General features: G+C 38.4%; 1 protein-coding gene across 1 annotated transcript; it reads right to left on the bottom strand.

Moving 5' to 3' along the window:
* Positions 1–52,191: 52,191 nt before the first annotated feature.
* On the bottom strand, positions 52,192–139,826 carry EPB41L5 (erythrocyte membrane protein band 4.1 like 5). The gene is given in 19 exon segments (XM_043998003.1): positions 52,192–52,998; positions 56,682–56,797; positions 57,327–57,369; positions 64,447–64,474; positions 65,158–65,264; positions 67,042–67,145; positions 67,147–67,198; positions 72,826–72,842; positions 73,370–73,439; positions 75,750–75,838; positions 76,834–76,921; positions 77,036–77,156; positions 80,815–80,867; positions 81,173–81,217; positions 86,225–86,303; positions 87,453–87,495; positions 100,833–100,937; positions 134,048–134,235; positions 139,622–139,826. Coding segments are annotated over 18 exon segments (1,521 nt in total). The 5' UTR covers positions 134,228–134,235; positions 139,622–139,826; the 3' UTR covers positions 52,192–52,817.
* Between the last annotated feature and the right edge of the window lie 4,353 nt (positions 139,827–144,179).

Below are 144,179 nucleotides of genomic sequence, written 5' to 3'. Positions count from 1 at the left end.
GTTTCCAGCTCAGCTAATTCAAAGAGCTGGACTCGTTTTTATTAACTCACCACCTGGGGTCTGTAGTTTCAATAGGAAACAGCTGTGTGGCCTCTCAGCAGTCTGCTCCCAGAAGCTCACTGACAAGAAAAAAAAAAAACCTCCCCTCAGCGAGCATTCCCTTTTCTACTTTTATTCTCCCTCCCCCAAAAGCTGGATGTCAGAGAGTGGTTCCCCTGCTGACATCAGCAACATAGTCACTCAGGGCAGGCCAGGTGTGGCTTATATCCAATCATCCCTAGGCTGTTTCCCAAACAGTACTAGATCATTCAGGTGGGACCCCTGGGCATCTGCCAAATTCCATTATTTTATCACATTCCCCTCTTTGTTTCTCTGAGGAACACAGAGTGTTTCCTTGATGAAACACCCCGTATCTCCTAATTCTTGAAAAGAACTTTTTTTTTTTTTGGCTGGGGCTGGCACTTGTATGAAAAGGTGTAAGCCCTCTCTGTTATTTTATTTTCACATTTCACTGTTATTCTATTTCCAAATCAAGATAATTAGCTAGTGTTCTGCAAGGACACCCTCTACAATGAGGACCAGCAAACTGTTTAGTCCCAAGCATTCCCAACAGAGTCATACAATGCCCATGGATCTGACTGAAAGGCAAGAGACAAATGGAGCCATTCATTGTATTGAGAACTGGAAAGAACCTTAACAGGTACCTAGCTCAACATTCATTTTACATTATAAGAAAACAGACTGACAGGTTAGGTCACTTTCTCAAAGTTATATGGAGAATAAATAACCAAATTACTTCAGATTCAAGCTCAAGTTTTTCTGATTCCAAAGAGAGTGACTTGAATCAAAATTTTAAAAAAACCAAGATGTGTGTAGTTGGCAGTAGTGGAGACAATATTATCTTAGCTGCTACACAGCAAATCAAGTCAATAAACACTTATGAAATATCGTAGTTGTGATATAATGGAAAGAATATTGGATTTGGAGTCAGAAGGCCAGTTTGAATCCTAGCTCTGCCACTTAACTGGTTTGGTAAGCTTAGTTTCCATATCTATAAAATGGAGAGGAAACAGATTACAAGATTATGAGAATCAAATAATAACGTAGGTCCATGTGCTTTGTAAATTTTAATGCACTATATAAATGTCAGTAATTATGATGTGCAAGGAGGGGATTGCCAAGTTGAATAAGACCAGGTTCAGTGAGGAACAACAAACACCACAGATTGCCTAGTACCAGTCTCAATTCTTGGAGGAATGGTAGATTCAGCTTTTGACCAATAAGCAATCTCCTACCCAAAACTGGAGGTGACTTTGAAGGAGTTTTCTTTTTTTTTTTGTCGGGGCAATGAAGGTTAAGTGACTTGCCCAGGATCACACAGCTAGTAAGCGTCAAGTGTCTGAGGCCAGATTTGAACTCAGGTCCTCCTGAATCTAAGACCAGTGTTTTATCCACTTTACCACCTAGCTGCCCCTTGGAGGTGACTTTGGAACAGAAAGGTTACTAGCCTCTAGTAGGCAAAGTGGTCAGGCCTGGATATGCAAAGGACAAATTTTTTTTAAGAACAACAAAAATAATTACGTTAGAATACAAAATATAACTAAACCATCATTTCAGATTATATCAAGAGAATGTGGACCTTCCAACCAGTCACCTTGGGAAGTCACCTAACCACTCCCTTGGCCTGAAAAGATTCTTAAACATCTCTTTGGAAATGGCCCTCGGAGCCTGCTGTATATTCTTTGGAATATCCTCAGTGGTGGCAAACTTTAAAAAAAATCGAAGCTCACGTAATTAAAAGTGAAATCTGCCGAATGTGGTAGGTGACCATGCTGAGGAAAGCACTTCGGAGTTAAACTTGGTGTGATTTAATTTTTTATAGCTACAAGAGGGCAGTTGGGTGGTACTGTGACCTGAATTTGTAAGATCAAATTTGACCTCACTTACTAGATGTGTGACCCTGGGCAAGTCACTTAACCCTAACTGCCTTAAACATCCATGGCCATCTCCAGCTGTCCTGATATCTATCTTGCCACTGGACCCAGATGACTCTGGAGAAGAGAGTGATCCAATTCACTGCAAATCATGACCTCACCTTCTGGACAAACAATAATAACTACCAAAACATGGCCACGTGGACTAAGAGAAAGAGCACAGGGGATCAGAACAGGAAAGGAAAAAAGCAGCTACAATCCTGATGGGAGGTCAAAATTGAATGTCAAAAGAGAAAATGATCTGAAATGAACATGGGTCTAAAAAGGGGTTTTTGTTTGTTTGTTTTTTTAAAGAAAACTTTAAAACATTTCTGTATCTCTGTTCCTTTGAAACCATTTTCTTGAGAATTGGGTCAGTAAAACACTCCCTGGCATAAAGTTACAACCAAGAGTCTTGGGAGTGTGTATTTTTGCTCTGATGAGATAGTATCGGGTCCACTGTTTAAAGGTGAATGAACCTGGGGATCATTTATTCTGATGGCCCAATTTAGTTATGTCTCTCCTTACAGTAGGGACTGCCACACCCTACAGGGGACTGCTGCCCCAAAACGGATTGATTCCTGTTCATTTCTTGGCATGCCCTGACATTGCTAAGTCATCGCAGTACAATGGCTCCCCCTTGTGGTTGCAATGTGGTTTATCTCATCCCTGTGTAGATTCCATGAAAAAAATGAGTAAGTCGATTGCTATGTCCTTGAAGTTTACAAAGGTGAAGTCATCTTATTCAGGTGTAGCAGGTAAGGTGTTTCTGGTTCTGATCCTGAGGCGCTCCCCAACACGGCCACTTCATAGGGATAGGACATCTTACCAGAGATCAGGAGAGGCCCCTTCACTAAATAGCATCATAGATTTAGATCTGGGACTTCAGAGTCATCTAGCCCGCTCCCACAGAAGCAGAACTGAAGCCCAGAGGGTTTAAATATCTTGGGAAGGGTCATGAAGGTAATGAGTCATGGAGTCAAGAAATGATCCCAGGTCCTCTGTTTCCAAAGCCAGGTTTTCCACTACACCCAGCAGCGCCTTGCAATGCCTTTTCTCCTCTACACTGCAGCTCCAGATGGTTAAATTCAGAGAACCACAGAATTATAGGGTCATCTGGTCTAATCCCCTCACTTTAGATACTGAAGATTACTGAAACCCAGGGCAAGGAAGCAATTTCTCAAATGTCACAGAGTTGGAGCAAAGTAGCAGGAGAACCCAGACATCCCTATCTTCGACAGACTTTTTGACATCGGGTGGCCTCCTTCGCTCTTCCTGTTATAAATCCCTTTTTTCCTGTATCCAAAAGGCTTTGTGGTTTGTTTGTTTGTTTTTATCTCAGGATATAGTTTTGACTTCTCAGGATCAGATGACATTCTTCCCTAACACACTGGGGTGGCCTTCGCTTCAACAGAGCTGAACCCTGCATTGGAACAGGGTGGGTGGCCCATTGCACTCCTTAACAGGGATATGTAGAAAGAGGAAAGGAGGGAGAAGGGCTGAAATTCAAGGATGACAGACCTAGGTTAGGATTCAGACCTGAGAGAATAAGGAAAATGAGAGGATGCCAAGAGTATGTCCAACCTCCACACAAAACCATCTAGCTTTTGAGAATTCAATTTCCTCACTTTGCTGATTAAAAAAAAAAAAAGTGAGGTTAGATGACTTTTTCAAGGTTACACAGCTAGATATAATGAATTGGTATCAAATGTTGACTATGATTTTGCCTGAGACAAGTATCAGTTTTGAAAGAAAGGGGGCACGAAACTGAGAATTTTAATTAGGCATTCCCACGAAACAACTTTCACTTAAAGGATGAATTCAGACAGGGTTGGAAAGGGGTAGAATGAAGCAAAACAGCCTTCCACAGAACTAGGGTTGGACCTTTCTGACTGACAAGGCCACTGAATTGTAATGCAAAGGTTTCCAGCCCCAGGATTGATTTCCCCAATTTCTCTTGGTGCCAAACTTGGAGATTCTTTTTAAAGAAAGAGAACTTTCCCCCAGGTATCCATATCATAATCATTGCTCTCTAATACGACGATTAAGATCCCAGGTTTCCCCCTTCTTTTTCTCTTCACCCCCTTCCCTTCCAAAGGATAACTGCTTAGTCCAGTGCTTAGAATTCAGTATTGGGCAGGGTGCAAAACAGAACAAGAGATTCCTATGTTGTGGGCTGGACTTCCTATTTGTTTTCTTTAGGAACTCCACCCATTAAAAAAGTATGCCCCAGTAGACTCAACAGCAGGCCTATTATAGCTTTTCCAGATCACTTCAAGACTTACTGAGATATTTCTAACTACTTTCTAAAAGAAGGGATATTAACCCTTTCCCTCCTCCAGGTCTCTGTGAAACAACTCATTGCCTCTCAGACTCCTTAGGAAGCAGGAGTGAAATCAAGTGAACACAGCAGTGAGATGCTTAGGTGAGATTGTGAAGGATATCCAGGAAGTGGGAGCCACTTGTTTGTTGCTCCTAAAATGGCATTGGGATGGGTCACATCAGCCCATGGGGAGTAGCATTTTTTTCCTCTGGGATACAATGGATAAGGCATGAGGTTTAATTTATGAAAACACCCGTGGCTTCCACGAAACACTATAGACCTCATAAAAAAACCTGGTAAAAATTTTTTTTTTCTCTTTCTGTTCACCCTTATCTTGTCTTATCCGAAATGACGATCCATCCTGAAATAGATTGAGAATGGATTTAGAAGAAGTTTCATTTAATCAGTCAGCACATGTTAGAAAATTCTAGTGTAAACATTTCATAAAAGATTTATTGGAGTGCAGTCACAAATTATAGTTCTTGTTCCAGTGTACAAATACGCCTCAGTGTCTCTAATACAGGTCAAGGAGAAATTCTAATTGCGATAATACAAAGTGAAGGGTGCACTTGAGATTTAAAAAACAATAAATTATACTTTAAGAGCTACTACCAAGCTTTACACATATAAAAAGTAAACAAAATAATAAGTTCTGATGACAGTCTAAAATGTCAAGCTAAAGTAAAAAGGACAGGGAGTCAGTCCATTTTGGAAAACCCAGCTACAACAAAGTCATTCTGATGAGAGGAAAATGACGAGCAACACGGACGAGGGACTTGTAAACGAGGTTGTTTTTTCTTGAGGCTTGCACTACTGGGGATGGTGGGGGATGAAATCAGCTCTGCTATATCTCTATGGAGAATTCAGAGTTCTGCCACTCACAAAAAGCTTCTCAGCAGGTAACCTGTCAGGCTTTTGTAGGGAAGGGAGAGTCAGGGTTTCTGAACACAATCATACAAGAACCAGTGTTTCAAATGCCAAAAGGACAGGGAGAAGAGGAAGGTTGCTTTAATAAATGTGTATCCTTCCACCTGCTGGTATCTGGATTCCCAGCATCTCCAAAGACCATGGGGAGGACAGGGGCAATTAGACCATAGGAAGTCAAAGAATTTTAAAGATTGACGGGACCTTGAATATCATTACTAAATCTTACTCCTTTATTTTACAGACAAGAAAACTGAGGCCCAATGAGGTGAAGTGTATTAATTGCTTAAGGTCACCCAGCTAGTTGGTGGCAGAATTCTGACCCTAATTTGAGTCTCTTGATATATTGTTTAGTATTCTTTTGCATTATATTACACTAACAACTCCTTCAAGAATGGCTCCCCATTCCTTCCTAAAGAGACATGGTATCTGTAATAATTTTGTTTCTTTCTCCTGCTTATACACATGAGATTTCTGTATCTATTAAAGTGAGAGCCAATTAAGTGCTCCCTCACAACAAGATCTTGGGGGTGACAAGAAGATAGGGTTAGAGGCCCATAGCCAGAACTGAGAAATACATAGGATGAGAGCTCTGAATGCGAGGAGCACTTTTAGCTTTTTGCTACTTGGTTACTCACACAATAATTATGTCATACAAAAGGAACAGGAATTAGTGTACTGGTAGAGATGCTAAACCAAAAGGAGAGTATTTATAGAAAACAGTCCCTTAAAAAAAAAGTAGTCCCTCACAAACAACTAAAATTTCAGAAAAGGACCTAATGGAATTTAAAGCAGGTTCAAAAAGCAATGTATGAATCCCTCTAACCAACTGTGTTCCCAGTAAGATGGCATTGTAAAAAACATTGTGCCCTCCTTTGTTTTTCTTTTTTTCCATCTTTTTTTTTTTTTTTTTTTTTTTTGCGGGGCAATGGGGGTTAAGTGATTTGTCCAGGGTCACACAGCTAGTTAAGTGTCAAGTGTCGGAGGCCGGATTTGAACTCAGGTCCTCCTGAATCCAGGGTCTATGCTTTATCCACTGTGCCACCTAGCTGCCCTTTTTCCAATCTTAATAGTATTTTTTTCCAGTTACATGTAAAGACACTTTTCGACATTTGTTTTTGTAAGATATTGAGTTCTCCTTTGTTTTTGAAGGTTAAACTAAATACCCACAAGGCATGTGTTTTGAGTTGCCTTTAGTTGGAGAGCACAGCACACATAACAGAAACCTGCAAATCTCACTTTAAAGCATTAATTTCAACCTGCTCCCCTTACAGCAGCTGTTAAATAGAACGAGAGTGGAGACACCAACTTAGTGGAATAAGCAAGGGTCCACTGTAAAGTGTGGTATACTAGGTACTCTACATATACAAACTACAAAAGAATCAACAAGGGAGATACAATAGAAACCAAGCACACTGGTCATCCATACAGGATAATCAGGCCCCTGAATAAAAGCCTCTGACTAAATCATTAGAGACCCTCTGAACAAATGGAGAAAATGAACAAGCCATTTGAGACCATCATAAAGCAGCCACAGAGGCCTAACAACAGTGATGGAAAATTCCCAACTATCTCAAGAGTTGGAGTTTTCTCTGTGCCAATAGCAGGGCAGCTGGAAAATTCTTAACTTGACAATAATTTTATTCTTAGAAGGTAGACAGGAATTAGATCTAATTCTTACCAACAAGGAGAAAATGATCACTGAATTAGAAATGAAAAGAATCTTGGGAGGAAGTGACCTATTTATCTTACAGCTCATGATCGAGAGAAAACTTGACATAGTCTGATACACACTTGAGAGCGGGACTTAACCTTTTTGGGGTAAAGGACCCCTCTGGCAGTCTGGTCAAACCTATGGATCCTTTCTTAAATGCATCATTGCCACAGTGCAAGGAAGGTCGTAGTCCCACTATATTGTGTCAGACCATAAATGGAGGATTGTGTTAAGTTCCAGGTGAAATGTTTTAGGACTTGCAAGAGTGACAAAGTAAAGCTGATCCAGGATACTAGAATAGGTGAGAGGGCAGGAGGCTATGGTATATAGGGATCAATCGAAGAAACTATGGATGGTCACCCTGGAGTACAAAAAATTTAGAGGAGTTAAGTAGATACTGTTGTTCAGTTGTGACTAACTCTTCCTGACCCCACTGGGGATTTTAGTGGCAGAAATACTGGAGTGGTTTGCCATTTCTTCTCCAGCTCATTTTACAGATGAGGAAACTGAGGCAAACAGCCTTAAGTGACTTGCCCAGGGCCACACAGCTAGTAAGCCTCTGGGGCCATATTTGAACTCAGGTCTTCCTGACTCCAGGCTTGGAGCTCTATCCATTGTGCCATCTAGCTGCTACCATCAAGAAGATAAAGGGCTTTCAAATGGAAAAATAGAGAGAGTATTAGTTCCAGATAGGGAGATTTTAGTCCCATGAAAGGGGAAAAAACAACCCAAACCACTTAGAGCTATGCAAAATAGAATGGGTTTCCTTGGGAGAGAGTTGAATTCCTCTTATTGGAGGTCTTCAAGCAGAAGCTACATGACCACTTGTTGAAACTATTTTAGAAGATTCCTATTCAATCATGTGCTGGAGTAGATGGCTTGGATAGCATCTGGATTTGGAGTGAGGGGACCTAAGTTTAAATATGCCGGTCATGTTATTTATTCCCTGTGTGACCTTGGGCAAGTCACTTAGCCTCTGAAAGCAATAGTTTTCTCATCTGTAAAATGAGGGAATTAGACTATCCAGCCTCTGAGATCCCTTCTAACTCAGATTCTGTGACATGCTGGGCATTCTTTTGGAAGTGATTTTTTTCAGGAACAATCTGAAATAATAAACTGGGGGAGAGAAGTAGATTTCTTCAAATTATACAGGCTATTCCACATTTTAGATTCTTGTACATGAGTCAAGACGAAGAGGGTTTTATTATCTTTGCACCTAAGGGGTTAACAAGCAAAAAAGCAAAATCCAGATCTGCCAGTTGTAATCAGCGTGCCTGCCATTTTTGCTGACCTCAGCCTGTTATCTCTGCTGTAAATCACGTCCAAGTGGCCTTCCAATTCAAGAATGTGAACAGCTTTCTAAGCTAGGATGATCAAACACTGATTGCCCTGACTCTTCTCTTCCTCTGAATAGGAAAACGTGTTCTCATCACTCCTGATTCAAATTCATTAAAAGTTTCATCAATCCCTCTTTCTAGAGATCTTAAATAGTTGTTTGGGAACCTCATCTTACTACAGAAACCATAATGAATTATTTTAGACAGATACTCGGATGAGATGATAAGATTTTTAGGGGGTAAATTTAGTAGCCTGATCAGAAATTAAGTTATTTGTTTAAAAATGTTACTAGCTTTTCTTCACTTGCAAATACTCGCCTCTCACACCTTTTACCTCATGCCATTTTTCCCCTATAATCTTAAATTCTAGATAAACCCTTCTAGATAGAACCTTCAAAGTTACACAATAATAGTCCTTCCTTCCTTCCTTCCTGTCAACCTACAATACACAGTTCCCCATTTATTTTCATTCCCAGTCTCTTCCATCAACATAGGCCTTCAACTGCTGAAATCATAGGGTTAGAGGCTAACAGGAGTAATAATGTCAGAAGTTCTGGTAGTAGTAGCAGTTGAAATCTAACTTCTCACCAATAATTCCCATAAATATTAAGTACCTACTATATGGAAGACCATCATAAATTCATCTAACATGTCTAAAAATTCCTAGGGGATGCTAATCTCTATATTTAAGTACTGTGCAATGAGATGCAAAATCTTTAAAAAAAAAAAACCAAACCTATCTTCAAATCTCTTGATACTTTGGAATTCAAATGAATCTGCCTTGACTGGGTAAGAATATGGGAAAATGAAAATACAAGGTTTAGACGATTTCCGCCAGCTATCCTGCTCCTGTGTCTTAATGCATCCTATATAATAAGCTATTTCAGTAAGATCAGTATATGGGTTGGGTTATATTACTTGCTATATGACCTAAAGCAAGTTATGTCAGCTCTCTGGCTTTAGTTTCATAATCTGTAACCTGTAAGGATTGAATAAGATGAACACCAAGGTCCCTTACAGTCAAAATGTTCTATGATTCTATGGATGGAAAATGTAGACTGTTTAACACATCTCAGTAACTTTAAAAGCTCTGTGGTCCATACCCAAATTGCTGTTCCAGTGCCTCCAGAATTGATCACAAATGCCACAGAGAATGTGTGTGTTTTGACCAATTCAATATGCCCCAGGCTAAATCCCAGATTCCAGGGTGTGGCACCTACTTTCTGGAAACCCTCTAAATACACTTGATGACTGTCAAATTTATCCTTAAACCAAGGTGGTTCCTCTAGCAAAGCCACTTACAACACTTAAGTCACTTCCGAAACAGCTGCTAAGAAATGGTCAATAGGATGTGCCAGATTTCCTCTAAACAAAGGCAATACTTCCTGCAGTTCAACACTGGAGTCCTGACTTATTCTGCCAGATGCTACTGTTTGTTTGCTATGCACACATTGGTGGTAGAAGAGGGCACTTTAAACCAAAGCATTAAATGTTCTTTTGACACTGAATAGTACAAACCAAGGCTAGCCCAAAAGATAAATATCCCTGTGCAGAATACTTTAGCTTAGCAGCTAAAAAAGAAAATCCTACAGTTATAGATTCAAACACCAACAATAATTTTTTTTTTAGTGAGGCAATTGGGGTTAAGTGACTTGCCCAGGGTCACACAGCTAGTAAGTGTTAAGTGTCTGAGGCCGGATTTGAACTCAGGTACTCCTGACTCCAGGGCTGGTGCTCTATCCACTGTGCCACCTAGCTGCCCCAACACCAACAATAATTACAAAATTCAAGGGGCTGGCAACCATTTCACTAAGGTTGTTTTCAAGTTCTTTCACACTCCTTTCTTCCCACCTGAGACTGCTCTGGAAAGGCCTCAGAGGGCTTTTATTTTCAAGTGAATGAGCCTTGCTGGCTCTTAGGAAGCCTCTACTTGATGCAGTTAGGTATGCTGAGCTGCTAGCTGATTTAGGACTTGGGTTCTTGGCTCATAACTGCCTAAAGTAGGTTTCTTTCCTTCGTTAGACTGCTCTATAGAGACAATTGAAAGTGTCAGGGAATCTTAGAAAAACACAACACTTCTCACTGAAATGTCAACTCATTCCTAGACTGGCTGTTCTTCCTGGATAGGGCTTAGAATATGGCAGGTGCTCACACAACAATTCAGGTAATCATCAATATTCAACTATTAACAAAAGAAAAGCCTCTAATCCAAAGTAGGCCTCAAATTTCCAGTTCACAACCCACACCCTGGTATTCTTCTCAAAGTGGACAAACTCTGATTTTATTCAGCTTCTTCTAAAATAGACCGAGGCCCCAAAAGGAGCATAGATGGATTTGGGACAGAATCATCCTCTCCGAGAGGCAGCCATGCTTCTCCTTATTTCCCTGAGAATGAGACAGCAAGAGCTCACCATCAGATCCCCAAAAGCAGCAATTATGGGTAAAATAAATCAGTAAATTAATTTGGTCGCTATTCCAGTTCTAGGGCCTGTCATGGTATCTTTAGGGTAGAATCTGTGACCTTCTTTTGAAATTCTGCCCCACATCTGGATACTGTCACTGTGACAGACACCAATAACAGCAACAAGATTAGTGATTGACTCTCCAAACTACACCAAAAAAGATGAAACAATTCACTGTACAAGCCTCAAACTGAATGAAGTAGGATAGGTGACCTGATCAAAGGGGTGAGTGGGTTATATTGGAGTGGGGCAAAATACTTTCATAACCTGAAAGTATTTCCACGTCCCTTCCCTATTATCCAAACTGCTTGTGAGATGAATATGCTCCCATAAAACAATATTCACAGGTACAAGAAATGTCTGTACCAGCTCTCCTGACAAACACTAACCTACTCCTCAGAAAACAACAACTGATGCCAAGCAAAGTGCAGACATTGCTTATTGTCCTTTATGTTAAAATGTGTGCAGTTCTGGTGAGGAAAGAGGGCTAACTGTTCTACAGGTATTTGCAAGTCTGCTATACTCCCCTAAACACAAACTAGGACATGGGATCAGGCAACCTGGTAGGAAAATAAGACAGTGAGGTGATTTTGTTAGCTTTCTAGTTTTCTTTAGAACCTTCCAAGTTACATAATAGGTGTCCTTCAGTCCAGTCTACCTACAATATACAGTCCCCATTGATGCCCCCAAGTTCCTGACCCAGTTACCCTAACTTTTCCAGGTATTTCACAGAAAGCATCAATAGCTCTGAAGAACATAAAGATTAGAAAGGATGCTTATAGTGAAAAAAAAGAAAGGAGAAAGCAGTAAAAGACTCAGGTTTGCACAATATCAAAGCTCAGCTTAGCTGTGAAGTCATTACTTGTCACAACCACCAGATGGCACAAGAATCCTCATCCATTTATATCTATCTCTATAGACAGATACATATTTTTTCCCTCCAGCCAGAAGGACTGCAATTCCATATTTGGGGGTCCCATCAGGAATATTTCCCCATGAAAAGTCCTGGAAGTCACAAAGAAAAAGAACAAAAGCTCCTGTGTGGGTGGACATATCTGCCATGGCCTTGTCAGCAGAGAAGTGACAACAACTCTTTTGCTTTCCTGCGGATAGGCTAAGTCGGAAGGGAGTTTTTTGACTCCTTGGTGACCCATGAAGGAAAGCTCGGCTCCCTGGGTCCCCCAGAAGGCTGTATAGAACATTTTGCAGCCAAGGTGTAGTTCTGGGACGGGCTTCTGGGCAGGCCAAGCATTCCAGTTACAGGAGAGCTGGTGAGCACAGGCTCACAGCTCCGTGGTGAGCAAACACTTGCGCTGCTTCCTCAAGGCTTCTTCAGCCAGGCCCGGGACAGAGCTGAAAAGAGAAGACAGAGCTGTGAGGATGCGACACAGAAAGCTTGGTGGAGAAGTGGTGATTAGCTCTTCTTTAATGACGGACACTATGGCAGTGCCTTGTGTATTGGTCCTAAGCATGTGTGTATGTGTTGGTGGTAATGTTTTCAGCATTAAGTACATTTTCCAGATAAAGCATTTCAACCAAATTCTGAAGAAAATGTTTTCTTGAATATATTATACAAATCCCTGCTTCCTTAACACTAAATATCATTTAAACTTCTCACAATGACTTAAGGTCACCAGTGCAAACATGTTATTGTACAGAATCCAATGACTTCCCCAGGGTGACTGAGATGGAATCCAAGATGTTCTTATATTTTTAAAGTGCATTTCTAAGTCTACATCCCTGATTCCTGCTTTTAGTAGCATGCCTGTCCTCACTGCTTTCTTGCTGCTGGGCCTGGAAATCAGAAAACTGAGCTAGTTAGGTATTTATATAAAGATTAAAGGATTAAAAAAGCCTTCCGGGGCCTCTTTAATAGCTGATGACTACAGTCTCTTACAGCTGCTCGGAAGGCATTTTTTGGATAACTTCTAGATCCCCAGCCATGTTCTGGATTACTAAGGGTGATAGGCTACACTATGTGACTATTTGCTTGATTTCCCAGCCAAGGTCTCAGTTCACTGCTGTTATTTCCTTTCACAGTTCTTCCAAGAACTTCATCTAGAAGAGATGGAGAGATTTCACTCTAGGTGCCCCCCCCCTTTTTGGGGGGCAATGAGGGTTAAGTGACTTGCCCAGGGTCACACAGCTAGTGTCAAGTGTCTGGGGTCATATTTGAACTCGGGCCCTCCTGAATCCAGGGCCAGTGCTTTATCCATTGCCCTACCTAGCTTCCCCCTCTATGCGCCCCCTTGCACAATGCCTCTGACACTCAATGGAGTCTTTCAGCAGAATTTTCCAAAGGTGCATATGTACAAACTATTTAGGAAAGGCCAGTGTTCACTTGTGCCTTAGACAGACTGTGAAGGCTGTTAACAAAAATAAAATTCAAGTGTTATTGGTTTCTCTCAATATTGTAATTTCTTAAGTTTTTTTTTCTCTGAGAGAAAGAACTAAGTGCCTTCTTGTACTGACCCAAACTCTCCATACCAGAAGCATACATGGGAAAGTAGGCACACAAAATCATCCATTCCAGATCTGTCAAAACAGCACTAGTTAGGGGAGCTAGGTGGCACAGTGGATAAAGCACCAGCCTGGAGTCAGGAGGACCTGAGTTCAAATCTAGCCTCAGATACTTGACACTTACTAGCTGTGTGATCCTGAGCAAGTCACTTAACCCCAAATGCCTCACCAAAAAATAAAAAATATAGGGGGCGGCTAGGTGGCACAGTGGATAAAGCACCAGCCCTGGTTTCAGGAGTACCTGAGTTCAAATCCAGCCTCAGACACTTGACACTTACTAGCTGTGTGACCCTGGGCAAGTCACTTAACCCCCAAAAATAAAAAAATAAAAATAAAAATATAAAATATCATAAAATAAAAAAATAGCATTGGTCAAAGCCCCAGCAAAGGGTAAAGAACAATGGCCTAAAATACAGAAAGCTAGGGTAAATAGCTTCACAGAGCATCAAGAGCCAGCACTCAGCAACATCGGCCTTAGTCTTCATCTTGGGGCTGGCTCTCTTTACTCAACCGTAACAGTCTTTCTTTCATATTTATGCCCATATGCACTAAATACCCTTCACACACACCCCAGACCACCAACCCAATGACTGGGGCCAACCATTTCCCTCCCTCCTACCCCACTCCCCTCAAGGACAAACTTCCCCTCCCATACACCAACCTGCCAATGGGCAGCAGGAAGATAGACCAGCAATGCCTGCTGCCATTGAGGGGAGCCACAGACTTAGCCCTTCCTCTTGCTCCACTGCCCAATTCCAAGTAGGCATACTATATTCACTATCAGCTGAATCCTTAGATTTCCCACCTCTGCTGGAGATAACTCAGAGCCTCATTCCGTTATAACCCCAGAGTCTAACATTCTCTTGGTAGGGAACCATCTACCCTGCTATTATTCCCTAAATCTTCTGGACCTTGTCATTTGCTCTGCTACTTTCCTGGTCTAAGTACTACCTGGCCTTTCTATTCATCATGAACTGAACATAATCACGAACTCTTATTTACATGTTGTCTCCTCCAATTAGAATGAGTCCTTAAGAGCAAGGAATGTTTGTTTTCTTAAATGTATCCTCAGGACTTAGCATAGTGCTTGGCATACAGTAAGTGCTTTATTAATGCTTTTCTATTCTATTGCAGCGTTTCAATAGCTGTACATGAAAACTTGCTAATGTTTCCAAATCAAGTCACCAAAAATCAAGCTTAAGATTTCTTCATAAAGTCATAAAAACCTGTATACTTAACACCTGACATAGAGAGAAATAAGCAGCTAAAGACTAAATGGAGGGGCAGCTAGGTGGCACAGTGGATAAAGCACCAGCTCTGGATTCAGGAGGACCCGAGTTCAAATCCAGCCTCAGACACTTGACACTTACTAGCTGTGTGACCCCAGGTAAGTAACTTAACCCTCATTGCCCCGTTAAAAAAAAAAATGGACAATCATATCCAGTTGTATTCTATTGTACTCCATCCCATTTTGAACAATAATCTATGAAGAGCAATAGGAAAAGATCTCACGTGGTCACAGCATCAACCAGGAAGGGCCCTGGCTGGGAGATCACGGAGAGCACCTCTGGGTCACCACATTCCTCTTTCCTTTCCAGAGCCACTTCATTCCCTGAGATTCCATTGGAAAGGGTCCTGGTCTGCTATAGGAAGACACAACAAACCAAAAAATTGGCATCAAAATGACCACGGCCAACAAGTACTACCCTACATGGTTATCAATCACAGACAAAGTTATTCTTGAGGAAAGAGTGGAAGGGGATATTAACAAGGTGAAAACGTGAAAGATACTGAGAATAATTTTGGCTACAGGGCAAGGACCCTTAAAGGATGATGCTTATCCATCTTGAATTTTGCATTCTAATCTGCCACCTCAGAGGTTTTTGTGGATTCTTCCCAGCACCTCTGAGTAGTTAAAGCACACAGAAATGTTAAAAAAAGAATAATAATAACCCAGGTCACCTAAGTCATTATGAAGTTTTGATCACAATGCTTAAAATTTTTTAGGTAATCCTGCAAGCTTAACTAGCACCCATATCACAAATATTAACAACTCACTGGCACAATCCACCGAGGTGCAACTGAGGAAAAGGAAGACACCTAAAAGAATAGAAAGAAAACATTTTTTACTAAGGCACTGAAATCTTTCTCTGGTATTAAATGAATTATAGAATAGGAAAAAAAATCCTTAAAGCTAATAATCAAGTTTTTAAAGAAATGTTCCAAGGAGAGAATGAAATCCAAGATTCCCTCCTATGACAAATACACACTGCATGAGACTGCTAGAACTGGAGCAGTTCCTCATCAGTGAAAAGTAGCATAGGCTTTCTGCTAACCTAAGGAGACTATAATCTATTAACCAGGAAGTTTTTCCTGGTATACAGAACAAGATTTTCTTTTCTATAATTTTAGCCTGTTGTAACTAAATATAATCTCCTTGGTAGAAGCCAGAACAAGGATTTGTGACAAACACATAAACAGAACAAGGGCAATATGGATAGTTTTCTAATTATCCATCACCACTAAAGAAAACAACGATAAAGATCCTAAATACAGTTTATTCCAGTTTCAAACAAACCTTTCTATGTTTGAATTGGGGTATACCATTTCTCCTTAATGCCCTTTCAATATAGTCCTAGAACGGATGTCCATTTTTTGTCATCTGGCACCTCTCTTTTGGCCTGGCATTGGAAAACATTTGAGCTGTTCTTGCTTCCGTTCTCTAAGTCAAGACACATTTTATTTATAGAGATTCCACTATTCCCCACAGAGACCATTCATTCTAGTCAAACAATTCTACTCACCACTAGCAAGGAGGTTTCTCTTTCCATACCTTTGAAAATCTTGCCATTTTCCTCCTTAAAGTTCCTCCCTCCTTCTAGAAATCTGACTCTTTCTTCAAGACCTAGCTCAAATCCTACTTTCTCCATGAAGCTTCTGATCATCTGACCTAGTGGCTTTCCTCCCTCTGAATTCATTTGTTCTGCATTTACTGAATTCTTCTTATGATACTGGGGAGGACATGAAGTATAAATGTCATATTATAAAATATAGACCCTGCTGTCTTTTAGGAGCTTACAACCTAATGGGTAGAAAAGGTGAGCATATGAAATATAATAAAAAAGACAGTAAATGATAACAACATGATATGTGTGGTTTAAATAACATACTAGATGAGCTCAAAAAAGAAGAGAAATAACATCTGGTTCAATCACTGCAGACTGACAGAAGAACTTTTCTTTCTATTTCAGTGGTGAAGATGATATGATGTATTTCCTTTATGAAGTAGCCATTTGCAAGCAGGTATTCCAGATAGTCTTTATAGTCATGGTGAGGTGTCGCACTGAGCCTCATCGTCTAATTTACCTTTTTTTTTTTCCAGTAAGGCAATTGGGGTTAAGTGACTTGGCCAGGGTCACACAGCTAGTGTTAAGTGTCTGAGGCCGGATTTGAATTCAGGTACTCCTGACTCCAGGGCCGGTGCTTTATCCACTGCGCCACCTAGCTGCCCCCTAATTTACTTTTTTAATCATAAGACTTCTCAAATTGGGGAGTGGGCAGAGAAGGTGATCTAGGAAATAAGTACTGAATTGAAAAGAGGACAATAGTTTTTATTTACTTTCACCATTAGAGGTCTGTATTTGTGTAAGGGATAACTTGTAGTGACCAAACCTATGGGTCAATTCTTGCTCCTCATCCTTGACCTCTCTGCTGCATTTGACACTGCTAACCACTTTTGTTTGAACTTTTTCTCTTGGATTCTATGTTTATTTTCCTGATTCTCCTCCTATCATCTTTTTTTTTTTTTTGGTCCCCCCAAATAAATATATTTTTCCCACAGAGCATTGTTTTCAGTCTTCTTTTCTCTTGATATTCATGGGCATCCATTTCCATAACTTCAATTCTTACTTTAATACAGTTGGTTCCCAAATCTTCATCTCCAGCCTTGATCTTGCTTTTAATTCCAGACTGGATTTTCATCAGCCTGTTAGATAGCTCCAACTGATATCCAGCTGTCATTACACATTCAACATTATCTAAAACCTCATCTTCCTTTGAAAAACCTGATCCTACTACTTATTTCCTTATTTATATTAACAGTATAATCTTCCCTGCCACTCAGTTTCAGAATATATGACAACATCCTTAACTACAAACTCTTCTTTATCCAAATAACCTATTCTAATTTTGTACAGCTCAAATTATAAAGATGTTTTCCTTTACACAAACCTCATTGATCTCTTACTCCTCTCTTTTAGGAATAAACAGAACAAATCTAATCCTGTGTCACATACAAGTCCTTTGAATAACTGAGGACTACTCTCATGCCCCACACTTCCCCACCAAGTCTTTTCTTGGCCACACGCACATACTTAGTTTCTCCAACTGATCCTTACATTGCATCATCTTAAGGTCCCTCAGCCCTACCCTGGACAACGTCCTTTCTAAAATGAGGCTCTCTTCTTTATTATCACAGTCACCGTTGTGAATGAGGTTCCCTTCAGCTCTCACCTGGGCTATTGCAATAGACTTCCAATAGGTCACCCTGACTCTAGTCTTTCTACTACTCCACTCTAACCCACATGCTGCTGCCAGATTAAATAATGCTCAGCTCTCATCATGTCATCTCCACATGTACATAAAGACCATATGTGGCTCCCCACTGTCTACTGAATAAAATCTGAATTCCTTAGCCCAGCTTTCAAGATCCTCCATATTCTGGACCCAACCTCTCTGTATGCATTTATTTTTCTATTCTTCCCTTCATTCTATGTTCCAGCCAGAATGAATTACTAGAAGCATCTTTCAACCACCCCATCAGTTCCCATCATTCCTTGCAACTGAAATGCCCCTGATTTCCCAAGACTGCTTTTTTTTTTTCCAATTAAAAATGTGTTTCTCAATTATCAAGAATTTTTTTTTTCTCTCTCTCTCTCCCATTTCCCCCACATCCCACTGGGAGGAAAATTCTTACAACAAAAACGTATAGTCAAGCAAAACAAGCCCTCATATTGGCCAAGTTAAAAAACATTTCTCATTCTGAATACTTGTTGTTGTTCAGTTTTTTAGTCATGTCTGACTCTTTATGACCCCATTTGGGGTTTTCTTGGACTCAAGATACTGGATTGGTTTGTCACGTCCTTCTCCAGATCATTTTACAGATGAGAAAACTGAGGCACACAAGGTTCAGTGACTTGCTCAGCATCCTTGTCTGAGACCAGACTTGAACTCACAAAGATGAATCTTCCTGACTTCAGGCCCAGCACTCTATCTACTGTAACACCTGGCTACCCAATACTTAAGTAATATTAATCTGAATATTTCCAGGAGGAAGGCAGCATTAATCATGGGCCTCTGGAACACCACATTGATCAGAGTTCTTAAAGTCTTTAAAAACTGTTCATTTATGCGATGTTGCTAAAGTATAAGTTTGTCTCCTGGTTTGGCGCTCCCCAGCACTATTTGTTCAGTTCTTTCTAATCCATGAAGCTTTCTATTCCTAATTCCCCCAGCCAGATGGACTCTCTCTCCTCTGAACTCCCACTGAATGGTGGCACTTGGACATTTGTTTTATTAGGGCTGTTTTACAACCATAGCTCCTCCTGCTGGACCACAAGCTCCATTAGGACAAGAATCACACCTTATGCTTTTGAGTAGCCAGTAAAGTGTCCTACAAATAGTAGGTAATCAATAAATATGTACTGCATTGGCCCGACATTTTGTCTTACCGGTACTGGATCTGTGCTGATCCACATCTACCACATTGGAAATGAAAATGTTATATACAAACTGACTTTTAAATTCTGCATCAAGTGGCATCAGTCTTTTGCTCCACATCAGATCCCACATCACCCCTTTAGGAAAATGAGATCGTTACTAGTATCTTATGAGACGACTTAAGACTTCATAATAAGAATTTTCCAGTTGACCTCAAATTGATATTGAGGGGGAAATTTCCTAAGAAATTGGCCTGTCCAAAAGTGGAACGGGCTGCCACAGAAGGTAGTGGGTACCCTTTCTCTGATGGGCTTCAAGAAGAGGCATTTCACTTTGCTAGGGCTGTCACAGAATTCCTGTTCAGGCATAAGTTGACATAACTTTCTAACTCTGTGATTTGGCTTGGCCTAATGGCCATGTAAACATCTCAGAGGCAACTTTACTTTGGCCTGTCAACATGAGGTCTGTTTTTCATATCATTTACTGTTGATGATAAAAAGAGCTTACATTTATATAATCTTTTATCTCATGACTACCCTGTGAGATAGTAGAAAGTCCTATATTACAGGTAAGGAAACTGAGTTTCTGAGAGGTTAAATGACTTGTTCACAGTCAACTGCCTAGTAAATGGCAACTGAACTTGAACCTAGGTATAGCACTCTTTCCACTCTTTTGAGTCAGTAAAACTCATTACACTCTCCAACTCATCATAAGTATTATTATGAAGTGTTTTATATGCCTTATTCTATATTCTCTATAGCACTCTTACAGAGATCCTTGGACCCAATAGTAGGAACTAAAAAAAAAATTTGATTGATTAGCACATTTGAATAGATTTTCTCCCCCTGGGAAAGAGCTAACAAGAGTAAAGCTAGCATTTTTCACTAAAGAGACCCCCTCTCCCTTTTGTACAATTATTATGAACCATAGTTACCGGAGGCACAGCAGCTAAATCAATCAAATTCTCTGTTAAGGATGACAGCAGGGCATCCAACTCATCAGTGGCACTCTATGGAAGACAAAATAATTATTACAAACAAATTTATTTCCTAATTTCCCCCTCAGATTATTATTCTTACACAGGCTGGTATGGGGTAATCCTATTAAGGAAATATGAATATTCTTAAATTATGCCAGGGTGCTTTTGTTATACTTGGGGAGTAGGGGAACTTAGAAAAGATGATATAAAACTTTTATTAATTTCTCAAACCAACTCTTTTTTTTTTCATCCACTGTGAAAGATCTTATTTTTAGTAATAAACATTTTTATTTATAGTTTTGAGTTCCAATTTTTATCCCTCCTTCCCCTCATCCCTCCCTGATATGGTAAGCAATCAGATATGGGTTATACATGTATGATTATACAAAACATTACCATATTAGTTATTTTGGTGGGGTGTGTGTGTGTGTGTGTGTGTGTGTGTGTGTGTGTGTGTGGCAATTGGGGTTAAGTGACTTGCCGAGGGTCACACAGCTAGTAAGTGTCAAGGGACTGAGGCCAGATCTGAACCCAGGTCCTCCTGAATCCAGGACCGGTGCTCTATCCACTGTGCCACCTAGCTGCCCCCATATTAGTTATTTTGTACAAGAAAACTTGAATAAAAGAAAAAATGAAAGTGAAAAATAGGATGCTTCAGTCTGCATTTCATCAATATCAGTTCTTTCTTTGGAGGTGATTAATATGTTTCATCAGTGGTCTTTATTGCTAGAATAGTTAAGTCATTCACAGTTCTTCATTGAACAATATTGCTGTCTCTGCGCACAACGTTCTCTTGGTTCTGTAAGTCTTTCCAGGCCTTTCTGAAATCATCCTGCTTGTCATTTCTTATAGTACAATAATATTCCATCACCATCATATACCACAGCTTGTTTAGCCATTCCCCAGTTCATGGACATTCCTTTGATTTCCAATTCTTAGTCGCCACAAAAAAAGCTGCTACAACTATTTTTGTACAAATAGGTTTTTTTCTCTTTTGGGGAATATCTTTGGGATATAAACCTAGCAGTGGTATTGCTGGATCAAAGGGTATGCACAGTTCTATAGCTTTTAGGCATAGTTCCAAATTGCTCTCCAGAATGGCTGGATCTTTTCACAACTCCACCAACTGGGATTAGCATCCCAGTTTTCCCACATCCCCTCCAACATCCAATATTTTCCTTTTTTGTTATATTTGCCACTCTGATAGGTGTGAGGTAATACCTCAGAGTTGTTTTAATTTGCATTTCTCTGATCAATAGTGATCCAGAGCATTTTCATATGATTATAGATAGCTTTGATTTCTTTATCTGAAAATTCCTTGTTTATATCCTTTGACCATTTATCAATTGTATTTTTAAAAATTTGACTCAGTTCTCTATGTAATTGAGAAATGAGGACTTTATCAGAGATATTTGCTTCAAAAATTATTTGTTTTCTGCTTCCCTTGTAATCTTGATTACATTAGTTTTGTTTGTGTAAGAACTTTATAATTTTATATAATCACAATGATCTATTTTACATTTTGCTTCACTCTCTATATCTTCTTTGGTCCTAAATTCTTCCTCTGCCCATAAATCTGACAGATAAACAATTACACGCTCTCTTAATTTGCTTATGGAATCATCCTTTATGTGTAAATCATGTACCCATTTTGACTCTATTTTAGTATACAGTGTGAGATATTGGTCTATACCTAGTTTCTGCCATACTGTTTTCCAATTTTCCCAGAAATTTTTGTCAAATACTGAGTTTTTGTTCCCAAAGCTTGAATGTTTGGGTTTATCATATACTAGATTACTAAAGTAATTTACTATAGTGTAATTTTTATCTAATCCATTCCACTGATCCACCTCTCTATTTCTTAGCCAGTACCAGATTGCTTTGATAATTGCTGCTTTATAATACAGTCAAACCAACCCTTGTGACTTGGAATATTATGCTTGGTGTTTTACCCCTTGGAAACCAGGGCATAGGAATCAGGATGGGAGGCAGTGGGTCAGAAAAGATTCCTAAAAGCTACTGAATCAAAACCACACTGTGAACTCTACTGTCCAAAACTACTGGTACGAAACTGTCCTGGTTGTAAAACCATACTAGCTGTTTATTCCATACAACTTCATGATCCCTCTTTCTTTATTTACCCACAGAGGAGATAACACTATACTGGGAACGATAGAATTAAGATTCTGATCAAGAAAAGACACAAAATTCCAAATCTACAGATAAAAGAACCAAAACTTATGAAAAGTCTTTAAAATTTTCCAACTTCTCTATTCCAGCAAGCCTTGGGTACAGTTTACTGATTTCTTTCACTCTTCCTTTTGTTTTACTTCTCAACTAACAAAAAAAAAGAAATATTCTCATAAAAGGCTATGTTCACTGAGCTTTTCTATGTTAGCTGAATTTTTGCATATAGACCCAGAGACCAACAAACTATCAACTATCAACCAGACTTAAAATTAAAGCATTGATTATATAATAATTTGGGTAATTTAGAGTCCATTCCTATTTCTAATTTTATGTAATTTTGGGAGGAATGTTGTAGAAGACACAAAGGAAAATGTTAGAAATTGGAATGTGTTAAGTTACATATAGAACACAGCACTGACATCTGGGCTCTTAGTTCTGTACTAATTGAATAGACAGGTTGTGTATTATTATTCTATGAAGATAAAGGCAGGAAAAGGGGCGAAGGATACTCAGAATCATAAATTTTAGATACTACATATGATATTAACTGTCAGTATTCTACTGTACTTGTGGAGGTGAGGAGGGAGTGCATTTCATTTTGGGAGACAAAGTTTTGGGACTTTAAACCAGTAAAGTATTTTGTAATTATTAATTGTCACAGTCATGGGCAGAGCTCCTACTCCCTCCAGATAGATAATATGTATGATGCCCAAAGTCACAGACCAAGTTCAGTTAAGTACTTTCTTTATCATCTCGACCAAACAGGAAAGCTCCAACTACTTTTTATTTACTTCATTAATAACTCTGTCCCTCCAATCCATCTTTCATACTATTATTGAATAACTTGCTTGTGTTCTTATGCTTACACCTAATCTTGGCACTATTCAGAAATCTTCAGTGGTTCCAAATTTCCTACAGAGTTCAAACTCCCCTTTCTGGCACTATTTCCTCCCTTGAGGCCCCCTCTCCCTAGACCCCAGCAACCTGATGCCACACTACCTTTATAGCCCAACTTCCCACATTTCCCAGATTTTCAAAGTCCCTTTTAGCTCTAAATCTATGATTCTATAATCCTCTCCAAGTAGAGAGATATGCAAAGCAAGGGCAATATCAATAGAGAATATAAACTCCTTTATAAAATGTATAAAGGAGAATGAAGCTCTTTCAGAGCAAAGACTACTGTTTTTGCATCTCTAGTGCTGGCACATTCAAGGCATTTCAATGCTTATTGAACTAGAATTCAATGAATGAATAAATGAATGTTTTATGATTACAAGCAATACTGGTTCATGAAACAGCAAGAAGCAATGGGGGAAAAAGTTTACACAAAGTTTGACAAGAAATCAAGTTAAGTCAGATGATTCCGGGAGCATTTAAGAATGAAACAAGAAGGACAACAAAAAGATAATATATAAAAGCTCTGTCTCTCTACCAAGATCTTTTCTCCATCAGTGAAAGCGGAAGCATCACTTTTCAACTTATAAATCAGCACTGTCCCCAGTGTGCTACATAAATAAACAGAAAGAGCAGTAAAATAAACAAAGTCCACAAGACCAGCTGGGCCAGACAAACCACAGCTGTCTATATGTACTAAAGGCCCCTTCTCAGGGTCTTGAAGTCAAACCTTGTTTAACTTTGATTAGCATGTTACAAAGCAGATGTGAAACATACCGCACTGTATGGTCTCTGTGATTCCTTCCAACCCTGTAGGTCTTAGATTCTGACATCTGACTCTATAAAACCTTGAAGAAAATAATTTGCATACATATTCCTTAAGGATTCTTTAGAAGAAGCATGAAAAAGAAACAGGTAGGGTTGGATAAATGATATTCTACAGTAGACATTTTTATAGTCACACAATTGGCTAAGAGGGGCAGAGAATACAAGATCCCACTAAGTTATTATTTATTGTTTGTTTAAAAAAAAAGTATTTGATTCAGGGGAAGAATGCCACATTAAAACATCTCTTTTCCAGCAAAGTGTGTGAATCATATGTTAAAATCACACCAGATTCCTCTAAACTTTGATGACCCTCTAATTATTAATATTGTAAGGGCCAAATTTAGTATGGGAAGAGTTAATTAGGTGGCTCAGCTTAATATTGGGTAAGAAAAGAAACAGCCTCTTTCAAAAAGAAAACAGGTTTTTTAATGGGAACAAGTTTAAAACAATATCCGAAACACACAAGTGAGATTAATAGAACTAGAAACAATGTATAAATCTCTGGGGTAAAAAGGCCCCAGGCCCCCAAACCTGCCTCCAGCCCAGCCAGCTCCAAAGAGAGAGAGCTTTGCCTCAAAAACAAAACAAACTCACCACACCCACAATCTATAGCTCTAAGGAGAATCAGCTGTGCAGTCTCTCCTGTTTTTTTCGAGGGTCAAACGCCAGCAGCTCCTCTAAATGTCTCTGCCTTCCTTCCGTTTTCCTCAGAACCCTCTCTAACTGCCTTTATTCCTTTTCTCACTCCCCCTAACCGAATCTCAACTGTCTCTAACTGACTTTTCCACAGGAAGGAGAGGGGCAGTTCCTAGCCATGCTGAGTCTCCAATTGGCTCAGCATGCCCACATGGGCTGTCCCCATTATAATCTAGCCAGACCCACGAAGGCATGGGAAAGCTATTAGAGGAAGGCAAAGTTACTTAGTTTCTATAAATGTTCCCTGTGGTCAGAGTTCCTCTTGTTTGTTCAATTATCTCTCAAAGTACACACCCATCCTCTCTTAGGTTTTTAAGCTTATTTTTTTTCAGTCTGACCATAATGAAGCAAAGATAGGGTTATGAAAACCCCAAACCACAATTAATTCCTTACAATATGAAGTAAAACACAAAAACAGGGAAAACTGCCATGAAGGACATCCAACACAGAATTCAAATGGAAAAGGGACTTCTTATAAATGATGAGTCCCACTAATATTCTTATTTGTGGATATGTTGATTGCACCAAGACCTAAACACTGAGAAACATCCTAAGTGAGATCAATAATTGCTTTTAAAAGTTTTCCCTATGTACATCGGGGAAAAAAAAAGCAAAAGGTCAGCAAACTAGGGCCTGAGGGCCAAATCTGGCCCTCTGGGCCTGTTTGTTTGTTTAACATTATTCTAAAAAACATTTTTAGCCCAAGCTATGCAAAAATAGGCATAAGGCCGTTCTGGAACCTCAGGCCACAGCTTGCTGAACCCTGATATAGCCTATAGCTCTGGGAGAGTGGTACATGTATCTTTGACAGATGCTGAATACTGACAATGAATCGGGACCAGAACTGAATAGGAGAGAGTATGTTAGAGTGTATTTGGGAAATGACACAGTGCTTTTTGATGAGCACAAGCTTCTTCCTGAAACAAAAAACCTGAACTTTTCAACACTAATATTCATTCAGTGATGTTGTATGACCAAAACACAAAATGCCAAAATGTGAAGAATTAAAATTATGGGTTATTCAGAAGTATGGTAAGCACGAACAAGTTGCTGCACGTTACCAAAAATAATTTCACGCAAGAAACGGCTTTAAAGATATCATGAATGATGCACTATCAGAAAAGGAACCAGTACTGTTATTGAGCAAGAGTGAGAAATGACCAATGGGTCAGATTGCTCAGGTGCTGCAGTCACACCCATGTAACATCAGAAGGCTCAGAAGATAACTTGTACATTGGGCAGAAGGCAGTGGAGCACTTGAGGGAGCCCACTGACAAGAAGAACACAGAATAAGAAGGCACGAATGTGATGGAATCTGTATCATTCGAGTAAGTACCCACATCAAAGATCCATCCAATTATTGAAGCATAATTAGATATCTCATTTCTCTACTAGACTATGATCTCCAAGAAGGAAAGGAATCATGCTTTTTATGTAAACTTTTTAAATCTCCCAGCATTTGATTACAAAGCAGCACACAGTGATTCAAAGAAATGATTTCTGCTGCTAGAGTCTGAAATTATGAAGTCAAGTCAACAAGCATTTATTAAGTACAGCAGACATGACAAGCACTGTACGAAGTACTGGGGATACAAAGAAAGGCAAGAAATATTCCTTGCTCTCAAGGAGCTCACACATCAAATGACATCAAAATCCTAGCTATCATTTGGGAATAATTCCTTTGGGACCTCCATTATTCATTCAATTAACAAGTATTTATTGAGTATTATTACATATTTTAATAAAAGAAGATATGAGTTCAAATAGGATATCCAGCAACCAAAACCTCAAAGAGGAAAACTGAAGAAACTGTTATGAGAGAAGGACGCTGGGGAATCTGCAAATAAGATGCTGTCTGGAAAGGCCATGAGTGGTTATACAGATGCTAAGTATTCTGACCCAAGGTAAATGAAGATTTAATAAAAATCTTCAAAATTTCTTCTTAGTGATTCAATTCTATATCCCAGGCTTTGGAGACCTGAGAAGATAAGAGTCAGTTTGGCTTAGAGCAGGGGTTCTTTACCTTTTTCACATTATGGATCTTTACATATAATTGGGAAAAAAGTACTGTTTTTAAAAAAAGAAAAAAAAAATGGATACATCCTTGAGTCTAAGAATATTCTCTTACCTTTAAAACAGAATTCTCTTCCACAGCATTTGGATGTGTGAGAATCATTGCATTTTCTGGGCTGAGAACTTTGTTATCTTCTTTTAATACATTGCTGAGGAAGAAAAAGGGAAATGTCTTTACTGTGCCACAAAGTTCCCATGAAGTCAAGAGCAGTGTCTCAAAGTACTAGATGCAGGAAATACAACAGAAGTCTATGGTGCAGTAGAAGGGTGATTAAATAACTGCAAACTGTTTGTACAAAAGGTAACCCTTTCCCCACTGTTACTGCAACTGGGAGTGCCTGCTGGGTCCTGATCCAGTTAGCTGTGCTCTAGGGAAGCATGCAGCAGCTACCAACTCTATGAAGATTAGTTCTAGGGTAATCTTAAAGCAATGAATAGTACTAATGAAAGGTCATCAGGATTATCAATGACTAAAATAGGGTTCCTTGCTGACAATTATAGCCCTACCCTGACAGCTAAATTCTACTAGGTACTGGAAACCTAAACTGACAGTCACTCCTGAATTATGATAAACATGTACCTTGAACCATCCATATCTCAACACCCTATCAGGCTCCATATTTGATTTTATTTACAATCTTGAAAGCTACTTTACTGAGCTTACTCTGGCTTTGCTTTTAATTCCCATGTAATGAAACTACTGATTTCCTTAGAGTCCTATAGAAGATTTGAGGGGTTTTGGTGATTTTTCTTTTTTCTTTTCTTTTTTCTTTTTTTTTTTTAGTGAGGCAATCGGGGTTAAGTGACTTGCCCAGGGTCACACAGCCAGCAAGTGTTAAGTGTCTGAGGCCGGATCCGAACTCAGGTACTCCCGACTCCAGGGCCGGCGCTCCATCCACTGCACCACCCAGCTGCCCCAGTTTTGGTGATTTTTCAAAAGGAAACCTAGGAAAGGCTAAACCAGTTGTTAGTATATGATTATAATGGAATACTACTATACTGTAAGAACTGATGACCAGGATAATTTCAGAAAAACCTGGGAGGACATGACTGATACAAAAGTGAAGTGCAGCAGCACCTAGAAGACATTGTACACAGTAACAGCAACACTATGTGATGATCAATTGTGATAGACTTAGCTATTCTCAGTAATACAATGATCTAACACAATCTCAAGTGCTCATGAATGAAAAATGTTATCTGCTTCAGAGAAAGAACTGATAGTAGAGTCTGAATGCTGGACCAAAGCATACTGTTTTTTTCCCTCCCTCCCTTCCTTCCCTTCCATAAAATGACTAATATGGTAATACATTTTACATGTTTGCACATGTATAATTCATAGCACATTGTTTACAACCTCAGGGAAGGGCCAGGGGAAGGAGAGAGAATTTAGAACTCAAAATGAAAAAAAAAGTTTTAAATTGCTTTTACATGAAATTGGGGAAAAAATAAAATATTGTTAATAAAAAGAAGAAAAAAAGAAAGCTAGGGTGGAGTGGGACTAATGATCCTACTACTCAGGTGAAAATATGTACATTCATAGACAAGTTCAAACTCTGCCCAATAAAAATAAATTATGCCCTCTGGGAAACAAGCCGGATGAATAATTTAGAAATAAGGGCAAACCCCAAACAAAGACCAGCATCAAAATCAAAGAAAAAGAAGAACTGTGTACCATTAGAGAGGAATGACTGTCTTCCCAGTTCTATTACCAACACATACTTTTTTGTGGCCCCTTCACCATATATCATCTTTATTGTCACCATTAGCTTCCTGGGTAGAGAGCTACTGTTCTTATGGAAGGACTAAAAGCTCACAGCTCTTAAGAGTATTCACATTCCTACATATTTGCAGGTTTTAGGAATGTAAATATTTGAACTCTTCCCTACTCAGTTTCTTACTGAAGGGGTCAAGAAGGCCAGCACCGTGGGTAACCAGTTTTGTCTATCTAGAGAGCCAAGAAACCCTTCCTTTTGGCTCCCTGGAATTTAACGTGAAGTATTTTAATGCTCTAAAATCAAGAGTACTGGCATCTCAATGAGGTTGTGACCAATCTATGATAACACACCAGTATGGCAAATGGTGTTGAAGTATTGCCCTAAAACTCTCTTAAGAATGCTATAAACTACTGCAGTTCAAAAGCTTGATACAACAGCGTTTTAGGTGCATGTTGCTGCATGTCTAAGCAAGAGGAGGTTCTGTTACCACAGTGATGAGCACTCCCTCAGGGACAGGGCTGGGTCAATACCTGAAAACATTTTCTTGAACATTGGAGTTTTTAAGACTCAATGCATCATCTTCTTTTGTGACCTAAAAAAAAAAAAAAGAAATCACAAGAATCTTGGTTGAGGGAGTTTTCCTTAGACCAGTAAGCAAGACAGTATTTTTTCTTGGCTGCTATTTTTTAAAAAGGTAATTATTTCCTAAGTAATTTAATATCAAACAATATCATGTGCAAATGAAGCAACAATGTTGCAGAAAAAATTTGCTAGTATGTAAATATATCATTTTCTAAATCTTTGCTCTAAGGAAAAAAAACACACTAGGAAAGAGAGAAAAGTGAAAAAAGAGAAAGAAGAATATGACCAGTTGAACCATTAGCTATGTGGTTAGAGTGAACTAGGCGAAGTTTAGATAATACAGAAAGAAAATTCAGTACCCTATGTGATCCAGTCTTTCTCTTTCAAACTGTTTATGCTGTTAAGCAACATCACTACAATTTTTATGTGAAGGGGTTATAGTAGATATATTTTCTTTTTTTGCTATATGATCATCTTTTTTTTTTAAATCATAAAAGTCTTTTATTATTTTCTAGTTACAAGTAGAGATAGTTTCCAACATTTGTTTTTAGAAGATTTCTAGTTTCAAATTTTTCTCCCTCCCTCTCTTTTATGTTGTCTTTAGGGAGAATGGTGAAGTTTTGTACTGTCTTCTTTTTCTAGTCAGAGGATGGGTTTACTGCGGGAGATGAAATTTAAATATGGGGAAAAGGAACACTTTGACAGGAAAGGGGAGATCTCAAGGCCATGACATGGGAAAAAAACAAAAAACAAAAAACTCCAGTAGACCTGTGATATCAATGAGCTGGGAATTCCTTCCAAGTTTACAGATCATGACCATCCATGTCTGCAACCCATGAAAAAAAGATAATGCCATTGGGATAGGAGTAAGGAATGGAACAGCATTTGGTAGAGTAGCACAGAAAAAATGACAATCTAAGATGAATTTTGACGAGTTATTTGTCTTATCCATAACAAAATCAAATCACAGTGCAAAAGCCTCCCACACGCCAAAGCGAAATAAGGGAAGATTCCTTCTTACCTTATGAACTGCTTCCACTTGAGCCTTGAGGATGTTGCTCTTGATGTCTGGAGGAATCCTTAAAGAAGATAATCCAGGACTCTCAATGACATTATTAAGACATTTCTCTGTCAACTTCACAACTTCTTCCTAGAAATTAAGAACATAATGTTAGTATCCCTGACAAAGAATACCTCATTCTAGACAACATGAAATTTAGATTTATGAAAGCTCAGGTATGGAAGACTGATAACCAGGCACATTAAATGATTATGCCTTTTTTCCTGGTATACATGACTCTCAGGAGTTCCAAATTATTAATTATACAAAGAATGTCCTGGAGACAATCATATGATTTTTGCCTTCAAATAGACTGACTAAATCACCCAAAAGAGGTGGTTTTTTTCCCCTAATGCAGTCATGGATTCAACAGGATAAGAAGACTAAAAGAATGGATGTTTGTTAACCATAGAAAATGAGTTTGGACAAAGCACCATTAGATTCCAGAAGCTCTACTGAGGAGAGCAGAAGGAGCTTGTATTGAGTCATCATCTATTGTCTTGGTTCTCTATAATATATCAATGATTTTAACTTTGATCTATAGAAGAATTTTAGAATGGTTGGTGTAAGTCTACACATAAGAGAAAATGATCACTAGGAGCTTAAGAATATAACATGGAGGGGCAGCTAGGTGGCGCAGTGGATAGAGCACCGACCCTGGAGTCAGGAGTACCTGAGTTCAAATCCGGCCTCAGACACTTAACACTTAACACTTACTAGCTGTGTGACCCTAGGCAAGTCACTTAACCCCAATTGCCTCACTAAAAAAAAAAAAGAATATAACATGGTAGACCAAACTCATGTCCTTTTTGGCCAGGGTTACTAGACCAGTATATACCAAAAAAATACTGTTACAGTTTACCAAGATTTTTAGTATAGCACAGGATTAAGTGTAGACATGTTGGAGAGATGTGAGCTAGGGAAAAGTTCAGTTAGGTATATTCAGAAGCTGGACCAAGTCATATTGCAGGTGTTAACACTTGCCATCACTCATTAGGACTAAATTCTCAAGAAAAGCATTATGGTAGCGGATTTTCTTCTAGGTACAATATCTAACCCAACCCCTATGATATGATAAGCAAGAGGGACACAAATAGAAAAAGATAGTCCTTGTTCTGAAGGAGGCTACACTTTAATCAGAGAATGCAATACAAATAGGAGAGTCCAGCATGAGGGTAGACGGCAAGAACTAACGACTCTAAGGATAAAGCTACAAGATCAAGCACAGGACCTAGGAATTTGTGCCACACAGAAGCACCCCACTTTCCCTGGGAAGAGGGGGAGTAGGCCCAAGGGTCAGAGTGGAGAGATGCTTGTTTCCCACAGGCAGAAGAGAGGATGAGTCGGTATATGGCCAAGAGGGTAAGAAAGAAAGGGAGGGATGGGGGGGCCAGTGGCAGGAAGGTTTGGACTAGGTTCTGGTGAAGAGAGATGGGGAAATTGGGTCCTGATGGATGTCAGTTCCACTTTTTCTTAGTGTTACTAGATAGCTCTTCTCTCATCCTTCAAAAATAGTCTGTCATTTCACCCCTTCTTTTACACGGTGAAAGAAATATGAAGCAACTCTCCAAGAGTTGTTTTGACATAAATTTCCCAGCTGAGGAAAAGTATAAAGCATTACAGTAGAGAGAGTAAAGTCCCAAGAAGTTGCAGAACACACACAAGCACACAAAAGTAAAGCTTGAGTACCTGTTTGTTCACGTTAATGTTGATATTGGGTTTAGGAGATGACGAAGAACAGTTCTCAATCTCAAGTAGTTTGAGCTTCACAGAGGCATCCTTGAATTCTGGGGAGAAAAAGTTGGCAAGACAACTCCATGAGCATGCCAGGCTGCCACATCTGTGTGAGGGACTAATTTTAAATTGCTCCTTTTCCAGCTACCAGATATCTTCAATTAAAGATAATTACCCCATTGTCATGGCATAAATAGATTTTCTTTTCTCTTAGAATGTAACTTTCCATTATCTTGATCTTTAAGAGCCAACCACTGGTGAAAGACGTATGTGAACTGGGATAAGTAATCATTATAGTCCTCCTCTATATAGTGCTTCAAGATTTGCAAAGTCCTTTACATATGCTTGATCCCCACAAAAATTCTGTGAGGAAAGCACATATCCTTTTACAGATAACAGTCTGAGACTGATTCATTCAATAAGTATTTACTAGTAATGTTACTTGTGGAAAAAAGTCAGGCAAACTTATGTTTTTGTCCATCTATTATTCATTTACAAGATGTTTTGGAGGACGTAATCTTAGACAGTTGCTTCAAGTGACTTTCCCACCCTCCCACTACCAAATACATAAAATCATAATTCTTTAAGCGTGAAAATCATTGAATGATGATTTTGTATATTAGAATGGAACAGGATGTTAGAATCTATCCAGCCCAACTTTTCACCTAATGCAAGAATCTCATTACTCTCCAGGTTGCAATCTAATTTACCCTTTGAGAACAGGGACTGTTTTTGCCATTCTTTGTATCCTAGTTCTTAGCACAGTCCCCGGCACATAGTAAGCACATTGTAAATGCTTGTTAACTGACTGATGAGGCACTGATAATAAAAAAGGGAGACCAGAAGGGGGCATTACCATGCAGGTATCTAGGTCTTCTGATTAGTTTCTAAACCCTAGCTTCTTAAACTATGGGTCACAACCCCACATGGGGTCACAAAACTGAAAGCTGGGTGTCAAAAAATTTGACAAAAGTAAAAGGTTATGTATACCTATTTCATATGCCTATATACCTGGGGTTATGTAAAAATTTCTCTGGCAAAAAGGGGTCATGCCTACTACTTACTAGCTGTGTGACCCTGGGCAAGTCACTTAACCCTCATTGCCCCTCCCAAAAAAAAAAAAACAAAAAAAAAGGGGGGTCACGAGTGGAAAAAGTTTAAGAAGCCCTGCTCTAAACAACCAAGGATCATTATATCAGAAGTATGTAAGAGTGACTGGGTACTATGTTTAATAATCTCACAATTGGGGGCAGCTAGGTGGCACAGTGGATAAAGCACTGGCCTTGGATTCAGGAGTACCTGAGTTCAAATCCGACTTCAGACACTTAACACTTACTAGCTGTGTGACCCTGGGCAAGTCACTTAACCCCAATTGCCTCACTAAAAAAAAAACAAAACTCACAACTAGCTGCTGTCTTTCTCTTATAAAATAAGGCAATTTCTTTGAAAATGAAAAATATGGGGCAGCTAGGTGGTGCAGTGGATAGAGAACCGGCCCTGGATTCAGGAGGACCTCAGTTCATATCTGACCTAAGACATTTGACACTTACTAGCTGTGTGACTCTGGGCAAGGCACTTAATCCCAAATGCCTCACCAAAAAAAAAAAAGAAAGAAAGAAAGAAAGAAAGAAAAAAGAAAAATTTAATAGTCAAAGTTAATGTTGGCTTCCCTGGCCTTGGCTTATTCACACAAATTGAATGTCATTAACAAAAGAAGTAGCCAGGCTGAGATAGATGTCATATTTTCACCAACTATGAAAAGTTTATTGTTAGAGATTGTCTGTGCAATTTATATCTTTAACCCAACCGACTGGTAAATTGAACCGGCAAAAGTGGTAGGTAGAGGTGGGGGTGAAGGTGGGAGGGTGAGGCATACATTTTCAGCTACAAGCTGTTCACTTATTTTGCCTCAGAAGCACTTATTTGTTTAAAAAGATGATTCTATCAGTGGGGGGAGAAAAGGCGAGTGATTGAGAGTGAGTGTGTTTTTTTTTAAAGAACATCAATGAAGTTTTTCTCTTAAAAAGTTACTATGTAGTATGAAAACTGACTTCTCCTTTCAATGGTACTTCCTGGGAAGGTTTCATGTCATACTGACCTAAAACTTAATAATGTAATATGAAAACCTGGAAATATTTATGAGGTTTTTTTAAAGGATTTTCAATTTTGACAAATATGGGAGAGGTTCTTGGAAAACACCAGAATGTCTGGACCAATTAATTCACAATTTCACTCATAAGGTATTAATGTGCCTGTTTTCCCAGCACCCTTTCAATATTTGTCATTTTGTCTTTTTTTTTTTTTTAACTTTTGAGATCTGATAAGTTCTAGCCATTCTGGAAATCAATTTGGAACTATGCTCAAAAAGTCACTCAACTCTGTGTATCCTTTGGCCCAGTAAAACCAGTACTAGGCCTATACCCAAAAGAGAGCAAGGAAAGAGGAAAAAAGGCATATATAAAAAACGCTTATGGCAGCTATTTTTTGTACAAAGAACAGTTACTTACCATTGGACTCGACATTAGCTTCCTTGAGACCAGGCTCAGTAGCAGCCATACTGATTTCCTCAGGGGCCACAGATTTTCCCAGGGTCCCAGGCACTTCCCTGACCTCCTCATCAGTTGGTTCTAACACCTCTGTGTTGTCTAGTAAATCAGTCAGGGGGAAGCTGCAATGACGGTAAGGAGATAGTTTGATGCACTACTACTGACAGACAGGGAACCAAAAAATGTCTCAAAAAAGTATTTAAAACATTAACATTAACAAATATTTGTTGTTTGTCAGGTACAGAGGCTATTTTGGCTCATTACCTTATTTAAAAATAGTACATGACTAATTTCAGTTGTACAACACCAAACTCCTGAAATACAAATCCAATCTCATATATTTTGCAATGAAAACAAAAATAAGAAGCACTGCCTGATACACTGTTGATGGGTCTGTGATTGGTTTAATCATTCTGGAAAGCAATCTGTAATGATGCTAAGAAATTAACAAACGCATCCACCATTTGACTCAGAGATGCCACGGCTGGGCAAATGTCCCCAAAGACTTAGAAGAGAAAAAAAGATCCCACATAAGCCAAAATACTCATAGCAGCACTTTTTGTGGTAACAAAGAATTGTAAACTAAATAGATGTCCATTGATGGGAGAATGGTTCAAAAAACAGCAGTAGCAGGGCAGCTAGGTGGCTCAGTGGATAGAGCACCGGCCCTGGAGTCAGGAGTACCTGAGTTCAAATCCAACCTCAGACACTTAACACTTGCTAGTTGTGTGACCCTGGGCAAGTCACTTAACCCCAATTGCCTCACACACACAAAAATAATAAAACAAAACAAAACAGCGGTAACAAGTCTCTGATGGAATATAGATCAGCATAATAAGCTAGAAGAATCTAAAGAAGTATAAGACTTATATGAAATGATGCAGAATGAAGTGAATGGTGTCATGAAAACAATATTCACAAAGTAAACCTCTAGAATAAAGTCCTTCTCTCCCCTTTGATGTTGCCACCACTCCAATGCAGGCCCCTTGTCACTCCCCACCTCGACTGCTGCAGTAGCCTGCCGATGGGTCTATCTGCCTCCAGTCTCTCCCCACTCCAATCCATCTGACTCAAACACTAAAGTGATTTTCCTAAAACTTTGATTGAAACATGTCACCTCCACTTTTACCCCCTACTCAATAAATTCTAGTCTTCCTATTGACTCCAGAAACAAATACATAAAGCTCTGTTTGGCATTCAAAGCCCTTCATACCCTAGCTTCCTCCTAGCTCTCCAATCTTCTTACACCTGGCTCCCCAACACATACTCTTCCATGCAATGGCACTGCCCTAGGGACTGTTCCATGAACAAAACACTCATCTCTTGGCTCTGGGCATTTCTCTCTGGCTGGAATGCTTTCCCTTAACTCTGACAATTGACCTTCCTAGATTCCATTAAGTCCCAACTAGAATATTCTCTAATCACTTTTTCTTTTTTAATATTTGGTGGGGCAATGAGGGTTAAGTGACTTGACCAGGGTCACACGGGTAATAAGTGTCAAGTGTCTGAGGCTGGGTTTGAACTCAGGTTCTCCTAAATCCAGGGCTAGTGCTCTATCTACTGCACTACCTAGCTGCCCCCTCTAATCACTCTTAATTCCCATGCCTGCCTTCTTGTAATCATTTCCTATTTATCTTGTATATTGCCTATTTTGTCTCTATTTGCTTGCACACGGACTCCCCTACTTCTTGAGGGCAGGGACTGTTGGCTTTTTGTATCAACGGTGCTCAGACGTGTCTGGCATATAGTAGGTGCTTGATAAAGGATTATTTGATTGACTGTTTGAAATGGGGGGGGGAGGGAGATAGAGGGAGAAATAATGACCAACCTTGGGTCTAGAGAAGAGTTGAGAAAATGTTCACCCCACTCCACTCTCCTTTGCAAAAGTAGTAGACTGGGGCAGCTAGGTGGCACAGTGGATAGAGCACCGGCCCTGGAGTCAGGAGTACCTGAGTTCAAATCCGGCCTCAGACACTTGACACTTACTAGCTGTGTGACCCTGGGCAAGTCACTTAACCCCAATTGCCACACTAAAAAAAAAAAAAAGTAGTAGACTGGGGGAAGCTAGATGGCACAGTGGATAAAGCACCAGCCCTGGATTCAGGAGGACCTGAGTTCAAATCTGGCCTTAGACACTTGACACTTACTAGCTGTGTGACCCTGGGCAAGTCACTTAACCTTCATTGCCTGCCCCCCCCCCCCCAAAAAAAGTAGTAGACTGTAGGTGTGGAATATTGTGTATACTGTCAGACACAATGTTTGCTTTGGTTTTGCCAAATTGCTTTTTCCCCTCCTTTTAAAAACTTTGTTATAGGGATGGATGGCTCAAAAGGAAAAAGAGATGTGATATATGTGAAAATGAAGTCAATGTCCAAACAAGGTAGCATTAAAAAAAAGATAAGACCTGCTCTCCACCCCCATCAATAAGGAGGATTAAGAGAAAAATTTAGGCCGAGGGCTGCTCCAAAAGAAGACCAGTGGAAAAGATCACTGGGTTGTGAGTGAAGAAACACAAGACCCAGTCCAGTGTTCTCTTATTCAGTATTTAGCTGCATGGCCCTACGGAACAATTATTGGCGCTGGTCGCCATTTCCTCCTCTTTGCAGACTGAAAGAGCTGGATTAGATGACTTCGAGGGTCCCTTCACAATCCTATGAACTTAAATTATCTTGTCAAGTAATTCATTTTCTGGCCCTAATAGCAAAAAGCTCTATCATACCCCAAACCTATCTGAGGACTGGAACTTGGAATGCTTGCTAGAGGCTGAGATATTAAAAGGGCAAGAGATCTGACAACTTACTCTACTGACTTTCTTCTACCCCAAGATGACTCTATTCACGAGCTTGCGAGTCCCAGGGGAACCCCAGAGAAAACAGTGGCGTGGAAGCAAGTGAGACAAAAAGAGAGAAGAGGGAGCTGAAGCAGGAAGTTAAATATGAACTTTCAAGTGGGCTTTATGCATCTATAAAAAAAAAAGGACCCAACCACATCACTGATCTTGCTAGTTGATAGCAACAAAACACCATGAAGCATGATTACTCTCAAGATCTCTGGCTGGTAAAGTTAGAGTTCTCCAAATCAACAGCCACTCTTTTGGATTCTTGGAGCAGGCAAAGACTCATCTGGACAACTCTCTTACTGCATGTTCACAGATTCATCATTCAACTGAAGGGCCCTTGAGATGACATACAGAGGTCAAAGGGCCCTTTTTACTAACTTCTGTGGTATTTCAACCCTCTTTAACTGAAGACTTCTTCAGTTCCTGTATTATTCAAAGAGTATTTAGTTACACAATAAAATATTACTACTATTTGTATCACCTACTTCACAGGATTAGTAAAACTGCTTTAAACCACAAAAACAACACATAAAAGTGAGTTAAACTTTCAAAAATATATGTGATTTCATCAGCATAGTACTTTTCTCTACCAATAGAGATAGCAATCCATTCATGACTAAGCAGGTTCTTAAGTAGCTTATCTTCCCCATTTTCCAGGGCAAACCAACAAAAACCAGGAAGCCCAAATTCAGGAATTTAAAATGGAAATTGAGAGTAAAACAAAGAAAACATCACAAAGTGAGGTTCAGAGATATATCTCACTCAACAAACAAGAGAAAGGGGAGAAGAGGAAATTAGAGTGCACACAGAGTAGATTAAAGGAGGGAACATTTTAACTAAGGCTATATAAAAATATTTATAGTTCTTTTTGAGGTGGCAAAAATTACAAATCTGAAGGAGTTCCCATAAATTGGGAAACGGCTAAATAAATCATGGTATATAAATATGATGGCATACTATTGTATTGTATGCTATAAGAAATATGAAAGGGATGGTTTCAGAGAAACCTGGGAAAACTTGTATTAAATGATGTAGAGTAAAGTAAACAAATAGAACAATTTTTCATGAAGATAACACAACCTTGAAAGAATTAGGAACTCTGAGCAGTGTAATGACCAACTGTGAATCCAGAAGACTAATGATGAAACATGATATCCACTTCCTTAGAGAGGTGAAGGACTCAGAATGATATATATCTAGAGGTAGGAGGAAGTAACTAGCCAATGCAGAAATTTGTTTTGCTTGATTATACATATTTGTAACAGGAATTTTGTTTTTTCTTTTGTTCTCAATTGGAGGGGAAGGGAGGAGGGAAAGAAGGTAGATTTCTTGCTCATTAAAAAAAAAAAAAAACAGGGGCAGCTGGGCGGCACAGTGGATAGAGCACCAGCCCTGGATTCAGGAGGACCTGAGTTCAAATCTGGCCTCAGACACTTAACACTTACTAGCTGTGTGACCCTGGGCAAGTCACTTAACTCCAATTGCTTCTCTCTCTCTCTCTCTCTTTCTCTCTCTCACACACACACACACACACCCCAAACAAAAACAAACAAAAAAAACCCCAACAACTAATTTTTTAAAATAACAAACAGATATTGGAATACAATATTTCAAAGGAAAAGTACGTAGGATTACAATCAAGAATAACTTTCCTGGTAAATCTGAGTATCATCCTTTAAAAAAAACAAAAAACAAAATATTTAAGCAATTCTGATGAAAAGACCAGAGCCAGGGGCAGCTAGGTGGCGCAGTGGATAGAACACCGGCCCTGGAGTCAGGAGTACCTGAGTTCAAATCCGGGCTCAGACACTTAACACTTACTAGCTATGTGACCCTGGGCAAGTCACTTAACCCCAATTGCCTCACTAAAAAAAAAAAAAAGACAAGACAAGACCAGAGCCAAATAGGAACTTAAAAACAAAACAAAAAAAAAAACAAAAGAAATACAGGAATCCAGAGAAACCTGAACAGGAAATTTATTTGAGCAAATGGAAAGAGCATGGAATGATGATGGGCTAACATTCTAATGGCGGAGAAGAAACATAATAACCACACTGTAAAAGAAAAACTTAAATACTTAAGAACTCTGGTTAGTCAATAAACATTTATTAAACTCCTAATATGTGCTAGATACGGAACGAAGTTCTGGGGATACAAAGAAAGGCAAATAACAATTCCTGTTTTCAAGGAGCTCAGTCTAAGGAGAGACATGACACAAAAACAACTATGTATGGGCAACGACCAACCATATTTTCAAAGGACCTGTGTCAAGGCATATTACCCACTTCCTAACAGAGAAAGGTGATAGCCTCAAGGTACAGGAGATAGACATTTGGAGATGGCCACATGGTGTGAATTTGTTTTCCATAATAATATTTTCTTATTAGAGGAAGTCTGTTACAAAATATTTGGAATTCCCCTCCCCGTTTTTTTAACCGATTCTCCCATTCAACTGTAAGGTCCTCGAAATCAGGGATCATCTTTTGTCTTTCTTTGTGCCTAGGTTTTAGCACAGTTCCTGGTACACAGTAGATATTTAATAAATGCTTGTTGATTGATTGGTGCTCCCACTTCAAAAAAAATAGGATCATTGTAACATTTTTTTAAATGCATCCAGTTGTCAAAGTAACAGATTGGATTTATTATATCCTTTTTTAAAAAAAAGTAAGCAGTATAGAAAAGCAATTAATGAGTTCTTATTTAATCCTCTTTTTGTGTACATGGAAATGCTCCATCTGGTGTTTTAATTCAAAATTTAAAATGTTACTCGTTGGACTCGTAATCAATTGGTTTGGGTGCAAAAGTGTAGATGACCGTTTGGTGTGTACACTTCTACAGAAGAGAATCAATTTACCTAAGCGGCGTGTATGGAAACCTTCCAAGGCTCTATCCAGGGTCTTTTTTGGGTAGCAGGAGGGAGGTGACAAATGTGAAGAACATTCTCTTTTCTCTTTTGGTAATTTTATCAGGTTCCATGCATTCACTTATCATCTCTAAGTAAATGACTCCCAAACCAATTTATATCCAGACCTAATCTCTCCTCAATTGCAGGCAATTCAAATGTCTGTTGTTTAATAGCACTTGGGATAACCCAGAGGCATCACAAACTCAATGTGTACAGATCGGAAGCTTTATCTTCTCCAAACTCTTTGTTGAGGACACCTATCTCCAGTTACTTTGTTATTTTTGTTGGGTTTGCACACACAGAATTATCCCTGACTTTCCATTTTTTCTTTATGCTCCACATATCCAATCACTTGCCAAGACCTGTTGATTCTAGCTACACAAAATCTCTCAAACGCATCCCTTCTCTCTACTCAGAGGAGCTCACCATCTCTCACCTGCACTATTATAATAGCCCAATCGCCCTTCTAGTCTCTCCTCTCACCCCAACTACCTTTTCTAAAACTGGAAAATTCATCTTCCTAACACAAGTCTGACAGTGTTATTCCCCAGCTGAAGATTTCAGTGGCTTCCTATTGTCTATAGAATAAAATGGGAACTCATCAGCTTAACATTTCATATACTTCCATGAACTTTTATGTTTTAATCAAACTGACCTACCAAGCTACTAATCCAAATCAACATTCCATCTATCTTCTTCTTGCCTTTGCACAAGTCAGCCATGGATGGAATGCATTTCTTCCTCATCTGTTTGTTACAAAATCCTTCCTTAAAGGCTTTGTCTGGGTACCACCTTCTATATGAAAACTTTTTCGAATTGCTCTTGTTCCTAGGCCTTCATTCCTCCAAAAATAATCTTGTACTTACTTAAAGGTGTATGTTGTATCACCACAATAGAATGTGAGCTCCTTTAAATTGTTTTTTTAACAAATGCCCTGCACAAAAGACATTTAAAGAGACCAGCCAAAACCACTAAGCAAGAGGTAGTACAATACAGCTACCCCCATAAACCCTTACAAAAAGTAACACTAAGGGGGCAGTTAGGTGGCGCAGTGGATAGAGCACCGGCCCTGGAGTCAGGAGAACCTGAGTTCAAATCCAGCATCAGTCACTTGACTCACCAAAAAAAAAAAAAGGTAACACTAAAATACAGAAAGTACCAATTTACCAAATGAAATCTAATCACTCTTCCTCTTGTTCTATTCTGGGAATAGTTTATTACCTATCTTCAGTAACTAAGGTATGTATATTGATGGTCCAGTCCCACTATCTACTCAATTGTGTACTATGATCTCAATCCACTTGCCTTTTCTTGTGTAGATGGTTAAGACTGAATTTGTGAGTGCAGATGTCATTTAGAAAGCACCTGAAGAGGTCTTGATGCAATTAGCACATTGTCATTTACAACCAGAAGCACCTGGAGAATCTCATCATCTGAAGGGAATCCCTCTTTCATTCATATTATCTGTTAAAGTAGTTGCAAAAAACAAAACACCTGTCGCTGAGATGTTAATATAGATTTGCTAACTGATGGAATATGAGTTCAGAGAGAATTTGGCAAAGATGCGATATAAGCTTCTTTAGAACAGGGGGTGGTTTTTTTCATTTTATCTGTAGTGTCTAGTATATTACAAGTGCTTGATAAAATCTTGCTCAATTTTCAATTTAACCCAATTCAGTTTACCAGCATAGTATCGGTGCCACTAAAAACAAAGTCAGAAATAAAATAATTGGTTTAAGATTTTTTCAATCAGTGTAATTGCATTAGTAATTTATTAGATTGTAAGCTTCTTGATGGCCAGACTATCTTTGGGGGGGGGGGGGGCAGTGGGCAACAAGGGTTAAGTGACTTGCCCAGGGACACAGATAGTGTCAAGTGTCTGAGGCCAGATTTTAACTCAGGTCCTCCTGAATGCAGGGCTGGTGTTTTATCCACTGCACCAACTAGCTGCCTGACCATCATTTTTAACATTTCTATCCACAGCTCTTAAGCACAAGAGAAGGAGACAGTTATGATAATGGGTGACAAAAGCCAGGATCCAAAAAAGATTATGGCAGAGCAAAAGGACAAGCCAAATCTAAGTTAAAATGGGATGGTATAAAACAACATTTCACATGAAAAAATCTAAATCATGTCATTCTTCAAAAAGACCTGGGATTTAGCAGACTGTTAGCTAAATGAATTAATAAAATGAGCCCCACCCAAATCTAAGTTGGCTAGGATGCTTAATAGAAGCACGGCATCCAAAACAAAGGGGTAGCTAGGTGGCACAACGGATAGAGCACTGGGCTTGGAATGAGAAAGCCTCATTTTCATGAGTTCAAATCCGGCTTCAGACACTTCCTAGCTATGTGACCCCAGGCAAGTCACTTAACCTTGTTTTGCCTCAATTTCCTCATCTATAAAATGAGCTGGAGAAGGAAATGGCAAACAATCCAGAATCTTTGCCAAGAAAACCCCAAATGGGGTCATAAAGAGCCAGGCGTGACTGAAAAATGAACAAACCATACATAAAGATACCTACAGTTGCATAATGACTTAATTTTGAAGTATTGCTATGCTTTATTGTATTTTTCTTTATTTTGTTAAACCTTTTCCAATTAGTTTTTAATCTGGTTTGGCCGACTCCGGTCCCTGTGTGTATATTTGACAATTCTGTTGAAAAAAGTATCAGTTTGGGGGGCAGCTAGGTGGTGCAGTGAATAAAGCACCAACCTTGGATTCAGGAGAACCTGAGTTCAAATCTGGCTTCAGACACTTGACACTTACTAGGTGTGTGACCCTGGGCAAGTCATTCAACCCTCACTGACCACACACACACACACACACACACACACACAAAGAAAAAAGGAAAAAAGTATCAGTTTAAAGAAAGAGTTGGGAGCCTTTTTTTCAAATATCTGAAGTATATCATGTGGATGCAGAATAGATTTAGGAGATAGAAAACCAAAGGGTAGAAGTTTTAAGTCAGAATTTGTCTTGAAATAAGGAGAAACATATCAAAATTAAATATGTCCCTAAATGGATGGAAAGCTTTAAGATGTAACATTAAACAGATTAATTTAGGGAATAAGGTCCTTTCTAACTTTTTAATGTTCATAATTTTTATATACTCCCAAGCATCATCACTGGTGAGGTATAGGATAAGGCAAACAGTGGGTATTATGGGTATACTATAGACTTCAACATCCCAACAAGTTTTAAAATGTTAGATGCTCCACTAATTTTATTTATATACATACATACATATATTTTTTTTTTTTGGACTGGGCAATAAGGGTTAAGTGACTTGCCCAGGGTCACACAGCTAGTAAGTGTCAAGTGTCTGAGGCTGGATTTGAACTCAGGTCCTCCTGAATCCAGGGCCAGTGCTTTATCCACTGCACCACCTAGCTGCCCCTAATTATATTTTTTTGGACCAGGACTGTAACTATTTCAAAGAAATGCAAGAAGGGAATCCTGAATATTTTTCTCCCCCCCCCCTTTCAAAACAGTGGAAGAGAAACCCAAATACAGCAGATGAAAAATGAGCCCAAAGGAATAACTATTTAAATTAAGAAAGCTTATTCATTTGATGTTTATGATCACTTCCATAACATTAAAAGAGCTATTTCAATCCAGTAAGAGGATGGTGGTGGTTGGTGGCTGTTGTTTTTTTAATTAGGCAAGAAATTCAATTGTTTAGTTTCCTATAAGTTCCCAAAGCACCCCTTTGGCATTCATTCAAATCAGAAGCGGATGACCATAGAAAAATAGAAAAAAAATGTTTCTCAGAAAAGGTTATTTTCAAGGTGATTTTGTATAAATTACATCTTACCACTCAGCAATGACAGTGAAATGTTTCCTACCTCTCAGTATAGAAGTAGTAGACTAAAAGGCTAGGAGGAGGCAAACATTTTCTGTTTGTGTCGATCTGTTTCACTTAACAACAGTAACTTGTTATAAGAGGGCTCTGAGATAGAAGGCAAGTCACTGAAAGGTGACATTGAAATAAGAATCAGAACATTAATTTTTTTAAAAAATCACCTAGGGGAGGCAAGAATAAAATAAAATTATTAGTTATACCAATTGTTAGTTCTCAAAATTAGGGCTGAGAACATTTCTAAATAGCAAGAGAATGTTCTCTTTAGGTTAAGATTCTGAATTACACTTTTTAAAAAACCTAGTCATTACTTGTCTGATCTTTACTCAAGGACAAAAGATTGTGGAGTAGCATCTGCTTGGATGCTACCAAAAAGGGGGGAAAAATACACATAAGGATTTTATTTACTCAACTTGTTTTAAAGAAAAATTAGGTGTCAAATTTGTTTCACCCCTGAGAAATTCCTTGCTCACACTTAGCTCTGAAAAAAGCTGTTCTCACAGAAAAGGATGGCAGCTTTGACACTGTTTTGAATTTATTATACACTTTTTTAAAAAGCAAGCTGTACATAATACATTGTTTCATATACAATTCCTTTTTTTCTTAGTATAGAGACACACATGTTCATGTTTGTTGGTCAAGTTCAGAATAACAAACAAACACATAAATAAATTAATAAAAAGATGGGAGGGAGGGAGGATTCTTTTTTCTGTCAATATAAACTGCTGACATTAATAAACAAAATGTTTTTTTAAAAAAAGTCATTCTAACAGCCGCTCCCAAAACCCAGAATTACAGCTTTCAGCTAGCCAGCCACTGGCCTGACTAAGGACCTCACAAAGGAGTGTAGGATAACAATTCTTTCAAGAGGAACTGGAAAGCTATTAACGTTGGCTAATCTGTACACTGTTTTTCATTTAAGGGGAAAAAACAAAGCTGTAATACATTAAAAATGGCACAAGGTCATTTTCCCACTTCTGAGAGGCCTGAATCTTTTAATATTCCTCTTTGACCCTTTTTGTCGGTCTTGTGATCAACACTTAATAATAACTAACTCTTCTCTCAACTACACTAAAACTGTGTCACTTTCAGGATGGAATACAAAAGCTACTTACTCATAGGGCAGACTTCAGATTTCCACTGTATTTCCAAACTGGGCTGCTGTACCCCTCCCTAGGCGATCTGGAGGACCCCCTGCTCCCACAGAACTCACTATATTAATAGTATAGATGCCTAATTAGCTTACCTCCACTTTGGAACAGAGATCTCCTAGCCTCAGCTGGAATTACAAGCATGCACCAACATGCCTAACTCCAACAGGAAGGAGAGCGGGAAGAAACAAATATGGAAAGAATGGAAGGAATCACCTACTATGTGCCAGGCACTACACTAAGCACTTTACAACTATCATCTCATTCAACCAGCTTCTCAAATAGTTCAAAATATCTAAAGAGGTACTGTTGTACTTATTATCACAAGACCTCCTTTAACACTGGGAGAAGCTTTCTTGATCAAGTAGTCCAACTCTCATTTTCCAGATAATAGCTGCTTACTTTTACTGAACAATTAATATTTATAAATGATGCAAGTTTCCAAAGCATTTTCCTCATAACTCTGGAAAGTGGCTAGTACAAATAGCACTATTTGGAAACTTAGGTCCAGAGATAACTGAAAGAACCAGGACTAGAACCCAAGTGTTCTGAATCCAAGTCTAGGACTCCCCAATTCATCAAATGGAACAGATAGATAATGGAACAGATAGATAACAATCACATTTTACAAATGAGTTAAAAACATACAAAGGAAAATTAGTCCTAGGAGACACTTACCAGTAATGGAGCTGGGATCTAGCTTTTGCACTAGTTTAAAAAACACAATCTAACAAAACCATCAGAAAGGTTGATATAGCCACAGTCCTACGATTCAATTTGTTTTAAAGGGGTGGACAGGGTGATTGGTTCAATAACATTATTTTATATGACAATTTGCACAAGTCACAAACTCCAAGCATGTTCAAGTTAGGCAACATTTATTAAATGCATACGTACAAGGTGTTAAGAGTAAAAAAATGAGTTATTGCATTTACAACCAAATTGGGCGGGAGTGGGGGACTGGGGATAAGACGGTAAGTATGACAAACACTACAATGTGATAAGGGTGAAGAAAGAAGATGTCTAGACAAAACAGCAAAAAAGTCACATAGGTTTCAGCTGAGGTGAAAGAGAGATTAAAATCAACTCAGAGGGTATAGAAAGCTTCGTGGAAGAAGTGGTGCTAAAGATGTGCCTTACTACTCCTGAGGATTTCAGTCATCAGAAAGAATTCTAGGCACAGGGAATGGTTTCTGTGAATGCATGGAGGTAGAAAAGGGCAGGTTATACTGGGAAAAGAGCCAATAATCTTTTTGCAGAAATATCTAGCATATGAAGAGAATTGTGGCTAGAAAAGTAGGTTAGAATCAGATTGTGAAGAGTCTCAAAAGGTCAGGCTAAGAAATTTTTATTCTGTCCTATGGACAATGGGATGCCTCTGAAGATTTTTGAACAACCATATGCATAGAAGGCACTGCAGTAGGTGTCGGGCTAAGTGCTAGGAATACAAAATAAAAACTGACCTAGTCCCTGCTCTCCAGACCTTTGCATTCTATCAGAAGACAACACACAAAAGCACAACCAGAATAAACAGGTTGGGGTGGGAGGGCAATAGCAGCTCAGGAGATCAGGAAAACAGTGCATGCAGGAGATTATTCTAGGCAAAGGGGAACAACATATAAAAAACATATTTGGGCTTGGCCAGAATACAGGAATGGGATTAAGGTATAACAAGGCTGGAAAAGAAGGTTGTCTTATTTTAACATAGAGCAGAGGTTCTTACGCAGGGCTCCAATGGTCCCATGCATAGATTTCAGGGAGTCCATGAATGTGGGTAGGGAAAAAAACAATGCTTTTTTTTTTTTTTTTTTTGTGAGGCAATTGGGGTTAACTGACTTGCCCAGGGTCACACAGCTAGTAAGTGTCAAGTGTCTGAGGCTGGATTTGAACTCAGGTACTCCTGAATCCAGGGCCGGTGCTTTATCCACTGCGTCATCTAGCTGCCCCAACAATGCTATTTTTACTACCCCCTACTTGAGATTCAGCATTTCCTTCCACTATGTATGTAAAAGTTCATAGTTCCCCAATATACCAGAAGTCTGGCACACAACAAAGTTAAGAACATCTGTGCTCATGAATCAATAGGGAGCCACTATAATTTATGGAGTAGAAGACTGCTCACACCTGAACTAAGAAAATTATTTTGGCAGGTCTGTGCAAGATAGATTGGAGTGGGGAGAAACCTGAGGTAGAAAGGTTAATTAGGAAAGCTATTGCAGTAAGTGACACAGTGGATGGAGAGCTGGGCTTGGAATCAAGAAGGCTCATCTTCATGAGTTCAAATCCAGCCTCAGACACTAGCTGTGTGACCCTAGGCAAGTAAATCACTTCACCCTGTTTGTTTCTTCCTCTGTAAAATGAGATGGAGAAGGAAATGGCAAACCATTCCAGTATCTTTGCCAAGAAAAGTCCAAGTGGGGTCATGGAGAGTTGGAAATAATGAACAACTTAGCAATAATAATAATAATAATGAAATGTAGTAGCATGTTGGGAGAAAATAAGGGGGGGTTGAACTAGGGAGGTGCTATGTGAGCAGGCGGAAAAGGACCATTTTGAGATTTTTGAGAAGGGAGGAACATTTGGCAACTGTCTGGATATGTAGAGCAGAATAGAGGATGACATTAAGGTTCCTAACCTGTGTAAAAAAGAAGGTGGTAGTGCTGCACTCCAATGAAGATACACCCAATATATTGACCATTTAAATCCAATGGATGGCTCTTTCTTTATTCCAAGGTAAATATTCCCTTTTTAAAAAATCACAATCGGGAACAGCTAGATGGTGCAGTGGATAAAGCACCGGCCCTGAATTCAGGAGGACCTGAGTTCAGATCCAGCCTCAGACACTTGACACTTACTAGCTGTGTGACCCTGGGCAAGGTGCTTAACTCTCATTGCCCCACCTGCCCCCCCCCCCCCGCCAATTTTTAAAAGTCACATTAAAAAAATGTTTGATGTGATAATATTATGTGACCTATATCAGACTGTTTGCTGTCCTGGGGAAGGGAAAGAAGAAAAATCTGGAACTGAAAATCTTACAAAAAGGAATGTTGATAAGTATTTTTAAATGTAATTGGGGAAAAAGAAATAATACTGAGGAAAAAACAAAAAATAAAAAATTCCCATTCAAAGCAAGTTCATTAAAATATGATACTTCGGGGCAGCTAGGTGGCGCAGTGGTTAAAGCGCTGGCCCTGGATTCAGGAGTACCTGACTTCAAATCCGGCCTCAGACACTTAACACTTACTAGCTGTGTGACCCTAGGCAAGTCACTTAACACCCATTGCCCCGCAGCAAAAAAAAAAAAAAAAAAAAAAGATACTTCAGGGCTACTGGAATTATGAATATCCTTTCAAAGTCCTGTATGATAAAAGGACAATTTCATGCTTTACTCTTAGAACCATAAAAATTACAGCTTATATTTTGCTTCTCTAAGTGCGCATTTCCCTCTATAGGATGTTTTTGACTGGTTTGATAATTAAACAAGAGAGTGAGATGTCCTAACCTAAAAAAAATTACTTTAGCAGCTGAATAAAGAGAGGATGGCAAAACAAAGAAAACATGCCAACTGAGAATCTCTTACAGTGGTATAGATTCAATTTTATTTTCTTTTGCAATAGTATAAACAAAGGCTTATGACAACCTGAAACAGAATGGTAGCAGTTAATAATACATAGTAGAAAACAAACAAGAGATACTTCAATGGCAAAACCAACTAGCTTTGGCAACTGACTAGATGCAAAAGGAGTGAGAAAGAGGAAATAGTCAAAAGATGACATTGGGCTTCATTTAAGGAGGATGGTAGTGCCATCAACAGAAAAAAAGGAAATTAAGAGGAAGGGTTAGTTTGGGGAGGAAGGATATTGAGTTCAGTTTCAAATATGCCCAGTTTGAGGTGCTACAAAATATCCAGGAAAAAATAATACTGAAAAAGAGATCATGAAACTGATTTAGGGATAAGGATATAGACTGGACCTGTGACTTTCATTGATAAAATGAAGTCTGGCTGAGGAAACTCCCTCCACTAACACACCTTCTCTGCAATGTATGCTCTTAAGACAGTTGCTCAGAACAATCAAAGGTTAAGTGGCTTGTCCAAAGTGTCACCTAGAGGCAGGATTTGAACACAGGCCTTCTGGTTCAGAGGCTGCCTCTCTATCCATTACACCATGCTGCCTTTCATATCAAAAAGGAAGATAATGACTGATAAATTTGTATTAATGAAACCCATAGCAATTATTTTCAAAGGCACAACAAAGCCAAGATACAACTCATTTTTTTGATTTATGAAACTGTAATGTAGCTGAAGATGACTTCTTAGGGACTTTGAGTATTATGTGAGATACAGTGCCCCTAGTTTTGAAAGTTACTGCTTTTAACCCACCATCTGCTACAATAACAGAGAATGAGACTTCCCACCTTTTGCAGTTCACATCTTTGAACTTAAGACATTATTTGGAGAAATAGAGGAGCAGGAAAAGGTTATTTCCTACATTATTGTCTAGCAAGTTATATGTCCACTCAGACACAGATGTAAACACCATATTAAGACATAAATTCAGACCTTCTAGTAAAAAACTGGCCAAAGAAACACAGTATGTAAAGATATCCTAAGACCTTCTTTGTAATCCATGTAAGTGTTCCAGCACACCAGCTGAGTAATTAAACTATCTGCTGCCAAGCTCTTTTTTCAGGAGGAAGCCCACTTCTGTGACTTAATAAATTTATAAAACATTTCATTTGTTGTAAAACTTCAGTGTATAAAGCTCTAGTCATAGAGATACTGGGTACTATCTTCCTTCAGTAATTGAAGAAATCAAGAAGGGATGTTGGGCTACATTTTAAAACATATGTCATAATAGGATCATGGATTTTTAGAGATGCAAGGGACCAGAGAAGCCATCAAATCCAACTTTATTCCACTAAAGATGAGGAAATTAAGGCACGGAGAGAATAGATGACTCATGCAAGAGTCCTGACACGGGATCTGAACCTATGTTTTCCACAATTCTAGTCCAGTGTCCTCTCTACTACACTCTAGTACACTAAGCTGAAGGTCTTGGATAACTAACATTTATATATTACTTTCAGGTTTGCAAAGAGCTTTAAAAATATTACCTCACTTTGTTCTCACAACAATCCAACAATATCTGGGAGATAGGTGCTATTATTATCATCCCTACTTTACAGATGAGGGAACTGAGGCAGAGACAGGTTATCTGTCCAATCACACAGTCAGCGACTAAATCTAGATTTGAACTCAGCTCTTCCTGGCTCCCAGTCCAGTTCCACTGAGGCATTTAGCTGCCTCTAAAATGAAACTTTTTTTTTTTAAGTAAACAACAAATGAATAAAACCCTATTTTTCTTTGTAAAGTCATCCCACTATAATTTTATGAGTAATAAAGCCCCTGACATCTGTTTAATATGATTGCATGCAAGTCACTGAATCCCCTAAATCTTACTATCTATAAAGTGGGAATGGTAGATCACTAACTCAATTCCCAAGGACATTAGGATTAATGATCCTGCTGAACAAATTCACTAAATCAATGCAAATTTAATCCCACTCCAGGCTTTACTAAAAACAGTAGGGTTTTAGAAATTGTTAATTTGATCACCACCAAACAATTAGTAGCAGGAACTCATGTTTGATTTACTCTCCTGATACAGAACAAATTTAAAGTTGGGAAGCCCTTTTAAACTTGATTCAACTGCAGACTAAGGCATCATTTTAATGTATTAAGTAGCTTCGATTTCTGACAATACAGTGGATCCCTTGCTGACGACTTTAATTTGAAGATTAAAAAAAACAACAACAAACCAACCCTATTCCATTTTTAAAAATAACTTTTTAAAGTTTCCTACTTTTAGGGAGAAGGTACAAGCATGCATACACCATACTGTATTTATAGTATTCCTGAGAAATAGAACTACCAGCTTCTCACAAAACATAGTGACGATGGTGCACGGAAGCAGAGACAATCCTCAGATAGATGGTTTTGATGTAGATTTACTGTTTTACACAAAATTGGAGAAAAAACACCTTGGGGCTATCTCCAATTTTAAGATAATAAACTGCTTCTTCAAAGGTCTTAGTTACCAATGACAAATGATTTCTCGTTATCATTTCCAGTATTTAATCATGCCCTTTGTTGACATGTTACATTCTATTTATTCTTTGCTTACATTCACAAGCCCCAAATGGAAGCTTTCTAAAACCCTGTCTTGACCGTAAAGGATAAATTTGGAGAAGCAGCAGCTGTTCTTAGGCTATATAAGCAACATGAGTTTGCATCTCCGGCTGAATTTAATTTTGTTTTTTATTACTCTGAAGTATTATGAATGCCCAGAACATGATACATTCAAAATCTAGTAGAAAAATCACCTCCAATATCTGTTGTTTTAAAATGAGATGTGTCAAGCTTCTGCCCCAGTATGGCCTAAACTAGATTAAAAAGTAACTGGGAAATAGTTAACAAAATAAAATAAAAAGATAACACAACACAGATGTTAATTGTGATGTTAATTCGATTTTCCAAGTCAGTATGTGGCCTGGCCCACAGAGATCCATTTCTATTGGAGTTTTACACTACTGTTCTAGATGGCCAACTAGCCTATGTTAACAGGATAATTAGGAGAAGAGGACTACTGGTTTCTAAGTAATCACAAAAAAGTGCACATGCTTAAACTGCAGACAAATGACAACAGATTCTCCAAGCTAGGTAGGAAAGTCCCTTATGAGTTCAGAATAGCTCTGAAAGAAACTGGAAGAAAACCCGAAAAGTTCAGAAGAGAGAAGGCCATCAGATCCACCACCGATTTGCTTTCTACCAACTGAACCAAATGAGTATGACAATTTAAAGTCACAACAGAGAATTCCAAGAATCAGAATTGATGTCCAATCTGCTTCCATTTAAAAAAAAAAATTTTTTTTAAGTTTAAGAGGGGATACACAGAATACCTATCAGAGTACATTCCCCTGTATCTGACACAAGACTATGAATCTGGTGCTAAGACCAAGAAAACTTTGTCAACCCCTCAAAAAGGTAGACAACAAGAAAGAAAAGTAGTCTTTGTTTAAAATGATTATTCAGCAGCAAATTTATTTCACTAACTGAAATATTTTATCAAAATTACTATTAAGAGTAGATTAAAATCCTATTTTAGACATCTCTACATGGCTGATTACAAGCAGCATTTTATTTTTTTTAAATTAAGTCACATTCTTTCCTTCAAAATATATATTATAAACGACTAAGATAAAAATCTTTAGGTACATAAATGATGAAATATATGCCACTCCTTCCAAATTTTAAGGCTTTTGGTTTCTTCTCCCAAATAAAAAGAAATCTATGATAGTTTTACTATGAGGTGAATGGAACATATGTGTATATGTGCATACATATGCATGTGTGTACACACACACACACACACACACACATATACATAAGTGTGTACACATGTACACACATACATACACAGAGACCTGCTAAGGCACCCACTGATCAATAAAGACCTAACATACTTAAATTAAGGAAACCTTAAAATTACAATATGCATACCATTTTCAATGCAAGAAGACTTAGCATTATTATTTGTGTCACATAACTTCTTATTCCCTTTCTCAAAAGGGCTCAGTACAAAAAAGCACCACACAAAGGGAAACTTGGCACTTAAAACTGGCTTCCCCTCAACTTCCCTCAGTTTGATTTAAGGCATCTTAGTTAAAGTATACCACGAGATGGCATCACAAAAGCAGTCCCACTGCCTTAAATCAGGCTAACCGCCAATTATATTTCAGTCATGGCTGCATGGACAGTATAGTCAACATCACGATGGACTCCTGAATTCTTCACATTGCGTTCATGGACAAAGTCAGTGTAGTTTCTACAAGCAGCCTGGGGTGGTGGCAAGGCCCCTGTGCTCCACTGGGTTCCACCACGTAGACAGCGGTCACTGGCATCAGATAGCCTGGATGATTGGGGAGTGGGAGGGGAGTACAGTTAGTCATTAGAAATAGACAGGGTGGAAAGCACAAGGGGTAAAAGATGAGGTGACAAAAGGGGACTTGGAAAAAGTGCGCTGCGTGGGAACAGAGAGAAAGGACACATACAAACTCACATGTATCAAACTAACCCCTTTACTACTGCCGTATTATAGATGTCAAACATCAATGTTGAGATCTAGTACAAAAAGGCTGGTTTATACACAGCAGTATTAAAGGATTTAATGGGCAACTCAGAAATAGAAACCAACTTCTATTCCATGCAAGTAGAGAATTTAAAAAATAATGGTATCTCACTCAGTTCAAAGAAGAAAAAATAAAAGAGGCTTAGAGCACTAGCTACAGAAAGAAGATAGGTTTCCCAAGTGCAAACAATTCCAGGTTTGTGGAGCAGATTTCACTAAAGAGCAAAGTACCACATTGTACCTACACCTGATGCTGCAATTTAAAGTAGGAACTGAAACAATGTTTGGGTGTTTCATAAAACTGATAATGTCCAGTCTTCTAACTGATTTTGCCACAAGGACAGAAACCCATATGAAAGGTGTTAAGCACCACTTTTTTTTTTTTTTTTGCAGGGCAATGGGGGTTAAGTGACTTGCCCAGGGTCACACAGCTAGTTAAGTGTCAAGTGTCTGAGGCCGGATTTGAACTCAGGTACTCCTGACTCCAGGGCCAGTGCTTTATCCACTGCGCCACCTAGCCGCCCCCCCCAAGCACCACTCTTAAAATAAGAAATAACAGGAACTAGGAACCTGAAAGATGAATTTAGGAAGCTTTAGTTGTTTTGTGGGAAATAATTTTTAGCATGTGAATTTGAGATTGTCTTTCCCAATTACCAATAATCTCTCAATCTTCATTAAAATAAAACATCAGGCACAGACAATGTAATCAGATTCTCTGCTCCCTTCAGAAAAACAAAGTTTAATATGTTCATTAGTACATGCATTTCTCTGCTTAGTAATCACAACTGAAAAGTCAAGAAGAAACACATGATTATGTAAAATTAATGTGAAAGCTCCCTCATTAATATTTATAATAGTCCTCCTGTAGAAAGGTAATGTTTGCTAGCTCATATTTGCTAAATGCAAAAACCAATTTTTTTACACTAAGAATGAGTATAGGAAAGAATTAGGTTTTTAACTACATTAGAATCTGTATTTTCAAAACGGGTCCCTCAACATTATATGACAATAAAACCTACTTCATTCCTCAGATATTCAATATATGATATACAGTGAACTTGGAAGCATTGGGGGGGGGGGCGGGCAGGGCGGTAGGAGTTGCTTTGTCTTCTTTCATTGGGAACCATGTGTGTTCACCTAAAAGCGGATGCACAAAATTTAAATCAATAGCCTATATATTTTTTTCTGGACACAGGAGTCAGCTCAGAAAGGTTTCATATGCAAAAACATGCTTCCAAAATGCCACATCTAGTTTAAGAAGCTAATTTTTGTTTTGCTTTGTTTTTTACTGTTCTATGAAAGTGATTTCCCTGAGTCTCATTTTCCCATGTGTTGGTAGGTGAAAAACCAAATATCCCCCATCCTGACCATTTATACACCATTATGGGGCACATGGAGTTGAGTGGGTGGGGGCAGAGGCAGTACTTTTACTTAGAGAAGGAGAGAAAGGAAGGTGAAACTTTTTTTTAAGTGAGGCAATTGGGGTTAAGTGACTTGCCCAGGGTCACACAGCTAGTAAGTGTTAAGTGTCTGAGGCCGGATTTGAACTCAGGTACTCCTGACTCCAGGGCCGGTGCTCCATCCACTTCACCACCTAGCTGCTCCAAGGTGAAACTTCTAATGGAACATATGTATAGACAATTCTACCACTGTCATTCCCAATTTTTGAAGCGCCCAAGCCGCATTTCAAAATCCTACCAATTTACTCATTTCTAGAGGAGGCCTATTTATATTATTAATTTAAAACAAACAAAAACTGACAATAATCAACAGTCAAGCATGCAGAAGAAATGAGCCAGTTATGGACAGTAAGCATTTTGGATTAAAGGCAGAAAAATCCATCAGCTCCCAAGAAATGACAGCATTCATTCAGTTGCATCCCTCTGATTAGGCACAAGGGGTCTCATTATGTTTTGTCAGTGTAACCATTTTGCTCCATTCCAGCCTAGTAGGTCCCAGCACAATATACGAAGATGACACACAGCTCCAAATTGTTCTTTTTTTTTTCTTTTTTTACCCTTGAAACTCAATCAAACCCAATACCTCTCCTCTTTCTGACAGTCATTTCTACTTAACTCAGTAGGAATTGCACAATTTTATTTAGCAGACACATATCTATAAGTTAGAGTTTTTTAGCTCAATAAATATTTGGTGTTACAACAAAGGGCAGACTGCACATTCATAAGCTATAAAAGTAACTAGCTTCCAAAGATTGACTCGTGTCTATTTCAGCTGAAGTATATCTGAGTACAGATTATTACTTGCCAATGGGATTAAGTACTAATATCCTAGGAAATAAACCAAATATGGCTATGTTCTAGACATTATGGAATAATTTTAAAGACTTAAGGGAAGGGATGATGAGGAGAGGCAACTAATTCTGAGATTCAGTAGTCTTAATTGTAAATCATTTAGCATTAAAAAAAATAGGTCAGACTTATTTGGAGCTGAAGTCAAAACATTTCCAACTAAGGAATTACCCAGTGTCCACAAAGCACCTTGCAGTTAGGCCAGAAGAATAGTTTTTTAAAAATCAAACGGAGAAGACTGAACGAAAATAATCACCAACCACCGTTCGCCCACCACCGAGAAGGAAGAGCCGCTTGCATAAAGAGCCGAATGAAACCTTGAGATCACCACAGACAACCCATTAGGTTTCAGATACTAAACAAACTAAGAGCAAGAAAGACAAGAAAAATCCATTTGATTATCTATTTTGTCTTTACATACTAACATAATGGAATACATGCAACACCTATTGCAAACCACCCAAGTTAAATATTGCTAAGGAAGCTTATCTTGCTTTCATTTCATTTGCTCAAGAAAGAGAAGAACCACTGATTATACCCAGTAGGCAAACTATTCATATCTATGTGTTTGCTATCAATCTTGGGAAAAGATGTAAAATAACTCAAAATTCAAAAAGACTTTGTTCTCATCATCTTTTACCTGCCTTTCATTCTTTAGGAATATCCCTGATTCTAAATAGTTGGATTTTGCAGCCTCAGTGAAGCTTATTTTCTACTAGTTTCCCCTTAGATCACTTCAAAAATTTTATATTCATGTTACTTTGAAGAAGTAACTTCCACAAGTAACAAGTTATGGTCATAATCTATATATTTGGGGACATTTTTTAACTGAGGTGAAGCAATTTGGGAAAGGTGCCATGGAAGCATCCTTTAAGGAAAAATACCACAGCAAGTCCTCTGAGAACAACTTGAGTTGAAGCTAACAGGCAGCTAGCAGTCAGGAGGTCCCTTACATAAAACAAGACTCTATGATCCTTCTCACCTACAAACTTTACACCCCTCTCCCCACAGAGCTGAACTGTCATTAAATATTCACTGTGCTATCACAAATATGAATAGTTTGTCTTAAGTAATATGTAAATTCAGGGTATGGTTAAGTATTTTGGACTGCATGCATACAAGTGACATTCTCCCTGGAATCAAGGGTTTACAAACCATTTCCTGTCATTGTGGCTCATTCCTGGACTCCTTGGAAGATTCTCTATCTCCACCAGAACAGGACCAGAAGGAATGGATGAGATTACAGGCATAGTTGACCTCGTACCCCTAACCTTAGAGAACAAAACATGGAAATAATTTTACCTAAATATCTTAGAGCAAGCAGCCAAAAACATATAGAGGAGAAAAGAGAAATGACACCAACAGGACAAATTACCAAAAGTTGAATACTGATTGTATGGTGGACGAAGGCAATGCAAATGGTAGCCTAAGATTTATAGAAACTCTAAGAGGAGCTTCAAGTATTTTTAAAAACATCTCTCTTTGCAGACTTAAGAAATTTTAAAAAAAATAATAGATGTGTCTTTTTGACATCCAGTAAATCAGAAACATAGGATAAAATAATAAAGTTAAATTTATGGAAAGCAAAACTGACACATAGAGAGGGTGACTTGCCCAAACTCAACCATTAACATGTGGAATCAGACCTCTGATATCCCTAATATAAGTCCACTGATCTTTCTAATAAATAGGACAGACCTGAAGATGCAATAATAAAATAACATACAAGAGAAAAGTAAATTTTCTGGCCTAAAAATTCTTGCTGTTAAGTATATTTCAAAAATCCTAAGATGCTCTTACTTGTTGGGATCCATTATTCTGGGCTGAAACATCCTTCTGGAGACTACAAAGGAAAAAAAATTCAAAATTATTTTTTTAATTGCAGAATTTATAGTTATCAGAAGTTCTCCATTTACCTATACTGATATCTCTGTATGGATAGTTATCCCTTCCACAGTGCAGGGGTTTGGGGTACAGTGCCCCTTGATCTGGAAAATCCAAGTAAAACTTTTTGGCCCTCCCTTCAAACCAGAGAAGAAGTCTGAATTCCCACCTCTCCCCCACCATGGGGCGTTTATAGTACCTTATTGTAAAAAAAAATATGGGTTAAGTATTTGGGAATAGGCTATATTATACATATTACACATATATTTTATGCATTCTGAGTTTCAAAACTTTTTCTGGGTAGTCTGCTGACCATCACGTGTCATCTACACCTTCCACAAAATCCCCATTTAATTTCTTATCCCAACACACAACATATTGAAATTGCAATGGAGAAAATGGCAATATAGAAGGGATAATGGTATACATACATCTTTCTTTTTTTTTTTTTTTAGTGAGGCAATTGGGGTTAAGTGACTTGCCCAGGGTCACACAGCTAGTAAGTGTCAAGTGTCTGAGGCTGCATTTGAACTCAGGTCCTCCTGACTCCAGGGCTGGTGCTCTATCCACTGCGCCACCTCGCTGCCCCATACATACATCTTTATCTGTATATTATATCAAATGGAAGCAAGAAAGTAGCACCGATTTTGTGCAGAGAAGTTAACTATCATATCTACTTCAACATATATTAGCAGGAAATGTGCTTTAAGTTAAGACTTGATTCAACTGGCAATGGCTGATAATCTCTACCTTTGGGGCAAGTTATAGTACTTTCTTCTATCTAGAGACATGAAAATGCTCTTCTCTTTTCCTATGTGACTGACTGATTCATCACGGACTTTACCAGTAGGTGCCACTTTATGACACTCCCTTGCCAAACGTCACCATTTCAAGGTATTCTTGCAGTTTCTCTGCCACTTCCCAATGTGCTCAGAGATCACCTTCCCTCTTTCCCCCTACCCCTTGTACCAGCCACAGTTAACTTCAAACCCTGAGTTCATGGTGTGCATGTTTCTTCCAATAATTTATAAAATACAAGTAGAACTGGTTCTAAAACAGATCCCTGGGGGAACGATCAACTATTTATTCTTCTAACCATAAATGTGCCCCATAAGTCTTCCTTAATGGCTTGTTTCATTATAAATTGTAGATTTTATGGCTCACTTTACAAATGAGTTACCTGAGACCCAGATAGATTAAATGACTTTTCCAAGTGGTAGAAGCAGCATTTTAAGGTCCTATGGTTCCAAATAAAGGGCTATTTTCACCATACCATTTTCCACTTCTTCCCCCTAAGCCTTAGTTACTACCTGTAAGTTATTTGGAAACTAACATAAAGTCCAAAGTCAAGAAGTAGGATGAAGAATGAGAAAAAAAAAAAAGAACCTGACCATAAAGATCTATTCCAATTACAAGGAAACTCAAGACACAAAGAAGATAATGTCTTTTTTTTTTTTTTTTAGTAAGGCAATTGGGGTTAAGTGACTTGCCCAGGGTCACACAGCTAGTAAGTGTTAAGTGTCTGAGGCCAGATTTGAACTCAGGTACTCCTGAATCCAGGGCCAGTGCTCTATCCACTGTGCCATCTAGCTGCCCCAGAAGATAATGTCTTGAAAACATCTAAAGCAAAGCTTCAAAGTAAAACACAGACTGGACACAAACCCAAAAAGAATTCTTGGAAGAATTAAATAAAGTACTGTAGAGGAACCACATTCAGAATCACACAAAATTTTGCAGCCATCACCATAAAGAAACAGAGGGCTTAGACTATGATCTTTTGTAAAGCAAAGAATCTTGGATTACACTTAAGAATAACCTACCTAGTAAAATGGAATATAATCTTACATTGGAAAAAACATAGAACTTTAATGAAAGAGAAGACTTTCAAGCTTCCTTTATGAAAAAACCAGAACTGAACAGAAAATCTGACATTAAAACACAAGGTTCAAGAGAAGGTAAACATGGGGGAGAAATAATAAGAGACTGAACAAAGTTAAACTGCTTACATTACTATATGGAGAGAGCATATATGTGTCTTCTCAGAACTTTTATCATCACTAAGTCTCTTATAAGGAATCTAATTTGAAAGCCTGGGTGTGATTCTATAATATGAATGAGTTCAAAAGAAGAATGAAAGGGTGGGAAGAAAAATGCATAAGGAGAGAAGGGAGAGGGATAAAGGGGCAAACTATCTTACATAAATTGGGCTTACATGGAAGAGTTTATACAATGGGAGGCGACATGATGGGAAGAAATTAATACTTTAATCTCACTCTCATATGAACTGGTTCAAGAAAGGAAGAATAAACAGAGAAATTCACATTATCTAAAAGGGAAGTAGGAGGAGGAGTACAGGAGGGAACAGGGTGAAGAGAAAGGGAGCAGAAAATAAAAAGAAGACTAAATTAAGGGAGATAATGCTTAGAAGTAAAACAAGCTCTTAAGTAGGGCACATAGTAAAAAAAAAGATAAGAAAATAACAGGGGAAAAAAATAGTAATCTTTTCTTGGGGGGGGGGGGATGAGGCAATTAGAGTTAAGTGACTTGCCTAGGGTCACATAGCTAGTAAGTGTTAAGTGTCTGAGGTCGGATTTGAACTCAGGTACTCCTGAATCCATAGCCGGTGCTCTATCCACTTAGCTGCCCCAACACATAGTACTCTTAACTGTGAATGTGAATGGGATGAACTCACCCATAAAATGAAAAAGGGTAGCAGAATGGATTAAAATCCAGAATCCAACACAATGTAGTTTAAAAGAAATACACTTGGGGCAGCTAGGTGGCGCAGTGGATAGAGCACGGGCCCTGGATTCAGGAGGACCTGAGTTCAAATCCAGCCTCAGACACTTGACACTTGCTGGCTGTGTGACCCTGGGCAAGTCACTTAACCCCAATTGCCTCACTTAAAAAAAAAAAAAAGAAAAAGAAATACACTTGAAACAGAAAGACATATGAGAGTCAGAATAAGAGGTCATAGCACAATCTATTATGCTTCAGCCAAAGTAAAAATGACAGGTTGGCATTTATGATCTTAAACAAAGAGAAGCATGACAAAAATTTAACAGTTACTGTCATCAAGGGTTACGTTTTACTCTTTAAGAATAATAAACTGGCATTTAAGTATATTAGGCAGGAACAATTTTCCCTTATAAAAGTTATGTTTATTTTCTCTGTAATGATTGGAGTGATACCACTTGCTGGAGACTTACTGTAGAAAAGCTGCGCCATGAAGTGAAGGTCTTTGAGGGCAAGACCAGGAGTCTTTTCTTTGGTGTCAGGAAATAACATTTGCTGGTGGGGGGAAGAAGGAAGAGCCTGGCGCTCAGACTAGTGCCTTTTCCTGGGGACTCTGGAGGAGAGTGGAGCTAGAAATGCGCTCTCCCTTTAATAGATAGATGAATGTAGGCCTCTCTCTCTCTCTTTACCAAATTCTTATTCTCTTTAATAAATGCTTAAAAACCTAACTCTTGCTAAAGCTTATAATTTATTGGCAACCACTCATTAGATATTTTAGACAATTTAGCTAGAATTTTAGCCCTTAACATCTCCCAAGACTATTGAGACAGCATCTCACATCGTAAACAACACTGGGATCAAAGTAGAAACAAGGCCTTTTGTAAAATTAGGTCAGGTTAGACTAGCTTACTTCTGGATCCCTTCCAACTCTAGATTTATGAATCCATGATACTACAGGATATAAATCCAATATATCTAGAATCTGCAGGTAAAACTTTCTTAATTTTTTTCCTTAACCTTTTACTACTTGTGGGTAGTGAGAATGGCGGAAGGGAGATGCTTTACAATAATAGTCTGGCATACCGGCCAAAAAAATAAAGAAATGAGAAAGCATAATACAAGAGAGAGGGGAGAAAAATGCCAAACGAAGACATTAAGAAATTAAATCTTACTCTCCAAATCATTCTTATCCTTATTCCTATAGTATTCACAAAAAACAATGGTCACTACTCTAATTTTACCTAATTTATTTTTTTTTTGTAGGCTTTTTTTTTTAAGGGAGGCAATTGGGGTTAAGTGACTTGCCCAGGGTCACACAGCTAGTAATTGTCAAGTGTTTGAGGCCAGATTTGAACTCAGGTCCTCCTGAATCCAAGGCCAGTGCTTTATCCACTGTGCCACCTAGCTGTCCCTACCTAATTTATTCTAAAGGGGAATTCTGCTAAGAACTAAAACATTACTTATCAAGGGGGTCCAAAGAGGATCTCCCCTTTCCAAAGTCTATTATGGGCAGTTAGGTGACTCAGTGGATAAAGCACGAGCCTTGGATTCAGGAGGACCTGAGTTCAAATGTGGCCTCAGACACTTGACACTAGCTGTGTGACCCTGGGCAAGTCACTTAACCCTCATTGCCCCCCCCCCAAAAAGAACAAAGTCTATTATGCATTAAGTGGAAGCAGTGTTTTCTTCTTACTCTGTTCTGACCCTTTTTTTTTCTCATCAATTCACTGCAAATTTCATACAAAATCTCACCCACAATTTCTCTCTCTATTTTTCTACCATCAGGCTGGTTCCCTTCTAAATTTGAGTAAAATATTTTAAGATGCTAAAATGTAAGTTGTATTAAGCATGATAATTTAGATTAGAGGTGAATCGCAATTGATTAAGTAAGAAGCAAGGCATGACAGCAAACATATTTCAAACTGTAGTTTTCAAGTAGGGGGTTTATTCAATCTGCACAATACAAGGTCAGAAGTTTTTTAGGTCAAACTGTGGCCCTGAACAAACAACCTTCCGTTTGCCATGGTTCAATGAAGCAAAAAGGTTAATACATATGTATAATTGCAAGGGTAACTAGTCACTATGAGTATCTGAATGTAGAACCAAAGAGATACACCATGATTCCATGGCTTTCAAGAACATATTCCCCACATATTCCCCTCTCTGATGTCTTGAGTGATGTTCATATACTACATGGAATAACCAGAGTTATCTGTTCTAATTTTCAGAGAAACCATTCCATTTAGTAATGGTGTGGAACCAATCACTAAACTTAGCTAAATACAAACACAGAAAAAAATCAGGGACTTCTTATATCCACACTTACTTTTTACAAAAGATGTAGTTCTTCAGCATTTTCAGGCAAATAAAAATTTTGGAGTTATGACAGAAGTAAGCCAACCAAAACGACAGCTAACTAATTTACTCATTTAACAAACTTGAAAAAAAAACTAGATTTGAATATTGGGGGGGGGGGGAGAAAGTATTTGAAAAAGACAGAGATTACACGCAGGCATTGTACACCAGCATTTTCTTGTGGTAGCAAATAATTATAACAAAATAGATGCCCAGAAAGCAAGGAATGGCTAACCAAATTGTGGTGCATCAATGTAATGGACTATGGAAGAATGAAGAGAATCAAGGGGAGCCTATGGATGTGAAACACAGAATATATTATTAGACTTGGGTGATATTTACTGAATGACGTTTTCTCTCTCTTTTTCTCTTTTATTCTTTGTTGTAAGAGTTGGATCACTGTGTAGGTAGGGAAGTAGTATATATTTTGAAACCAAATGTGATATAAAAAAGATATGTATAAACAGAGATATATGCCTAAACTTATTCACACATATCTGTGTATGTATACAGTTTAAGATAAAATGCACTTCTGACATAAATAATTTCATATATTTGAATACAGACAGACAGCATTTGCAGGTATAGCATCTAGGGGCTGTAGTAGGTAGTGTTGGTCTTGGCGTACGGATCCTACCTAAGACTCTTAGTAGCTCCCTATGAGACCTTGGATAAATCCCTTAACCCCTTTCAGCCTCAGGTTCATCAATTGTAAAATGAGAATAAGAGTACCTAACTCACAAAATACTTGTGAGGATGAAATGAGATAATATAGTGTTCTGCAAACCTAAAGTATTATATACTATTTAAAGTACTAAAGTACTATTTAAAAACTAAAGTATATAAGTACCAGCTATATAGCATCTCTCAGTGTTACTCTGGAATCAGTTACTTTTTGTTTGTTTGAATGGAGAAGGGTATTTTACTTCTGGGGCCTTAGTTGTAATATAAAATGTTTATGTAGATGAAAATGGAATATACCTCAAAAAGACAGACATGAGTTTCTAGATTTCACTAACAATGAAGTGACTAGTATATGCCTTCTAAACAAAAAACATTCCTATCAGTATTAGCAAATGTGAATTATCTGCTTTAAGTCATCTTCAAAGAATTCTTCTAAAATTTGAGGAGTAATACATGATTGTCAGATAACAACTGGAAATTACTGTCAGCATTCTGGTGGTTGGGGTCTCCTGACTTTCAGGACACTCTCCTTCTTTCCTCAATGAGTTCAGGGCCTAGCTGACAGATTTTCTCTCCTCAATCCCAGCCCTCCTAAAGGATTTCAATCTACAAATAAATACTCCCTCAAATGCCCCAACTTACTAATTTCCCATAACCTGCTCATCCTACCTACATGTCTAGCATTTCCACATTCATGAATTCTGAAATCCCCTCATCTGATGACAATCTATTGCCATTCAACCTCTTCCTATGCCCTGTAACTCCAAACCCTGGATTTTTTCATTCTGTCCTCATGCCTGGAAGTATTCCCTCCAATCTCTGACTACTAGCTTCATTCAAATTCTACCTAAAATCCTATCTTTTATGGGAAGTCCTTCCTGATCCAATTAATTCTAGTGCTTTCCCTCTATTGTCACAAATTCATTCATTCATTTATTTGCTTTGCAGGGCAGTGAGGGTTAAGTGACTTGCCCAGGGTCACACAGCTTAGTGGCAAGTGACTGAGGCCAGATTTGAACTCAAGTCCTCCTGCATCCAGAGCCAGTGCTTTATCCATTACGCCACCTAGCTGCCCCAATATAATGCTGTTTTTAGCAATGTCTGACAAATAGTAAGCACCTTATCTGACACCTAGTAAATACCTGCTGATGTACCAAACATAATTTTACAAGTGCAAAAATTAATTACGCATCTTAGTTCCAAAAGCAGATCGTTCCAATTCCAAAAGCTGAAATTAATACTTATGTAAAATATTGCTCACCTGGATTCTTCAGGTTTCATTGCATTTGCTAGGAATAAGGGGAGGAAAAGATTGATTCTAATTAGTCTCACAACTATTATTTAACTGTTCATCAAAACAAAAGTGTTACTTGAAAGCACGATAGAGAGAATGAGTGTCAGCATAACTTTTAAAGAACTAAGCACAATCTCAGGGAAGGTTTTCCTTTGACAAGAACATCAAAATTTCAGACTCTTACAGTAGGAATCAGAAAGACAGGATAGGGTGGTAAGAATTTTAAAAACCAATCAATTTAAGAGATAAAATGGATTCAAAGGGAGACACTATTATTCACTATTTCTGTGACCCAAAGGTTACAACTCCTGAATCTCAATTTCCTCTTCTGCAAAATGGGGATGATACTAGCCTCCCCACCTACCTCAACTACAAAAATTAAACTGCACATTGTGAAGATAAAGGACTATGTAAATATGAGTGATTGATATGGGCCATTTAGTCTCTAGCAGAGACAACATATTCTCCACTAACTCATGAGGGAGTACACAAGAAAGCTAGACTTCAATCATTACAATGAAAAAATATTTTAGTTAAGGAGAGTCCAAGATAAGCCTCCTTGAACATGATCCTATGACCATGTGACCACTACTTCTAAAATAAATTATACAGGACAGGAGTTAATAGAAATATAATGGTGAGTAGTGGCACTGCTAATGGAAATGGGTCACACTCTACCTCTCGTCTGCAGTGTTCGTCGGGAATACCGTTTGCTGGGTCGTCTTTCAAAGGAAGTTGACCTTCTTGCTTTGTTGGTTTTGGTGGTCTGATACTCAGTTTTCCCACTGTAAAAAAGTAAAACAAATTACAAGACACAGCAGGAAATCTCTGGTTGAGGATAACCTGATACATACTAGATGGACAAATATAAATACAATTGCCAGTTCATCTTCAAAGCCCCAGCTTAGGATTATTCAATTCACATTTAAGAGACTACCAGTGGCTCTGAAATTATGTGGCAGACATGGTAACAGCGGGGAAAGACTCCATTTTCCAGAATGGTGTGCTTACTGACAGCACACTGCAGGTTTGACTTTGAGAAAAAAGGACCATAAAGAAGGAGAAAGAGAAGAAAATTTTCTGGGAGTATGGTAGACACAAGCAGCAACTACTGCATCTCAAGGACAAATGACAGGGGATTCCCCAAGCTTAGCCATGCTCTATGGAATCAGTCTGGAATGTCAGTGGCAAACAAACCAGTACTTAAAGATTCCTAGGGTAGGATGTGCAAGGGTTGTGGTGATCTGACTGGGCTGCATGAATGAGTGGAGATCACAGACTGGGTTCAGGAAAATAGTTCCAAATTAAACCACAGTACAGGGACTTTCCTATTAATGCTGTGAATGCATTCCTTGCTACTTGACCTCAGTTTCTGTCCTAGTTATGCATTATCTCTTTCAATAATAAATGTATTTTCAGGGGCAGTTAGGTGGCGCAGTGGATAGAGCACTGGCCCTGGATTCAGGAGTACCTGAGTTCAAATCCAGACTCAGACACTTGACACTTACTAGCTGTGTGACCCTGGGCAAGTCACTTAACCCCCATTGCCTCAGAATAAACAACAACAAAATAATAATAATAATAAAATGTATTTTCAAAATGTTCGTTGATTGGCTTAGTTGTTAGTAGGTGAACTGATACAACCTAGAAAATGAGCTAAGTTGTAGTGTTCCCAGGAGAAACCCAGAGTGGGGTATCACCTCTCTAAATGGAGATGTTATTACTAAGAGGGAATAAGCCTCCAAGACTGGACAGCTGGACAGTGTTTAATTGCTACAATAAACTATGACTTACAATTATTATCATCTTAAGCATCCTCCTGCAACTTGGGAGATGGAGTGGGAAATACATTGGTAGGGAGAAAGAAAATTTATACTATCATATCCCTGTCCATGTTTATTTTAGGGCAAACCCAAATGCCTTACGTTTATCAAGTAATTTAAGAACTTACAAATTTTGACTCTTTTGGATGGAAATGAAGGTGAGGCAGAAAATGAATTGTTAGCTTTTGCAGTTAATTGTCCTTGTGGTATAGTGGATCAGAGAGCTGGTCTCAAAGCCAAAAGAGCTGGGTGCAAGTCCCACCTCTGATAAACTTGCTGTGTGACCATGGGCAAGTCACTTACCTGCCCTAAGGAAACCAAAGGTCTAATCCCTATCCCTACCACTATTTAGAAATATTTTAAGGAAATTATTTTCTTCTTCAAACATCCAACCTATTAGATGTGAAGAGACTAACCTCCGAAAATTTCTAGTGAGAAGAAACTGTGCTATTTTTTTTAAACAGTGAGTATAAAATCACCCATGATTCTTTAGAGTACATTCTAAGCCTAATATTTAATTCTTTTCATTTGTCCCTTCCGATACTTTGTAACTGATTGCCTATGAATTCTGAGCCTCTAAATGAAAACTACTTTTCTTTCCTGCTCATGGGACAAAGGAGGCTTCAAGGCTTCACATCCTTGTCTAAAAAGAAATGGATTGAACTAGGTCTCCAAGGTTCTTTCTAGCTTTAACATTCTAAGTTTCAATAAAAGACACCAAGTATAACAGGAAATTGACCTGTATCTGAACCGTGAACCTAAACGAATAAATCCCGATCGGCTAGACCCCTTCTGAACAGGTCCTCTGAGACGAAAGAAAGCGTGATGCTCCACAGCGCATTTTCCATAAATGTTTGCAAGCTTTGGGGTGCTCTAGTCTAAAGACAAAATGTGTGCTCCTGCTCTTTTGCCCTAGAAAACAAACAAAAATAAGCAAGCCAGGTTTATTAGGCCAAGACATACAATGTTGAGATGAACATTCAAGATGGAAATATTTAGCATTAACTTTAAAAAATCTAAATATCCAGTTATTTCCTACTAAGACAAACTAAGATAAGCACTTATTTGTTATCTTCCAACTAAGTCCAAAGGAGTTTAAGGTAAGTGGTTCAGGTTTCTATAGTGTATAGTTGCAATTTGCATATAATAAAAAATTATCCTTGGCACTAATAAGAGAAATAACTGTGAGATTACCATAAAAATGGGAAAGAGCATCATCTAATTCAACCCTACTCCTCTCAATGAAGATGAATTAGTTTTTCTATTTTTTTCAAAAGAAGCTGTTAAAAAGAAAAATATCGAAGGGTAAGTTTTAACAACAATATTTTTAAAAGCCTGAGTTAGTCAGAGGAAATACCATTATGTTTTGTGATGGTTTACTAGCATTTCATTACTGGGTACTCTTCTAAACAATGTCAGCTTTCTTATAAAGCATGCTACAGTAAGTTATATGCCATAAAATTCTCTAGAACCTTCAAAAGTTAAAGAGATATTTCACTTTTGATTTTACTTATAAATTAAACTGTACAGTTCATACAACTGAGATAAAGGCTAGAATATTTAGTAAGATAAAGCTATCTCTTAAGATGATCAATATCTACTGAAAGACAACACAGTTAAAACCATAACCCATATAGATATTAAATAAAGGCCTATTAGGATATTTACTTAAGGTAATTTGGCAAGGGTCAACTTTATACTAATTCTACTTTTGTTCTCACTACACTGGTATTGATCCAAGAATATTTCAGTTACTGTGCATGAGTCATCAGACAAGAAATCTACCGAAATAAGTATATATTGAAGACAAGTGACCAGAAGCCAAAACTTAAATCAAAATGCAGTGTACATTTCAAATACCCTTTTTTTTTTAATCTTTTTTTTTTTTGGTAGAGCAATGAGGGTTAAGTGACTTGCCCAGGGTCACACAGCTAGTAAGTGTTAAGTGTCTAAAGCCAGATTTGAACTCAGGTCCCCCTGAATCCAGGGCCGGTGCTTTATCCACTGCGCCACCTAGCTGCCCCTCGAATACCCTTAATGGTAAGAAAGGAAAAAAATATTACTTAGTACAGAAAATTCCCTAACCCTCAAACAAAATTTAAGATTTCCACTGCCCTCTCCCAACTAGAAAAGAACTGAGGTGTGCTGTACTCATAGAAAACTTTAGAGGTTTTCAGTTGTTACACAGTGTTCACAGCAAAAAGATATTCCCTACAACGAATAGGTGACTGGAAAGCAGATTTATGACATGTGTTAATCCTGATGATGAAATCAGGAAGGGCAAGAGAAAGATTAGGATTACTGCAGGCTTGTATCTGGAGGCCCATTTTTTTTTTAATATTCTTCCCCACTCCAGGGATAATGAGGATTAAGTGACTTGCCCAGGGTCACCCAGCTAGTGAGTGTCAAGTGTCTGAGGCCAGATTTGAACTCAGGTCCGACTGGGGTCCTCCTGAATCCTGGGCCGGTGCTTTATCCACTGAGCCACCTGGCTGCCCATTCAGGGGGGCCGATTTTTAAAAGGATTTACTGAGAACCATCACACAGAATAATGGGAGACTGAATAATCATCTCAGTGAATGGCTGGGTTATGTGCATGACCAGGCCATTTGTACATAAATAACATTTATCAAGATTAAGACCACACCTAAATATAACCCAGCCACAGTTACTAGGAACAGACTTTCCAAAATGTCTCACACTTCTGAAAAAGGACTTCAAAATGAAATATTTTACTTATTTCATTTTACAGATAGGGAAGTTGGAGTCTAGCAGATGAAAGAATTTGCTCAAAATTACAGAGATAACAGAAAAGCTGCTATAAGAACCCAAATGGGTTCGTGGGTTCTTGTATCCTGCCTCCAAGTCCTTCCTTCATCATGATCAGCATATAGCAATTCATGCTTGTGTGCCACTGGCTGGCCAAAAAATGAGAAAAAATAAAGGAGAGAACAAAATACTCATTCAATTTAACTCAAGAAATATTTATAAACTTCTTGCTAACTCTTCGATTAAGTTCAAGCAGTTATTAATCATCTTCTACAGGTAAGACACTTGCACAGATGATGGGGGCATAAGGACAATAAAATACTATCCATCCCTTCCCTTAAAGAACCTCCATTTCACTGGGGAGACATAATCTGTACAGGAAGAAGTAAATGCAAAGACATTTTGAAGAGTGAGATAGTGGTAATAACTTGGGGAATCAGAAAATGCTTCTCATAGGACTTTCCACGTAATCGAACAGTTTCTAAGAGGTGGAGGTAAAGCAGCAGAGGGCTCCAAAGCCTCTGGAAAACAGCCTGGCAAATGCAGGGAGGTCAGGGGGCATCCAGGAGGCCAATCTGACTAAACAGTCAGTGTGTTGAGGGCATCGTAGGAAATATATCTGATGGGGGGATGGAGGAAAACTCTAAATGACAGGCAGAGAAGGAGTGACCCAATGAGGTATGAGCATTCAGCATGACAGAGAAAGGTAGAAGAGTATAGGCCACAAGTGTAACTTGGAGTGGCAGCCAAGAATGCAGAAAACCTGAACTGGGGAGTTAACTGTCTATGTAGAGGGAGAAGTGTGGATCAAGAGGTTAATGAACAAGCTTCTATTACGTTGTCCATTATACTAGGTGCTGAGAATACTACAAAAAAGAAATGGTCCTTGTAAGACATGTGAGGATGATAGAATCAAAAGGAATTACGAGTGAGAAAGAGTTGAGGTGCAAACTTGGGTAACTGGAAGGATGGTGCTACCCTCAAGCAAGAACAGGGAAGCTCAGAAAAGAAGCAGATTTAGAAGGTTAGATGATCAGTTCTTGCTTTGGGTATTTTATCAGAAATGTCTATGGGCATCGAAGTGAAGATTTCAAGGAGGCAGCTGTCAGGAGAGGGCAGGAATTGAGGAGAGATAAAAGCTTAACATAGATTTTGGGGGGGAGGGATTTGCATAGTTATAAATGAACCCATGAGATCAACAAGAGAAAACAGAAAAGGGTCCGGGACTGAGCTTTGGGGGAGTAAACAAAAGACAAATAATAAGACTGCAAAAAATAACAAAAAGTGACAGTCAAAGAGGCAGAAGGAGACATACAGGAGCAAAGGGACACAAAGGTCAAGGAAGAAATATTAAAAGTTACAAAGATGTCAAATAGAGGCCACTGGATTTAGTGGCTGAGATCTCTGGCAATCTAAGAGTTTTTCATTGTTGGGGTCAAAAGCCAAATTAGAATGGGAGAGGAAGAAATGGAAGAATTTATGACAACAGCTTTGAGGGGATGGCAGAAAAGCCAAGCAAAAGTTTCTTTAAAATGGAGAAGACATGGATATTTTTATAGACAGCAAAGAGAACAAGAGCCTGAAAAAAAAAAGGGGGGGGGGAGGGTGGTACAAGGTAAGGCTACAAAATAATTGAGAAAACAAGCTTGTGGCAGATATCAAGAAGACAAACGAGGGGTTAGCCTTGGCAAGAAAGACCAATTCTTCAGAGATAGGAATAGAGGAGAGAATGGGAGATGATATAAGTGAGGAAGGCAGAGCTCACAGTAGATGGGTCTCATTTCCTCAGTAAGAGGTATTGCTAATGAGAGGAAAGGTGGGGTGGGGAGAGAAAAGTTTTGGAATAGTCACTATGGAGAAAGTTATAGATTATCTCAGGGATGCATAAAAGAACAGATGAACAGCAACCCAATAGGACTATGTAGCAGTGTTCAATATTATCATGCTCAGGAGAAGATAGAAAAGAAGAAAATAAAGAGATGAGATGCCTCAGCTGTCACTCACTAACATCTACAAATAAATGGCATAACTTTCATTACAATAAGAAATAAAGTTTTTAAAAATTCTTTAAAAAAACCAACAACTTTGAAAAGGGCATGATGCTTTTCAAACAAATATTACATACTTCTGGTATACCATGGAGATGATGTATAGAGGAAATATTTGTCTAGAAAATGTAAAAGTTGATAAGGTAGACTCAAACAGAAACTTTTGAAGTCAGTATTTATTTGGTATAGGTTTCTGCTATTTCTGTTTTGTTTTGTTTTGGGGGGTAGCTTTGATCTATTCTTTTATTAATAGTTTAATTTTTTTATTTTGATAAAACATTTTTATTTAAAATTTTGAGTCCCAAATTCTATCCCTCCTTCCTTCCCTCCCTCCTCCCTGAGACAGTAAGCAATCAAATATAGGTTATACATGTGTTATTTATATAAAACATGACCATATTAGTCATTTTGTATAAGAAAACATGATAAAAGAAAAATGAAAGAAATTGAAAAGTAGGATGCTTCAGTCTTGTAATGAACATCAGTTCTTTCTTTGGAGGTGTTTAGTATATTTCATCATTAGTCCTTTGGGATTGGCACGGATCACTGTATTGCTAAGTCATTCACAGTTCTTCATCAAATAATATTACTGTCACTGTGCACAATGTTTTCCTGCTTCTGCTCTCTTCACTATACATCAGTTCATACAAGTCTTTCCAGGCCTTTCTGAAATTGTCCTGTTTCTCATTTCTTATAGCACAATAATATTCCATCACTATCATATACCACAGCTTGTTTAGCCATTCCCAAATTGATGAGCATTCCCTTGATTTCCAATTTTTAGCCACGACAAAAAGAGCTGCTATAAATATTTTTGTACAAATAGGTCTTTTTCTCTTTTGGGGGATGTCTTTGGGATATAAATCTAGCAGTGGTATTGTATTAGCTGGATCAAAGGGTATGCACGGTTTTATAGACCTTTGGGCATAGTTCCAAATTGCTCTTCAGAATGGTTGGATCCATTCACACCTCCACCAACAATGGATTAATGTCCCAGTTTTCCCACGTCCTCTCCAACATACAATATTTTCCCTTTTGGTTATACCTGTTTATAAAAAAGTGTTTGATGGAATACTATTGTGCTGTAAGAAACGATGAGCAGGAGGAGTTCAGAGAAACCTGGAGGGTCTTGCATGAGCTGATGATGAGTGAGATGAGCAGAACCAGAAGAACATTGTATACAGTATCATCAACATTGAGTGTTGATCTACTGTGATCTTCTCACCAATGCAATGGTACAGAAGAGTTCCAGGGAACTCATGATAGAAGAGGACCTCCAAATCCAAGGGGGGGGGGGGGGGGGGGGGAGAAGAACTGTGGAGTAGATGTTGAATGAACCATACAATTTCTTTTGGTTTTGGTGCTGATGTTTTCTATTTTGAGGTTTTTCATCATTGCTCTGATTTTTCTTTTATAAAATGACTAATGCAGAAATATGTTTAATGTTATTATGTGTGTGTGCTTATATATATAAAACCTATATCAGATTACCTGTCTAGGTGAGGGGGGAGGGAGGGAGAATAATCTGAAATTGGAAAGCTTATATAAACAAAAGTTGAGAACTATCTTTACATGTAACGGGAAAAAAAATAAAATAAAAAAATAAAAAAGTGTTTGGTAGAATACTGGATCCAGAGTTGGAAGACTAAGGTTTGAATTCTGCCTCTGCTTAGACTGTCCAGCTGGGGGTCAGGGCTTACATCTACTTTCTGGTCTTCTTTCCCTTGTCAATAACATGACGGGCTTGGACTAGATGATCTCTAAGGTTCACCAGAGCACAAAATCTATCATCCCATGAGATGTAGTTCCTTAACTTGAAAGGGCACTTACATAAGGGAAACAATTAGTTTTCTCATAGATTGTCTTTTTTTAAAGGGGAGTGATTCTGCGACAATTTGCCCAAAAGCAGGAATAGGGTTAGATCAGTAATTCCAAACCCATAAGCTGAGAGCCCCTGGGGAGAGAAGAGGGTTCTTCTAACCACAAGGGGTCCTCAATATCCAAGTGTTTTCCAAGAATTGTTGTCTTTATTTAACACCAATACCACCCAATGAACATCCCTGAATTTTGTTCTAATACTATGGGCTTGGCATAGCTAAACTTAACATGTGCTTTTTCATGTTCTTTCATTAAACATAAAATGGGGGGGGGGGGGCCTGTGCGCCTGAAAACCTAAGATGACTGCGAACCACCAGCCTAGATTATTTTAAAGTTACTTTACAGCTCCATGGTAGTTTATAAAAATCCTACCTGTTCATCATCTTCCACAACTACCAAAGTTAATTTGTTCTTTTTGAAGTCCAATCTGGTAATCTTGGGCCTGTAAGAATAAGAAGCAGATTAAATAAAGATACTTATAAAGGACTTAAAAGCATCTGACATACAACAGTACAGGTAACTTAATTTCCTAACTATTAAATGGGAAGATTGAACTGTGTGATGATCTCAAAAGTGCTTCCCAACTTCAGAACTCTCTGGTTCTAAGTAAAACTGACATTTATTTAATTTTGAATTAAAAGAACAGCTATAAGGAAGGAATTGACTCATCCAAAATGGTAAAAACAAGACGTCTGATCTGAACGACATCTTGTATTAAAAGACTTCATGGTAGCTATGAGCACATGTGGCTGAGGGCACATGTCTCTCTCCAGCAAACTCCTCACAGTCCCAGGACCACTTTGGAAAGTTACTTAGATGGCAAGTATAACTCCAGGGGAGTAGACTAACAGCAGCAGGGTAGAGGGTATAGCTGCACCGTGGGTGGCAAGAAGATGGCTGTGGAGTGAAGTAAAGTAGTTGGAGCAAGCCTAAAATGTAGTGAGTACAGAAACTTCCCAAAGCAAACAAGCTTGTCAAGCCACTCTGCTTTACCTCTCCCTATTAGAATGTGAGCTGCTTGAAGGCATTCAATTTTGCATTTGTAACTTCTCTGCTTAGCATACTACTTAAGGGTAAAGTAAGCAATAATTAACTGCAAAACCTGGGTTGTAGCCATTGTTATAAGTAAACTATAAAGACAGAAACAAACATGTTATGAATAGGGATAGGGAGTTTGAGCCTTAGAGAACTGCCTAGAGCAGTGGTATCAAACTCAAGTTAGAATTGGATCACTGGCCACATACTGACTTGGAAAACCACAAATTAACATTATCTATGTTGTACAGTATTTCTATGTATTCCGTTAAACATTTCCCAATTACATTTTTTTTTTAATTTTTTCTTTTTAGTGAGGCAATTGGGGTTAAGTGACTTGCCCAGGGTCACACAGCTAGTAAGTGTTAAGTGTCCGAGGCCGGATTTGAACTCAGGTACTCCTGACTCCAGGGCCGGTGCGCTATCCACTGCGCCACCTAGCCGCCCCTCCCAATTACATTTTAATCTGATTCAGGCTACCAAGGGAACTTTCTGAGAACTGTGGTATCTCTGGCCTAGAACACTGAAAAGTTAAGTGACTTGCCCAGGGTCCCAAAGTCAGCATGGGCTGCTCTGTGACCATGGGCAAAAGCTACTAAATCTTTCTGGATCTCAATTCTCTCATCTATAAAATGGGAAGATTGGGATAGATGCCTTTTGAGGTCCCTACTACCTCTTCATTCATAATACAACAAAAGTTCTTTTACTCAATCTACTGGGTCTCTCTTTTTTTTTTTGTCTTTGGAAATAAAAATATCTCTAATTTGATAAAGAAAACTAATGAATAAATGAAATTTACTTTATACCACCAGGGGTCAGCAAACTATAACTCCTTGCTCTGTTGCTATTATGGTCAATGAGCTAAGAAGAATTTTTACATTTTTTTTTGTTTTATTGTATTTAAAAACGTAAAAACCATTCTTAACTTGTAAGCTATACGAAAATAGTTACTGATTTTTGGCCCTCCAGGCGTGCCCAAATTTCTTGAAATACTTCTACTCTGTATTAGCTATGAGATATTTTACTCACACAGGGAAAAGGGAAAGGATAAGGAAAGCTGAGACTGAAAGTTAGGAGGTGGACAGTACAGCTTAGTAGAGAATTGCTGAACATTGAATAAAAAAATCTTGTGCTTAAGTACCTCTTAATACTTATTAGCTGTGTAACAATGGGAAATCACTTAACTACTCTAAATCTCAGGAAAATCAGTAAGACTATAAATAGGTTAAGATCTGTATCAGTAATGGGATAAAATCACAGGTTCTTGATATGTGCTGACACTCTTTATATGCTTCTACAAAGACCTTCCATATCTCAACTTGGAGTCTATTAATAGAAGCATATTTAACTGGCCACATAAATTTTGCCTTCACTCATTATGGTTATGCCTGTTTTGGTAGACAACTTAAAATTTTAAATTTTGTTCTAAAAGACAAATTAACAAGCTTTATCTTTTTATGGGGGGGGGGGGGGGGTAGGCAGGGCAATAAGGGTTAAGTGACTTGCCCAGGGTCACAAAGCTAGTAAGTACCTGAGGCCAGATTTAAACTCAGGTCCTCCTGAATCCAAGGCCAGTGTTTTTTTTATCCACTGTGCCACCTAGCTGCCCCCTTTTTATACATTTTTAGCACTGGGGTATGTTCACATTACATTCAAGTTTAAAAAAAAAAGAAAAGCAGGGTAAAATGTCTTTAAAATCTGTTTTAAGTAGGCTTACCAGAAGAATAATCCAATTTTGGTCTCTCCTTCAAATACAAGGACTCCTGTTGGAGTGAGTCCTAGACTATAGTCATTTCCATCCCGAGCCTAATTTTTAAAAAGATAAACATTTTCACATGATATTTTTTGTATATAGGTTAGTAAAATAAATAAAGAGTGACACTCTCTAAAAGCAAAAATTTTATCTATTATTTCAATGACTATAGTCACAAGTTACACCTCAAATGAAAGTACTTTAATAACCAAATATACTTTTCACAGACCCCTCCCATCTAAATAAATCAAGAATTTAAAAGAAAATTGTCACTGATAAATGAGAGGAAAATAATACTTTTTTCATGTGCTTACTGGTTTGCCTTCAAAACTAAAAACACTGCATTTTTTTTTCAGAAATTACTTTTTCCTTTGCAAAGTGTCTAATTTCTGAACTGAAAAATGAAGTCTGACTATGTAACTAGCCAAATGCAAGCCCAAAGCAAGCACTTAATGAATGCGTTTTCATTTATCCTTTCACAACACTTTTCACAAATGGAAAAATTACAGGAGCACCTGTAGGTTTCTGTGGTCTAATCTCACTTAACTAAAATTTCCAAACAGGAATTTGGATTTCAGACATTGTTTCCCTTTTTTGCTAGGAGACTGACTTTTAAAGTATCAAATCCATTTTGGCATTTAACAGAGAAATTATCTTTTTAAAAACATAAAATTACTGCTCAGCCGAAGACAACAAGCATGTAATTTACTTCAATACTTCAAAGAACTATAATTTTGTCGATATGGATGTAATTATCGTCATAAATGTAGATTACAACCCCTGTGAAACTTTGCAAGCTGTCTCAGAAAAGCGCTAGAAAGAAAAAATTCATCACGTTGTAGCCAACCTGAGAATGGTTCTTCCTAGTCTAGAATGGTTCTTTGACAACAAAAAAAGAACATCAACTGGCCCATACACAATATACTGTAATTATTTCATGTGAGTCATACACTATGTTATTTTAAATATTTCAAAATGCTCCAGAACTAAACATCACATGTCAATAAGTGCACAAAAAGAGGAGAAAGTAACTCAAGGTTTCACTTGCCTTTACTACATGCATATCCACCCCATACATTTCTAGCCATTTGGCTTTGTTCAAATAGTTGGTCTCAGCCTGTGCTGGTGTTTGGCCCCTGAAATTAAAGGAAGAAAATAATCACCAAAACCCGAGGAATGCCTCAAGACAAACATTAAATAAACATTTAGGTACATGAAGAACAATGATCAATGTGTACTAGTGCTGGTACCTGTACTCCTTCCACTTCTCAAAAATGGCTAGCTCCATCTCTTCTGTCTGAATGGGCACAAACCTGAATTCAGACACAAGTTCAGGGCCATGTTCAGCAAGATCAAAGTCACCAAGTTCAGCTACAAACACAAAAGTTACACAAAGTTATATTTTGTGCAGTACAAATCAGATTATTTCAGGCTAAATGTATCTTGAAGGTCAGAGCTTTATCAACATAAAATACTGAAATTGAAGATGTTCAGTTTATTCCCATGCTGATGTCAATCCTAATCTTATTGGGTCAGATAAACAAATCATAAAACTTATCAATAAATGGCATAGAAAGCATTTCTTTTAATTTCACATAAATGTATTACAAAGAAGTCTAACTTGAACAACTGCATCTCCCAGGGGTAAAGGAGCCCTTAGAAAAGCACTCTTTCTGATAAAACACAGCCAGTGCAAGAAATTATATACAAATTCTTCAAGTCAATTGACAGGCATCAACCTCTGCTATGTACAAGAAGCAAAATGGTTTGACAGAAAAATCTCTAGACCTGAAGAGTTAATTTAGGTTTGATTATCCTGAATAAGCCATTAAAGCTTCTATAGACATCAGTTTCCCCATTTATAAAATTATACTGAGATGGGGCAGCTAGGTGGTGCAGTGGATAGAGCACCAACCTTGGATTCAGGAGGACCTGAGTTCAAATCTGACCTCAGACCCTTGACGCTTACTAGTTGTGTGACCCTAGGCAAGTCACTTAACCCCAATTGCCCTGCAAAAAACCAAAACCAAACAAACAAAAAAATTATATTGAGATGGTTTCCCCGAAATGACATGGAAGGGAAGAGATTTGGAGCTGTGCCTCTAAGGATGTAGCCCATTCCCGATAGCCCCAATGTAAGCACAGAAGCTGATTTCCACATTGGGAGCTGGGACAGTTAGCAGCACACTGGCCCCTTAGGGCAAGGTTATGCTCAGGGGTTAAGGGGACACTCAAGTATTACTGTACTCCCCTGCCCCAAAAGCTCTCTTCTATTTGTCCTTAATCAAACAGGCACTACTGAGATCCCAAGGGACCTTGACAATGCACTCTGCACCAATCTCGCTAACATCTCAGCCCAGAAAAAAGAACACCTGGGGAGTAGAGGGGTGCATGACCCCCATCTGGTCTGGTGACTATGGGCACTGCTACTCTATCATGTTAGTGATTGGTATTTCTGACCCCACCCAGCTTTCTTTATCCTGTGGTCAGTTCCTGGGTCCCCTTTTCAGCAACAGCTAGTCAAAACATCCATCCTTAGTTTCTTCAATATAGATTATTTGCTAAAAGTCTACTTTATCTATCACTAGAGATAAAAAAAAAAAAAGCCACCTAGCTATCCCATAGTCAAGAAATAAATACTTCACATCCTTCCCTAAATAAATTAAAAAAAAAAACACAAAAAAACCTCAAACAGGGGCTAAGTGGCACAGTGAATAAAGCACCACCTCTGGATTCAGGAGGACTTGAATTCAAATCTGGACTCAGACACTTGACACTTATTAGCTGTTTGACTGGGCATGTCACTTAACCCTCATTGCCCTTTCACCACCCCCCCAAAAAAATTCAAACATATAAATTGTTGAATAAATGTCAAATAATTAATTGTTTTCATACCATCTTTTTATTTTTATTTTATTTTTTTTGCGGGGCAATGGGGGTTAAGTGACTTGCCCAGGGTCACACAGCTAGTAAGTGTCAAGTGTCTGAGGCTGGATTTGAACTCAGGTACTTCTGAATTCAGGGCCGGTGCTTTTATCCACTGCGTCACCTAGCTGCCCCCATACCATCTTTTTAAATTAGCATGGCACAACAGAAAGAATGAATGGGACACTGAGTCAGAGGTCTCTGCTACTCAGCATTTGAGTAACCCTGAGCACGTAATTCTTTGTCTATCTGGTTCCTCATCTAGAAAATGAAAAGGACAGACTACACCAACTTTTATTTGACTCTAAATCTAGTCCTGTGATCTGGAGCATTACTCCCACACTAGGTCACCATCAGGGTACACCACAAGGACTTTTGGTAGAGAAAAATAGACCCAATTTTGGGGGGGGTGGGGGGCAGGGGCAGGGCTATGAGGGTTAAGTGACTTGTCAAGTGTCTGAGGTCAGATTTGAACTCAGGTCCTCCTGAATCCAGGGCCAGTGCTTTATCACCGCACCACCTAGCTGCTCCTAGAACCCAATTCTTAAGAAGGAGAAAAACATACCCTGTTCTCTCTCCTTCATGATTTTGGGCTTTAAAATAGAAAACAAGCCAATCTTCTTAACCTAAAGTTGAATTCCACTAGACTGATTTAGCAAGTTACTTTTACAAATTCACATAGTTCACATACTTCCTAAGAATTTAATTACAGAGAAATTATATCAAGTTCACTTCAGTGGTATATATACTAAATGCCAGGATGACAGAAATTTGGTTTGGAATTCCTGTAAACCTACAAAACATACCACTGTTCCAGGGCACTTGTATATAGAGGACAAACTACAAGTAGAGATGACATATACAGAATGCCCAAAGTCTTAGGGCAGCTTTGAAACTTCGTTTCTTGAAATAAACTATACAGTGGTCACATGTTCTCTCTAGGAAATACGTTCCAAGACCTCCAGTGGATATCTGAAGCCATAGATAGTACTGAACCCTAAACAGACAGTTCTAGCTTTAATTTTTAATACCTATGCTAACTTTACTATTTAGTACTGTCCTCTCTCTCTCCACTCCTGCCCCTTGGCTTGGTATTCCATGCACCGCCCCCCCAAGACCTCCACCACCACCACCAGATTTGGGGCTTGAGAACTCCAGTGCCAAGAGAAGACCTTAATCCCAGTCCGTTTATCTGCCCAGGAGTATGTCTTCTGACCCTCTGAATTTAAGTGCCACATGTCTGACCCCAGTCCCCAGTTGAAACTTGTGTTATCTCTTCCTCCATGGGCTGAAGGCCCGCCCCCCCCCCCCCAACCCTTGCCTCTCATTCCCTCAAAATTCACTGTAGACCTAGGGTAACTGAAACCAGGGAAAGTGAAACAATGGATATGGGGCGACTACTATATTTACTTTATTAATGATATAAATCTATCCCATAATAACCAAACAAGTATGCTCCTCCTCTTATCTTCCTCCCCCGTCCCCTACTTTTGACAAAAGAACAGAGGGTACAGAGGCAGATAAAGTTGCTGAATGCAAAGAAGTTACATTCCTTAAACACATATGTCAGAATTGGAAATAAATACAATTTTTAAAAACACAATTTCTTGCAGATTCTTTCCTGTTATCTCTTTAAATTCCTTGACACAAACAATAACCAAAAAGGCTAACATTAAGATAGCCTTTATACAGCTAGAGAGAATGCTCAGAATGTTAGAGAGATAGAGCATGCTGATTATAGAATAGCCAGGAAGACAATATTATTGCACTGAAGAGTATGTGTTGGGGCATAATGTGTAAAAAAAAACACTGGAAAGGTAGTAAGGGACTAGGTTATGAAAGGCTTTGGATCCTAAAGAGATTTTTAAAAAATTTGCCCCTGTAGCCAATAGGGAACTCCTAGAGTTTATTGAGGGTGGTGGCAGGGGGTGGGGCTAACATGATTAGATCTACATTTTAAAATACCAGAGTATCTACAGTCATCGATTTAGTAAAATTCCATTCAGTTCATGTTACTTAATGAGATGAAAATAAAAACGTGTTGCACACCAAACCTGAACATGGAAGAAAAAAAAAAGGATAGTCTTTACAAAGAATAGCCCACCTTGCAATGTGTAAGCTGCCAACTGGACTGCTGTGTCAAAAGGACATTCCAATCTGAAACCAAAATAAGGATTTGTTTAAAAACAAGCTTCTTTAAATCTTAAGCCTTTCATTCCTGGGTGGATGGCCTGAGGGGGAAATTTGGACAAACAATAGATACCTTATCAAGTTCTTTATCAAAGGTTCTTAACCTAGGGGTTTTTTCCCCACCCTAAAATTTAGATAACTGTTAACATAATTTATGATTATCCTTTATGATTCTACAATGGGGGTCCACAGGCTTTAAAAGACTACCAAATGGGTCCATGACATAAAAACACAAAAAAATCCACCACTTAACTCAAGTAACTAGTACTTACTTTCCACTGAGAATATCTTGTTTTAACTGAAGAACAAATAAATACCTAGAAAAAGAAAAGGCCAACAATTTGTATTACCCAAGCATTTGTTCTACTAAGCAATAATCCGATTATCCCCTAGTGGGAGAGAAACATTCTAACCAGAGAATATACATTTTAAAAAGAGAAGTCTGGACTTTTTCCTGAGTCCAGACCAATGCTCAAAAGAAACCTTAGAAAACATCTAGAGGCAAATGCCCTAATTGTACAGATGAGGAAACTGAGGTCTAAAGAAGTTCAATGACTTGCCCAAGCTCCTACAGAGATGAAATTTGAACCCTGCTCATTGCATTCTAAATCTCTATTAATTACACCACTGTATCATACTGCCTCTGAGTTACTTGAAAAACTTGCTCAAAAGGAGATAATGATTAAACACCAGTCATTTCCACACTCAGCTAAGAAGGATAATAAAATTAATATCTTCAAATTTTTGCCTCCTCCAAGAATATGTTATTTTAATAAAAGATATTAGCAATATACTTTAGTCCTCAAATTGAGGAATTGATTCCATAATCAAACATCTCTATTTGCAAACTGCTACATGATCATACTTATTTTTATCTCATTTTAAGAATGGAAGATGTAAAGACATTGTACATTGAAATTCACAGGTTATCATCTCCACATGCACTCTTCCCACTGGATCAGAGCAGGATGTCAAAATGTGTCTGTGAACTACTTGTTTCCTATGTGAAAGGCTGATCACCTCCCTCTAATCAAAATGCCATGAATAAAAAGGAGTAGTTATGATTTCATAGTATTTCTTTCATTGTAGGATTAAAGGAGTAGCTAAAATTCTGTGGTTTTAATTTATGAGATACCAGTCCTGAGAGGTATTCTCCTAACTTTGTGGCCAAACTATTAAACAGGGAACACCACCATAACATAATAATTATAGAAAGAAATCAAAAGCCAGGAGGCAGCAAATCAAGATGGTCTGAAGCAAATGCATTTTCCAAACTCATGAACTCTAGCAGATAGAACAGGCATAAACAACTGGGAACACACAAGACACATATAACACTAGCTAGTAGCAGAGATAACTAGGTAGCACAGTAGATAGGACACTGGAGCTGGAGTCAGAAAAATCATGAGTTCAAATCTAGACTCAGATAATTCCTAGCTGTATGACCCTGGGCAAGTCACCTAACTGATACCTACTACCTCAGTTTCCTCAACTCTAAAATAATAAATCTTGCTTCCCGGGTTGTTGTTGGGGGTTTTTTAACTTTTTTTTTATTTTGAGTTCCAAGTTCTCTCCCTCCTTCCAGACCTTCCCCCATCCCGAGAAGGCAAATATCAGTTATATATATTACATCATACAAAACACATTTCCATAATAAGCCATGTTGTCCCTTTCCAGTACTCACAGAAAAAAAATTTTTTTTTAAATGAGAAAATTATACTCAATTTGCACTCAGTTTACCAGTTCTATCTCTGTAGGTAGGTAGACAGCATTTTTCAATATGAATCCTTTGGGAAAATGTCTTGGACCATTGTATTGATCATAGTAGCTAAGTCTTTCACAGTTGATCATCATAGTATTGCTATTATTGTATACAATGATCTTCTAGCTCTTCTCACTTCACTTGGCATCACTTCATATAGATTTTCCCAGGTTGTTCTGAAACCATCTCCCTTATTATGTGTTATTTTTGTTGTTCAGTCATTCATTCATGTCCAACTCTTCATGATCCCAAGCACCTTAGCAGGCCAGGACCTTCTATCTTTCGCTATCTTTTGGAGTCTAACCAAGTTCATGTTCATTGTTTCCATGACACTATCTATCCATCTGATCCTCTGCCATTCCCTTTTCTTTTTCCCTTTAATCTTCCTCAACATCAAGATCTTTTCCGAGTCCTGTCTTCTCATTATGTGGCCCAAAGCATTTAAGCTTCAGTATTTGACCTTCCAGTGAATATATCAAATTAATTTCTTTAAGTATTGACTGATTGGATCTTGTTGCTGATCAAGCAACTCTCAAAAAGTATGCCCCCAGCATAAATCAAAAGTGTCAATTTTGTGGCACTAATTTTTCTTTATAGTCCAACTCTCACAGCCATACATTTCTCCTGTAAAAACCATTGCTTTGACTATACAGATCTTTGTTGGCAAGGTGAAAGCTCTTTTCAATATACTGTCCAGATTTGCCACAGCTTTCTTTCCAAGGAGCAAGGGTCTTTTAATTTTGTGGCTACAGTTACCATCTGCAATGATCTCTGAGCCCAAGAATATAAGATCTGATACTACTTCCATTTCTTCTCCCTTTGTTTGCCAGGATGTGATGGGACCAGTTGCCAAAAATGAATTTAATTTTTTTTTTTTTTGGCTTAACCTCAACTTACTAGCTGTGTGATCTTGGGCAAATCACTTAACCCTGTTTCACTCAGTTTACTCATCTATAAAAATGAGTTGGAGAAGGAAATGGCAAACCACTCTGGTATCTTTGCCAAAAAAACCCCAAATGGGATAACAAGGAGTCCACACAACTGAACATTTCTTAAAGCACAATGGTATCTATACCACAACTTGATCAGCCATTCCCCAATTGATGGGTATTCCCCTCAATTTCCAATTCTTTGCCACCTCTAGCATCACTATTCATCTACTCTATATGTATCTTGTATATGACCAGTTATTTATACTTATCTACCTCCACTAAAATGTGAGCTAAGAGTAGAGGCTGGTGTTTTTTTCAAACTTTTCATTGTATCTCTAGCACAAAAAGCTACTATAAATATTTCTGTACATGTCTTTTTCTCATTTTTCTTTGATTTCTTTGAGATACAGACTTGATGGTGGTATTTCTGTGTCAAAGGATACAGACAGTTTGACAGGTCTATGATAGGTCTATATTTTTTCAAAGTCTATCACTCAGCTCCCAGGCCCCAGACACAACAGTCTACTTACTGACTGTGGTGCATTTCTAAGCAAATCCTTATGCCAACTCACTTCCTGTAAGAAGGGCTCCAGGAAGGATTTGTATGAACTGATGTATAGTGAAGTAAGTAGAACCAAGCAAATATTGCATAAAGGACAGAAATATTGTTTGATGAAGAACTGTGAATGACAAATATTTTCAGCAATACAATGATCCAAGACAATCCCAAAGGTCTAATGATGAAGCATACTAGCCACCTCCAGAGATAGAACTAATATTGATTGAACACAGACTGAAGCATGCTATTTTTCACTTTCTTTTTTTTTCTTTTATTCAAGTTTTCTTATACAAAATGACTAATATGGTAAATGTTTTGCATGGTATACATGTATAACCTGTATATTATATATATATATATAATTATAATTATATATAATATATAATATAATAATTATATATATATATATAACCATATATATGATTGCTTACTGCCTCAGGAAGGGAGAAGGGATGATGGAATGAGAGAGAAAAATTTGAAACTCAAAATTATAAATAAAAGTTTATTATTATTTTTAAAAAGTTGTTTTACATAATGATACATGTATAACCCATATCTGATTGTTTGCCACCTCAGGGAAGAGGGAGGGGAGGGAGAGAAGGAGGGTTAAAAATTGGAAACCAAAACTATAAATAAAAATTTGTTTTGTTTTGTTGTTGTTGTTGTGGTTGTTGTTGTTGTTTTAAAATGGCTCCAGGTACAATGTTGTCAATACAAGTAAGCCCCTGAAAGTCAAGTGTCTGACCTAAAAAATAATATATTACGGATATTCCACTGAAAAGCCCTCTCTTGTAAAGCCCATCCTTTCTTAGGAAATCTACTCAGCAAAAAGTCAGAACAAATTATAGTCTTATACAATTGTAAATGGACTAGAAGTGTAGTCTTCTAGAAGTGAGACAAATTAGAATTCTGAACTACAAACCCTATTCGCTTTTGACTATCTCACATTGTTCCCTATACAATCTTATTTGCAAAGACAGGCCAGTCAGGACAACCTTGTGTTTAACTTGCGTAAATTATTTAAAATGCATTCAAATATTCAAACCCAATATTCTCAGTTTGTTACAATAGACATGCATAACTCCCCTTTTGCCCCTAATCTACTGGGGTTAGGAATGAGGTCTGGGCATATTGATGGATGGTGAAAGTGAAAGTACATGGCAGGGGAAGCTAGGTGGGACAGTGGATAGAGCACAGGCCCTGGATTCAGGAGGACCTGAGTTCAAATCCGACCTCAGACACTTAACACTTACCAGCTGTGTGACCCTGGGCAAGTCACTTAACCCCAATTGCCTCACTAAAATAAATAAATAAATAAATAAATAAATAAATAAATAAAAATACTTCTTTCATCCTGAATTCTTCCCATGTCCATAAATCTGAGAGATAAACTATTCTGTGCTCTCCTGATTTGCTTATGACATCACCCTTTGTGTATAAATCATGTACCCATTTTGACCTTGTTTTGGTATACAGTATGAGATCTTGGTCTATACCTAGCCCTTGCCATAATGTTTTCCAGTTTTCCCAGCAATTTTTGTCAAATAATGTTTTTGTTCCAAAAGCTTCAATCTTTGGGTTTATCATAAACTAGATTACTACAGTCATTTAGCATAGTGTAATCTGTACCTATTCTATTCCACTGACCTACCACTCTATTTCTCAGCCAGTACCAGATTGTTTTGATAATTACTACTTTATACTACAGTTTGAGATTTGGTACTGCTACATTACCTTCCTTTGTGTTTCCCTTCATTAATTTCCTTGATATCCTTGAGCTTGTGTTCTTCCAGATGAGTTTTGTTATTTTTCTCTAGCTCTATGAAATTTTTTTTTTATATTTTTATTGGTATGGCACTAAATAAACAGTTTTAATTTAGGCAGGATTGCCATTTTTATTATATTGGCTCAGCCTACCCATGAGGAATTAATATTTGTCCAGTTGTTTAAATGATTAGATTTTATTTGTGTGAAAAGTGTTTTTATAGTTGTGTTCATATATTTCTTGGGTTCCTGCTGTAGTTCTTGACACAGAAATCATGAATACAAATCAAGCTTGTAGATTCATTACCTTGTTAGCTCTTCACGAAGATTATTTGGTTCTGAGGAGTAAAACTTAACACGGAGGTGCAGACAATATGGTGAACCAACTAGGGAAGAGGGAGGAAAATAAAACAAACAACCTGTCAGTCTATTGATCAATTCAAAATTCTTAATCAGTTTCATGTCTAGGTTTGGAAGAACTAGTGAGTGCTGTAAAATAAGATTCTTCTCATGTTTGAAATCTAACTACTAAACTTAAGTGCTAACATGGTTAAAAGCAATGACACAAAGTAGCATTTGATAATAATAAAGTCACTATTCCACAATCCTCTCACATTAAAAATTGGTTTGTTTTACAAAGAACAGACAGCTCTATAATAATCCTAAAATTTCAGAGCTCTATAAATCATAGAAGAATTATAAGCTTTAGCCATGAACTTAGCCACTGCCCTGGAATCCTGTATTCATAGAACACTTAAGAATGCCTACCTTATTCATATCAATTTTTCCTGCATGCATTTAAACTTACTTACAGGAAAGAGTTTTTTCTTTGTTAATTCATTATTTTGCAGAAGATATGTGTAAAGCTATTTGATACTTGAAGTTACGGAATACAAAATAAATTCTGTATTAATGTCTGCTTTTCCCACTGGCTACAGGGAAACCAAAATTTTATCAAGTTGTTTTTAATTTGTTATTCTTCATGAAAAATTAGTAACACAATCCTAAAAATCTCTGAAGATGTTTTGAAACTACAAAATACCATCAGAAACCAAAAGGAAAAGTTGCAGCATAAAGAAATAATAGCCGGGGGGGGGGGGAAGAGAGAGGGGGAGAGAGAGAGAGAGAGAGAGAGAGAGAGAGAGAGAGAGAGAGAGAGGAGAGACAGAAACTACTGGACAGATAGCAATCTCACTTTATCTTCCCTAGATGATTTTTTTAACAGTTCTAAGAGAATCATTATCTTTCTGGTAAGGAGCATCTCTCCTTTCTACTAGCCCTTCTCCCCTCTCTGCTCCCCAACTACAAGATTTTCATTCAGATGCGCAGCCAAGGATTAGTGAAGTACCACAGGCATTACCTTCTGGGATCAAGCTGTAAAAATAAAGGCAAAGAAAGCAAAGGACTCGGGATGATTTCAAATATGCTATACCCTGTTTCTCTTAGTAAGCTAGAGCACACCCTTGGAATTCATGGATTCTAGAAAATAAATTATGTTCCAAGGTGTCCCCAAAAGAATTTTTTAAATTACTTACTTTTAACTTGTTTTTTGATGCTTTTTGTACTGTCCAACCAGTGCTGAAAGAAAAAATAAAATTAACTGAAAAGCTTGGACAATTAAAAATAACTTATTTACTTTGTACTTTTATTTCTTAACTATGACAAAATTCCCTTTAATAATGATTAATATTTTACTTTTAAGTAGGATGGCTAGGCTGGGTGTCAATCTACAATGAAAGAATACAGTAATGGCAAGATTTCTCTTCATTTGATTCAATGTCACGTGACCTAATCAAATGATCTTTCTTTTCTTTATTGACCAAATATTAGAAAGTTTAATAATGTGTTTTAAAGTAGGAAAGTGTAAAATACTTTCCAATTCCTTTTCTCTTCAGCATTTATATTGTTGAAATATTATTGAAACTATAATGAAACTCCTTGCTATTTATTCTAAGTTATCCTTTCTCCATCCAATAAATAAAGTGGCTTTGCTCTAGCCACATTCCTATCTCCTACTTCTTTCTCCTTTCTGGAATCCTGGCTAATTGGCAACTCTTGCTTCTTGTGACCACAGGAGTGAGAAATCAGACTAGATACACAGAGAGGCCCACCTCTCTAATGTATGAACCCAGATGTCCCGTTTTAAACCACGTGGCAAGTGTTCTGAGCAGCCTCTTGAAACAATACTTCATGTGGACTCCTCTGTCTTTCTATGGCCAGAAGACCACAGTGGAATACCAGACAGCTCGGTTCACCTTCAGTTCCAATGCTTTCAGGTCTTGCAACAAGTGCCAATTTGATTTCATATGTCTCAAACACATAGTAAGTTATCTACTATGTGTACAGCCCTATGCCAAGTTTCTGGAATACAGTCCTTGTCCTCAAAGGGCTCTAATTCTACTGGACGGTGTACACAAATAAATAAATACAAGATAATGTGAAGAGGGAGAGGGCACCAACAACTAGGAGTATCAGAAAAGGTTTAGGAGGTAGCAATTGAGTTGAATCTTAAGAGAAACTAAGAACTCTATCTAAGAGGCAGAGAAGCTTTGAGGAAACACTCTAGACATCAAGAACATCCTTTGTAAAACCAGAAAAGGTAGAAAATAGAATGTCCAATTCAGGAAGCAACCCTTAAGTCCCAATGGCTGAAAACAAAGTGTGTGAAGGGCAGTAATGTGTAATAAGGCTGAAAAGGAAGGCTGGAGTCTGAGCGCAAAGAGTTTTAAATGTCAGGCTGCAGGCACTCATAGTTTATACAAAAGGCAATAAGGAGTTGCCAAAGATTTTGGGGCAGCAGAATTACATGACTGAGCCTGTACTTAAGGGAGATTATTTTGGAAGCTCTGTGGAGGCTGGATTAGAATGGAGAGAAACTGGAAGCAAGAAAACCCACCAGGAGGCTACTGAAAAGTACAGACAAGAAATGATGAAGGCTGGAATGAGTGGTGACCTTGTGACTGGAGAAAAGCGGATGGATGTGGAAGCAGACAAGACTTGGCAACTGAATGAGTAAGGGGGGAAGAATGGGAAGAGTCAAGGATGACATGGAGGTTTTAAACTTGAATGTCCCTCAAAAGAAATATAATAGGGGGGAAGCTTTGTGCTTAGGATGCAAAAAAAGTGGACTCTGTTTTGGAGATGGAGAGTTTAAGGAGTTTTTCCTGTATTTAGTTAGCTTGGTCCTTAGGCTAATAAGTACCACCTAGCTCCAGGATCAGATTTAAAGTCTTTTCAGTTTGGCAAAATTAAACATAGTCTGGGTTCTGTTAACATAACCTCTGAAAACACAGAATTAACTCCAAGCCACAATGAGGAACTGGAATATGATTTTCAAAGGTCCTATCTTTGGGCTTTAAAAAACTTAAATTCCTGCAACACTTAGAAAGAACTAAATGTGGGAAATACATGCATATCAGACTCAGAGACAGGGGAAACTTGGTATTGAATCACACCAATTCGTACCATCTAGTTATGGCCAAGTCATTTAATTTTACTAAGCCTCAGTTTCTTCATTTATAAAAAAAAAATAAAATCTCACTAGGTTGTTTTGGAGACACATCACAAGGTAATCAATAAATAATTGATAAAATGCAGAATGTTCTACAAACCTTAAAGCACTATTTAAATGTTACTATGTATAGGGGGTAAATCAAGGCAGTAGCAACTATTTCAGATCAAGCTTTTGTCCTCCTTCAGGGGAATAATTATAGTTGAATTTGGCTTTATATATTTGTTTCTGCTTTTCCTTTCAGTAATTTTCCTTTTATTTTACCCTGCTATACAAATTACCAGGAATTTACTATACCCAAATGCCCGGAAATGAAGAGAGAAAAAGCTAGTGTTTTTAAGGTATAAAGTTCAAACCAAAAAGAAGGCTGGCAGATAACTGAAATTATTTCTTTTCTCTACTATCAATGCCTTTCTTCTTCCTCAAAAGAATACTAAACTCTCAGAGACTCAAGCACTCTATGTAAATGTAATGTAAAATTGGATTCACTAGTGGGAGAGTTCTCAGCGACATTCTCTCTTACAGAAAGGCTGGGAGTTCATGTTTGCTTATTCTCAAGTCTGTTTTCTTTCATCTCCTCCACATTCCAGACCCAAGCTGTTTAGAGCTCAGAGACAGGCACTGAGAGTACTTTCCCTAAGTCAGTGTCTTTAGGACTTGCATTTAAATTATACCTAGAGATAAAAGTACTCTCATTCTAACCATGAGGATATATGGGCCTCTGGGACCCCATGTGTTCCATCTTTCTTTTCTATACCTTCTTAAAGGAAATAAACCTGCTTTTTAATCTCATTTATGACCATCAAGTCGATCATTTAAAAACTCATATTTGGCCTTAACTGAAATATGACAAGGGAGAAAAATTTGTATGTGCTTACATCTTAATGAGTTCTGAAATGTGATAAGCTCACATTCTAGAATAAATTCCTTGCTTGTTTGTTTTGAAAAAAATAAGCATTTTATAATCACAATACTCCCAAATTACACCCTGTATATACGGTAACAAAACTAATGAAGGGAAGCCTTGCTACTAAACTGAAGGGTAAATGCTTGAAGCTCAGAAGGCTCAATCATTGCAGACACCTTGAAAGCTGGCTATTGAATCAATAAAACATTAATTCCTTCTTTAAGGTTCAATTTCTATTCTGAATCAAAGAATTAGTTTAAGATAAGCACAAAAAAATAACTCCCCAGTACAAAATGATGTGCTTTTTTCTTATATTCCTGCAAATCAGTTTATTCTTGATTTTATCATTAGTCTTTACTGGGTTTTAACTTTTGTTCACAGTGCCTCTGTTCATAGGACCTCTTTTCTCCTTTCATTTGAGAAATTTAAAAAAAAAAACAAACACCTATCATTTAACTTTCTTTGTAGAAATACCAAAACCTATTAAGGAAATGCAAACAAATCAGATTTTTCAAAAACCATGTCACCTTTTGGCGACAGAGCATTTACTGCATTTTAGACATTGTTCTTTTAAAACGTCCAGCAAATTCAGAAGACACTATATGTCTTATCAGGTTTGTGTAAACTCACTTATTTTTAATTACTAGATTATTTAATAGAAACATATTCCCACTTAGTCTTTCTTAAATTTGTTTTAGTTGTGCTATTTGTCCTGGTATTCCAGTGCAATCTAAAGTACTACGGGGGTGGAGCAATGCATACTTGGTCAGACTTTTCACTCCCCCCCCCCCCATTTATTCTTTATTCTACTAAATGACTGGGGTTTGGGGAGGAGGGAGAGGAGATATTAAGTGGGGGTAAGAGATATCTTGGGAAATGTAGGTGATATTAAAACAAAAGATTCAATAAAATTATAGTTTAGAAATAAATACACTTCACTCTGAAAATTATAACCTGAAGGAGAGAGGGACTAAATATCAATATGGATTATGTCCAGAGATAAAATAATATATTCATCACCTCTGTTCTAAGATAGAATCCAGTGTGACATTAATTTCATATTTCAAAGGAGGTCAGGGAACAAACTGTGGGAAACAAACCTATTGTCAGACATGAATGAATATTTGAGAGTCTATACAGGGCAGCTTTAAAATAATGCTGCCTACTATGAGAGGAATAACGATGGCATCAAGGGAGAGCTAGGGCTCCATTGTGGAAGAGTCAGAAGCTACCCAAGGCTTGTCCTCCAGAATATATGTGATCATATTCCAGCTGTCTCCTCAGCCTCTCAAAAGTTCTGTCCCAAGCCCTTTGGAAGCAAAGAATCACAAGAGAATTTTCTATCGTTTGACTTGGGTGAGTAGCTCCTAGAGGAATCAAACTGTCCACTTCAAGTAATGGTGACATTCTTTCATATCAGAAAAGAGTGTCATCACACCAATAAGAATAACCTTGACTGTAAAGAAGAATCCTTGACTTCAGGATCCAAAATCCTGGGTTTAAGTCATAGGGTCATATATTTAGTGCTAGAAGGGACCTCATGCAATCACCCCATCCCCTCATTCTGCAGGTGAGATATCAGACCTGGGGTGGTTAAGGAACCTGCCCAAGGTCACATGGGTAAAGGGGAAGAGCAAGGATTCAAATCCACATCCAGGGCTTTCTATAATATAATGCCATTACCTCTACCACCTATGAGCTGTGTAACCTTCAATACCACTTGTCTAAATCTACTTCCTTATCTGTAAAAATGGGGGGTATGTCTCCCTGCTATACAAGGTGGCTGTGGATTAAATGAGATAATGTATGTAAAACAATTTCTAATTCTACAGATATATAAAGGAAACCTATTAATGTTTTGCTAAGAGACAACAGAATTTTAGATTACATTTTCCTTTATCTTTTGGGGGGACCAGACTTAACATGTGATTTCATCTTGGTGATGTAAATCTGCAAATACTCTGCAACTCAAGAGTCTTACAGAGCTACCTAGGAACACTAAGAAGCTAAATCATTTGCCTAGAGACACATTGTCTAGTGTGTGTGTGTGTGTGTGTGTGTGTGTGTGTGTGTGTGTGTGTGTGTGTGTACTTTATCACATAAAAACATTCACCTTGTTTATTTGATCTGGACCTTACTGATTTACCTGGAAATAACAGCAGCACAAAATAAACTAAAAGTCAGCTTTCACAAATGCTAAAAATTCTCAACTGAATCTGTAATCTCATTGATTTGGATGCTTGCAGCAAAGAGAGATTCCCAAACCATCTATAGCTTGCCATTCTATTTTGACTATGAATGCCGTTTTCCTACAACTTCACTACAGTACCACACACTGGCAGCTCCTTCCCAGCATCAGAAGGACACTCATGGAGGGCCCATTCAAATCTCCTAAATATCCATTATCGCTCACCCTTACCATATGATCAGCCTGTCTTCTATTTCCTAAGGACCCTCCTTCAGTCCTGTCTTTGAACATCTTTGTTATATATTGTGGCCTGCTCTCAGCGTGCATCATTTTAAATTCTTCAGTCATGCAACAACAATCCTGGTAAAATAGTAGGAATTCAAAAGATTGGCCACTGTTTGTGGGAAAAGTTCAAAAATGAACTTTGAGTCACATTGAGTCTTCCATATAAAACTGAGGGGAGAACCCTCTTTCGTGTTCCACTGTGGATGGAAATGCTCTTTTTTGGGGAGTTCAGAATTTTAATAAAATTTCAAAAAGAAAAAAAAGAATTTGGTTTATTATAAGAGCTTTGCCTGAAAACAACCCAGTACACTGTTTCTCCTCCTGTTGCTAAAACTCTGGGCCTAATTAGTCATCAATATATACAATCTGTCTCAGACATATATGCTGATGGACAAGGTCTAGAAGTTAATTGCATTTCATAAGCTTGATAACAGATATTCATCCACTTGTTTAATTTTTTATTGCCAACAAGTTTAAGTGAATATTAAATTTAATACAGTAGCAACAAAATTTCCATTTGTATCCTATTCTGAACTTTTCGTCTTCCTGTGTATTTTTAAATGCCTTACTGATGGTGGGTTTTTTTGGCATGTGCAAGGCCCCAAGAGAGGCAAACTTCATAGAAGTTTGATTCTATAATGTATGGCAATGGACATTTTTCTCCACCTAAATAATTGCTTAGCACTGTTTCAGTCCCAAGTATAAGTATGCCCTTGTACATAACCCTAGTATATTAGCAAAGGTTTAATTGTCTCTTAATAGCCCTTTGTATATTAATCCAAAGTTAGGCTTAGGCAACTACCCTGGGAAAAAGAGAAATCAAAGAACACTTTTCAATGTAACTTTTTTCCCCCTCACTACTTTTTATAAATGTATTTTCTAATGCCAGAAATGCTTTCTTTGGCCTATAGGTAAGTATTTTATGTTGTCAAATTCCATGATAGTTTTGAACCTTCTAGTTGATAGCAACATAAAAATGGCATTACTCTTATTTTGCAATAGAGGAGAGAAAGAAAAAGAAATAGAAAAACAGGATGGCTTTGAAAGTTACATGTTACTTAATAGGAAAATCAAGCTATATAATAAGGGACTGTTAGTCTCATGTAAAATCCTTTTGGCGGGGGTGGAATTCTGAAAATGCTCATTGTATTTGGTGATCAAGTTCAGAATTTTAAAAAGTAAAATTAATGACAAAATCACTTTCCCAGATTTGTCCTTGTGAAAAATCCTACCCATAGTACTACTGTTACAATACAATTCCAATTTTTCCACAAATCTTGGCAGGAATGTTGTTTCCTACCACAAAGCTTTACTAAGCACTATTGTTTTCATCATTCTTAACGCCATAGAAAAGGCCTCTTTTCCTTGGTCTTCCCAATCTAAAGAAGAGCAAGTAGCTACCAAACTACAGAGTATCCAACAGGCCTTAGCAACCAATGTGAATCAAAAAAGCACAGAAGAAAATTTGAATATTGTACTTTAATGAACCTGATAAGTAGGCTAGGGCCTTATGAGAAAAACTGCTCATGAATAATATTACCAGTTGCCCACAAATTCCAGGTTATTCATTTTTAAAAGCACCAAAATAATCTTAATTAATAAATTCAGAGTATCCATCATTTGACTAGATTCTCTACAGGACAGTCTATCTACAATAGTCCAGGTTTCATCTTTCAGACAAAACAAAACCAAAAAAGCTACCAGTCCCTAAATTCACTATTTTGCCCTAAATACTAGATGAAACACCACATAATTCTATAATATTTTCCTGTTTAAAGTAGGTATGCAGGGATTGTATTTTAATCTTTTAATCCATTTTGAAGCCAATTAAAGTCAACCTCATCTTAAGTTATTTTCTCTAGTTTTCTCTCCTCTCCCATTCCTAACTACACCTCTATTTTTAAGTTGGAGATAACACTCAAGTACTGATTTCACAGGGCTGCTGTCAGGATTATTATGTATTTATAAGGTGCTTTGCAGATTACAAACACTCCATATATTACTCAGATGAAGGAAAGGGCATTAGTGTATTATGGAAAGCTTTTTCTTAAGAATAAAAATTGTCAGTAGCTCATTCATCACTGTCGTTTTTGGGTTTACTCCTGAAAACCTGGGTCTGATACAGTGTCCATAAAGGAGGGAAGATATTACTGCCCAAATTAAAGGGCAGCTTTAAGAATAACTAATAAAATTTTAGTGATTTATATTTGAAAATTATCAGAAATGCTATTTAATGACATGATTTTTTTCCAAAGTCATTTTCACAAAATATGGTATGTACATAATTACTATTTTTAACTTAAGTCTAATTACAAGACTGAGTAGTTTTAAAGACCATATTAAAGTAAACTAGTTTCCTGACATCCTTCAGGCAATTTTGAAATTATTATTTTGTACCTCTATCCATTAAGCATGACAAATACAAATCCAAAGTTTAGAACTGATCTTTTTTTTTTAATTATAAAACAAGGATGTGAAGAGATATTAGCAAATATATAACTGCTGGCTAGAATCCCTCTCTTATAAGTAATACACAATTTATTGTTGAGCCCAACCACAGGAAAATAAAAGACTCTAATTTCCTGGGATTTAACACTTGAAACCTCCAGTAAAGTACTAGTAAGAAATCTGTTTTTTTTAAAATGTCAGAATCCCAAAAATGGAGATAGTTGAGGTTGTTCTATCACCTCCGGTTGAACCTCCTCCTTGCTCACTTACTGGAAGTTTCTATCATTTCTGTCCTTTATTGATAAACCTTTTTGCTCCTCAATCATTCTTATACTTTGAAATAAATTCAACTAATATTTATTAAGCATCTAACGTGTGTAACTGAAAAGGGATACAACACAGACCCTGCTTTCAGGCAGCCTACAAAGTAATAGAAAAAATACACACATTCAATCATGACATAAAGGAAGGTGAATTAAGTGTAAAAGAGAAGTCTAGGCAAATTGCTGTGGCTGACATTTTCACTCAAGGGAAGAGGCCAAGCCACCAAACTGATTTTCCTAAAGTGCCAGAGCGACCATGTCACCCATCCCCTAACTCTCCACCACCTTCCAGAGCCATCTCACTCATTAAGTTCCAATGGATCCCTATGATCTCCAGGATTAAATATAAGATCCTCTGGTATCCAAAGCCCTTCATAACCTACCACACCCAAATCTTTCCAGTCTTCTTAGATCTTAGACACCCACCCCACTCCTAACAAACATACTCTTTATATGCAGCTGACACTGTCCTCTTTGCTATTCCTCCAACAAGACACATTTAAATCTCTCAGCAGGGCAGGTAGGTGGTGCAGGGGCTAGAGCACTGGCCCTGAAGTTGGGAGGGCCTGAGTTCAAATGTCACCTCAGACACTTACTAACTAAGTATGTGACCCTAGGCAAGTCACTTAACCCCTTAAAACATCCAGGGCCATCTCCAGTAGTCCCGATCTATATCTTCCCACTGGATCCAGATGGCTCTGCAGGAGAGAGTGAGGTTGGTGACCTTGCACAGCCCTTTCTCACTTAAATCCAATTCAGTGCAACTCATGGCATCACCTCCTGATGTCCTCCATGGTGCTCTTTGAGAATGAAGGACAAACAACAACAAATCTCCCAACCCCAGGCATTTCCACTGACTATCTCCTACACATAGAACGCTCTACTCACCTCTGTGCCTCCTGGCCTCCTTCAAGTCCCTGCTAAAAGCCTACTTTCTACAGGAAGCCCTTTCCAGTTCTGCTTAATTCTGGTGCTTTCCTTCTGTTGGTTATTTCCTATTTATCATGTAGATAACTTGTTTGCACATAGTTGTTTCTGTTAATCTGGACAATTTATATTTTTTTTAAATATTCATCCATTTCACTTAGATTGTCAGATTTATTAGTATATAATTGGGCAAAAAAACGCCTAATAATTGCTTTAATTTCATCTTATTTGCCCTTTTTATTTTTAATAATGGTAATTTGGTTTTCTCCTTTATTTTAATCAATCAATAGTTTATCTACTATCTACTTAGGTTTTTTGTTTGTTTTTAAATAAAGCTACAGCTAGTTAGTGTCTGGGGTCAGATTGAACTCAGGTCTTCTTGAATCTAGGTCCAGCGCTTTATCCTCCAGGGCACCTAGCTACCTCATATTTTCCATGCAAGTAAGTTTTCTTGACGCGATGTAAAAATTTGCCTCTGCAACTTTTACGCACTGCTCCATTTTATGAGCCCAGACAATCCAGACAATGCTCTCTCTCTACTATACCATGCTGCTACTCCTTTATTTCTCATTCTTAACATTTTGCCTTTGACATGCTGCTCTTCCTTCAGGTCCCAACCCTAATGTTACCTACTCCCTAAAAGCATCCCCTACCCCAAGCCAGAAATGTTCTTTCCTTCTTCGTATGTTAAATAGTACTTCATTCTTCTCTTAGGCAGGATAAGCCAGGACAACATTTAAATAGCTCTTTAAAGTTCACAAAGCACTTAGATATTAGCCCATTTGATCAAGTTTTTTATTCGATATAACTGTGTTCCTACTAGATCTTAAAGTGGGTTTTTTGGAGGAGAAAGATAACTTTTCTTTTGGAAACATTCAGCACAAGATACCTACAGAACATCCATTTCAAAATGTACAATAGGCAGACAGAAAGGCAGAAGTAGGACTCAGGAGAAAGAACAAAGAACAGGACTTGGTATAAAGATCTGATACTCATATAAATAGAGATGATAATTGAACTGATAGGTGCTGATGAGGTCAATGAAAAAAAGTCTAGGGAGAGGTCTAGTTTAAAGAAAGAAAAGAACCCAGCAAAGAATCTCAGGTATATTAAAGTTAGGAAGCCTACACAAAGGGCTAGCAATGGATCTCAAGAAGGAGTGGCTGGACAGGGAGGAGAAAGAACCATGAGAGAACGATATCAAAAAATTAAAAAGAAAGAAATGTCAACAGGAAGATGTTTTAATGTCAAATGTACCAATAACACCACAAAGTATGAAACTGATAAATGCTTATTATGGAATTATTCATGGGAATTATTCATGAGTCAGCTTTCTATGCACAGAGAATTATAGTTCATATCCTGGCTTTGATACTACCTATGTGACTTCAAGCAAATGACTTCTCTGTGACTCTGTTTCCTCATCCATAAAGTGGAGGGCTTAACGAAGATGGATTCCGAGGTCCTTTTAGCTCTACATGCAATGAAATCTAAGAAAGGTGACATTTAATAGTCATACCTCATCCTTTCTGGTTTTTACAGAAAGCTGTGAGTCATCTGCCCCTGTACTCACCCATTCTTCTCACCTGAATAGCAGACTCTGTTAAGTTGTGCTAGAAATAAATCTTACATGATTCTTAAATGTAAGCCAACTAGGTCATTGTTACACCAAGTTGCAGAAATCAGAATTTATTCTAAGTCACCTGGGAAAGTATCTACATGAACTGAAGCCACTGAGCCACAAAATCATTCTCCCTACCATAAAAAAGACAAAGCCAGTCTGCCACAGCTAGTTGGTATAGTGCATAGTGCTGGCCCTGAAGCCAAGGATACCAGAGTTCAAATCCAGCTTCAACAATTTACTATTTCTGTGACCTTGTCATTTATCCCGAGTGCCTCTAAAAATGAAGATAATGGGGGGCAGCTAGGCGGCGAAGTGGATAAAGCACCGGCCCTGGATTCAGGAGTACCTGAGTTCAAATCCGGCCTGAGACACTTGACACTCACTAGTTGTGTGACCCTGGGCAAGTCACTGAAACCCCATTGCCCCACCAAAAGAAGGGGGGAAAAAAAATGAAGATAATGGCACCCACCTCCTAGGGTAGTTGTGAGGACAAAATAACACGATACTTGTAAAGTGATTTGCAAATAATAAAGCACTATGTAACTGCTAATTATCATCACCACCACCACCACCACCACCACCACCACCTTCTGGCCTATCTTCCTAACATGACATAATAGGAATTGGCAAGTACATTTCTATTTCTTGAGAAAAAAGGATTATCCTGCGCGAAAACAAACAAACAAACAAAAACCTGAAAATATACCAAAATATTCACAGTAGTACTTGTGGCAGCAAAGTGCTTAAAAAAAAAACCAAAAAGGTGGATGCCCAACATCTGAAAAAACCATGGAATATGGATAATGGAATGCTGTGATGCAGTAAAGTTATAAAGGAAGAATTCTGAGAAAGGCAGGAAAATCTGCACAAACTGACAGAATGAAAGATTTTTTTACCCTTTTGTACAAAAATATTTATAGCAGCTCTTTTTGCAACAGCAAAGAACAAGAAACTAAGAGGGTGACCAGAAAATGGAACAGTACTGAACAAATTGTGGAATATTAATGTAAAGGAATATTACTATACCACAAAGAATAACAAAGTATACTGAGAACGCTGAAAAACTTGGATGAATCGATGCAGAATAAAGTGAAGAGGACTTGGAGAATAATATATATGATGATAACAACATTATAAAGACAACTTTGAAAGACTTGAAAACTCTGATCAAGGCAATGACCAAACCACAAATTCCAAAGGACTTCTTGAGAAACAATGAACTCAAGATGCAGAATAAAGCATACATTTTCAGACACTGCCAACATAGAATTTTTTTTTTTGCTTGATTATACACATTTTTGAGAAGATCCTTATTTCCCCAATGGGTTGGACAGAAAGGATAGTGATAGGATATTAAAATAAGAGAAAGAAAAGAGGATAACTGGGAGATTATTTTTTTTAATGAATGGAAACCAATAGTGGTCAGGCCAAGTGGAATAAAAAACAAGCAGAACAACTCCAAAAGCCACAAATTGTCTTTATTATATAAGTAAAAAGAAAAGCAAACTATTTCTAATAAAAAGACAAAGTTTTATGTACTTTTTTTCTGTTCTACCCTCTTTAAAGAAATGCCCATTTTATTTGGTGTTTAAGTTCAGAATAAAAATAAAGAATTTTTTAAAAAATGTACCATAGGGGCAGCTAGGTGGCGCAGTGGATAGAGCACCAGCCCTGGAGTCAGGAGGACCTGAGTTCAAATCCGGCCTCAGACACTTAACACTTACTAGCTGTGTGACCCTGGGCAAGTCACTTAACCCCAATTGCCTCACTAAAAAAAAAAAAACAAAAACAAAATGTACCATATTGGGGGCAGCTAGGTGGCACAGTGGATAGAGCACTGGCCCTGGAATCAGGAGGACCTGAGTTCAAATCCAGCCTCAGACACTTAACACTTAACTAGCTGTGTGATCCTGGGCAAGTCACTTAACCCCAATTGCCTCACCAAAAAATAAAATAAATTAAATAAATTAAAATGTACCATATTGTTCAATGGCACAAAATGGATGAAAATAGGTCCCAAAGGACCATGGCCATAGTGAATTTGAAAATAACAGAGTATTTTTTTTCAACTACGCTAAAAAAAATCTTGGGCAGAGAAAAGTAAAAAGGGTAGAAGAAAACAGGGAAACTAGTAAAAAAGACAGGGGAAAATTCCCAGTGAAGATACTCCATCTATCAATGCAATCAGCATTTGCTCTGTAACTGAGAAACATGGATGGCCCAGTCTGTAAGAGGTCATGTGACTTGGCCAGGGTTGAAGTCTTCCTGAGTCTAAGGTCAGCTTTTTTTACCCACTACACCATGGTTACTTTAAGAAGATAAGAGAAGAAGACAGTACAGTTCCCCCATAGAGGCTTTGCTATATCTCAGGTCTACATAAGAAATTAAATGGGAATTTTAGGTGAGTTTTGTGGAAGTCACCGATGACATGCAAAAGCCAGCAGACAAAATAGAACCTGTGATCAAATACTTAATCCAAATTTTACAATAAGGTATTTGTAAAGACCCCATAAAAGAAAAAGTCAGATTTCTCTCTGGTATGAAGGGAGGGCCAAAAAATTTTACACAGATTTTCTAGATATCGGGGTACCACGCCCCTAAACCCCATGATGTGGAAGGGATAATGGTAAGGCTTAATTTGACTATTGTGTGAAAGCTCAGGTTCTTCTCTTACATGTAGAATGCTACAGGCTTTTACTTACTGCCACTTGTGCTGAATCCATAAACCTCAGTCCAAAATAGTCACTTTCAATCAGGTCCAGATGATACATGATCTGGTCAAAGAGCGCCTGTCCTTTGGCTTTTTTCTGAAATAGCAAAAATATAAATTAATATAAGAATGTGGTTTAACAGAACCCTTAGCCTGAATAAAAAGGTGGATATAAATCAGTTGTCTACAATATCGTTGAAAAAGCAATGTTTGTTTGCAATCGCATTCAGAAGTATAATCACCAGTACCTGAGAATGGGATTTTTTTTTCAGACTGCCTAGCCACACATTCTCTATCTTGAACTTAATTCATACTAGACATATAGGAAAATAAGGTTGTACTGTACAGACAGACTGACAAGAGTAGAGCAAGTTGGCAATGGTAATGATAGAAACAGGGGTGAAGGGGTTTTTTTAAATTAAATTTCATTCTTTGTTTAATTGCTCCTTAAAATTATACTGGAGGGGGCAGCTAGGTGGCACAGCAGATAAAGTACTGGCCCTGGATTCAGGAGTAACGGAGTTCAAATCCGGCCTCAGACACTTGACACTTACTAGCTGTGTGACCCTGGGAAAGTCACTTAACTCCCATTGCCCCGTGCAAAAAAAAAAAAAAAAAGGGGGCAGCTAGGTGGCGTAGTGGATAAAGCACCAGCCCTGGATTCAGGAGTACCTGAGTTCAAATCTGGCCTCAGACACTTAACACTTACTAGCTGTGTGACCCTGGGCAAGTCACTTAACCCCAATTGCCTCACTTAAAAAAAAAAAAAAAACAACGTTTAAAAAAAAAAAAAACTTGGTTAAAATTATACTGGAAATCTACCTAGCCAATAATGTCACTTGGAAAGATTTGATAGAATGCTCAAAGAGAACTTTATACACCTTGAAATAATGGTTGTCAAATAAGAAACACTCAAAAAGGACTTTGAAGATAAAATTAGAGAGGTAGAGGAAAAAATGGAAAGAGAAATGAGGGTGAGGCAGGAAAGACATGAGGAAAAAGTCAACAGCTTGAAAAGTCAAATGGAAAAGCTCTCTGACAAAAATAATTGCCTAAGAATTAGGATTGAACAAATGGAAGATAGTGACTTTAAGAAAAACCAAGACACAATAAAGTGTTAAGGGCTAAAATTCTAGCTAGTCTGTCTAAAATATCTAATGAGTGGTCGCCAATAAATTATAAGCTTCAGCAAGAGTTAGACTTTTAAGCATTTATTAAGGAGAATAAGAATTTGATAAAGAGAGAGAGAAAGGCCTAGATTCCTATCTATTAAAGGGAGAGCGCATTTCTAGCTCCCTTCTCCGCCAGAGTCCAGAGGAAAGAGCGCGAGACTGAGCGCCAGTCTCTTCCTTCCTCCTCCCACTAGCCCGCATCACTTCCTGACTCCTGGTCTTGCCCTCAAAGACCTTCGCTTCATGGGCAGAACTCTTCTACAGTAAGTCTCCAGCAGGTGGCGTCATTCCAATTGTTACAAAAGCAAATCCAAATGAATAAAAAATAGACAGCAATGTGAAATATCTTCTTGGAAAAACTGACCTGGAGAATAGGTCCAGGAGAGATAATTTGAAAATTATTGGTCTACCTGAAAACTATGATCAAAGAAAGAGCTTAGACATCATCTTCCAAGAAATTGTCAGAGAAAACGGCCCTAATATTCTAGAAGCAGAAGGTAAAATAGAAATTGAAAGAAAGAGATTGAAAGAATCCACCCATCACCTCCAGAAAGAGATCCCAAAAGGAAAACTAAAAAACCTGAACTGAATGGCAAGACCCTAGAGAACCATAAACAATTGGAGTTGGGGGACATACCTGGGGTCATGCAGTGGGTGACTGTCTTGTGTCCAAAAGAAGAGGGAAATAGATATTTAAAAGGTAACATATAGTATAAGGGATGTGTATGCCAGTAATTTTCAAAATGTGATCCAGGAATGTCCCAAGAACCTTTTAGGTGGTCTGCAAGGTCAAAACTACTTTCATCATATACTATTAAGACACTTTAAAGGTTTAAAAACAGCTGGTGTGAACAATAAAGAGGAGATGTATGGTGGTTCATTTTTATCTTGATAAACACCAGTTAGGCTTGCATTTCCTTCTCTGCTTTCTAGCTTCTATAACAATCCTTGGGAAGGATCAGGGCATACCCAATTTGCTATACTCTAGGGATAGCCCTAATATTTAGGTGTCTTTTCCATATATCAATGACCAACCATTACACCATTAATATCCATTTGCAAAAAGAAAATGGGAGAGTTGCCAGGGACAGCTAGGTGGTGCAGTAGAAAAAGCACTGGCCCTGGATTCAGGAGGACCCGAGTTCAAATTTGGCCTCAGACACTTGACGCATACTAGCTGTGTGACCCTGGGCAAGTCACTTAAGCCTCACTGCCCTGCAGAAAAAAAAAATAATAATAAATCCATTTGCAAAAACCTAAATGCTACATATTTGTGTCTGGTTCCTTCTTTCAAAAGTTAATAAGATATAACAAGAATTTATAGACAGGAGAAATTCCTTAAAAAGGCATACTCAGTAGGAGATTTGGGGCCCATTGCACTGTCAGGCAGTTGTATAAATATTATCCCAGATTCTTAAACTCTAGGTTTTAATTCAGATTATTAGAATTACATTTCTTGTCATGGCCCACAAATTCCCACTTTTAAAGAAATGGCATTAAATAGTATCACTGGAAACAAACAACAACAATAACTGAACACAATAAAACAAGTTTTCTGTTTTCCCATCTACAAGTTTTAATAAAGTTTTGGGGCTGCTGATGTCGATTAGAACTATTTCACAACTGGTGGTTTTTGACAGGAAAATGAAGTTACAGTTTGAGATAGTGCTCTTTGTATTGTTTCATTTGAAATTCAAATAAAGTTCAAATATAAACTGCATAACACCTGGTTTGCTACTCCATACAAATAAGCCAGCATCTCATATAAATGAAAAACAGCATCACTTAACTGGACAAGACTAATCAATCAACAAGCATTAGTAAGCATGTATGTGCCAGGAACATCTGAGAGACAAAGGCAAAAATCAAACAGTCCAAGCCCTCAAGAATCTTACATTCATTCTATTGGGGGGGGGGGGGAGGGAAGGAATATGCACATACAAATTAAGTAAATATAAAATTAAATAAGATCAAATTTGGTTAGGAGGCACTATATTGAGGGGAGCCAGGAAAGACAAAGTAGAAGGTGGCACTTTTATGGAGGACATGTCAAGGGCAAAGACTAAAGGCTAACATAAAAGCATTACTGGATCTCTAAGATTCATTAGCAGTGCAAACATGTGAGCTAGCTTGCTATTACAAAATACTAATCACACATCATGTTCATCATAACAAAGAAGAAACTCTAGAAGGGAAAATAACAGGAACTGCAAGAAAATCATAAGGGATTTGTTTTTCAACTTAATTTCTAACTCAAACAAGATACCAATCAAGGAATCACATGGATGGCTCTCTTTAGCTACAAAAAAATAGTCCAACCAAATAGGAACTTAAAACACGGCCAGATTTGTATTACTGCACAGGTTGTGTGGCTTCTAAAACCCTTCAATCTGGCCCCTTCCTACCTTTCCAACCTTGCATTTTACTCTCCTTTCCACATACACGCCTCTCCCTAGACTCCATGACTTTTCAATGGCCTACATATATATATATATATTCTTGTCCCCTTACCTCTACTTCCTAACTTCTCCAGCTTTCTTCCAGTCTCAGATAAAATCTTACATTCTTCAAGAAACTTTTCCTGGTGCCCCTCAATGTTGCTGCCTTCCCTTGGAGATTACTTCCAATTTATCTGGTACCTGTCTCATATGTACACGGCGATTGGCTTGTTTTCCCCCCATTAGAAGGTGAGCTCCTTGAGGGCAAGACTGTTATTTCGCCTTTCTTTATACACCCAGCACTGAGTAGAGGGTGGTGGCACATGGTAGAACTTACTAAATGCCTGTTGACTTTACTGTACTGGACTATCTAGCCTCCAAATTTCCTTCGACCTTCTGAGAATCAATTATTATCACAGCACCCCTGGTGATGTTCTCTCTAAGTCTCTTTAGTAGACACTCCTTCAGATAGCCAGATCATACTGTGGTGAGTCATATGCCAGAAGCAGATTAGTTATCATTCTCCTGACAGGTGCAGTCAGTCAACAAATAGTTATTCAGTGCCTTCTATGTACAAAGCACAAGGCTGAGGGAACAAAAAAATGACATCATTCTTTTCCCTCACAAAGTTCCAGTTTAGGTACTTGGAGGTGTCCTTGATACCATACAGCATTTAAAAACATAAGTAAAATATCACTTAACCCCAACTGCCTCACTAAAAAAAACAAAAAACAAAAACATAAGTAAAATAACAGGGTATAATTTGAAAAACGTGATATGGTTAGAAAGGTTACTTCCGAAAGAGGAAAATAAAGAATGCTTTTGGAAGAGACAGCACTTCAACAGAGCCTCGAAAGGTGAGTAAAAATTAGAATGGGCAAGCTTCAGCACAGAATAGCATTCAGGCTCCTCAGAGAAGGCACAGAGGAGGGGGTGGAGGGAGTTTGGCCAGAGCACAGGACAAGTGAAGACAAGTATCTTGGTCAAAGCAGAGTGGGCCTTAAATGCCATGTGAATGGATACATCCTGGATGACCTTATCTTTAGAGACTATATCACTTCATAAACCGTTCAATACCAAGAATTCCATTAGAGCTGGTTATAGCATTTTTTAAAAAACCGGCAGTTATAAAATAAAAATATGCTAAAAATTATTCTCCCGAGATTAGCTTTTTTAAAGCAAACTGCCTTTGTACAGGCAAAACAATGAGACTGGACATTTCCAAGACAACCACTATTCACAACTTGGGGCTATATAACAAAAAAGTGTTCATCACTTACAAGCCTTTTTTGGTATGCTTAAATGCTTTCATTCCTTAAAAACTAAAATGTTAACACCTTCATCCTCTCTGATGAAATCTGAGGTTAATAAACAATTTTGAAAGAAGTTCATAAATTACTAACTCCCATAAAACTTTAATGTTTTCTAAGAGCTTTCCACACAACAGCCATGTGAGGTTGACAGCTGATGGTGAGAGTGTTATTTTCACCATTTTACAATGGAGGAAACAAGTTCAGATGGGTTAAGTGAATTTCCCAGGATAACACTGTGAGTAAATCTTTGAGATGACATACAATCGCAGGTATATTCAATTCTTAAGTAAAGCAGACTATTACATTAAAGCATGTTGCTTCTCATTAAATTCCCTTCCAAAGATTTAAATATTATTAATCTTGAGTGGTAATTTTAAGGAAACATGATGGAAGACAATCTAAAGCTACCGAAAAATAAATTGTTGATATTCAAATAGCACTAGGAGGTCACAAAGCATTTTGCATGTGTAGTATGGGTATGGCACAAATCCTACTTCTCTCTCACCCTGGGAAGATGTTACTCACCCCAAACCCCAACCATCAAGTCTAGCTGTTTCACCAAAGTGGATAGGGGATGAGGCCACAGGGAAACTATAAGTCTTCACAACTATAGCTCTGACACCCCCATTTAAACAAATCTTCCAAAAATAACACTTTTGATGCTTAATCATCAAATATCTATTAAAAAAGATGAAAGTAAGAGTAATCATAACCTAACTGTCCAATTAACATAATGGGTCACACTCTCCTACCAAAACTCACTGTATCGGGCAGCTAGGTGGCGCAGTGGATAGAGCACCAGCCCTGGATTCAGGTATACCCGAGTTCAAATCTGGCCTCAGACACTTAACACTTACTAGCTGTGTGACCCTGGGCAAGTCACTTAACCCCAATTGCCCTGCAAAAACAAAAACAAAACAAACAAAAAAAAACCCTCACTATATCCAAAGAGAACTGGCAAAAGCTCAAAGAAACCTAGCAGGAAAAACCATGGGTCTAGTGCAATTCAAGACTCTGGAAATGCAGGGCTATTTAAGGAACATTCTATACCAGGCCTATCTACTGAACTGATTGATCCATTCCTCATTTAGGCTTCTCCCCTCCCCTCCCAGGAAGAGCCACATTTCACAGGCTGCTAGCCAACAAACAGAGCTGCGTTTTTTAAGTAAAAGCAGTCACCTTAAACCTGCCATATGCAGAGATATTCAGGTGTGCTCCACTAGTGAGACTCTGGTACAGTGTTACCTCTCTCAGCAAAAGAGTCCCCCAAGTCTGAAACCCAGAGAGCTATTCAGGTCTGCTCACTGGGATCTGAAGGGTTCCCTCTCTCAAGTCAAAGATGGTTGGCAACAAGGGGCAAAGCTCCTTCACCCACAACCAATTCTTCATACAGCCAAAGATTCATCTTTCTTCCAATAAATTCCCTTACATCAGAGCTCTCTTCCAATCAGATCAATATCCAGAAGGAACTGCCAAGCTTGGCTTCTGCTCAGGTGGTCTTGGGTCAAAACAGCTGCTCTTTCCTTGCTTTGCTTCTTCCTTCTGCCTTTGGTCACTGTCTGGTTTCTGCCTCAAAGCAGTTTCCTGAGGTGAAATGCCTCACCTCTACATTAGAGAGAGAAACCAAAATTCACATCTCAGTCTGTCAGGCCCAACACTGAGAGTCAATATATAACTGTCCAATAGTTACCATTAGGGCCAGTACAACCATTACATGCTAGGTTTCTTGAGCTGTCTTTGCCTTCAGTAAGCCCCTTTTCTCTGACACCTGCTCTGTCAGGTCCTTTTAGTACTTTCCTCTGAGAGGCTGCTCTTCCCAAGGTTTCTCACACAAGTAATGTCCCAATAAGAAAAGGGCACCACAAACATAGCTACTTTGATCTACCTATCAACCTTGTGAGGCAGGTAAGAGTCGATGTCCCCATTTTGCTGGTGAGAAGAAACTATAACCTGAAGGCCACACACTTGAAATTCAGACTCAGGGTTCTTTCCTTTAGGCTGACAAATGAGAAAGTGATTAAATGCATTATGAAAAAAAGCATCAGGGGGCAGCTAGGTGGCACAGTGGATAAAGCACCAGCCCTGGATTCAAGAAGACCTGAGTTCAAATCTGGCCTCAGACACTTGACACTTACTAGCTGTGTGACCCTGGACGAGTCACTCAACCCTCACTGCCCTACCAAAAGAAAAAAAAATATGATGACACCTCCCAATATGTCACAAACTAATTTGGCTACAGAGTATTTTGGGGCCTAAAACATACTGACATATCCCAGAAAGCTAGTTTTTTGGGGGGTAGAGAGTTCTCTAATGTGACACAAATAAAATGATAGGTCTGGAAAATTTCTGAAAGAAAAAAAGATAAAATGAATTATACTTTATAAAAAATTATCACCTAAGGATTTTGAAATACATATTTAACATTTTAGAAAGTGCAATGTCACAAACTTTTAAGTTCTCTCATATTACATCCATTTACAACATGTACAACACAACAGAATTGATATTAAATTTCTGAGGAATATATACACTATAAAGAATCATACAATTACAACCTGTAACTTCACTAATTCATGTGAAAACAGAATTATATTAAGTCTCTCAGATTCTATCAAAATGATTTTAATCGTTGAAATATTAAAGTGCCCAAGCCCTATTGGTGCTTCAACCTTAAGTTTATCATTAAGAATCTTTAAAACATTGATCAATGCAGTAATTAATTGTCAATTTAGCAGGCCAACAGTGAAACAAGTGAGCTCACAGTCTTAAAGAGGTGGTGGAATAAAGGTGAAGAATAAAGTATGTATTTTCAGACATAACCAATGTGGTGATTTGAGAGGATTCTAGGGAATGGGGGTTAGGGAGACACATTGAGAAGTATTTTTTAAAATGATTCCCCTATGCCTCCCCCCACCCTGGGGAGGAAAAAACCCCTGTACATTAATTTAATAGTAAAGAATCAGAAAATTATTCTTAGCAGGACTCTGGTGCATCACAAAACATTTAAATTTTTGTGGTAGAATGAAGATTGTACTATTTTTACTTTTGTTTTTTCTTTTTTGAATTTTTTCCCTTTTGTTCTAATTCTTCTTTCACAACATGACTAATGTGGAAATATGTTTAATGTGATTGTACATTTATAACCTATATTGGATTGCTTGCTGTCTTGGGGAGGGGGAGGAAAGGGAGGGAGAAAAACCTGGAACTCAAAATCTTATAAAAAGAATGCTGAAAACTATCTGTCCATGTAACTGTAAAAAATAAAATACTATTAAGATTTTTAAAAAGTTAAAATTAAAAAATAAATAAATAAACTTATGTGGTAACTTGTTTTCACTCATATCGGCAGATAACTAACAGTTCAAAGGTCAGAAGGCCAGTCACTTTTGTACCTGATCAAACCATGTGGGAAAAAAAAAAGTACCAAAGACAATGACAGAATCCAGATTAAAAAAGACCACCTCCCAACTTCCTTTTCCCATGTTGAGTCATTTCAGTCCTGTCTAACTTTGTGACCCCATTTAGGGGCCTTGGTAGAGATACTGGAATGGTTTGCCATACCTTCTCCAGCTCATTTTACAAATGAGGAACTGAAACAAACAAGGTTAAGTGACTTGCCCAGGGTCACACACCCATGAAGTGTCTGAGGCCAGATTTGAACTCAGGAAGAGGAGTCTTCCTGATTTTGAACCCAGTGTTCTATCTACTATGCCACATAGCTGCTTTCCACATAGAAAATTCAAACTGTAATACTAAGCTTTCTAAAAACATTACCTGCCATTTTCTCAGTTCTAATCCATAATAAATTCTCACAAATTGATACTGCGAACTGATTCTACTGTCCTGGAAAAGAACTTGCAACTAAGTAGGACAAGTTACTAAAATTTTGTGAAAAACCTAGAGATCCAAATGTACAAAAAACATTCCAAAGAGGCTCTATGGTATAACAAGAGAAAGTGACTGATTTACAGTCAGGAAGAACACCCTACAAATCTATCCCAGGTACTTACAAGTTGTATCATCATGGGTAACTCATTACTCTGTGCCTCACCTTCCTCATATGTAAGTAAAACAGGGACTTGGATCTGATGACCTCTAAGGTCCCTTCCAGCTCTACCTATGATCCTATGATCACTGAGGAATGGCCATGAAAATTATAAATATAATGGAATATTATTTAGCAATTAAAATAACAGTAATGAATATTCAAAGAAATATAAAGTGATGCAGAACAGACTACAGATTTTTTTAAAAGTACAATGACGAGGCAGCTAGGTGGCAGAGTGGATAAAGCACCAGCCCTGGATTCAGGAGTACCCGAGTTCAAATCTGGCCTCAGACACTTGACACTTACTAGCTGTGTGACCTTGGGCAAGTCACTTAACCCCCATTGCCTTGCCCCCCCCCCCAAAAAAGTTCAATGACTACAATGTAAACAAACACTGAAAGGCAACAGAATCCCAGTCACAGACAAGAGTAAATGTTGGCACAACATGATCAAAATTAAGACATATCCTTCCTTTCTGCTAATGATTGACAAACTGCTTTCAGGAAATGTCATGTGATGGGGGTGAAGTCTTCTAAACCTATATGTTTGGGTCTAGAGACCCAAAGGCTCTTCAAAATCCATAAGGCCATCCAAAAGGACAAAATGGGAAGCGTCCTGGATTAAATATGCAGAACAAGATATATTTTGGGACATGATACACATGTAAATTAGTCTTGCTTGACTATACATATTTGTATCAAGAGGGTTTTTTTTTCTTCTGTTTTCCCTTTCTCAATAGGGAGAAGGGGAAAAATTTATGATTGTTAATTTAAAAAAATTTTTTAATTTAAAAAAGTACTGGATTTAGAGTTAGGGGATGAGTGTTTAAATCCCAATTCTGCTATGTATCACCTGCATGGCTTTGAATATCACTCTTCTGGGCCTTGGTTTTCCTGTCTTCCAAATAAACAGGCTTGAATCAGATGCCCCTTAAGATACCTTAAGAGCTCTAACTCTGATGATTTTGAAATCCTCTGATGTTCCAGGGTCTACTCAATATAGGCATCTTTTCATCTGCCTCACTGCTATTCAAATGGAAACCAACCACCATTCAAACAGCTCCATTTTCCAAGCCATCTAACTGTGGCCCCTTCACTATTGAGATTTCCCAGGGAGGCCTACATTAGTGCCAATCCATCTTATCAAGCTGTGACCCCTGTATTTACTACAGGAAGACTTCTACAATGCTCTACAGGCCTTTCTAAAATCAGATCCACCCCAAAATGCCAGCTCCAGCCACCTGTCCAGTAGTCTTCAGGCTATACTATCTCCACCTAACAAGAAGATGGATCTAATCATTTGCCCCCTCAACAAACCTTTCTCTAGCCAGTGATACTCTGCTTGGGCTTATTCCTTCATCATTAACATACTCCCATAATCTTCCTTTCCCAGTACCAGTCATTATACAAATCCCAGTCATCATCACTAGTGCTTCACTTTATCCTCTTCAATGCAATTCCCTCCCAAGTGCCCCAATTCAGCTCTGCCCACTCCTTCTACTGTGCTCTCTGGAATACCTGTGACATGATTTAAAAACTTACATCAAGCTTAAGCCTCCTTTCCCACCCCTTCCCACCTCCTGTCTCTCACTGAGATCTGGATCCTTCTTGATGACACGGCATACCTGGGCAAACTTTCCAAATGCACTTTCACCCCTGATTCCCAGGTCATAGTGGGGGAGTTGGACTACTCTGTTCCCCACTGTCAGCCTATCTACCACGATCACTCAGTAAACCTCTCTTCCTTTGGAGTTCATTCAATCCAGATTTGTCAACCAAGTGAGATTTTAGCAGCTGTCATCTATTAATCCCCAGGATACATACTCTCCTTCCTAAATGACATCAGAGTCCGGCTCAGTTACTCCCTCTCCCTCCCCATAGGAACACTTTCGCTCAGACCAGGGGAATTAAATATAAACTTGGTATTCTCTCATATACCCAATTTCTGGCTTCCTCAATTTGCTCAATCCCCATGACCAGCACTACTTGGGAGACTTCACCTTAGCTACCCAAAGAAACGGTAATGCCCCTCACCCACAGGTATTCTACTTCATGAATTCTGAAATTTATCCCATCATGATATTTTTTCATTCCATATTTCCATCTGCCTTACCCCTGTTCCTCCTCTTCACCATGACCTCCAATCCTTCCAGTCCTCAAGTTCTTTCTCAGACCATCACCCTGTACTGACTACATTCTCCTGCCTTTCTGGTCTCAATCCACTGATGAACCAGTTCCACTCTACACTGTAATCTCTTGCCCCCTTGTCCTACTCCAAATTTGATTCATTCCAACCATCTGCTGACTTTATTACTATTTTCCCACTCCCACTAAGAGCGGGGGGGGGGGGGGGGGGGGGGGAATCAAGAAACTGTACTGACTGGATCTGTTTCAGATTTGTTACATCTTAACTGGGCCATCACTAAGCAAGGCACTCTTTTTACAACTTCCTAACTGACCCACCATTTCACTAAATTATCTGAAAACTCCTTTCCTCCTCATATCACTCAGATGTCTTCTCCTCCTACCTCTGGTGAAAAGGTAGCACTTTTCCTTACCAAGACAAATCCCTCTACACGTACTGCCCACTCTACCATGCCCGCTTTCTCACTAATCATAAATTTTTCCCAATCTACTGGATGCCTCTCCCTGCTGCCTAGAAAATACTCATGTCTCCCCCATCCTTAAAAAAACCAACCAAACAAACAAACAAAAACTTGCTTGATCCTCAACGCTACCATTCCCACACTAGGTATTGTCCTGTATATCCTCCTCCCTTTTGTGGCTAAACTACTTTAGATGGCTGTCTACAAATCAGTGCTATCACTTTCTTTCTTCTCATTCTCTTTTAAATGGCTTCCAAACTCATCATGCAACAAAAAATGTTCTTTCCAAAGTTAAATGATTTAATTGCCAAATTTAATGGCCTCTTCTCAATCTCATTCCCCTGTCCTGACAGCCCTTACAGTGCTGAACACCCTCTTCTGCTAGATACTCTCCCCTTTAGGTTTCTATGACACTGCTCTTCTTTGGCTCTCCTACCTGCCTGACCACTCCTCAGTCTTCTTTGCTGGTTATTCCCCAGGGTCTTGCCCTCAAAACCTAGATGTTTCCCAACGATCTTTCTTGGCCCTCATTCTCTCTCCACAGTTAATCCCTTTCATGTTGTGACTTTCCCCATCACAGTTTTAACATATCGCAGGTCAGCATAAGAAATCATATCAGATTTTCAAGGCATTTGGGGAAGCCACTGATGAGAGTCGAAGGCCAGCACACGACAGTCTATGAGCAAACACCTAACCCAAATTTTATAATAAGGTACCATAGATAGCCCATAAAAAAAAAATTAAGACTTTGCTGTTACAAAAAGAGAGACAAAAAATTTTACTCAGATTTTCCAAATCACAAAGAATGGCAGTGATGGGGGATACGCCATGCCCCTAAGTCCCTTGAGGTGGAAGAGATAACTGTATACTGTGAGTGTCTTGTGGGAGGGACAGCTAGGCAGGTTACTGGATTGAAGACTGAATGGTGGTAGGTGCAAGGTATAAAAAGATTGGAAATTTTCACTGCCTGTCCTCCATGCCTAGACTCCTCTCTCTCCTTGTCTCTGCCTTCTGGTTAGCCCAGCTTCCCTGAGGTCTCAATTAAAATTTCCCTTAATGTTAGTGGCGTTCTCTCTGTGATTAGCCCCAATTTATCCTGCATATATCTTGTTTGGAAATAGTTGTTTGCATGTTTCCTCCCCATTAGACTGAGAGCTCCTTGAGGGCAGAAGTGGTTTTTGCCTCTATTTATATTCCCAATACTTAGCACAGTGACCAGAATATAGTAAGAAGAGTCATCAAATCATAAGAGCATGACAATGATATAGGATAGAATTTGGCGTCAAATTGATCGTGAGTCATCCCAAGAGAATTACAAGACTCAGTGACTCAGTTTCCCAAATTTTATTACAATACTGTAGGTGATCACAGGGAGAGAACCAGAATAGTGGCAAGGCATCTCTCCAATACTGAAAGAAAAGACAGATATGGATAAATTGATTATCAGTCTCGTTATAATAATCTCCACCTTGGGGAGGTACAGGGGAGTGCTTATCCTAATTTGGAGTTCCTGGGGTCCTAAACCAACCCCCAAGGCAGGTACCTTTTTCAGTGGAGGTGTGTTTTGGGGGTTTACACATCATAAGGTGAATCTGGGGACAAATTTGGCCTTTTCTGTGCATGTCTCTCTGGTTCCCATGGCTAGTTTCAAAACACCTTCATTTTTCTTTTATTTCTAGTCTGAATTTCTATAGGCTGTCAATTCCTTTACTGTTATTTGACCTGACCCTTTATGGTCCCGTTATAGGTACTTATTTCTATGGGTAAGAGTGATATAGGATAGAATTTGGAGTCAGATTGATCATGAGTCATCCCAAAAGAATTACAAGACTCAGTGACTCAGTTTCCCAAGTTTTATTGTAATACTGTGAGTGATCACAGGAAGAGAACCAGAAAAGTGGAAAGGTATCTCTCAAATAAGGAAAGGAAAGACAGTTATATTTATAGTATGGATAAATTTATTATCAGCCTCATTATAATCTCCACCTTGGGGAGGTACAGGGGAGTGCTTATCCTAATTTGGAGCTCCTGGGATCCTAAACCAACCCCCGAGGCAGGTACCTTTTTCAGTGGAGGTGTGTTTTGGAGTTTACAAATCATAAGGTGAATCTGGGGACAAATTTGGCCTTTTCTACACACGTCTCTTTCTGGTTCCCATAACTAGTTTCAAAACAATCATTTTTCCTTAGAATTTCTATACCCTTGTCGTTTTATCATTGTTATAATCTTCAGGTCTCCTCGGCCTAGGTCCCTCTTTTCCCGTTATGGGTACTGATTTATGTGGGTAAAAGCATAAGTTATCCATTAACTGGGATCTGACTCCCTTTTAGACCTAAGATAGGAATTAAAGCTTGGGTCTTAGGTTTTTCTGTTAACCCTTTTTTTTCACCTCCTACATCAACAATAGTAATAATAAACGCCTTTGGCCCCACTTGATCCCAGTTCCTCCCCAGACTGAAACTCTCTTCTCTAGTCCCCACTTCCTTTAGAAATCATAAGCAAAATAAACTTCCTGATGCCAAGAAAAAGTAAGAAGAAAACTAGAATCTAAAGGAGTACCTTACATTGCCTTTTAGACAATCAGGGAATCACTGAATAAATTATGGCATGTTACAAAACAATAGAATGTTATTTTGTTCTAAGAAATGACAAAAGAGATTCAGGGAATTCTGGGTGATATAAACTGATGTAGAGTGAAGCACACAAAACCAAGAGAACAATTTATACAATTACAATACAATACTCCTTGATCTGGGAGTTCTAGATTTAAGCTACAATATTTCTGGGAATTTTCTTCTTTCTTTTTTTTGAATTGATTTTTTTAAAAACTTCTAAATAGTATGTATTTCATTTCAGTCCAATTACATGTAAACCGTTTTCAACATTCATTTTTGTAAGATTTTGAATTCCAAATTTTTCTCCCTCCCCCTCCTAAAGCCAGTAATCTGACATAGGTTTTACATTACAATCATGTTAAAACATATTTTAGTCATGCTGTGAGACAAAAATCAGAACAAAAGGGAAAAAACCACAAGAAAAAAAATAACAAATAAAGTGAAAATAGTATACTTCAATCTGCATTCAGACTCCATAGTTCTTTTTCTGGATGTGGAGAGTATTTTCCATCATGAGTCTTTCCACATTGTCTTGGATCATTTGTATTGCTGAGAAGAGTTAATTCAATCATAGTTGATCATCACACAATGTTGTTACTGTGTACAATGTTCTCTTACTTCTGCTCATTTCACTCAGCATCAATTCGTGTTAACTTTTTCTTGATTTTTCTGAAATCTGCCTACTCATCATTTCTTACAGCACAATAGTATTCCATTACATTCATATCACACAACTTGTTCAGCCATTCCCCAACTGAATTGAAGGGCATCCTCTCAATTTCCAATTCTTTGCCACCAAAAAAGAGCAGCTATAAATATTTTTGTACATGTGGGTCCTTTTCCCTTTTTTATGATCTCTTTGGGATATAGACCTCATAGTGGTACTGTTGGGTCAAAGGTATGCACGATTTTATAGCCTTTTGGGCATGGTTCCAAATTGCTCTCTATAATGGTTGGATCAGTTCACAACCCCACCAATAATGCATTTGTGTTGGATTGTCATTTTTAATCCATCCTACCGTTCCTATTTTATGGGTAAGCATATCCCATTCACATTCAAAGTTACAATCACTATTTCTGAATTTCCTTCTCATTTTTAACTCACTATTGTTGTTCTCAGACTCTTTTTATTCTATCAGGGTTACCTTATCTTCTCCCAATAACCTATTGTTATTTTACTCACCCCTCACACAACCTCTTCTCCCACCCTCCTAATAAATCTTATTCTACACACCCTTCTAAAAGTCTCTCCCTTATCTTCTTTTCCCCACCCTACTAAATATTTAAAAATCTTTTTTTTTCCTTTGAATTTCTATTTTGCCCACTGGGTCTAAGACATCTGGTCGGTTTTCTTTATAATTTCTGGAAATTTGATGGATGTGGCTTTTGTATATGGCTTTCGGGGTCAGCTAGGTGGCCCAGTGGATAAAGTACTGGCCCTGGATTCAGGAGGACCTGAGTTAAAATCTGGCCTCAGACACTTTACACTTACTAGCTATGTGACCTTGGGCAAGTCACTTAATCCTCATTGCCCTGCAAAAAAACAAAACAAAACAAAACAAAAAACCCACAAAGAATAGTTCTGTATATGGCTTTCAAGTTAGTTCAATGATTCTTTTTTTTTTTTTTGGCCGGGCAATGGGGGTTAAGTGACTTGCCCAAGGTCATACAGCTAGTAAGCGTCAAGTGTCTGAGGCCAGATTTTAACTCAGGTCCTCCTGAATCCAGGACCAGTACTTTATCCACTGGGCCACCTAGCTGCCCCTAGTCCAATGATTCTTAACTTCTCTCTCCAATCTATTTTCCAGGTCAGCTGTTTTTTCCAAGAGGTCACATTTTTTTTCAGTCTTTTGTCTTTGTTTTAAATTATGTCTTGATATTTCATGGAGTCATTAGCTTCCAATTGGCCAATTCTAATTTTTAAAGAAATTTCTTTAGTAATATCATGTACCTCTTTTACAAAGCTATTCTTCCTATCTTTCTTGCATATCTCTCATTTCTTTCCAATCTTTTCCTCTACTGCCCTTAGTTTGTTTTTATAGTATTTCATTTTTTCCCAATTACATGTAAAGATAGTTTGGTAAGATTTTAAGTTCCAAATTTTTCTACCTCCCCCCTCATGAAGCCAGCAAGCAAAAAAAAAATTTTTTTTGCTCTTTTTAAAACCTCTTTAACTCTAAATTCTTTAACTAAAAATTCTTGTCCTATTTGTTTTCAATTTGCATTTTTCTTTGTTGCTTTGATTGTAAATATTTTCAAGTCATAGTCTCAGCCACTTTACCATCCTTGGGTACTAGAACATTCCTTGTAACTGCTGCCTTCCTGCCCTCATAGCCAGCTGTCACTCCAGGGTCCATAGACCTCTCCATCTTCCTAAGCTGACCTGTTCAAGATAAATGATTGTGACTTTTTTTCCTTAGCTTTCTCTAACAGAATTCAGTCTAGAACATTTTCCAAGTTATTGTAGGAAAAAGTATATTCAGCAAGATGGACAAAAATGCTAATCCTCCCTAACATTTTGACTCTGCCCTGCATTTCCAGTGCTTTGCTTTCTAATAATATGGGGATAACTAAAACTGTCTTTATTATGGTGAATATGAATTCACCTAGAAGAAACGTGATCTTTTAGCCAACTTGGTAGCAATACTGAATCACTGGATGAAGATGAGGAACAATCTGCTCCTTGAATAAGACACTAACTCCCAAATCTGTACACAGTCCCCTATGAATAGAATGCTCTCTCCTTATCTCCATCTTTACTCTTCTTCCTGCTGGGTCTTGTTGTTTATATATAGCAATAGTGATGTTTATGTAGTTTTTTTTCTTAAGAGTCTGCAACTTCACTGAAGTTATGTTATTTCAATTAATTTAGCTGAATCTTAAATATTTGCTAAGTATATACTCATCTGCAAAAGTGATATTTTAGGGGGCAGCAAGGTGGCACAGTACATAAAGCACTGGCCCTGGATTCACTCAGACACTTGAAACTTACTAGCTCCGTGACCCTGGGCAAGTCACTTAACCCCCATTGCCCCACAAAAATAAAAAAAGAAAGAAAAAAGAACCTGCAAAGTGCTATTTTTTTCCTCTTTGCCTCTACTTATTTCTTCAATTTCTCTCTCTTTTTTTTGGGGGGGGGGAAGGGGGGGGTGAGGCACTTGGGGTTAAGTGACCTGCCCAGGGTCACACAGCTAATAAGTGTTAAGTGTCTGAGGCCAAATTTGAACTCAGGTCCTCCTGAATCCAGGACCAGTGCTCTATCTACTGCGCCACCTAGCTGCCCCTCAATTTTTTTTCTTGTTAAAGCTAGCTAGCATTTCTATCACAATGTAGTGGTGACATAATGAGTATCCCATTTACTTGCCCTTTATGTCTTTTATAAATAGATTTTTAATTTTTATTTTTTAAAGTATTTTATTATTTTCCAGTTACATATAAGAATAGTTTTCAACATTTGTTTTCACAGGATTTTTACTTCCAAATTTTTTTCTCCCACCCTCCCTTCCCTCCGTCCTCCCCAAGACAAAAAGCAGTCTGATATAGGTTGTATATGTACAATCACATAAAACGTATTTCTACATTAGTCATTTTGTGAAAGAAGAATCAAACAAAGAGGGGGAAAAAATAGTCCCAAAGTAGAAATAGTATGGTTCAATCTGCACTCATAATTTACAGTTCTTTTTTCTGGATGTTGAGAACATTTTCTATCATGAGTTCTTTGAAACTGTTTTGGATCATTGAACTGCTGAGAAGAGCCAAATCGATCACCACTGTTCATCACACAATGTTGCCGTTACTGTATACAAAGTTCTCCTGGTTCTGCTCTTCTCAGTCAGCATCAGTTCATTTATAGCAGCTCTCTTTGTGGTGGCAAAGAATTGGAAATCAAGGGAATGCCCAAACAAGTTGTGGTATATGAACGTAATGGAATACAATTGTGCTGTAAGAAACGATGAGCAGGAGTAGTTCCGAGAAACCTGGAAGGACTTACATGAACTGATGCTGACTAAGAGGAGCAGAACCAGGAGAACCTTGTACACAGTAACAGCAACATTGTGTGATGAACAATGGTGATAGACTTGGCTCTTCTCAACAGTATAAATAGATTTTTTATGACTTCCCTAAATTCCCACATTTGTTTCTTTAGGTAGTTCCATGTTTTCCTTCTCAGTGGGACGATTTATGCTTGTATCTTTTTAAATTATTTACTTTTTATAATGGTATTGATGACTTTTGTATTCACATATTCACATACATATCTAATATGCATATATTCACCATATACATATATACATTTGTATGTGTGTATATAATAAAGATATACACATAGTCTAACCAATGAACACTTTATTCAAATATGACAGAATATACAACGTTCAATGACACTGCATCCTAGGCCATTGCCAGTGGTCTTGACTTTGATCTAACCACTGGCCTTTGATGACTCTGCCTGGCTCTACCCTGACTTAAATCCAATTCAAATTCAATAATCAATACATCATTCATATGATATCATTGGTCCAATTCAAAAATGATATGATAACAAACAAGTCACAACTAATATCCCATCTTCTGGAGAATTGCTTTTCATAATCCTCTTAATTCCCATTTTATCTATTGATTATTTCCAATTTATCCTGCATATTAGCTTGTTTGGACAAAGTTATTTGCATGTTGCTTTCCCCATTAGGTTGTAAGCTATTGAAGAAGGGCAGGGGCTGTCTTTGTATCTGTAGTGCTTCGTACATAATCCATATTTACCTCCTAGTACATACTAGGAATGATTTAGTGATTATATCAGGTGCAGTATTCATGTTACTGTTACTGCTCCTGTTGGTTATTGCAGCACCATATTAGGAAACACCATATGAACTTTTCTCTAAGCTCCTCCTCCAGTGGTGTTTCTCATATCAATAAGGTGAGAATTGCTTGCAAATGGCCTTTACATCATTTAAGTGGTTGAAGTCCTCACAGATTTTGGGATCTTGCCTCCAAAGGGCAAACAGAATCTATTTTACATTGGCTGAGATGGTTGCCCTTTAAGAGGGCAAGAAAATTATTCTGAGGATTTGGTTGATCTAGATGGGGCAGGCAGTTTACTGTAGTGAATAAAGCACAGAACTATGAGTCTGGAAGACCTTGGTTCAAATCCTGTCTCAGAGCCTTCCAAGGGTCTTTGTGCTCCTGGAAAAGTCACTGAACCATCAATAAGTGTTAACTTCCTTATGTATAAAATAAGAGCTAGGACCTGATGACTTCTAGGACCCTTATACCTCTAATTCCATTATCCTATGACTAGAGCTGGAAACACTGGTGTGATTTTCTAATGAACTAATGCCTAAAAAAGCCGAGCCTACAGGGGCTTGGTGGCGCAGTGGATAGAGCACCGGCCCTGGAGTCAGGAGGAACTGAGTTCAAATCCGGCCTCAGACACTTGACACTTACTAGCTGTGTGATCCTAGGCAAGTCACTTAACCCCAATTGCCTCACTAAAAAAAATAAAAAAAAAAAAGGGGGGGGGAGCCAAGCCTACAGAGGAGTAGTGTTCCCAAGTGTCACTGTGATCCAACCATGGCAAATTCAGAGGTAGAAGGGAGCAGTGTCAATTTTAATTGACAATTTTATCTTTTTTAATATCTTAGTCTAAATAAATGTATCTTTACTTAATTTTATGATGCACTATTTTTTATTTTGTCCCAATTCCAAGCCTGAATTCCTGGCCTGACCTGGCCTAGAGCAATACCCATCAGTTGGAGAAAGGCTAACTAAATTATGGCACATAAATGTAATGGACTATCCCACATCACAATCAACAACAAGAAGAACTGAGATGCTTGGAAAAGCTTATGTGAACTGATAGAGAGTATAGTACACAGAATCAGGAAAACAATATGTACAAAGATATTAATAGAAAGGACGAGAAACAACAAAACAACATGTAATTACAATGACCAAGCCAGGCTGGGAGAAAAGATGAGAAAATGCTCTTCCCTTCCTTCACTGGAAGAGGCTAATGAGAGTAGAATACAGTAATTGCTATCAGACAAGGTTCTGTGTTGCTCAATTTTGCTAAACGTTAAAAAAAAATTTGTAGAGACAGTGCAGGATCCTGAGCTCAAAAGCCTTGGCAAATGGCAGCATCCCTAAAACCAACAAAGCAGTGGAAATGGCAATGCTGCCTGGCCAGGGTCCTCAGTCATCCTTCTGGGCAGCAACTCCTGGAGACGCAGTGTGACAATTCCTCCTGCAGGTGCCAGGTACATCTATTGAAAACCCAGAAAAGTTCTCACCACCAAAGCCTAATTTAGCACTGCAAATGTTTAACATCAGAAAATAGGATTTTTATCAATGGACATGGCATTTAAGAGGTATCACTATCTGCTTTGCCTCTGTGTCCCAAGGAAGGACCTTCTCACTTGCTGCTAAAACCTCCCATGTGCCGCCCCCACTATTAGACTGTGAGCAACTATTTTAGCACAGCAAGTGCTTAATAATATGCTTTATTAATTTATTCATGTAAAAACAAAATGAATCAATGAAAACAAAAACTTCTAAACTTCTCCACTACTAGTCTTTATTTCCAAAACTTCTTTTTTTTTTTGCCTCTTCGACTTTCAAAGGCCTCAAAGAACCATGACATAAGTTGGCCTGTATTCCTACTCTGTCAAAGCACCATTTGCCTGGACTTCAAGGATGTCCGCTAAGGTCTGAAAACAGACAAGAGTGGGGAGTTATCTCATGCTGTTTCTGCCAGCTGGATAGCTGCCTCTACAAAACAAAATCTTGAAAGATTGTGCACTGAACCCTTAAACACAGGGCTATTCCCACCTAATCACCACTAACAAACCCAAAAAGAGGCTCTCAAAGATTAACAATGATTTTAATTTTAAAAAATTTTAATAATTCAGGAGTTTGTACACCAAACTGACAACCTAGAAGCATAATTACTTGAACGATCATCATTTTAAGAGACTCTGATAGTTTTATTATTATCTAACCAGCAAGAGAAAACAGCATTTCATGAGAATAGTGAGTTACTTAGAAAATGAATTAGTGTTGTGTAGTATAGAACCTTGATTCAGTAAGGCTTTTGAATGTTCCAGAAGATAATGTCAATGGCAAATTGGGAAAGTATAGTCTAGATGATGCCACTGAGAGATGAGTGAAGACTTGACTAGATTTATAAATGGCTTAGTTGTATGAAGTTGGTATTGGGGCCTGATCATTTGTTATACCAAGGACTCTGAAATACATAAGTCTGCAGCGGAAATGAAATTAAATGGAGTTGTTAATAGTTTGGAAGACAAGGGGAAAAAATTGAAATGACTCTCTTAAGTAGAAAATTGAATCTATGAACTCAGGATGCAATTCAACAAGTGAAAGGTGATATATACAGTAAGGGACAAAAATAACACTCCAACATTTATAATCATTCCCACTTACATACATGTATCTCTTTAAATTTCTACTCTCTTCTTTCCTCTCCACTGATGCATTTCATTTAAACAAATGCAGGTCTCCAAGATGTCTGGAGGGAAAAAAACACTTTCCATTTACTGAGATGCCCTTTCTAGCTACCATACTATTTCCTTCTTTGCCACATTTATTTTCTGATACTTCCATTCTTTTATCCACTCATCAATAAATATTTACTATAAACACTGACCCTGTGCAAAGACTTCTTCATCTTTTCAATGACTGCCAAAGAAGTGGATATATCCATCGATCAGAAGAACAGATCTACAGAAGCAAACAAACATTGTAGTACAATGTTGGATAAATGCAAAGACTACAACTACTGAAGTTAAAAACATCCTATTAAACAAAAATTACTAGGAAAACTGGACTTCTGACCTGGCATAGTCCTTCTGGACAGCAATTTGGAACTATGCCCAAAGTCATTAAACTGTGCAAATGCTTTGATTCAGCAACAGTATTACTAGGCCCAGACCCCTAAAGAGATGGAAGAAAGAGAAAAAGGATCCAAATTCACAAAAAAACATGTAAACAGCAATTTCTGTGGTAGCAAAGAACTGGAAACTAAGGGAATGTTTATCAACTGGAGAATGACTTTAGAAATTTTAGTGTATGATTTTAACAGAAAGTTACTGTACTGTATGAAATAAAAATGGGATGATTTCATAGAAATGTGAAAAGGCTTATTATATGAACTGGTACATAGTAGAGTAGAATCAGACCAACTTATAAAATAACCACAATAATGTAAAAACAACTCTAAAAGACTTAAGAATTCTGATCAATGTAATGATCAACGATAATTTCTAATGATTAATGATAAATAATATTACTCATCTTCTAAAAGAGAGATGGATTAAGGATGCAGTATGAAACATAGTTTTGGGAATGATCTAATGTGGGAATTTGTTTCTCCAGGTTATACAATTGTTATAACTTGGAGGGCAGGAGATGGGAAGTAGAAGGGGCTAGCAAAAGCCTCTCTTCCCCTTCCACTCCCTCCCCGACAGAAAACCAGAAAGTCAGAAGCTTTTAAAGTTACATTTTAAACTTATTACACACTCGATTCAGTCTTATGTACAATCCTCTCCTTCTGTTTTACCAAATACATGGAAGTGCTCATTTTGTTGATATCTGAATAGAAACTGAATTTGAATAGAATTGAAAATTAGAATTCTTTCCAATTGTCTACAATTGTCATGCTCCAGAAGGGCAGTAACTTTCAGGATATTACATGTGATACTTTGACCACTGACTTGCAAGAAATTCTCCATTCTGATTTTCATATTCTCCTTCCAATATAGTAGCTGAGGAAAACACCATTTATAAAATCTTACAAAAGAACATGCTAAAAAAAAAAAATGGTAGAAGACTATGTTTAATATCAATCACCTCACAAATTATTTTTAAAAAGCATTGGACAGGGCAGCTAGGTGGCGCAGTGGATAGAGCACCAGCCCTGGAGTCAGGAGTACCTGAGTTCAAATCCAGCCTCGGGCACTTAACACTTACTAGCTGTGTGACCCTGGGCAAGTCACTTAATCCCAATTGCCTCACTTAAAAAAAAAAAAAGCATTGGAGGAGGCAGCCAGGTGGCACAGTGGATAAAGCACTGGCCTTGGATTCAGGAGGACCTGAGTTCAAATCCAGCCTCAGACACTTGACATTTAACTAGCTGTGTGACCCTGGGCAAGTAACTTAACACTTAACTTGCAAAAACAAACCCAAAAAAAGCATCGGAAAAGTGAACTCTATAGAAATTCTGAAGAGTTTCAATAAGCCAGATAAACTCCTAGATCATTTAAGAATGAAACTGGCAGGAGATAAAAACCACACACACAAAAAATGAAAAATAGAAGAGTTGCACATATTTTTATAACAAAATTATTTTCTCCATCAGTAATAACAGAGCCACTATATCTGAATCAACATCACATCCCTGATGTGCTATATGAGAAGTACGAATGAAAATGAAGAAAATAAAGGTAGGAATAACAGGTGTGTACCAACAATATGCAATATCAAATATATATTCAGGGGAGGGAACCACACAGACAGTTCTGAGCTCACTAAAAGACTGAGTCTCAAAGTAAAGAAGGCAGGGAATCAAATACTTGAGAGGAAAATATCATGGACCTTATTTTTTCAAAAATGAGAGAAAATATTAATAACTACCGATCCATAAGTCTAATTTTTCAGAATGAACATCCTCATGCAGAGCATATTTGATGAAGATATAAGAAGGAAATAGCCAAACTTTAACACACTATATTCTATAGTAGATCATATCCTTAGTCACACAACTCACTAGAAGGTATAATGAATACATTCCTATTGGACTTACTGGTTTGTTGACTATCTTAGTACTTTCTTTCCATAAGCACTTGATTTTCTACAGCAAAATACATCTTTAAACAATCCAATTTAACAAAACAATCTAATTTAACAAAGTGTCTCCTGGGCACATGATAAAAAACATACAAGGTGCTCTCATATATATGAGAGATAATTTTGTTTAAAAAACAAAAAACAAAAACACACCTCTGATCATCAGTACCAGGAGGGGCATAAAAAAAATTTGATTGCCAAAGAGGCTTGCCTTTGTCACAAACAACTCAGTAAAGAGTTCAAATCAAAGAGGGAGGTTCCCTACAGATGGTGAGGTCCTCCAGATGCCCCGGCTTATAGATGACTTTCTGCTCACTTCAAACTACAAAGCATCCTAATTAAGAACCATCACTCAAAACAGTGCAGTCATATATTTAAATAAGAAAAACAAGATGGACAAATAAAGCTTCTTATCTAAGACCATGAAACCTCAGTTTTCACACCATAAAATTGAACCATTAGTACATACACCAGACACACACTGCAGATGGACAATGAACTAGGCCTAGAAGTAAACAGGAAGAGAGTGAGATGCACTGGGAAATCATTAAGTACTTTTAATTAAATTAGCCCTAGCTTCTCCTTGCATCAAAGATTCATCTTTTAAACAATACTCTTTCAATGATGCTGTATGGTTATAAATGTACAATTGCTTTTAAAGTTTGCTCAACTAAGTTTCTGATTAAAATTCTAAAAGAAAGTATAACCAAGAGACAGTGGCTAGAAGTTACTTTAGACTGTGGGTTCTGAAGCAAATAGTTGCTTATTTTGAAGACTGCAAATTGTTATGTGTGTGTAAGATATGGACAACATGATGGATAACAATAGGACAAATGTAATTTATATGATTATAGTCTGTACCCAGAAAGAGAAGTAGATAAAAGGACAGATTTCAGAAGTCTATCAGCTAACCTTGAAGCTAAAAATGTTGGATATTACAATGTTGCTTTTGAAGTCTAGCTGAGAAGAACAAATGGGAATCAAAAAAATAAGCTAACTGAGAGGACTGACTAGTGTGGTCAAGACATCATGCCCAGTGAGGTGTTAGCAGAGCACTGTGTATCAACTTAGGTTATCAGCGTAAGTATTCAATATAGATAATACATTATTCAAGTAAATTTCATGGAGAGGGCAATGACTTATGAGTTACTCTTGAGTACCTGGGTTTTTCTCAATCATGTGACTCCTTTGGCAGTTCCTGTATGTGTCTGCTCTTCCCCACAGATATGGAGTAAATTGATAGGAGAATGTGCCCTTTTGTGTAAACTTTGATGTATTTATTATTTACACACTTGCTTTCATCAGTACTTGTGATATTATTTCTTTTGCTTCACTGTTAAGTAGTTATATTTAAGACTTCAAAGTGACATTATTGTTAGTGGGTAGATCATTAATACCCAGGAAATATGTGCAAGAGATGTATGAAAGGAAAATATGGTAGACTTATTATGTAAGAATAGATAACCAATGGGACAATTTAAATATATTAACATGTCACCAGTACTAAAGAAAGAACCCCACACTACATTGAGGGGACCCCTACAATGGAGTATTTATAAGACACAGATGAGACATGCACAATAAGGTATGGATAGGCAGCAATGCAGAGACACATCCCATAGTGTGTAATGCTTTCCCTAACTATTACAACTATATGATATATTTTCTATAGCACATACTCTATACCACACAATAGGAAACTGATGTTGTCTTTTGTCTACCCGAATTTCATATGAATGTTAGTGCTAACTATGCAAATAAACTAGGTTTAAGGACAGAAAGTTAATAGGTTTTTTCATATTTTGTTGTTTCATGGATCCAAAAGTTTTCCTTAAAATAACAATTTAAAAAAGTTTTTTTTAACTGACATTTTTTTAAAGAAGGAAAGACAGCATAAGGTTTCAGGGGGGAAATAATGAACCTTATTTTAAAAAGACGAGAGAAGAGCAGCTAGGTGGCGCAGTGGATAGAGCAGCGGTCTTGGATTCAGGAGGACCTGAGTACCCTCGACACTGTGTGATCCTGGGCAAGTCACTTAAACCCAATTGCCTCACCGTCCCCCCCCCCCCCAAAAAAAAGGACAAGAGAAAATATCATTAACTATTGACCCGTAAGTCCAACTTTCTAGAATAATGTATATGCTCATAGAATGCATAGTTGATGAACATTTAAGAAGGAAACAGCCAGGCTTTCACACATTGTATTCTACAACAGATCATATCTTTACAGTTGCATAATTGTAAAAAAAAAAAAAAAAGCTGCTGTTATAAGAAACAATTTCTGTGTGTGTGTGTGTGTAACTGCTTATGTAATATATATGTGCACATATCAACAAAAGAAGCTTGTAACAAAATTGCTATTGGTGCCTTTTGGTTCTATTATAGCAAGAAGTGTTCCATTATACGATAAACCACAAGGAACTCACGGGGCACAAAGGGTTTACTTTTTACAAATGGTCTAAAAACTGTCTGAGGGACTTCCAAGTAGGCACTAGAAATTTTAGATTGAATCTTTGTGAAACAGAACAGTTTGCCATTTCAGCTATGCAGGTTAAGTTTATAGTGCTAGTAACCCAACTCCACAGGCTGAGAGGGCAACAAAAAAAATGGTTCTCAGCCATCTGTCAACCGGTCTGTGGAAGAGACATGAGAAATATTAGTTTTCCCAAGAAAAGCCTTTCCATCTTTTCATTTTACTTCTTTATTTTTGCAGTGTTGTATCTGAGCAGGAGAATAACAAACAGTCACGAGAACTGAAGGATAGTACAAATCTGTTTTGTACAATAGAAATGCTTTCCTTGGTCTAGTCTCGGGGGTGGGAGGTAGAAAAGGAAGAGGAGTGTTAGTAGCCATGTCTGTCACTAAGCATTGACTAGAAAACTTATTATTTCCTGAGAAATGGAATCTTTTACCTAGGATTAGGGGGACTGAGGCAAATCTAAGGAGAAGGCTCAGGAACAAGTTATCTGTGCCTGAACCATTTCCTTATTTTCATGAAAATTTAACACTTAACAGGAAATATCAAACTATGATGCACATCACTCAAATCCTATGACTAGTCTAATGTTTTTTAGGTTAAGGCCATACTTCGAGAGTGAAGAGCTAAGTAAGGAGTGAATAGTTATTCCTTTTTTTTTAAAGGAACTAACAATTTCCCTGTCTTAGCCTCAGATCAGCTAACCCACTGAAACCCATTTTATTATTATTCCCTTCCAAGTAACCAGAGTTGGGTTTCTAGTCCTAGAATTCACTTACAGAATGGAAAAACTAACTGTTCAAGTTTCACCAAGAGTCCAATCTAAAATTCTTATTATTTTGCTGCAGGCATCCTTACAAAGAAATGGCCAATTGGCATTCAGACAATGCACACATCCTAACGGGTACCAATTGTGCTAGGAGATCATATGACATTTGACCCACTGCTTCAGGAACTCTGGGCTCCTCACCATATAAGTGTTTTGTTTTGTTTTTTAAAGTTATTTCACAAATTCTACCCCACCACTATCAGCAACTTCATCAGTAATGTTGAGACTTCATACTTCAAACATTAGGTAATAAAAGAACTATTTTCCAGTTGCTTGCTTGTGCACAGCTATCTCAGGCTTTTCACCATATTGAATTCAAGCTTGTCACAGGGAAACTACTCAAACTCCCTTAGAGAAAAGTATTCAAACAAGAAATGAATATAAATTGCATTACCCAACTTTCCCAAGAATGTTAGAATGTGTGAACCACCCAGAACCCTCAGAAGATCTGAGGTACCTAATCTATTCAAAACACCTAGTTATTCAAAAATTCAAATCACCACAATAATGAGTAACCTACTATACAAATTAAAAATTTGCTCACAGAGATTACTTTAGAGCACTTCAAAAATCCTGAATCAAAGATTTATTTTCAATATTAGTTTTGGTATTAAGTACATTTTACTTTATTTTCTTTTTTTTTTAAACTCATAACACATAGGTAAAAATTAAATTATACAATGTCCAATCCTGGTTTGGCAGTGTGAAGCACTGCTCCTTCTATCCCCTCCCCTTCCCTCACTACTGTCACCATACCATTGCCTCCTGAGCCCAGTGAGTTTCTCCATTCTCCAACTTGTAGCCCACCCCATAATGCTTACCAATTAACCCTACAGACACTGCAACCTCACCTGAGCCCAACCTGCCTACCTCACCAACAGACCAATGTGAAAAACCCATTGAAAGCTTTTCAACAGCTTCTGGAATCATCACCCCCCAAAACTCCATTTCTTCCTCTCTCTTCCCTCCTTGCTAAGCAAGGAGCCAAAGTCCCCTCTTGTCAGTGCAACCATAAGAGGGAAGAAAAAAAAAATCTCTTTTGTGAGATGAGATTAAGAAGGAAGGTGACGGGGGCAGCTAGATGGTGCAGTGGTTAAAGCACCGGCCCTGGATTCAGGAGTACCTGAGTTCAAATCCGGCCTCAGACACTTGACACTTACTAGCTGTGTGACCCTGGGCAGGTCACTTAACCCCCTATTGCCTAAAAAAAAAAAAAAAAAAAAAAAAAAAGAAGGAAGGTGATGGTAAGGGGTAAGAAATTCTATTCTGGGGGCAGCTAGGTGGCGCAGTGGATAGAGCATCCGCCTTATATTCAGGAGGGACCCGAGTTCAAATCCAACCTCAGACACTTACACACTTACTAAGCTGTGTGACTTTGGGCAAGTCACTTAACCCCAATTGCCTCACAAGAAAAAAAAAAAGAAAAGAAAGAAATTCTCTTCTGGAACCTAGAAAATCCCAGAGAGCAAAGGGATATAACTGGAGGAGCAGAACCTATTTTCCCATAGAGGGAAAATGTGGTATTTTACTGTACTTTCTTATAAAATTATGTGTTAAGTAGGTTTCTGTCTGCCAGCTAGGAACCTAACATTTATATCATTATGTTTATGAGAAAAATTGTTTTCCAAATCATGTTTTAAACAAAAAATCTATAATTTAAATTATGGCAGCATGAGAGAAGGGGGGGGGGGGGAGGAGCAGCAGCAGCCCTGGATTAAGAGTTGAATCCTGGCTGTTATTTATTACCTGTGTGTTTTTTGGCCAAGTCCCATCACCTCCCCATGACTCAGTTTTCTAAGAAAATCTTCCTAATCTAATCCCTTCCAACTTTTAATAATTGCTCCTCAATCCAAACATTTTCAGTTAAATGAGAATAGTAAACTGATAACATTCCATTCACCAGTCATACAACTCAATACTGATTAAGTGCACTGTGTTGATAAAGAAATCTAATACAGCCCTATACTCAATGAACTCACCAGTGTAAGGGGAGCTGGGGAGGGAGGGGGGAAGAATATGTCAAATACACAAAGATAAAAGGGAATAAAACATCCATCTTTTGCCTATAGATTCCAGTAAGGGTTAATCTACTAAAGGTAAAGTCATATTAGAAATGTGAAGGGAAATACAGTCAAACTATAAATAGCCCTCCACTAAGACAAACGAAAATTTAAAAGCACAGTGATTCAAAAGGCAGTATAGTGGAGTGGATAGTCACTTTTGGAGGTGAGGCAACCAGCATTCAAGTTCCATCTCTGACACATACCAGCTACATGAATCCAGGCAAGTCCAATGTCCCAGGTAACTTCTAGGGCTGTCAGATGCAGAAGAGTTGCTTATCTGCATTGGTAGTGGGAGTTTACTCCTTGGAAGCTCCCTAATTTAATGAAGTTATCAGTCCATACAAAACCCAAAATACAATAACAACTTACACTGCATAACTCTGCACTCCTAACTCAGCAAAAAATCAAAATCAACATTGCAGAAATTAGTTTCTGTAAATAAAACTAAGTTTAAAAAAGTGTGTGTGTTGTGTGTGTGTGTGTGTATTCCCACAGTTGTCATTTCTGTCCTGGTGTAGTGGAAGAGTTAGAAGAGTTATTAGCACTGGGAATTAGAATTTGAGCAAACTTCAACACAGATGCGGAAAGAAAGAATCCATTCCAGGCAGGGGAGTCAGAGTGGATAAAGACTCAAAGACAGGAATGAGAATGAAAAACATGAATGAGAATAATGGACAGAGAGCAATCCAGAACATACAGAATAAGAAAAGGGGAGTAGTAGGAGATAAAGCTAGATGGTTAAATTAAAGCTAGACTCTGGAGGTCCCTTAACCCCAAAGCGAGGGGGGGGGGCGGGGTTGATTTGGTGTTTTTTTGGGGGGGGGGGGTGGCAGGGCAACGAGAGTTAAGTGACTTGCCCAGGGTCACACAGTTACTAAGTGTCAAGTGTCTGAGGCCAGATTTGAACTCAGGTCTTTCTGAATCCAGGGCTGGTGCTTTTTCCCCTGTACCACCTAGCTGCTAGGGGTTTATTCTTTATTTGGTAAGTAACAGGAAGTTATCAAAGGTTTTGTATTAGGGGACATATCCATTTTCCACAGGTATTTGCAGAAGTGGAATATTATATATATGGTCAGATCCAGATGCTATACTGATTGGTTTACAAAACTACTTTTTTAAAAATCTGTATTAGAAGAAATAGATAGGTAGGTATGAAAGAGGAGAGATGGAGAATATTTGGAAATAAATAATGTAAAAACAAAATATGTCAATAAAAATTAAACAGGTATGGAAACTAAGGAATATCTACTGAAATCTGCTTTAAAAAACTACTTGAAACATGTACTTAATTACAATTTAACTTTATTAATCTTTTTAGTAGAGAAATAAAAACCCAAAAGTTATCTGTGATTATAATGCTTTATTTGCAAATTCTCAGTGATGACATAAGACCACTAACAACGTTTGTGTCAAAGAAAAGGCAAAGAAGAGAAAAAGAAAGGGGAAGATATCCATTTATGTATTTGGAAAGGAAAAGATAGGAATATAGTGTCAAAAGTCTATATAATTGGGGCAGCTAGGTGGGTGCAGTAGATAGAGTACTGGCCCTGGATTCAGGAGGACCTGAGTTCAAATTCAGCCTCAGACACTTAACACTTACTAGCTGTGTGACCCTGGGCAAGTCACTTAACCCCAATCGCCTCACCAAAAACAAAAACAAAAACAAAAACAAAAACAAAAAAAGTCTATATAATTTCTCTGCCTGTTTAGTCTAGATGAGACAATGAAAAAACAACCAGTCAGAGTCTAGCGTCCCAGTCCTATAAACTGCTAAACGCACCATTACATTTAATTTGACAATTCACCAAACATTTGACATTTAGAAACCTCGATGTCCCAGAGACATCTCTCTTTTTTTTTTTTGCAGGATAATGAGGGTTAAGTGACTTGCCCAGGGTCACATAGCTAGTAAGTGTTGTCAAGTGTCTGAGGCCAGATTTGAACTCAGGTCCTCCTGAATCCAGGGCCAGTGCTTGATCCACTGCGCCACCTAGCAGCCCCCGCCCCAGACATCTCAAATTCAAATTCAACCCTTCTCTCAACCTCCCTCTTTCTGTTGATAGCATTACTATCTTTCCAATCTCCCAAGCTTACAACTTCAGAGTGATGCACCACTCCTCACTTTCTCTCACTTCACCTATACAATCAGTTGCCAAATCTTGCATGTTTCTAATTGCCTTCTCACTACTCACACAGCCCCCAATTCAGTTCAGTCCTTCATCACCTTTCTTGTTGATGGTTGTAATGGCTTCCTAATTGGTCTCTTTTGCCTCAAGTATCTCCCTACTCTAAGCATTCACCACAGAGCTGCAAAAGTGATTTTTCTAACTCTAACCCAGTAGGATAAAATATAAATTGCCTCTGTTTTGTATTTAAAGTTCTTCATAAGTGAGCAGAATCAAGAGAACAATTTATACAATAAAAACAACACAATAAAAAAAATTGGGGGCAGCTAGGTGGCTGGATTCAGGAGTACCTGAGTTCAAATCTGGCCTCAGACACTTGACACTTACTAGCTGTGTGACCCTGGACAAGTCACTTAACCCCCATTGCCCTGCAAAAAAAAAAAAAAAAACCATCACCCTACAATATTTAAAAACTCTGATCAAAGCAACCAGCTATGTCTCCAGAGGGTTTGTGATGAAGCATGTTACCCACCTCCTGAGAGAGAGGTGATAGACTCAAGGTTCAGAAAGAGACATACTTTTTGGGACATGGCCAACTTGGGAATTTGTTTCACTTGACCTTGATTATTTTTAACAAGGTTTCTGTTTTGTTTGTTTTTTTAAATTTCTGTTTTCAATTAGGTATGGGGGAAGAAAGGAGGGCAGGGTTAACAACAGTGATATTCAAAAAAAAAAAAGATAAGCACTGAAACATTTTAAATACACAGATAAAAATGGCAAAAACTTCAAAAACAAACACAGAAAAAATAAATAGATAAATGAATGAACACAAACGGATGCAGTCCTTCATAGCCTGGTTCCCACATACCTTTCCAGCCTTAGTCCAACAAAACTGGTCTCTCTGTCCCTTGACCTTCCATCTCTAGTTTCTGTACCTTGGCACTAGCTGTCACCCTTGCCCGTAAATGTATTCCTTCTTTCCTTCCATCTCCAACAATCCCTTATTCTCCTCAAGGAATCGGACTCAGCTCAAACACCACCACAGAGCCTTTCCTTGATTCCCCACTCCCCTAATCTAACTGCCAGGGACCGCTTTTATTTATTATGTATACACTTAAATATATATGTGTTGTCTCCCCAACAGAGAGACCACAGGATGCTTGAGGGTAGGGACTGTTCCCTTTCGGTCTCTGTATCCCCAGCACCAACCACAGTACACAGCCCAAAATGCTTGCTGATGAATTAGACTGTCACTTTAATGAGTTATAGAGGCTTTTCCTGCTATTAATAAACAGCATCCTGCATGACAAATATTTATAATGTCAATTATATTCTAATTAAAAAGAAATCCAAAAAAATCAAACTCCTACTTCTCCTCTTAGTGTTCTTTTGTTTTTGTTTTTGTTTTTTTTTGCAGGGCAAAGAAGGCTTAGTGACTTGCCCAGGGTCACAGAGTTATTAAGTGTCAGGTGTCTGAGCTGGATCTGAACTCAGGGCCAATGCTTTATCCACTGGGCCACCTAGCTGCCCTGCCTTAGCGTTTTAATAAATTTCTATGACACTTAAATGTACATTTACTATTACTTACTTACCCTAGACTATACGACAAGAATATAATCCATACAAAATCAGAAAAAACCCCACTTGGATGCTACCTACCGGCAAATCCACACTGACATCGGTTCCATCTAGCAATGACACCCTACATGTAATAATGGACTTGGCATCTCCAGCTGCAGGAATGTGGGTAGCAGCTCGCTGGGCTTCTCTCAGGCGCTCTTCTCGGCATGCTTGCGCATTGGACCGGCGCCCCAACGTTCGTCGGAAAAAACTTAGCATCTTCCTCACTGAAAAATCAAAAGTAAAATGAAAAAGTTAGCATTCTTTTTTTTTTTTTTTGATGAGGCAATTTGGGGTCAAGTGACTTGCCCAGGATCACACAGTCAGTAATTTTCAGTGACTGAAGCCGGATTTGAACTCAGGTCCTCCTGACTCCAGGGCCAGTGCTCTACCCACTGCGCCATCTAGCTGCCCCTAGAAACTAACTTCTTATAGAAAGGAGATTATATTAAGAATGAGATCTGGGGACAACTAGGTAGCTCAGTGGATAAACCACCAGCCCTGGATTCAGGAGGACCTGAGTTCAAAATGACCTCAGACACTTGACACTTACTAACCTGTGTGACCCTGGGCAAGTCACTTAACCTTCACTGCCTCGCCAAAAACAAACAAAAAAATGAGCTCTAAGAGACATATCAACATTTACCAAGTGCCCACCATAACAGGGACCATTCAACCAACATTTATTAAGCACCTATGTAGTAGGTGATGGGGATATAGACAAAAGATATCTCATCCCTGTCCTGAAAGGGCTTACATTCTATCAGAGAAGACATGCACATAATAAATATATGATTAGGGGGCGGCTAGTTGGCGCAGTGGATAGAGCACCGGCCCTGGAGTCAGGAGGTACATGAGTTCAAATCCCACCTCAGACACATAACACTTTCTAGCTGTGTGACCTAGGCAAGTCACTTAACCCAATTGCCTCACTAAAAAAAAAAACAAAACAAAAAAAATAAATATATGATTAACTGGATGAGGAAAGCACCAGAAGCTGGAAGGGAATGAAGAAAGCTTGAGCCAAGTTTTGAAGGAAACAAAAATTCCAGAAGGCAGAAATAACATGAGGAGGGAGTGCATCCAGCGCAGCCTGTGCAAACGCCTAGAGATGGGAAAGTTCAATGGGTCAAGTACAGTACAAAAGGCAAAGTGTATACAGAAAAGAGAGTAGTTAATGATATGCATAGTAATATAGTATATGAGTCTAGAAAGGTAAGTTGGAGCCAGCTAGTGAAAGGATGTAATTGGCAAACACAAGTTTTCTGTAACAAGAGGGAATGGAGCCATCAGTTTAATAAAGACAAATATAAGCACAAGTGCACTTTAGGAAAACTTTGGCAGCTGTATGGAGATGAACTGGAGAAGGCAGAAACCCGAGGAAAGGAGAATCATCTAGAGGGTGTCAACCCAGACCAGGGCAAATGAGGGCCTAGTCTAGAGTGGTGGCTATGTGAGTGCAGATAAAGCAACTGATGGAAAAAATACTATTATTCAGCCATTCAGTTGTGTCTGACTCTTCACAACCCCATAGACCATAGCACACCAATGCTGTCCAAGGAATTTTCTTGGCAAGATAATGGAGTGATTTGCCATTTCCTTCTCCAGTGGATTAAAGCAAGCAGAGGTTATGTGACTTGTCCAGGATCACACAGCTAGCGTCTGAGGCCACATCTGAACTCGGGTCTTCCTGACACTAAGCCGGGCATTCTATCCACTGAGCCACCTACCTGCCTCCTAAAAGATACTATAGGGGTAGCATGAATAAGACAGGTTGGTTAAGTGGAGTGAGGGAGAATAAGGAATCAAAGGTAACTCAGAAGCTGTGAACTTGAGTGCCTGAAAAAGATGGTGGAATTGCTGGTAGAAATGTTTGATATTTTGAACTTGAGATCCCTACATGCTTTGTTAAAAATCAAGAGGGAATAGAGAAAGGAGATTATACTTTTATATTTTGGAGAAGGAAAAAAAATCTAAGAGATGGCAATTGAGCTGAACACTGAAGGACAACTAAGGATTATCCCTGAGGGAGAGGTAAAAGGCATCCTGACAAAGGGAACCATGTGCAAAGTAAGAAGGAAGGAAAGCATGAATCCCATTCACCTGGCTAAAGCACAGAGTACACAAAAAGAGGAGCAAGATACAGTTTTCCAGAGTATAAAGAGCCCTTAATGTTATACGAGGAACTTGGAATTCATTCTGTAAAGCTGTGAGAACCATTAGAGGTTTCTGAGTATAGACGTGACAAGATGAGAGCAAAGCTATAGGATCATTACTCTAACACCTATATGTAGGATGGCTTGCAACAGAACTGTAGGTGGGAAGACTCATTGTAATATAGTCTAAGTGATGGGTGAAGGGCCAAGCTAAGGTAGGGACACTGGGAAGAGAAAAACAGGGACAAATGAAGTAGGGAGGCAGAACCAACAGGACTGATAAGAAGCAAAAAGGCTGGAGTCAACAGAAATGTCAAGGCTTCAGTTCTTCCTGATTGTGAGGATAATGGCATTTAACATAAGTAAGGAAAATCAAGAGAATGTGTCTCTGAGAAACAAAGAGTATGCTTTTGGATATTATTAAGCTTAAGGTACTGATGAAAGAGGTGGGAGATGTTCAGGAATCAGACAGAGTTGTGGTCTGGGAACGCAGTGGATGGAGCACCGGCCCTGGATTCAAGAGTATCTGAGTTCAAATCCCCACCTCAGACACTTAACACTTGCTAGCTGTGTGACCCTGGGCAAGTCACTTAACCCCAACTGCCTCACTAAAAACAAAAACAAAAAAACAAACAAAATAAAGATTTGAGAATTAAGCACAGAGCTGTGTGAAGCTGTAAAAATGGAAAATTATCTCCAGGAGACCTTAGAGAAGCACAAGGACAGAATAATTTATTAAGCACATCTAAGGCATACAATGACACTACTGTCCCAGTTCTCCTTCCCCCAGTCTATAAAAATGTATATGCATACATGTACACATATATTCAACATGTCCAAAAAAGAGAACTCTATCTTTTCTCTCCCATCAAGGGCACCACTTACTTTCTGGTCACCAGATTCAAAGCCCTGAATCCCTGGCCCCCTCACTCTACCTCATACCACAAATTCAATTAGTTGCTAGTGCTACCTCCATAATCTCTCTCCCATCAGTGCCTTTCTCTCCACTCATACAACCATCACCCTATTTCAGGTTCTCATCCACTTTTGCCTATTCCAAGCATCCTAACTTTTCCCTGCCTTCAGTCTCTCCCTATTCAAATTCATCCTCCACACATCTGTCAAAATGATTGTCTTAAAGCAAAACTCTGACCATGGCATTTCCCAGTTCAGTAAGCCCTAGTGACTCCCAATTGCCTTTAAGGATCAAATACAAACTCTTCTATTTGGCATTTTAAATCTCTTCACAACCTGGCTCCAGTCTACCTTCTCAGGTTTATTAGACAATACTCTCCTTCATGCACTCTATGGTCCAGCCAAACTGATCTTGTTATTCCTCATACCGTCCATCTCCTATTTCTGTGCCTTTGCATGCCAGGAATGCACTTTCATCTCTATGAACCCCAACTAACTTTCAAAGTTCAGCTAAAAAGCTACTTCCTACCCCATCCTCCCAGCAGTCAGTGCCTCCCCACTTCCGAAAAATCTAATACTTTACTTTGCATTTCTTTTTATATTGTTTTCCCATAGGAAGTAAGCACCTTGAGGGCAAGGGAGGGTTTGCCTTTGTCTGGATATACAAAGCATCTAACAATTCCTGGCACTTAACCGGAATTTTAAAATGCTTAGTTTACTCAAGATAAAGTAGACAAAGTAGAAGTGGTCAATAATTACAAGAGGTCAGGGAGTAAGATGACCAAAAATGGCCTCTACAACTAAGAAGTCCCTGGTGACCTTTGAGATACTATTAAGTACAGTGGTGGATCCAGAAGTCAGACTGCCAGGTGTTAAAGAGTGAGTTACAGAGGTTTGGCAAAGGAGAGGGAGTTAGGCTAATAAGTAAGCCAAGAGGCTAAGGGAAATAACAAAAGAATGAGAAGTCATTTATCTTAGTCTTAGTATGCAAATGGAACACATTCTAAAAAGGGGAAACAATACATTTTTAGCTCCAATATAGTCCAATGGAAAGTATCCACGGTCTTTTTAAAGAAGCAAGACACTGATTTCTTTTTAATCTGAAAAAGACTATACATAGAGTTATTTTTTTAAAAGTACAAAAGTTACTTCAACTAACTAGACAGAAAAGAGATTAAAGGAAGCCGAGTTTCCTCTACTGTAGACATTTAAAAAAAAACCCTTCACATTTGGTTAGGATTTTAATGTTCTTTCAGGAACCAAATGGCACAAAGGGGGAAAAAATGAAAACAAAGCTCTTGCTTATCTCACCTGCCAACAGCCACTAAATTTCATAATCCCAGCCGAGAATTTTATTCAGAGGACCACATGAAATCGTGAGCCCATTCAGTGAAAAGCTGCTAAAAAAACAGTCTGCAACATCCCCCTTTACCAAAGCCGACGACTATCTACAAATTTAGAAGAAAAAACCCGCCCCTTTTTAGAGACAAGTGCATTCTAAAGCTAAACAAACAGCAATGGCTTACCAGGTCTAACTAGATCTTAGTAGGCTCCAGGGGGACTGGAGGGTGACTGAGCACAGCCGTAATATTAACCCAGCTTCTCCCCTCCGGGACATTACAGCCTTTGTTTAAGGAAATAGGCAGAGATTCACCACTAGGAAATGCAGCCCCAGTCACACCTGAAACTCGGCTCTCCGTTTCTATTGGTTGCAAACCACTCCCCTTTAAATTAAGCACTAATATTTGAATTAGGGGTATGGGAAGGGTCAACACGCGGCGGCATCTGCCCGAGCACTCGCGGCCGCTGGTTCCAGGGCGGGCTCTAGGTAACCCCCGCTAGGCTGGCACGGCTTGCCCCCTCCCCGAGAAAGCTCCGCGCCCCAGAAAGGGGGCCGCGGCCGCCCGGCCCAAAGGCTCTTTTGCAATGTAAAGAGTAAGAAGAGAGGGTAGGGGGAGGCGGTCAGAAAGGAATGCAGATCCTCGTCGGGGCTTGCCCGGGGGGGAAGAGGGCAGAACCTGCTCCAGAAAGGGACGCACCGAGGGAAACGAGGTGGTTCCGGAGGGGGCGGAGGGTCTCGGAAGAGAAAGCTTCTAAAAGAGTAAACGGGACAAAGAAAGGCACCGGCCCTTCCCCGCTCCTTTAGCTTTTTACCAGGGGCAGGCGGAGGGCGCGGGGACGCCGAGGAAGCAGAGGGGCAGGAGATGTCCCAACCTTGGCTTAGTTTCGGGGAGCAGCCTCGGGAGGGAAAGGGGGAGGACTACCAGGGAGTTTCAGAGAGGCGGCAGCGGGGGGCGGAGGCATGTGTGGAGGCTGGAAGAGTAGGAAGGAGCCCGAGGAGTTCTCGGGAAGCCCCCCCACACACCGCCACCCCAGGAGTCTGGGGGCTGGGAAGGCGGGGGGGGGGGGCGGGGGCGGGGCGGATCAGCAGCGAGCTCAGGCTGGAAGAGCGGCCTGGCCGAGCCCGGGCCGGGAGCGCTCTCCGCCCTCCGGCCCGCGGGCTGGCAGGCCGGCCAGCTGGCGGCCCCGGCTCCTCGCTCACCTGGTGGCGGCGGCCGCGGCCGCGACGGAGGAGTCGAAAGATGCGGCGGCGCGGGCGGGCGGGGGAGGCGCCGGGCCCGGAGCTGCGCGCTCCCCTCTAGGCGGGGGTCCCCGGCCGGCCGGGCGAGGGCGGGATGGGGGCGGTGGTTCCTCCTCGGGGACTTCGAGAAATGGCGGCCCCAGCCGGCGGCGGGCGCACGCTAATCCCCCCGGGAGAACCTGCACCTCCCCCCCCCCCCCTCCCCTGGCCCCTTTAAGGAGCTCCCAAAGGCCGGCCTTCGGGGCGTGGCCTCGCCTTAAAAGGGCAACTACGCCTCCCAGGAACACCTCCGGCTGGGATGGGAAAAGTTCTGCGCTGTGGTTTAAAAGGGCAATTCCGGGAGAGGACACGCACCTGAGAGATTCCAGGCTCCGAGTTTCTGGGAGCGTCTTCCTTCCCGTGGGCTCGGCCCTTTCTCCCTTACCGAGTGGATTAGCATTTTATCGCCTCCCCCAAAGGGGGCATATACACGTTTATTCTTTCCGCTCCTAGTTTGGCTACTAATTACCCACGTTCCTGTGGGTAAGTCATTTCATCCCTCAGGGCTTCAGGTTCCTCACCTGTAAAATGAGGAAGTTGGACTATTCCAACTACTCCTGAGTTTGCCTCCTAATTTGTGTCTCCGAATTGATTCTCTCCCCATTCCAATCCATCTTCCACCTTAGCTGCTTAAGACCCAAAGCTAATCAAAACCCTCCCTTCTCAAAAACCACAGTGGCTCCCTATTACCCTGAGAACCACAAACTCTTCAGCCTGGTCCCAACCTACCTTTCCATGCTATGTCATCTTTTTTTACCTTTTAAAATAAATTTTTAACAAGGTCTTTTTTTTTTAACCATCACCAAAATCCAAACTAGGCATCCCAGTACCCTACAAACCAAAGAGCCATATAAACAAATAATTCCGTATAACAAATAGTATTTCTTAAAGACAGAAAAGAAAAAAGGGGGGGGGGGAATCATCGGCACAACTAATCAATTTATCAAAAAAGTTTGAAAAATATTAGAAATGTACAATATTTGTGGACCTCCCATTTCTGCAAAGGGGTGGAGTGATATCCAGACTAGGTGATACTGCACTACTAGATGTTCCCAGAATTTGACTTTCTATCTTCCATTTACATCTCTTTGTCCAAAATGTCCTGAAATGCACTGTGTCCTCTCCTGATTCTTAGAATCCATAAATTTATTCAAGGTTCCAGTCAAATACCATACTTTGTGTTCAAAGCCTTTCCCAATACCCTCTTGTCCCCCCCCCTCCAACCAATTGTTAGTGTTCTCTCCCTCTTCGAATTATTTAGCTTATATTTATGTACATGTTATTCATCAAGTACGTGGGTTCTTAACCTTTTTTGTGTTATAGACCTATTTCTTAGGCAGGCGAAACCTATGGATCACCCTCTTCTCAGAATAATGTTTTTAATTGCATAAGATAAAGGAAACTAATTGTATTGAAATATGATTACTAAAAGATACTTTTTAAAAGTTCAAACCACAAATAAGGAGTAAACTGTTAAACATGGGCAATATAATTATTTCTTTTGTCTAATGTTACTTTTTTATTATAAGTTAAGGTTTCCTGAGGAAGGAACAGGGACAAATTTGAAAGTGATAATGACATAAAAATCAATAAAATATATTATTTTTTTAAAAGTTCAAACCACAGATTAAGGATCTCTACACCTAGTCGAATTTCTTTAAGGGCAAGCACTGTTTTATGTCCACATTTGTGCCATCAGTGTAAAGCACAATTAGTTGTACATAGTAGGCATTTAATTAATGTTTGTTGCATTGACTAGATATTCTTTTTCTTTTTCTTTTTTGCAGGGCAGCAATGAGGGTTAAGTGACTTGCCCAGGGTCACACAGCTAGTAAGTGTCAAGTGTGAAGTCCAGGGTGAGTGCTTTATCCACTATGCCACCTAGCTGCCCGGACTAGATATTTTTTAAGGCCTTTTCTAACTATCCCTTTTTTATCTTCCTCAAATTATAATCTGGTACACTGTCGCTGAAACATGTAACAAATTAGTTCAGTAATTGAGCACAACTTTATTTATTTATTTATTTATTTATTTATTTATTTGTGGGGAAGTGAGGCTTAAGGGACTTTCCCAGGGTCATACCACACAGGTATTGTTAAGTGTCTGAGGCTGGATTTGAAGTCAGGTCCTCCTGAATCCAGAACCAATGCTTTATCCACTTCGTCACCTAGCTGCCCAATGAGCACATTTATTCCCCCCTCCCACCCCACCCCATTGCCCCAGGATTGTTCAGGACCGAGTTTGCCAAAGTTGACACAATCCATCAAGAAACATGTACACATAGGGCAGCTAGGTGGCGCAGTGGATAGAGCACTGGCCCTGGAGTCAGGAGTACCTGAGTTCAAATCCGGCCTCAGACATTTAACACTTACTAGCTGTGTGACCCTGGGCAAGTCACTTAACCCCAATTGCCTCACTAAAAAAAAAAAAAAAGAAAAGAAACATGTACACATGATTTTCTATTTGCAAAGATAATCATTTACCATATACCAGATGTCATGAGGAATATTCTTCAAAAAGTTTAATAATCTAAGTTGTATGTAGAAGGCAGTCATTCAAACCATTAAGACAATGTAAATATACCTAAAAGAGATCAGAGGAAAAGGACATATATAAAAAAAGTATTTATAGCATCTTTTTTGTAGTAGCAAAAAAAAAATGTAAATTAAGGGGATTCCCGTCAATTGGAGAATGACTGAACAAATTATGGTATATTAATGTAATCCAAAATTATCATGCCATAAGAAATAACAAAAGGCACATTTTCAGAGAAACATAGGAAGACTTATATGGATTGATGCAGAGTGAAGAAGAAAGAGAACAATTTATAAGAGCTACAGCACACTGTAAAGAAAAACAACTTTAAAAGACCTAAGATCTCTCATCAGTTCAGCAACTGACTGCAATTCCAGAGAACCTATGATGAAATATACTACCCATGCTCTGGCAGAGAGATAATGAACTCGAGACCTAAAGGAGACAGTTTTGGTTGTGACCAATGTGAAAATTTGCTTTGTTCAACTTTATATGTTTAACAAGTGTTTTGTTTGTGTTTTTCTATTTTTTCCCCCAATTTGTTGGGGGGAGGAAAAAGGAATAAATTCTTGATAATAGAAAAAAATAAACATTCAAAAAATGTAAGTAGAAGGGACATTGGTGTACTTAATGTCCCATTAATAGGACTTTGGGCTGTGTGGTCCCAAGATGAGGATTGTGATTGGTGGTAGAAGGCAAATGGTTTTAAAAGGACAAGTGTGGAGAAGCAGTAGGGCTCAAAGCCATGGTTGAGGATGGAGAAAGACAAGAAGACTGAAACAGCTGCCACAGTATCATGCAGGCATCGTGTTGATAATCACAGAACTTCCATTCATTCTCTAGCATGCTGAAGGGACTAATGATCCACCAGATTCTAACAGCCACCACATGTTCTATAATTCTAAGAATGACTGTGCCTTCCTGCTCTATTGGGGGATGGGGATTATATCCTAATTCTGTGAAGTCTTTTATAAGAATAATTTTTTTGTTTTGTTTTGTTTTTTTACAGCTTTTTTTTTTTACATATAAGGTATTTTATTTTTTCCGTTACATGTAAAGATAGTTCTCAACTTTTGTTTATACAAGCTTTACAATTTCAGATTTTTCTCCCTCCCCCCTCCCCTAGACAGCAGGTAATCTGATATAGGTTATATCTATATATCTATATATATATACACACACATATATATATATACACATATATATATCCATAATAACATTAATCCTATTTCTGCATTAATCCTGTTATAAGAGAAAAAATCAGGGCAGTAATGCAAAACCTCAAAATAGAAAAAAAAAAACAACAGCACCCAAAACAAAAGAAATAGTATGGTTCAATCAGCATCTATACTCCACAGTTCTTTTTTTTTTTCCTTGGATTTGGAGATCCTCTTCTATCATGAGTTCCCTGGAACTCTTCTGTACCATTGCATTGGTGAGAAGAATATAGTCCATCACAGTAGGTCAACACTCAATGTTGATGATACTGTGTACAATGTTAAGAATAATGTTTTAAAATTCATAATATAAAATACATAGGGTTACAAAGGAAACTAATTTTATTGAATTCCCTCCAATCTCTATAACTCTTGAGGAGGATTAAGTATGAGTGCAAAGAATGTTTTTATTCCTTGATCCCTTCTTTGTTATATATGTCATTTCATGTCCCAATTGCTTTTGCTGTTGGGTTGATGAACTGTGATCTGTCTAGCAAGAGAGTAAGACATTCAGTGGGGAATCCAGCAGTGAGCTGAAAATATCCATGTGGAACAAACAGTTAAGAGGGGGAAGGGCAGTATTACAAAAATGTATGGCAGGCTTTTGTAAAGAGTCAGAGCTGGAAGGGATGAATGATTTCAGTCAGAACCACAGAAGGAAGGAAAGGAGAAAGGGGGAGAGGAAGGAAGGCACTCAGTTTAGAATCCACAGATCTGAGGGGCAGCTA

Source organism: Dromiciops gliroides, chromosome 3, assembly GCF_019393635.1.
Source record: "Dromiciops gliroides isolate mDroGli1 chromosome 3, mDroGli1.pri, whole genome shotgun sequence".
Taxonomy (NCBI): domain Eukaryota; kingdom Metazoa; phylum Chordata; class Mammalia; order Microbiotheria; family Microbiotheriidae; genus Dromiciops; species Dromiciops gliroides.
Note: the sequence above shows the minus strand (reverse complement) of the source record. Positions and strands in the feature narration are given on the sequence as shown.